Source organism: Schistocerca cancellata, chromosome 3 (genome assembly GCF_023864275.1).
Source record: "Schistocerca cancellata isolate TAMUIC-IGC-003103 chromosome 3, iqSchCanc2.1, whole genome shotgun sequence".
Taxonomy (NCBI): domain Eukaryota; kingdom Metazoa; phylum Arthropoda; class Insecta; order Orthoptera; family Acrididae; genus Schistocerca; species Schistocerca cancellata.
Genome location: NC_064628.1, coordinates 268,341,090 through 268,485,268, shown reverse-complemented (window position 1 = coordinate 268,485,268; position 144,179 = coordinate 268,341,090). Strand labels below are relative to the sequence as shown.

Below are 144,179 nucleotides of genomic sequence, written 5' to 3'. Positions count from 1 at the left end.
GTCATTAACACCATTTCCTGTTCCAGTCGCGTATGGTTCGCGGGAAGAACGACTGCCGGAAAGCCTCTGTGCAAGCTCGAATCTCTCTAATTTTACATTCGTGATCTCCTCGGGAGGTATAAGTAGGGGAAAGCAATATATTCGATACCTCATCCAGAAACGCACACTCTCGAAACCTGGACAGCAAACTACACCACGATGCAGAGCGCCTCTCTTGCAGAGTCTGCCACTTGAGTTTGCTAAACTTCTCCGTAACGCTATCACGCTTACCAAATAACCCTGTGACCAAACGCGCCGCTCTTCTTTGGATTTTCTCTATCTCCTCTGTCAACCCGACCTGGTACGGATCCCACACTGATGAGTAATACTCAAGTATAGGTCGAACGAGTGTTTTGTAAGCCACCTCCTTTGTTGATGGACTACATTTTCTAAGGACTCTCCCAATGAATCTCAACCTGGCACCCACCTTACCAACTTCAAATCGTTGCTTACGCATACTCCCAGATATTTTACAGAAGTAACTGCTACCAGTGTTTGTTCCGCTATCATATAATCATACAATAAAGGATCCTTCTTTCTATGTATTCGCAATACATTACATTTGTCTATCTTAAGGGTGAGTTGCCACTCCCTACACCAAGTGCCTATCTGCTGAAGATATTCCTGAATTTCGCTGCAATTTTCTAATGCTGCAACTTCTCTGTGTACTACAGCATCATCCGCGAAAAGCCGCATGGAAACACGAGGGAACAACCAGCAGGCAGACCTCATGTACTGACGACATGTACAACACCATCAATCTCTGACTCCTGATGCAGAAGGTAGGCTTATACTCGTATGCTACAGCTAAAGACATTAATGCTACAAAAATCATCAGAAATCTGCTCCTCAATGGGAGGAAGTCCTCAAAAACTCAGCACTCGCTCTCTTTTAGTCTGCCGACGAGTATTCGTGCTCAGTTTGGTACAGAGAAGCACACCAAAGCAAGCTGACGCAGCCCTCAACGAGACAAGCAGAATCATCTCCGGAAATCTGGAGCCCACACCTCTCGACAAGATCCACCACCTAACTGGCATCGCTCCTCCAGCCATCTGTAGAAAGGCAGCGGCGTTTGAAGAACGATTTAAAACAGCAGAATCGGAATTCCACCTCCTCTCCGGTCTCCAACCGGCTCATCAGCGATTGAAATCAAGGCGAAGTTTCCTGAGATTGACGGGAGATTATGAAGAACCTAAAGCCAGAATGGGCCTTTGGAGGAAGACCTCAAATCAACTCTGGAAAGAGGAACTAGCACCAGGATGCGATGAAAACTGAGGAACTTGAAAGGCTCTAAACAGACCACGTACGGGCACCGCAAGATCGAGAGATTTAATAAATGGGGCCGCCCGCAGACTCTAACCTATGTGAATGTGGAGTGCTACAAACCTCACTTCATATATACGAGGGTCACTCAAAAAGAAATGCACACTATTTTTTTAAATCCATCTTTTATTCTACACTTTTGAAAGTCTTACAGTGTATAGATACATCCTTTAGGAACAATATTTTCATTTCTCTACGTAATTTCCATCCCTCTCAACTGCCTTACGCCATCTTGGAACCAGCGCCTGTATACCCGCACGGTAAAATTCTGGACCAACCTGTTGGAGACACTGTTTGGCAGTGTGCACAAGGGAGTCATCATCTTCAAACCTTGTTCCACAAAGAGAGTCTTTCAGTTTCCCAAAGAGATGACAGTCACACGGAGCCAGGTCAGGACTGTAAGGCGGGTGTTTCAGTGTTGTCCATCCCAGTTTTGAGATTGCTTCCATGATTTTTTGAATGACATGTGGCCGTGCACTGTCGTGCAACAGCAAAACATCCTGCTTTTACCGATGTGGTCGACACGCCTCAGTCGAGCTTGAAGTTTCTTCAGTGTCGTCACATATGCATCAGAATTTATGGTGGTTCCACTTGGCATGATGTCCACAAGCAAGAGTCCTTCGGAATCGGAGAACACCGTAGCCATAATACACTCCTGGAAATGGAAAAAAGAACACATTGACACCGGTGTGTCAGACCCACCATACTTGCTCCGGACACTGCGAGAGGGCTGTACAAGCAATGATCACACGCACGGCACAGCGGACACACCAGGAACCGCGGTGTTGGCCGTCGAATGGCGCTAGCTGCGCAGCATTTGTGCACCGCCGCCGTCAGTGTCAGCCAGTTTGCCGTGGCATACGGAGCTCCATCGCAGTCTTTAACACTGGTAGCATGCCGCGACAGCGTGGACGTGAACCGTATGTGCAGTTGACGGACTTTGAGCGAGGGCGTATAGTGGGCATGCGGGAGGCCGGGTGGACGTACCGCCGAATTGCTCAACACGTGGGGCGTGAGGTCTCCACAGTACATCGATGTTGTCGCCAGTGGTCGGCGGAAGGTGCACGTGCCCGTCGACCTGGGACCGGACCGCAGCGACGCACGGATGCACGCCAAGACCGTAGGATCCTACGCAGTGCCGTAGGGGACCGCACCGCCACTTCCCAGCAAATTAGGGACACTGTTGCTCCTGGGGTATCGGCGAGGACCATTCGCAACCGTCTCCATGAAGCTGGGCTACGGTCCCGCACACCGTTAGGCCGTCTTCCGTTCACGCCCCAACATCGTGCAGCCCGCCTCCAGTGGTGTCGCGACAGGCGTGAATGGAGGGACGAATGGAGACGTGTCGTCTTCAGCGATGAGAGTCGCTTCTGCCTTGGTGCCAATGATGGTCGCATGCGTGTTTGGCGCCGTGCAGGTGAGCGCCACAATCAGGACTGCATACGACCGAGGCACACAGGGCCAACATCCGGCATCATGGTGTGGGGAGCGATCTCCTACACTGGCCGTACACCACTGGTGATCGTCGAGGGGACACTGAATAGTGCACGGTACATCCAAACCGTCATCGAACCCATCGTTCTACCATTCCTAGACCGGCAAGGGAAGTTGCTGTTCCAATAGGACAATGCACGTCCGCATGTATCCCGTGCCACCCAACGTGCTCTAGAAGGTGTAAGTCAACTACCCTGGCCAGCAAGATCTCCGGATCTGTCCCCCATTGAGCATGTTTGGGACTGGATGAAGCGTCGTCTCACGCGGCCTGCACGTCCAGCACGAACGCTGGTCCAACTGAGGCGCCAGGTGGAAATGGCATGGCAAGCCGTTCCACAGGACTACATCCAGCATCTCTACGATCGTCTCCATGGGAGAATGGCAACCTGTATTGCTGCGAAAGGTGGATATACACTGTACTAGTGCCGACATTGTGCATGCTCTGTTGCCTGTGTCTATGTGCCTGTGGTTCTGTCAGTGTGATCATGTGATGTATCTGACCCCAGGAATGTGTCAATAAAGTTTCCCCTTCCTGGGACAATGAATTCACGGTGTTCTTATTTCAATTTCAAGGAGTGTATTTCCAGCAGAAGGTGTGGTGTTGAATTTTTTTTTCTTGGGCGAATTTGCATGATACCACTCCATTGATTGCCTCTTCGCCTCTGGTGAAAAATGATGGAGCCATGTTTCATCACCTGTTACAATTCTTCCAAGAAATTCATCTCCATCATTCTCGTACTGTTCCAAAAGTTCGCTGAATACCGTTTTTCTTGTTTCTTTGTGAGCCACTGTCAACATCTTGGGAACCCACCTGGCACAAGCCTTTTTTAACGGCAACACTTTCAGTATTCTGCAAACACTTCCTTCCCCTATCCCACCGTAGCGTGATAATTCGTTCACTGTGATGCGTCTGTCAGCAGTCACCAATTCGTTAACTCTCTGCACATTGTCTGGAGTGTGTGCAGTACGAGGCCTGCCGCTGCGAGGACAAACCTCAATATTGCCGTGCCCGCTTTCATCACGTAGCCTGCTTGCCCACCAACTAACTGTACTGCGATCGACACCAGCATCTCCATACACCTTTTTCAACCTCTTTTGGATGTTTCCCACTGTCTAGTTTTCACAGCACAAGAATTCTATGACAGCTCGTTGCTTCTGACGAACGTAAAGTGTAGCAGCCATCCTGAAGACATGCTGTGACGCTGCCACTCACGGGAACAGGCTGAACTAAGTTTGAAAACAAGCGGGAAGCATGTATCTACACACTGTAGAACGTTCGCACATGCAGAATGAAAATTGTATTTTTACAAAAACAGAGTGCATTTCTTTTGGAGTGACCCTCTTACATCTGTCCAGTGCGCCCCGCCAAATGCGCTATAGAGGACCTTATGGCAACGAAGCCAAATGCAACTGACGTCGTCCGTTTCTCGACAGGAAATGTTTAGCTTTAGCACGGTAAGTATCTCCTAGTTTTATACTGGATGAGCTGTAATACTTTATATTTTATATCTACAATTCTATGTCTTTTTTGTGAATGTTCTGCACACTATAATATGTAAGTTGGTGGTGTTTCTGACACGAATAAATAAAATTTACTGACTGGCAGGGTACGTCGAGCATTGCAGAGGATGGTTGTAAAAAACCGCGTGAACTCCGGGGAAGGAATCACTTGTGAGTTCCAAAGCGTTACTAGGAGGAGATAGAAAGAACGCGGTACAGTGGTCGGGCAGCTCCCCATAAGCCACACATTTTTGTAGTCAATCCTACGTGATGCTTCAGGTCGTGTAAAGAGACTGGATGACTGGAAATACCTCGGTTTGGCGAATGCCTGGAGACCGTTACCTGCCAACATGTGTTATGCCAACAGTGAAGTACAGTAGAGTCGGTATGAGGTACGGGGATGTATTTAGCGTTTAGAGTGCCGTCCACTTAAGAAAACGCTACATGCGGAAGGATAGGAACACATTTTATAGCATTGTGTACTGTCTACAGCAGGGGAATATTTTGGAGACGATGATTGTATCACCACGACAACGCACCCGTGTGATAAAGTAGCATGTGTGAGCGAGAGGTTTGTGGACAATAACATTTCTGAAATGGACTAGCCTGCCCATAGCATCAGCCTTAACGCAGTGAAACACACTTGGGATGAGTTAGAACATGGCTTCGCTGCAGACGCCCGCGACTAACACCGCTACGTTCTCTGATTTCGGCTGACATTCCTCCGCAATCATTTAGACCCCTCAGTGGGACTTCAAGCAATGAAGGAGTTGAAGGGTGGACACACTACATGTTAATGTCCACTAGTAGGTGCCCAGATACTTTCGATCAGATAGTGTATTTGTAGATTTACATATAGGTGGTGATTTAGATGTAGAACTCTTACGCCAAATTCCTGTTTCCTTGATGGAAAAACATCTTTGTGTGGAGCTGCGTGATGCTATTGAAACACTTTCAGCCGAAGTCTCTCCTCCCTATTTTTTATATCAGAAGAGTTCTATAGATTATACATCAGGTTTTTATTTTTTTTATTTTTTGCGAGGTAATCGTTAGAAGATACTAACAACACTAAACCCCAGCTGTAACATCTTTTGCAAATATAATCAGTTTCTCCATTTTTTGTGCATGGCTACCAGTTTCGACAAAACGACTTGATTTATCTTACGTTTCTGGTGTACGTATATCTCATACATAATAATCGGTTCAGAGAATCAGTCGAATTATGTTTTAAACAGTCCGATCGTAGCTGACAAATCCCATTACATTTTGTTTTTGATCAACATTCAACCAAGGCCCGAACCTTTCCCACAGCTAATTTGTCCCCACAAAATACTGTAAGCATGCTGTATGATGCTTCTAAGTGATGGTTTCACACTCTTCGTGAAATAGTAATAGCAAAAGACCAAAATCTGACATATGATACAAGAAATTGTTTAGCAAGCTACCAACGTGAAATGTAACACAAGACTTTTAGACGTCCAAAATAGAAACTAGACAAAAAATATTCCATAACTATTCACCTTATTCTTTTTCTGATAATACAGGATACGGAACTACCTATTCAGGACACTTTACACCAGTCAACGACCATCGACCATACGAGTAATAACTAGGCTATCAAAAATAATGTTCATTTATCATCGAAGAAGTTATGTATTGGAGAAAGCAGCTACTGATTAGTAAAGAATGCTTCCAAAGCTCATGCCAGTCGTAATGATGTAAATTTTATGAGTTTGTTTTAAAGCAGTCTCAATAATTTTCCAGTCTCCCTGCTTATACATTTCCTCTTTCTTTATTAGAAGCTAATCTCTCATTCAAGTTGAAGGAACATGAGACTATTATAAAAAAGAAAGGGTGGGTGGGCATGCACTCTGATATAGAGCGGACGTTCCGATGTATCGTACAGAGGAATCAGCGATGACGTAGCGGAGGTCACGTCCTGCCAAGACATTAGTGAGCACAAAATGCAGACGATTAATCAAATGGCAGACATTTTAAGAGCATTCTTATCCTCTGAGTGCTCAGCATGGTCCATTTACGTATGATAAGGAGCTTACGCAGGAATGTGAGGCAGTTTGGGACAATATATTCTTTTCTGCCTGACTTCTGCTTCGACAAGTGTAGGATATAAGTTTACTGTTTCACTAAACAGAGCCACAGAGCAACCAACATGATCCTATCTGCTTTTTAATCCCTTCTGTGGTATTATATAGCAGCCTAATGAAAATCGGGTGTTTGATATAAGCAAAAGTAGGCTTCCTCGAGGAACTGCAATGAAAGTCAGCCGAGTAATATATTCGTTCTGAGCGACGTTTCATAAGTTTCCTACTTGTCATCATGCGGTGAGTGACTGGGCTTCTTAAAAAGTCATCACAGGTCATATCATCTGTGGGAGCATTTCTAACTACTCAGATCATTGTTTTCTCTACTGAACACGGGTAACACTTGATTACTTCCAAGCCAAGACCGCAGTGAACGCGTTTCACCAAAAATTTTCTCCGACTTCTTGGCTGATACTTCATAATGCAACACTATAAACTAGATGACCGCGATAAGAACCAGTACAGCGTATTAACTGTGTGTTGTGTTGTATTGGATTATGTTCTGACCAGGATTGTGGAGCACTGTTTCTTTTGTTATTCATGTCATACCAATGAGAATTTCTTGCACCATCAGCATTCGAGCTGATTACCTCAATGTGGAGCGCAACTGCACTAGCATGCAGTAGTGACCTCACGTGGGAAGGTGGATATTTTCACATGTGATGTGGCAGTATTCTGTGAATATGAAAACTGGAAGCCTCACCGTGACCTCAATCTATATGAAACTGTAGGAATGATCGTACCTACCTGTTCTGTGTTGTTTATTTTACAGCATATTTAATCAGTCATAAATGTTTCGAGACTGGGTTAATAGAAAAACAGAGAAAAGTTAAGATGGTTCCAATGCGTCAGGTATTCTACAGAATCTGTCACCACTTGAGTACAATGCACACAACGTCGAAACGGTCATAACGGTCTTTCTTTGGGGTGATGTTGAGCTTTCGATTCACATTGGCCTGAATGTCGGTTATGTCGTCAAAGCGCTAATCCTTCATGTGACTTTCTGCACTTTTTCGTTTTGTGGTTGGTTCCTGTTGATAACACGAAGTGTCGTCACCTGTGCTGATTTTTTAAGAAAAGAATTGTCCGCGTTTCGCATTTCAATCAAGGAGGGGCAGGTATCGATGCGTCGTTGTTTTCCTTCGGGCGTCAAGTTCTGTGGGATTAAGTTTTCTCTTCTTCAAAATAGTCTGCAAAATGTCTTAAACATTTTGTGCAGTGATGTTGCTCCATTGTGATTTGTGACTCAACAACTTTGACAAACTGCGGCTGCACGTCCACTAGTTAAATATGCCTGCTCACAGCTGAGTGGTCAAATGCATGTATGTATGCTGTTTACGGCTGTTATTTCAAGCTGGCACTTTAGTTACTGCACTGACGTAACTTTAGCGCCACGAATAAAATCAGTTTGGAAAATTTTTGGACAGATGGTGTGTATCACATGCAATGGGACCATGTCAAGTAATTAAGCATCTTTCAGACTGTTCATTAATTATTTCAAAATTAAAAATTCTGGTGCTGTTTCAAGAATTCAGACAGGGAAGGCGTAACATAGGATATCGCTTACACGGCTGTCACCCTACTGACGTGTTATTCTTCTGCGTGAAGCTCTTATCAAGTTTAACGGGAAGAACCAGATGATACCGGTGTTCTTCGTCACTGCTTTATGTAATCAGCACAAGATCGTCACAGATATGTTTCACAGTGTCCGTCACTATACGCAAAGGGCTACTTTTAAAATTTTCCTTTGTTTCTGTTATCTTTTCAGCTGGGCTGTTACTTCTGTTCTATTGCCCACACTGGAGGGTGTTCTTTCTTCCTTCAGCTTGAAATCTTCCCAATTTTATATTCTCCCAAATGTATCTCTTTGTAACATTAGGCATTCTGAGATTTTTACTAATCCATACCTTTTTTTTTTCTTCCAGAGGTTGCTGAACATGTGTTTGGTTAGTCTGCTTCCTTGCCTTCAGTACAGGTGTTGGAGAAACGTCACTTGCTCTTCAGAATTCTCTGAACGTTCTTTCGTGTTGTTTCGAAGTTTTCATTGATCTTCATTCCGGATTGCACACATTATTCTGCTTGGAATTTTTCTCTTTCCAATACCTCTACCTGTTTTTCTTTATTTTCTTTTTAAATTTTTCATTTCAAGGTTAATTATAGTGTAACTTTACGTAAAAGTAATTTGGTGTTTGTAATAGCATTTGGCGCAGAATAGCAACTGAAGAGAGTCGTAACTAGAAGAAAGGACACAGATTCACATTTAGGCGCAACGGGAAATTGGTGTACTTCTTATGTCCTGAATTTCAAACTCTTTTAATACATATAATCGCTTAATTGCCTTGCATAACAGCACTGGAGTACAGAAACTTCTTATAAATTGCTACACTACCACATTTAATTGATACCAGAATCATTCTACATGGTCTTTGTGGAGATAATTCGCTAATCACACACTGTGTCGAAATACATGAATGACATACATACCCGAAGACGGTGAAATACAGATAACGAAAACTCTTTAAGACGTGAAAACAAATATGGTGATTATCTTATTCACTCTGTCAAACTCCGTGACTGTGCTTGTTCGAGTATTAATCGTGTTTGTGTGAACTAGGTGCCAATTGTCAGAATTACCACTACGTTGGCAACTAGATCTTTGTTCATACGATACGGTGTTTCTTCAGGAACGAGCATCACGCGACTACTATCGCACAGAGTGCTCGACGTGAATGTCGGGAATCCAGAGGAGACTTATTTTTTGCGAGGACCGTAGTTCGGTATTCCCTGTGCTCCGTCCAGTTGGGAACTTCCAGACGCTTTTTGCGACAGGCGCAACCAAAAAATAGGCGTCACGAGTGGAATGGAACTTATTCTCTATTTATTACTATCCCCTTGCAAAGGAGAAGCAACAAGATAAAATATGCCTCAGATAAGGCCTTGTCTTGTGTTTACGTGTCGTAGAATCATTTTTAAGTAAGCCTTTTTCTCTCCTTGGGAGTTACCGTGAAGACAGGTTTCCTTGATCGCATTAAAAACTATATTTAATAATTTTCGTCATTCATTGGACAGTTCCATAACTGCCTTCAGAGACTTCAGCATTTTCAAAAGATTTTTAGATTGCAGCTGTTAAAGTACCGTAAGAATAAAATTCTTCGGGGATCCACTGTGTCTTCATTTTGAGAAACTAATTTGTATTAATTATAAAAACCAGAACTTGACTGCGGCATTTTCAGGCAGTATCAGCTAAGTAGATTATTAAATGCGCCAGCTGCAGGGAAGCAACAGTACATCACGAATCTTATTCTGGACTAGAACACAACTGACTCTAGACATTCTTTGTAGAAATTATTTTCAGTGGGACCCGGAGTTGTCCAGGTATTTATTTGTAGCTCTGCGTCCGCGCTCTTACAGCGCAACATTTGGCTTTGTGTATATTTATAACGTCCTGAACTACATGTCACACAATGTTATAATTCTGCAGTTACAATTAGTGCTACCCGGGCATACTGTCTGCAACATTTGTCGCGGATACAGTTAGTAGTAAGAAAGTTATAAATAATGTCATGCCTCGTGCGGTACCTCTACCGCATCAACTGCGAAAATGTAGTAAGCGATACACTTTTTATCTTTTATCATTTGTGGGGGTTATCAGCCCGAAAAAGTTCCTTAAAGGCTTGAAATTATATGTACAGAGTGTTGCAAGCCGCTAAGAGCTCTCATTCTCAAGTAGCGGGCGAATAAAGTCTGGGAATTCAGACGTCCCAGGCTACGCTTTTTATTCACATAGGTGTGTGTTACGGCCCACAGCGATTGTTGCCTGAGAATAAGGTATATGTGTACCAAGTTTGGTTGAAATTGGTCCAATGGCTTAGGAGGAGATTTCGAACACACATAGACGCACACATACCCATATATATGCATTCATTTTGCAATATGTATGGATTGTTGTTGCTGTGGTGTTCAGTCCAAAGACTGATTTTGATGCAGCTCTCCATACTACTCCATCCTGTGCGAGCCTCTTCATCTCCGAAAAACTACTGAAACCTGCTTACTGTATTCATATCTTCGTCTCCCTCTTAGATTTTTACCCCCCACACTTCCCTCCAATACGAAACTGATTATGTCTCGATGTCTCAGAACCTATCAATCGATCCCCTTCTTTTGATCAAGCCGAGATACAAATTTATTGTTTCCCCAATTCTGCTCAGTATTTCCATATTAGTTACGTGATCGACCTATCTAATCTTCAGCATTCTCCAGTATCACCACATTTCAAAAGCTTCTATTCTCTTTTTGTTTATCGTCATGTTTCACTTCCATATGGCTATACTCCAGACAAGTATCTTCAGAAAAGACTTCCTACCACTTAAATCTATATTTGATGTTAAAAAGTTCTTCTTCTTCAGAAATGCTTTCCTTACCATTGCCAATCTACATTTTATATCCTCTCTGCTTCTGTCATCACCAGATACTTTGCTGCCCGAATAACAAAACTCATCTACTGTTTTACGTGTTTCGTTTCCTATTCTGATTCCCTTAGCATCACCTGATTTAATTTGACTAAATTGCATTATCCTTCTTTTGGCCATCATCTTATACCCTCAGCTTATATACTCCAGACACTGTCCATTCATTCAACTACTTTTCCATGTCCTTTGCTGTCTCTGACATATTTACTATGTCATCTGCAAAACTCAAAAGCTTTTGCTTATTCTCTCTAAACTTGAATTCCTACTCAGATTTTTCTTTGGTTTCCTTTACTGTTTGTCAGATGGTGCTGGTCAGGGTAATATCAACAGCAGCAGAAAATGATGATACAAGAGTAGGATTGGTTATGAATAGGAAGGTAGGGCAGAGAGTGTGATTCTGTGAACATTTTAGTGGTAGGGTCGTTCTTATCAGTATCGAGATCAATCCAACACTGCCAACGATAGTTCAGGTATGCATGCCGCCGTCGCAAGCTGAAGATGAAGAGATCGAGAAAGTGTATGAGGATATTGAAATGATAATACAGTGTGTAAAGGGGGATGAAAATCTAATAGTAATGGGGGACTGGAATGCAATTGTAGGGGAAGGAGTAGAAGAAAGGTTACAGGAGAATATGGGCTTGGGACAAGGAATGAGAGAGGAGAAGGACTAAGTGAGTTCTGTAACAAGTTTCAGTTTGTAATAGCGAATACCCTGTTCAAGAACCACAAGAAGAAGAGGTGTACTCGGAAAAGGCCGGGTGATACGGGAAGATTTCAGTTACATTACATAATGGTCAGACAGATGTTCCGAAATCAGATACTGAATTGTAAGGCCTACCCAGGAGAAGATACAGACTCAGATCACAATATAGAAGTGATGAAGAGTACGCAGAAGTTTAAGACATTAGTTGGGAAGAATCAATGCTCAAAGAAGTGGGATACGGAAGTACTGAGGAATGACGAGATACGCATGAAGTTCTCCAAGGCTATACACACAGCGATAAGGAATAGCTTAGTAGGCAGTACAGTTGAAGAGGAATGGACATGTCTAAAAAGGGCCATCACAGAAGTTGGCAATGAAAACATAGGTACAAAGAAGGTAACTGCGAAGAAACCATGGGTAACACAAGAAATATTTCAGTTGATTGACGAACGGAAGAAGTACAAAAATTTTCCGGGAAACTCAGGAATACAGAAATACAAGTCCCTGAGAACTGAAATAAATAGGAAGTGCAGGGAAGCTAAGACAGATTGGCTGTAGGAAAAATGTGAAGACATCGGAAAAGAAATGATTGTCGGAAGCACAGACTCAGCATACAGGAAAGTCAAAACAACCTTCGGTGACATTAAAAGCAAGGGTGATAACATTAAGAGTGCAACGGGAATTCCACTGTTAAATGCATAGGAGACAGCGGATAAGTGGAAAGAATACATTGAAAGCATCTATGAGGGGGAAGATTTATCTGATGTGATAGAAGAAGAAACAGGAGTCGATTTAGAAGGGATAGGGTTCAAATGGCTCTGAGCACTATGGGAATCAACATCTGTGGTCATCAATCCCCTAGAACGTAGAACTAATTAAACCTAACTAACCTAAGGACATCACACACATCCATGCCCGAGGCAGGATTCGAACCTGCGACCGTAGCGGTCACGCGGTTCCAGACTGACGTGCCTAGAACCGCACGGCCACACCGGCCGGCTGAGAAGAGATAGGGGATCCAGCATTAGAATCAGAATTTAAAAGAGCTTTGGAAGACTTAAGGTCAAATAAGGTAGAAGGGATAGATAATATTCCACCAGAATTTCTAAAATCATTGGGGGAAGTGGCAACAAAACGACTATTCACGTGGGTGTGTAGAATGTATGAGTCTGGCGACATACTATCTGACTTTCGGAAAAGTCGGCAAGAGCTGACAAGTGCGAGAATTACCGCACAATCAGCTTAACAGTTCATGCATCCAAGTGCTTGCAAGAATGATATACAGAAGAATGGAAAAGAAAATTGAGGATGCGCTAGGAGACGATCAGTTTGACTTTAGGAAAAGTAAACGCACGAGAGAGGCAATTCTGACGATACGGTTAATAATGGAAGCAAGGCTAAAGAAAAATCAAGACACGTTCATACGATCTGTCGACCTGGAAAAAGCGTTCGACAATGTAAAATAGTGCAAGATGTTCGAAATTCTGAAACAGGTAGGGGTAAACTATGGGGAGAGACGCGTCGTATACAATATGTACAACAGCCAAGAGGGAATAATAAGAGCGAACGACCAAGAACGAAGTGCTCGTATGAAGAAGGGTGTAAGACCAGGATGTAGCCTTTCGTCTCTACTGTTCAATCTGCGTATCGAGGAAGCAATGATGTAAACAGTAGAAAAGTTCAGGAGTGGAATTAAAATTCAAGTTGTAAGGATATCAATAATACTCGTGATGACATTGCTATCCTGAGTGAAAGTTAAGAAGAATTACGTGATCTGCTGAACGGAATGAACAGTCTAATTAGTACGCAGTATGGACTGAGAATAAATCGAAGAAAGAGGAATGTGATGAGAAGTAGTAGAAATGAGGGCAGCAAGAAACTTAACATCAGGATTGATGGTCACGAAGTAGATGAAGTTAAGGAATTCTGCTACGTACGCAGTAAATTAACCAATGACGCACGGAGCAAGGAGGACATCAAAAGCAGACTAGCAATGGCAAAAAATGCATTCCTGGCCAAGAGAAGACTACTACTATCAAATATCGGCCTTGGTTTGAGGAAGAAATTCCTGAGAATGTACGTCTGAAGTGCAGCATTGTACGGTAGTGAAACAAGGACTGTGGGAAAACCGGAACAGATTGAATAACATTGGGGACAGGCTACAGCCCTGTCTCACTCCCTTCCCAACCGCTGCTTCCTTTTCATGGCCCTCGACTCTTATAACTGAGGTCTGGTTTTTGCACAAGTTGTATATAGCCATTCGCTCCCTGTATTTTACCCCTGCTACCGTAAGAATTTCAAAGAGAGTATTCCAGGCAACATTGTTAAAAGTTTCCTACAAGACTAGAAATACTATAAATATAGGTTTGCCTTTCTTTAAGCTATCCTCCAAGATAAGTCATAGGGTCAGTATTGCTTCGCGCTTTCCTACATTGCTCCAGAACCCAAACTAATCATCCCCGAGTTCGATTTTTACCAGTTTTTCCATTCTTCTGTAAGGAATACGAACAATACGAGACTGGACTAGAAGGGAGAACCAATAGAGGTACTCAAGGTAACCTCCGCCACACAGCGTCGGGTGGCTTGCGGATTATGGATGCAGATGTAGATGTAGATGTAGAATTCGTGTTAGTATTTTGCAGCCAAGACTTATTAAACAGCAACTGCTTTCTTTGAAATTGGAATTCCTTCGTTCTTCTTGAAGATAATTGGATTATAAGGCTGTAAACGTCTTTCTATCACCAACTGAGACAAAAAGAAAACAATAATATGACCTTTGCATTTACAGTTATTTCAGAGTAAATTCTCTGAGAGCCCTAATTCAGTTAAAGACAACGAGAAAATTTGCACTTGAATTTTTACTAGAGTGACGCAGTGCATTTCATAGGAGCTGGCATTTCATAGGTGGCTTGAAGCAGCTGAAAGCACCAGCCGCTGCATCACTGTCTGCAGTGTCACCAACATCAGGGGCAGTCACTCTCACCGACATCGATCTCCCACGCGATCTCATAGTGTATTTTGAGTGCCTCATATATCTAGCAGCCAGATGTCCCATGCTAAAAGTGTTGCTGCTTTAGAATTCTGCAATATTTTTTTCTGGCGTTTCCATTCACTTAACCAGTTAGGATTTTTCGTCTCGTCAGTCAAATTATTGTTATCAGCTTTCATTGCTGTTGTTTAGCTCCACGTTTTCCATGCAAAAAGTAACAAACACTCATCAAGAACGTTTAAAATAATTCCTGTGTAATCTTGAGTGACGCTTAGTTTGCCCATCTACAAAATTGATTCGTGAATTTGTCAGGTCCTTCTGACCGTCTCTTCTACCATCTTCTACCATACCTGCAGGCGAAAACGAGAAATTGGATCCCAGCTGGGCTCTCCATCCACTTCAGAAAATACGGAATATTCCTGCCTTGTCGACATTCTCAAGTGAGCCTGTTTGTTTTGTTTCCCCAGGCTTGGTTAGGGGGTCACCCTCCAGGTAGATTAACTTTTCATATGAACTGAAACTCAGAATGGCTAGCTGGATGGTACAAGTACGAAGACAGGCAACTGCCCAACAAACAGAAGACAGAACAATGACACCAGAGAACCAGTTCACCAATGCTTGGGAGTTGTGTAGAATGCTTAGTGGTTCACTTTCGCTGCCCTTCACGTCTTCTAACAAGTGGAGCGCAAAGAAGGCGATGCCGCCGTGAAGTGTTGTCTCAGGAGCACCTGACTCAATCCTACTTACAGGCTTGAATCGAACGGCCAATCTGAACATCAATTAACCACAGCTTATCATGGAATGTAGATTAACAGCAAGGCCGGTGCCACAGTAATAATGATGGGAGGAGTCAAATTCGATTCATTAATTGAAATTCATTCTGCACGTAAGATTTACAAACACGAAAATGAATATTAAGAACTCATATCGGCGAAAAGAGGAGGGAGGGGGGGGGGCAGAATAACTAGTATTCAGTATCAAGTTACAATTGAATATATAAGTTAGAAAATCACTACAGAACTGAGACAAGCAGGAGAGGTCCTAGCAGTGGGGAGCAACAGCAGAGCATGGTGGAGTGTTACCTAGCCTGTAGGGCGTACTACTTCGTCATGTTATGCAGACAATTGTCGGCTGTTGTCCTCCAATTACGGGAATCAAGTAGATTGTTTACGTCTCGCGAGTAGTAAACTTCATACTCGATTTTCAGAGGTTCTCAATATCCTTGTAAGTGGGTAATGCCTTAGATCCAGATTTTCGCCTGCCATGAGGTCCTCGTGATGGACACTATGATGACGATGGTGTTGATATTTGGTTTGCGGTGCACTCAACTGCGTGGTTATCAGCGCCCATAAGTATTTCCAATTTCGTCACTGTCCAGTCACGCCACTTTCCCGAATGATGATAAAATGATGAGGACAACACAAACACCCAGTCCCAGGGTGGAAAAGAATACCCAATCCGGCCGGGAATCGAATACAGGACCCTGTGATCCAGAGACAGCAACGCTAGCCACTAGACCAGAAGCTGCGGACACTTCTTATGCAGACGCTAAGGGTGAGTGCTCCAGAAAACTGAGTAAGGTGAGCCTGAGTGATCCTGCTGGGTACTTATCAAAAGCTTGGTCCCAGTAGGAAAACAGAAAACTGTCAAAGTAGTCACCACTTACTGTTGTCGTCCTAAACAGCCGTTCCAACAAAAAGTACTATGTCTGTGTTACAAACGGGTTCTGTAGGAACTCTCCAGACCTATTACATCCGAATCGCCATCTACTTCACGAGGAGGTATCACTGCTCTCCTTACATCCTTCTCCAAATCAATGATGACAGCCCTCTTGGTGACTCCAATGTTACAGTTTGAAAGGCGTTGCATTAAAATTAATGTGGACCAGAATTACTCCCGTACGGAGGAGATGATGATGTATAAATTGTACCTCACTTTCCTCTTGGGGACACATAGCAAATCGTAAGGCACTTTCATTATTTATAAATTAATTCCCTAACAAACTAATGTAGCATAACCAATGTAACGGTAGGACATTTAATGTTGTTAATATATGTTCCGCTTGTCACATGAATTAAGTGATTTACTATGTATGGATGCATATTGCAATCCAGACTTTGCGATAGAAACAACAGCCCTCTACGAAACTACCACGAATCTGTAGTGGTTAATAAAAAAATGAAAAGAGAATAAAAGAAAAAGAAAAAAAAGGTTGTAAATGTGGGAAGAAATCGTAAGTGAATTTTTTTTTAAATCGTTAATGACCGTGAAAAAAGGGAAAGAAAGAAAGAAATGCAGATCGGACTTCGTATTACAGAAAAGCTATAGTTGGGGTGGTCCTTGTGGCGTTTTTGAGCAAAAGTTAAACCAATTTCCACTACAAAACTTACTGAAAAGAAACAGAGAATAACAGAATGTAACTGACAGGGGGAAGTGTCGTAGATGAGAGATCATCCTTTACCAGGTTAACTTGTCTTCTTTCGGGCGGCGTCCAGGTCTTCAAAAATCTCCTACATTTCTGCGTGAAAAGTCTGCTCCGAAATCTTGCGATAGTCCAGGAATCACTAATTTATGCCAATTAAAATCATCTTGATACTGTATGCAATTTAATTTACTTTGCTACTTCCATCCTCCGAATTTCTTAACAACTTCCACAACATGTCTACACATTAAAATCAGATCAAGACTAGCTAATAAGTTTTTTTAACGTCTTCATCAGATCACGTCTGCCTTAAGCTCCGGCTATGAAGAGACAAAAAAAAAAAAAAAAGAAAACATAAAAAAAGTTACAATTTTAGTAGTTTCTCTGCCGTCGAGCGCTCATACCGCTGCGACGGGATATTTTTTATCTGTGGGAACGAGTGTAGCGCGGCGAAATTCAAAGTCCCGCTACAAATCATATAAGGATGCATACAGTCAACAATGACGCTGGCATAGTCTACAGCTTTTGTGGTGCTTCATGTGAGAATCAAACCATGCAGAACACAACTGCGAAGAACATGCATATGTCCTGAAGTGTATGTTTACCCCAGTAGTCGTCCAGTACGATACCATATCCTGACAATGGAGGTTTTATGTACTGAAACATCGTGTTTGAAGCCATTGAACGTTCGTTATTTTATTAAATACGTAACTGAATATTTAATGAAGGGTGAAGAGTCTTAATAGAATGACTCAAAAGAGATAAACAGATTAAATGTTGAATTAATAGTCTATTATCCTAACGGCTATTTCCTCCTCTATATCCAGACAAATCAGAGAAGGCCTGAAGATCTGTCTCCATGACCTTTGCAACACTTAGATCTAATCTACAGCAAATGTAAGAGTCAGTAAATATTGAAGTACAAGAGGCAGGGGGAAGGATACAAACACATTACACAAAAGCAGAAAATTGCCCATCCACATGTGCAAACTCTACAAGGCATGCGATAGTAACTGCACAACACACCTCTTCTACTCTCTCCCTGTCCATGTCTTCCGTCCAACTCTCTCCATCCATTCCATTCTCCCTCTTTCTCTCTATCGCCTCCTCCCTCCTTTCTCTGCCCACCTCATCCACTCATTCTCTCACTGTCGACCTCATCACCCTTCTCTCTCTACTCAGTTATGGACATCTGTACGTGTGGTACCTGCAAAATATGCTGTTACTACCTGCACAAAATGAATGTCATACAGGGCAGTCTAAATGCCAAGGATATAGAACACTGCTTTGGCTATCTGACCTGATGTACAGAGTCTGACTCCCACAGTGCTGATTCTCACACAGGAAACAGTATGTGCACCAAATATGGTTTAAATCGATCCAGTGGTTAGGAGCAGATGCCTGACATAAAAAAAAATGTTCAAATGTGTGTGAAATCTTATGGGACTTAACTGCTAAGGTCATCAGTCCCTAAGCTTACACACTACTTAACCTAAATTATCCTAAGGACGAACGCACACACCCATGCCCGAGGGAGGACTCTAACCTCCGCAGGCACCAGCCGCACAGTCTATGACTGCAGCGCCTAAGACCGCACGGCTAATCCCGCGCGGCTGCCTGACATATATACATACATCCAGTTTTGTATACATAAAGACATATATAACATTTAAACACAATGGAATGTGAATCAGCCTGTACAGGCTTCCAGATATTGCACCATATCAGTGGTCGTCTATGAATCAAATGTTTGTCCAGCCCCAAGGGTGTCGCAAAACGTGGGAAACCACCTCGAGAGGAAGATGGGAAATATTAGCTGTTGGTGAATTTTCTGGGTTGTATGGTTGTGGTCCATGAAACTTTTCCATTCCTAACGTTTCTTCCAGAGCTGTGGTGCCATCTTCAGAGGTAGTTCTTGCTCCACTGAGCCTTGTCGAGCCCTCCATGGTCCGCGACTGTATAACCCAGAAAACTCATCTGCAGCCAACTCGAGAAAGCATTCATTTAATTATGGGAGATACGGTACGTGATCAAAAGTATCCGATCACCCCCCAAAACATACGTTTTTCATATTAGGTGCATTTTGCTGCCACCTACTGCCAGGTATTCCATATCTGCCACCTCAGCAGTCTTTAGACATCGTGAGAGAGCAGAATGGGGTGCTCCGTTGAGCTCAGATCGCGCACCTGTTCATAATGCACGGCCTCTGGCGGAGTGGTTACACGACAATACCATCGCTGTAATGGACTGTCCTGCGCAGAATCCTGACCTAAGTCCGATAGAACACCTTTGGGATGTTTTGGAACGCAGACTTCGTGCCAGGCCTCACCGACCGACATCGATACCTCTCCTCAGTGCAGCACCCCTTGAAGAATGGGCTGGCGTTCCCCAGCAAACCTTCCAGCATCTGATTGAACGTATGCCTGCTAGAGTGGAAGCTGTCATCAAGCTAAGGATGGGCCAACATCATTCCAGCATTACCGATAGAGGATGCCACGAACTTGTAAGTCATTTTCAGCCAGGTGTCCAGATAATTTTGATCATATAGTGTATCTACGTGTACAGGGTGTATGCGTAAAATTATACATTTAAAAGTAAACGATACTAGAAACAAAAATGTCTCAGTAAACATGGTCTCTTTTGTATTGCAAGCTTTCAATGTCTTTGTTTTTGTCCAAACTACTATCTCATAAAATGTGGCAGGCAGAGAACTTGCAGTAGAAGAGATTTACTTTACAGTATCGAAGATGAAGGAGATCTCATAGTTCTTACAGTACGCGTTTTGGAAGCCGTGTTTACTTAAACTTTTTTACTTCTAGTTCTTTGTACTTTTACCTGTATGCGTTTACAACGTTGATTGTGATAGACACAGTATATGTTTACCACATCAGTAGTCTGTTCACTGATTCTTTCTTTATCATCATTAAATGTGTAGATGGAGCACGGAGCCGGCGGGAGTGACCGAGCGGTTCTAGGCGCTTCAGTCTGGAACCACGCGACCACTACGGTCGCAGGTTCAAATCCTGCCTGCATGGATGTGTTTGATGTCCTTAGGTTAGTTAGGTCCCATTGTGCTCAGAGCCATTTTTGGAGCATGGAGGCGTCCTCTTCCTCCCCCCTCGGCGACCTGTTGACTGGCGGCAACCAGTTTTCGTGTATTTGCGAGCCGTGTTGTAAAGTTTGCAGATGGTGAGGAGTCTGCCGCTGCTGTCGTGTGGGGGCAGAGCAGTGCGCGGCCGTGGGAGCCTCGCAGAACGGCTTCCGGCGCGGCATTGTCCGCCGTGCGCCGGTCTCGGGCGGCAACCCTTGCTGCTCTGCTCCCAGTCTCCGCGTCTTTCACAATAGCGAGCCAGCACCAACCCTTCCGGTCGCATCCCTCGTTTCGCCTCGCCACTCTAAGGAAAACACACGATGGCACAAAAAAGACGGGTCCGACGAGGGTGCGCTCTGGGGCTGGCCGGGGTGCGGTGCGGGGGTGGTCTGCTATTCACGGAGCATCTGCTGCACCTCGCTGCCTCCACCCCAGTCCACACCGACACAAACGCTGGGACCTTCCGCGTCCTGGTGGAATCCCCACGAAAGGAAAAAGAGGGTCTACGAATTGGACAGACCTCCCCCTTACTTTCAGCCCCTTCTCGCGGAACGTTTATTCTTGGCGTGAAATGTTGGAACCGGGAGTTCGTTCACTCTAAACGTCCATGCTTTTTCTCCTCCCTACGTTGTTGCCAATACGTAATTTACTCTCTCTCTTAATTCGAAATTAGGAATTTTTTGTTCTGATGATTTATTTTGCGGTTATCATAGCCATATTAATATCTCCACTGTTCTAGACATCGTACTTTTCACGTCGGCGATGATTTGTCTTACGTATCACTTTCTCATGATATATGATGCGAGGATATATCCTACTATGACAAATAATGACACTGTTGGGAAACTTTGGCTAGTTGTTACTGTACTCTGTCAAAATTCTGTAATTGTTGCACAGGATGTTCATTTTAACTGAAGATATAGAAATATCTCGAAAACTACACATCGGATCAAAAAAAATTATTATAATTCCAATTTGTTGGTCATGGAGGGAAACACCGAATGGTACCACACTTCTACACTCGATCCTCCACCCTACTCCGTGTGTGGGTGGCAGGGAGGGGGAAGAACTTTGAAATCTTCAATCTGAACCTCTGTTTTTATTGCAGATTACGGTTTTATAGCAAAATTTGCATACGTTTTGTCTGAAGCATTTTCTTAGTTTCGTCACAGTTGGTGCTGTAATCGGAGGAATAGAAATGGGTAATTTACGACATGCTACTCAACTTGAACATTCAGTGGCACGTGGGGTCCCACTTCCAAGCTGTGAGAATGGGATAGGCCAGTATTTCATAACTTCTAATTGGAAATCCCATTCGCTGAGTTATAGTCCTCCGACATATCGAACAGGGGACTACTCGACTCACACCGTGGCCGTGTAGCGAAGTATGACTATCATAACAGGCAACTACACTGCGACCGGAGGTCAAATATCGTGCAGACGTAGAACATCGCGGCTCTAAACATTACAATAGTTGGGCAGTATTTATTGCCCGAACACCTTCCTATCATTTGGAGAACAGACGTGCAAGTGGACGGTGAGTGCTGCAATCACAGAAGAAAAATTTTAAATGTTCCTGATTTACGGAGAATGTACAAGAAATGTTGAGGCTTCTATTACCCTGTATGCTGAGCGTTTTCCAGAGAAAGCTCGCTCTCGTTCGTTCTTTTACGGCTGTGAACACCTTTATGTCTAATGGCGGCGTACAGACCGGCAAAAGGAAATGAAGAAAACATGTTATAGGAGAAGTTAATGAAACAGCTGTACTAGCTCGAGAGAACCACAACCCACGGTTTACGTCCATAGGTAGTATTGTCACCATACCGCATCGTCGTATCAGCCAGACCACAGATCACTGCCTCAAGAACTTCGAGGTTCCGATTTCCGTTACCGGGTAGTCTTTTAGAATGGGCACGTTAACAAATCCAAACGACCCCCACGTTCTTTGCCGAGATACTATTTTCCGATGAGTCTACATTCAGAAACTATGTTAGTGTTAACCGGCATAACATGCATTGCTGGACAATTCCCACTGGTTACGGCAAGTTGACCATCAGCGGTCAGGTCGGTTAAGGTATGGTGTAGAATTATGAAAAACAAACTTATTGCTCAGTATTTTATCGACACTTTGAATGGATGCAAATATCGATCGTTTTTCAAACAGAAAGTACCAATACTACTGCAGAATGTTGCCCTGGACGTTCGACTACGTACGTGATTTCAGCATGACGGTTTCCTCTAGTAATTGCTCCGCTAAGTCGCCGAATTTGATGTCACCGGATTTCTTTCTGTGGGGATATTATAAGATAAGGTGTACCAGCAGCTCCGAAAAGGCCGTGAACACACGATCGATCCCATCAGAAACGCCTAGGCTCACATTCACGCAGAAATGCTTCTGTCCTGTATACGGTCACTAAGTGTATTGAAGTTGGCGGTACTACGCTTGAGTACTTACTCTAATTTTAAAACTAGAGCAGCATTCTCCTCTGAGCCGTGTGCGGCTCACGTTCTTGCCGATCACAACTTGGCGTCTTGTAATAGCGGTAGTGATGTCTCGTTTCCTTCTTGTGTTAATGGCGCCACTGAGTTTGCTAGTATTGTTTGTCCATGAGTGGCAGCAGCAGTGGTTGTCGATAGCCTGTACTGTGGTACTATCTTTGGTGCGACCGCTGGTATTTCCGGGTCGTCGTGTGTGTGAGGCAGTTGGGCTTCGGACAGAGCAGTGAGGCGGTCCGCAGCGTGAGGGCAGGCCGGGACTGCTGGTGGTGTGCAGCCACTGTTGGATCGAGGGGCTGTAGCCAGCGACAGAACCCAGCATGTTTGAAGTTGAGTGAACCTTATCCAGTAGTGAAACCTCCACTGTTTGAGATCTCGCTGTTGTTTGCACGTTGCTGCTCCGACAGTTGATGAGACCAACCACAAGTGGAGTCTGTCAGGTTGGCGGAAGCCATTAGCCACCTTCTACTGCTTGATATTAGTTTGAATTTGGTGTTGTTATTGGTGAAGTGCAACCAGTGGTATCTTGCTGCCTAGTGGCCGCTAACACTCCAGTTAGCTGCCCTGGAGGTTAGCGTATTTTGTGGCAATGTACTTTTCCTCGTCTTGCCGATGCTGTCTGGCATGGCGTGTAATTTGACAGCTTCCTTGATTGGGGTATGGATAATTGTTTTCCTTGTCTACCTTGGTTATAGTGGTCCTTCTGCCTTTTGGTGTTTTAAAAACCGGATTCTGGTGATGGCCTGGTTCTAGGTGCTTCAGTCTGGAACCGCGCTGCTGCTACGGTCGTAGGTTCAAATCCTGCCTCTAGCATGGATGTGTATGATCTTGTTAGGTCAGTAAGGTTTAAGTAGTTCTAAGTCTAGGAGACTGATGACCTCAGAAGTTAAGTCCCATAGTACTCAGAGTCATTTGAACCATCTGGAGACGCAGTGCTATCTGTCACTTCGCCCTCACCTGAATTATTCCATCGTTGTACTCGTTATCTGGCATTAGGTGGATTTGGTAAGAGGGTTGATCGTCGTTTAAACCGTCTCTAGTTTGAGTTGCCCTCCTTAGGCGAAAAATTACTCTTGGCTGCCAGTCTCACCGTTTGCACAGCTGTAGTGACCTTCCTGAGGTGGATCCAAAAAAATGTTCAAATGTGTGTGAAATCTTATGGGACTTAACTGCTAAGGTCATCAGTCCCTAAGCTTACACACTACTTAACCTGAATTATCCTAAGGACAAACACACACACCCATGCCCGAGGGATGATTCGAACCTCCGCCGGGAACAGCCGCACAGTCCGTGACTGCAGCGCCCTAGACTGCTCGGCTAATCCGCGAGGCCTCAGGTCGATCCGTGGAGCACTTTCTGTGGATCACTCCGTCTTACTTGCTCAAGCTGTCATAATTGTTTAAAATTTACCTTATTGTTTTATCGTGTAATTGCCTACCTTATTTGTAATTCAGGGCTTCAGTCGTTGAGTATTTCCGAAATTGCTTGTGGCCTTCAACCGACAAATAATTTTGAATTCTTCCTTAATCAGGCCTTCAGTCGGTGATTGTGGGTAACATTGCTTGTGGCCTTCAGCCGACAAATAATTTGCAATTATTTCTTAATAAAGCCTTCAGCCGTTACAATAGCTTGTTACAGTTTTTGATTGTTTAAGAAGAAAATATCTTAGTATTTGTTAACGTGTAACTGTTGTAATTGTGACCTTTAGCTGTTGAGGATTCTGAAGTTGCGAACGGCTTTCAGATGACAAACAATTTTGAATTCTTTCTTAGTAAGGCCTTCAGCCGTCAGTGTAGTAAATTCCTTTAAATTTATCGTTGAAAATTATTTCCTCAAGTAAAGTGTATGTGTTTACTGTAGCCAACGGTAGCTGATTACGGCCCCATCCACAATCGTTGCCTTATCCTGCCTCTCCCTGACTACTAGGTCACGTCCTCGAGTAGCCCCTGTTCAATATGACGGAGGAACACAACGTTGAGAATGGAGTTTCCAATTAGAAGTTTTGAAATAGTGGCCTCTCCTATCCTCGCAGCGTGGAGGTGAGGTCCCACGTGGCCATTGATTTATATGTCGTAAATCACGATTGTGTACCCATTTCTATTGTTCCTATCACAGCTTCATCTGTGGCGAAACGAAGAAAATGCTTCAGACAAAACGGATGTAAATTTTGCAGTAGAATCGTAATCTGCAATAAAAAACTGGGTGGGGTGGGGGTTCGAATGTGGTATCATCGGATGTCCGAGACAAACAAATTGGAATTACAAGTTTTCTGATCCAATGTGTAGTTCTTGAGATATTTCAATATCTCCAGTTAAAATGAACACCCTCTATGTCCACAAAAGGTAACTTATGACAAAAGGAAAGACAAAATTTAAGAAAATTAGAATAGTGTAATGTACTAATATTTATTCATCATTTGATCATTTTGTACAGTGACACTGACAAGTTATTTAAAACGTATAGATCGTAGATAATGTAACATGGAAAAAATTACTTTTTAATTATGTACGAAGACAAAGAATATGTGTTAGAATTCCTATCTTGTAGAGTTCTCTCTCTCTCTCTCTCTCTCTCTCTCTCTCTCACACACACACACACACACACACACACACACACACACATACAACACTGTCACCACTACATACACACTATTTCACACACATAATTGCACTAAGCCAATTACAATTGTCTTACCTTACATACAAGTTATGTGACAACCTTTTTAGTTCGAGGTAATTATAACTTTCGTCTCGGACACTAATGTTGGATGATATGTTCTGCTTCCTCTGTTTTCCCTTATCCTCTATCCCTTCAATTTCTTCCCAAAGTAAGCACTGTTTTCTTAAAATGTAGCCTACCAATGTTTCTCAATTTTCTCTAAATAGTGTTCAAATGTGTGTGAAATCTTATGGGACTTAACTGCTGAGGTCATCAGTCCCTAAGCTTACACACTACTTAACCTAAATTATTGTAAGGACAAACACACACACCCATGCCCGAGGGAGGACTCGAACCTCCTCTGGGACTAGCCGCACAGTCCATGACTGCAGTGCCCTAGACCGCTCGGCTAATCCCGCGCGGCCTCTATTTAGTGTCGGACGTATCTAACCTCCGAAACTCTTCTCAATACCACTTAGTTTCTCACTCTGTCTTTCCACTTCACACATTCTGCTTTCCTCCATACCTACAGTTACAATACCTCCACCTTCCACTGCTAGTCTTTTTGTGACGTGATGGTCCCTGTTGCATATAGAGCTATGCTCTGTACAAACTTGCTGCCTTTGGGAAATCTTTTCTTCAGACTCATTTTCAGTGCCCCGCATAGCAATCTCCTATTTTTGGTGAACGCTTTTTTGGCTGTCGCTTTTCTCGATCTGGTATCGGTGTCATATTTTAGCTCCTTTATTATAATGATTCACAAATATTTGAAATTTTGCATCCTTGCTGTCGGTATGTCGTGATTTCTATTCCCTCTGTTAGTACTACACCAGCTACGGCTCCTTAATCAATTTTATTTTCCTCCAGTCGACACCGTCATTCCTTGTGATAAGTCCGAGTTTCTCGAATCTCACCCTATCAAAAGATTTTTCAAAATCAATAAAATCAACATTCACTCATGCCTATGATCCTTCCTAAAACCATACTGCTCTTCGCCATTTATAATTTCTTGTTATACATCCTTTTATGCGACACTAAAACTGTGTGCGCTCTGGAGCTAAGCAATGCACTACGTAATTTGTTGGATTCGCTCGTTATTATCAGAAGGATCAGTCGCTTTAGAGCCACTACTACTATTATAGAATCAATCTTTAACCGTTTTTAAGTAAACAGATAAATCAGCACATTCATGCACATCAAAAAATGTGTGTGTGTACATATGTTTCATATCTCCTCTTACACCACTGACAGATTAGAACCAAACTTGGAACGCATATCACATACTGCCTGGAGAGAATCGCTGTGAGGGCTAGAAACACCTAACATTCAATGTGAATAGTGGATTGAAATAATCTGAGAATTAAAAGAAAAACATATGTGAATCCACCAAGATGAGCCGTGCGTGAGGTCATTTTTCTTGCATCAAGGCTGTTCATGCTTGTACGGGAGTTTTCTTTGGGTCACTAGCTTATTCCGCAACCGTCGGTCATATTCACAAACACAGTTTTATATCGTTTCTATCATGTATCCACCGACCCATGCTAAGGCTATCGTACATGTTTTCAATCCCTTGTTCCCTTGATAATTGAATGTGTTCGTGATTCAGTAGATAAAACATTTTTTTTATATCTTTTAGCAATAAGTCAGGTTTTTATAGTGGTCCTTAGTTTATTTTCACAGTTTTATGGATCCCATTATCAGTATGTCTGTGTGAGGTGCGATATCCAAATTTCATGGTTAATTTAATTAGCCATGCCATTTCCTACTGCGCGACTTTGTCTTCTTTCAATTCGCATGACTTTACGGGGAGTTATCTATCACTGTAGGTCATCGGGGGTAGTATCTCAGGGGGTATGCTAAATGCTCAAACGATAACTCGCACACAGAATGGTGACCCAGCCAGATTCGAGCCAGAAATTTTCTGATTTACGTAGTCACTTCTATAGGTCGACACTTGAGACTTTGCCCCCTACAATTTGAATAATCTGTCCATTTATTACATTTTAAGACCAAGAAAGGACACGAGAAGACCATAATAATCAACATCAAGAAAATAAATTAGGCTTAAGTTGTATGCATTGTACTAATTTATGCTTCTCTTACAGTAAGAAGAGGGCAGGCAAGTAGAGTCATTCGTCCCCTGAGTCTTGACTTTGTACTTTTCGGTTTTTTTTTTGTCCGTTTGTACCTTTAGGAGATTTTTGTGTATTTCTTGTCTACCTGGCATCCTAGTAGGGTTAGTTGTCGAGTAGTCTGCTGTGTTTGAAGATACATCGTGGTGTAAAAAAAAAAAAAAAAAAAGAACCTAATATTCACTTCTTACTCTGATATTTGTACATGTGGTTCCTAGATTACATTTCTCTCACACAACTTGATTTCCTTTTGTGTATTTACGCGACTTCTTGTGGTCAGCAATGACATAGTTACAACGTGGTTTATTAGCAGAGAAGGAGAATTTGTCTGTTATCCTTATCACAGCCTGGATCTATGGTCTTGGTTACACTTAAATCTCTTACTTTAAAGTTAAGTTTTTAATGTTCTTATGTTCCAAAATTTTATCGGAACCAATTCCTTTGTTTTGTGGAGCTGATGAACTACGTATTCAGTGGAAGAGATTAATCTTCACCCTGTTCTTGTATCGTATCCATGTCATACACTTGAGCTTCTGGAAGCTTTTTCTTTCAGATTGCTTTTAAAATGTGTAATTTTCTTCTCTATTCGAATTATATTGCACGTACATGGCTTGATCGTATATATTGAGCATCACAAAGATGTAATAAGTTTTCAATTTGTATTGTACATTACATCTATGATTATATTTTACACATGACTTCATGCGGTCACAATTGCCGTTCCACCCAAGCAAACGAGTTGTCAGAGTTCCCAACTGATGAATTTTTATGTTAGAGCAGCAAAAGGAATGCACAGAAAAGTGAAAATGATATGTAGTGTTTTGGATAAACAGTAGGAATTTCAAAAGTAAGCTTCAAATACGTCTGAGACAAACGTTTACAACGGGTGTGTAACACTAGTTTTGGCATACAGCAGTAAACAGAACTTTTAATGTAAAAACCATGTTTGTTGGAACTTACTAGCAGAAATAGCAAAACAGACAAATGAATCAGGGCACAGATTAGATTAGCTGCAGTCAGAATGAAATGGAGATGAGCAGGACATTTTACCGGGCTACTAGATGATAGCTGCATCATGAAAGTTCTTTGATGAATTCCCAAAAATAAAGCAAAAAGATAAAGGCGACGGCCTAGTGGACGGTTACTGTACAAAATTTCGAAACGAGCAGCTGCAACTTCGAACCATACAACTGAAGACTGTCATTATTGGAGAAGTCTGGAGAAGGCCTTTTTGACTGATGACCTCGGCTATTAAGTCCCATAGTGCTCAGAGCCATTTGAAGGTCTTTTTGTACTGAACAACGTGTATTTCTCTGGTAGAGCAATAACACATTTTAAAACAGAGTGTTACAGCACCAGGGCGCAGCTTTCAGAGACGATTCAATGTTACAAGAGGATCCGATGAGAAAACCATTCGCAAGCCTTTCACCAAATTCGAACGAACAAGCAGTGTGGCTGTAGCCACCAGATAAGCAATAGTTACTTCCGAAATGTCGTCGCCCTTTCCAGACTTTTTCAGCAACACTCGAGGAAATTTTGTCGAAGAAATGCATCAGAGGCTTGTTTCAAAATTTCCAACATGCATACAATAGTAAGACACAGTCTGCACATATTTCCATTCAAAATCCAAAGTCAAAATGTACAGCGTCATCTGTAGGCAACTTTTGTACTATTGCTTCTAAACTTCTATATAATATTCCAACTGCTTTTACATATCGTTTGTTGCAGTCTTCTGCCGATTTTCAGTTTTGCGTTATTTAATTTTAAATTTTTAGTATCCACTGACACAAGGAGTCCTTTGTTGGACTCCTTGTATCAGTGGGTACTAAACGTCCGATAATAATGATGATCACGGTCTGCAAATATTTTTTGGACACGCATCAGTATGTGCTCTGTAAACACCGTTGAAAATAACTTATGAGAACAGGGGAAACAAGTTTGTGTAAATAAGTTCCGCGAATCCTCAGTTCCAGGAAGATGACTGTGTGTTAAAAACCATTCAATGTATAGAGAAACAAGACGTTCGGAGACCGGTATGAAGTATGAGAATTTGCTCTATGCAACACATGGACAGCCCTTAGGTTTGGTGTACGTCACTCCTTCGCTCGGTAGTGACCTTGTCATCGGACCGGGGTAAAAGCATCTGATACGGGGATGAGGTAACATTACCGCTGTGCAGTGGGCGCTCCTGCCCAGTGGGTTGCCCACAGCGCAGGCGCAATGAGCGGTGCTCGCTGCTGTGCGCCGGCAGTGCCGGGAGGAGGACGCACGCTCGCGGTTATAGCCGTGACGCAACCGCAACAGGTGCGGCGCGTCCCAGCAAGTGGGAGGCGACCCGATTCCTGGCCGCCTGCTGCCAAACAGCTACCGCCGAGCGTCTCCGCACACAGCGCTCTGGGCTTCAAGCAGTGGACTTCCCGTTCTCATTGATTGACGTCAGAGAGACTTTAACCTAAGCATGAGGCGAAGATCGAGTATCATTCCTTGCCGTATCTCATCGGTAAAAGTTACGAAAGAACAAAGAGACCGATCAGTATTCTCGCCTATGAGATCCTTTTTTTTTTTTTTTAAAAAAAAAGAGAAAAGTTCTTTCAAGTAGACGAGAAAGATTGAACTTTTTTTTCAGCCAACTAACAACAGCGTCGATATATTTTGGAAAAATGTATGATGAGCACAGTGCTGTCTTGTAAATTATTTACTCAAAATCGGTTCAAAATGGTTCAAATGGCTCTGAGCACTATGGGATTTAACATCTGAGGTCATCAGTTCCCTAGAACTTAAAACTACTTAAACCTAACTAAGGACATTACACACATCCATGCCTGAGGCAGGATTCGAACCTGTGACCGTAGCGGTGGCGCGGTTCCAAACTGAAGCGCCTAGAACCGCTCGGCCACCCCGGCCGGCTTGAAAATTTGTGGTAAGATTCTATTGGACCAAATGCTGAGGTCATCGGCCCCTAGGCCCCTAGGCAACACAGTCACCAATGCCCGAGGGAGGACTCGCATCTCCGACGGCAGGAGCCGCGCGGAAAGTGACGAGGCGCCTCTGACCGCGCGGCTAGCCCAGGAGGCTACAAAAGGTGGAGGGCGGTGACGGAAGCGGAGGGGATACACTATAACTGTGAAAAATAAAATTTGTAAGGTAAACTAGGGCAAAAATACATACTATGTGTAATAAAGTCTCAGGAATCACGAAAAAAACAGAAAATGTAAACATCAAAATAATTCATTAATGCATCCCCAACGAAAGATGCTGACGTCCAATAGTAAACGTATAGCCTTCATTACGACTTGTGAACTGAATGTCCGATAAGTACCAAATTCCTTATTCCCGATGGACACAAACAGTTGATTGGACATTCACTTCACAAAGTCGTAATGAAAGCTGTAATTTTACTTTTGGATGGTCAGCGTCTTTTTTTGGAAATACATAAATGAATTATTTCCAAGTTTATGTCTTGTTGTTTTTCATGATTCCTGAGATTTTATTACACAAAGTGTACATTTTTCCATGTGGTATATCATAAATTTTATTTTTCACAATTGCCGGCCGGGGTGGCCGGTCGGTTCTAGGCGCTACAGTCTGGAACCGTGCGATCGCTACGGTCGCAGGTTCGAATCCTGCCTCGGGCATGGATGTGTGTGATGTCCTTAGGTTAGTTAGGTTTATGTAGTTCTAAGTTCTAGGGGACTCATGACCTCAGAGGTTAAGTCCCACAGTGCTCAGAGCCATTTGAACAATTTTTTTCACAATTGCAGTATACCCTCTCCTCTTTCCGTTCCTTATATTCACCTTAATACCGCATGTTATTCTCACTTTAGCAAGCTATTTCTTGGTACTTGCACTCTATATATATATAGTTTGTCACTCGGTTCACATGTACTACTGATATATTCCCCTACACTGGTGACCTCCTCCTCACATTATTGGACAGGTGTTCTTATGTGCAGATACTTAGCACGTACTTTTTCCTGGTCTCGTTTCATAGTCTTCTTATAATGCCTCAAAACGTATTGTGCAATGCGTAATTTGTCTTTTTTGTACTTGCGCATAACAGTTTTTTACCTATCCGTTCTCCACGCCTGACCACTGAAAAGTCTGTGAGTCAGGCATGCTGTCAAAAACCTCAATATGCACACAAATAAATAAATAAATAAAATCCTTGCAACAGAAGCTACTCAACAATGAGGAAAGGAAATGGTAATATCCGACAGTGTTGTGACTACTCTCAGGATGAAGCGTCAATCCATAACAGCAGCACGGACGATTCTGCCGTTGTGTGTTGACGCCACATTTCTTCATTCTGCGACAGGTTTACGATTCTGCCTATTCGCTTTTTTAATTAATTTTTTTCAGATTACGCTAGAGTTGTAATCTGTCCAAGCATACATGCAAAAACAGATTAAATGGTGAACAAGTTTCTTAAAAGTTTCAATGACTGGTTTTCTATGAATATTCTCATTCCTTTATTTTAAAAAGAGACGACATATTTAGTTCTGCAGATCTGTGGGAACCACACCAATGATAAGTGTAACACATGATGAGAAAATAATAAATAGGGTGGAAACTTTAAAATTCTTTGGTCCCCATATTGAGGAGAATTTAAAGTGGAAGAAGAACGTTTTGGAATTCCTAAAACAACTTAGTTCAGCCACATTTGCTCTTAGAATCATAACAAATCTTGGTGAGATACAAGTCAGTTAGCTGATATATTTTGCATATTTTCATTCATAATGTCACGTGGAATAACTCATCTTTGAAAATGAAAATATTCATTGCTGAAAGACTTGCTGTAAGAATAATATGAGGTGCTCACGCACCATCATCTTGTAGACATCTGTTTAAGGAGTTGGGCACTCTTGACTGCGGCATCACAGTGTATTTATTCCCTCATGAAGCTGTTGCAAACAATCCATTGCAGTTCAAAACGAACAATGATGTACACAATTACAGTATCAAAGTGCACAATGCTACAACTAAACTGTCTGACAGACAGCAAAGTAAAATTTTAAAACAAACTGAATAAGTTTTACCTTGAAACTGCATTCTATGCCGTAGACTGGGTTGGGTTGGGTTGATTTGTGGGAAGAGACCAAACAGCGTGGTCATCGGTCTCATTGGATTGGGGAAGGATGGGGAAGGAAGTCGGCCGTGCCCTGTCAAAGGAACCATCCCGGCATTCGCCTGAAGCGATTTAGGGAAATCACGAAAAATCTAAATCAGGATGGCTGGACGCGGGATTGAACCATCATTCTCTCGAATGCGGATCCGTAAAATAATTTGTATTGTTATAATGTGTAAATGGTGACAGGTTGGAATTTCTAACTCACATATGTCTATTTGATAATAATGATAATGCGAACGATTCATGGCACAGGAAACTCATATGATTTTATGTATACAGATTAAAGCGGCAAGTGAAAATGTATCCTAAGGCCGGGAATCGAAACCGGGTTTCCTGCTTAGGAGGAGCACTAGCCACTGAGCCGTCTTGGCACAGCAGGTCGGGAAACTACGCGGATTGTCCTGGCACGCCTTCCTCCACGATCCAAATTCCCACTGCCGCCCCAGTCTACTTTAAATTCCCCTTTACAGACGAATTGCCGAGGCTCTCCACGTTCTGCTACAATGTATATACATAAAATCATACCTGTATGAAACCAACAAAATCTCTGAAATTCCTGCTATTGGTCAGCGAATCCTGCATCATATTAAGTCCTCATTAAACTTGATATGTACGGTAAGAGAGGCAAAATTGTGTTACCACAAGTTGATCGAATGACCAGTTAAGCCGTACATTAAAAGTACTTCGGCCTGAAGATAGTTTTGTACGACATAGAGAGTTCCAAAACTTGTGTAGAATATGACAGCTGCCATTTTCACTATATATATAAATTCCGTGGGAAGTGACACTGAAAACCGATAGTCTGGAATCTCCTATACTATAATCTTCTGGGACAATCCAGTAATTCACAAAGAATATTCATAGTTAAAAAGAGAGGCCAGAATAATCTGTAGTGTTCAAGATATCGCAGCACATACACCCGTCATCGGGGTTCGTGACTGACAACGTAAACTCACAGGAAACATTTACTCAGTGAACACTCGACAGGATGACGATTTACTTTTGGAAGACTCTTCCTTAACTGTTATGAAGAATGTCTTGCACTGTTCTTTAGCTTCCATTTCCAATGGCTTCCTACAGAACTGAAAAATTGTAGAGATAAGCCCTAGAATTACAAACTTAAGCTGAGTTACTTCTTCGTGGCTCATCGTTTATATTCTGCACAGGAGTTCCTCGCACTAGTTTACAGCCTTTCCTGTAATGTACCATTCGCTTACATACACAGTTTGTTTGGAAAATTCATTCGGTTTTACAATATTATCTCCTATATGAATGAAGATAGAAAATGAGACCATTTTAACTTATGCATCGAAACTGAAAGTTTACCTTGGCGCTAGTTGTAAGTTTCCGACTGTTATGGTGGTTACCGATGGGGCTCTCCGTAGTCAGCTATGTCGCTTGCCGACTCGTTCATTCTAATTTTCGACAATAGCAACAACATGCCGAAAATTTCATTTTTTAACATGACTTAGGACGGCCAAGACCATTTAGCAATGACGTTCCTCAACGATGGACAGAGCCGTAAAGGACGTAGGGATCTCGTATGGCACCATTGCCTGCAAGATCGGCTGATTCAATGATATGAGTTTTTTTTGGGGGGGGGGGGCGGTGGAGAGTAAAAGGCCCTTCTACTGATAATAATGCTTGCACTGCAATGCTGTATAGCAATAACAGTGAATGCAGTAACTGCAGATACACTACGGTCACAAAATTCGTGGGGTAGTGATATGTATATTTACAGATGGCAATAGTATCGCGTACACAAGGTAGAAAAGGGAATCTGACTGGCGTAGCTGTCATTTGTACTCACATGATCCATGTGTATAGGTGTCCGACGTGATATCAATGTGTGGCATACGATGAAAGTATTCGGTAAGCAGTAGGGCGAAATCTGGCGTTAATGAGCTGTGGCAACAGACGACCGACGGAAGTGCCTTTCCTAACAGCGCGACGTCGCCTTCAGAGTCTCTCCCGGGCTTGTGACCATATCGGTTGGACACTAGACTATTGGAGAACCGTGGCCTCGTCAAATGAGTCTCGACTTCAGTTGGTAAGAGCTGATGGTAGTGTTCGACTGTGTCGCAGAACCCACAAAGCGTGGGTCCAAGTTGTCCACAAGGCACTGTACAAGCTGGTGGTGTCTCCGTAGTGGAGTGGGTTATATTTACATGGGGCTGAACCGATCATTGACTGGATGTTCCCAAACAAAGACGGAATTTTTATGGACAACAATGCGCCATGTCACGGGGCCATAACTGTTCGCGATTGGTTTGAAGAATATCCTGGACAATTTGACCGAATGATTTGGCCACCTAGATCGTCTGATATGAATCCCACTGAACATTTATGGGTAGTAGTCGAGAGGTTAGTTCGCGCTCAAAATCCTGCACCAGCAACACTTTCGGGAATATGGACGTCTATAGAGGGAGCATGGATCAGTATTTCAGCAGGTGACTTCCAAGGACTTCTTGTGCCCATTCCACGTCGAATTGCTGCACTACGCCCGGCAGAAGGAGATCCGAAACAACATTCTAAGGTATCCTGTGACTTTAGTCACTCAGTATATGTTCCCAAATATACGGGAAGAGTCTGATTATCGTCTACATGTTTGGAAGGAAAATCAGCATCAGTTTATGTGATCACTCTAAGCTTGCGGTTATAGCTAGATACCAGTGCCTACCAATTTTAATTGTATATTACAGCACTGAGGATGGTCATTAAGTGACCGAAAATCGATTTTGCTGACAATGAAACAACAAAATACGGCCGATGCTGATTTTCCTTCCAATTCTATCCACTATTTGGTCGTGGTGCACACAACACGCCATGGAGTCTACACGTTTGTGGTTCTTCCAGTGGAGGGCATTTCGAATATTTGTGGGATGTAAGTGAATGTTTTCATCCTAAACGTAATTGTAAAAAGTACCGCTAGGTAGCACGTGCATTCATGTACCTTTACGAATGGTTGTTTTGAAATGTAGAAATTTGGAGTCCTGTGCGTAAGACAAAACTCAGCCGACGTTTCTCTCTTCACCTATGCAGAAGGTACAGTCCTTTGAAATCCAATGAATCTTTGAAATACCTTCTACTATAGGAAATTTGTTTGTTTCGTGTTTTTTTTTCTGTATAACTATGGCCGGCCGCTGTGGCCGAACGGTTCTAGACACTTCAGTCTGGAACAGCGCTGCTGATAACGGTCGCAGGTTCGAATCCTACCTCGGGCATGGATGTGTGTGATGTCCTTAGGTTAGTCAGATTTAAGTAGTTCTAATTCTAGGGGACTGAAGACCTCAGATGTTATGTCCCATAGTGCTCAGAGCCATTTCAACGATTTGTATACTAATATTTCGAGTTTTAAACGCCCCATTAACTTGCTCTCAAATAACATCTTTGCCACTAAATCTCGTCACAAACACACATAACGCAGCTACTGAGACAACCCAGAGACATACTGTGACTGTTGCGGGACAACCCAGAGGGCTAAAAAACCAAAAAGAACCGATTCTCGATTTCTGGCAAGTTCAATGTGTAATATCATTGTTTATTGTTGTCTTCATTGATAATAATCATATATGCTTGTACTTCATCTCTAAGTGTGCCGCTCTCTTCATTAATAATGATAATGCATTTTCACCGCCAGTCAACACTGTTGTGTAGTGACTCCTTACCAGAGTGATTAGCGGTGGCTCGTATGTTTCGGCGGAACTAGACAGTTCAACTGCACGTACAGGGTGTAGATTATTGAAGTATATGAAATAAAATCGTCGTAACTTCTGGACGGTTTGCGTTAGGACGTTCAAACTGGCCGCGGGGCATGATGGGAACTAGTGTGTGCTATGTGGTTTCGTTTAGCGACGAAGCGCAGTTTCATTTGGATGGGTTCGTCAATAATCAAAATTGGCGCATTTGGGAGACTGAGAATCCGCATTTCGCGATCGAGAAATCTCTTAGCCCTCGACGGGTGATTGTGTGGTGTGCAATGTCCAGTCACGGAATGATCGGTCCGATATTCGTTGATGGCACGGTGACTACCGAACGGTGTGTGAAGGTTATGGAAGATGATTCCGTCCCCATGATCCAAAATGACCCTGATTTCCACAATATTGGGTTCATGCAAGAAGGAGCACGACCTCTTGAAGCAGTAGAGCGTTCGGTGTCCTGCAGGAGCACATTGGGGACAACTTTCTGGCTCTGGGGTACCTAGAGGCCACTGGCATGGGCCTCGATTGGCCGCGGCCGGCCGCAGTGCCCGAGCGGTTCTAGGCGCCTCAGTTGGAACCGCGCGACCGCTACGGTAGCAGGTTCGAATCCTGCCTCGGGCATGGATGTGTGTGATGTCCTTAGTTAGGTTTGAGTAGTTCTAAGTTCTACGAGACTGATCACCTCAGATTTTAAGTCCCATAGTGCTCAGAGCCATTTGATCCACTCGATTGGCCGCCATTTTCTCCGAATCTAAACACATGCGACTCCTTTTGCTGGGGATATAGTAAAGACAAGGTGTAGACCCACCAGGTTAGCCGAGCGGGCTAACGCGCTGCTCCCTGGACTCCGGTAGGCGCGCCGGCCCCGGGTTATGACGAGGGCCGGTGTGCTGGCCAGCCTGGATGTGGTTTTTAGGCGGTTTTACATATCCCCCTAGGTGAATACCGGGCTGGTCCCCACGTCCCGCCTCAGTTACACGGCTCGCAGACATCTGAACACTTTCGCAATATTCCATGGATTACGCTCGTCGCAGTGAGTTGGGGTACATTAATTCCTTCCCTGGGGGTACGGGGTGGCGGCAGGAAGGGATCCGGCCACCCCTTCAACTAACATTGCCACATCCGATTAACCATGCCGACCCTGTGTATCCGCGGGACAAACGGCTCAAGCAAAAGCATAGTAAAGACAAGGTGTACAGCAATAACCCCAAAAGCGTTACTGCGCTGAAAACAGCCATTCAGGAGATCATCGACAGCGTCGATGTGCCGACACTTCAGCGGGTCTTGTAGAATTTCGCTATTCGTCTGCACCACATCTTCGCTAATGATGGCAGGCATATCGAACATGTCATAAGCTAAATCCGAATATCTGTAGCGACGTCTGCATGTTGAATAACGTGTGTACACGCTGTAGTTGGTAACTAATTTACATTTTTGTTCATCTAGTTCAGTAATTGTCACTCTGTATCTTCCAAAGAAATCTTCCGACTGATAAAGTGGTTCTGATATAGGACTGTTGGGGCATCTACATCTACATCTACATGATTACTCTGCAATTCACATTTAAGTGCTTGGCAGAGGGTTCATCGAACCACAATCATACTATCTCTCTACCATTCCACCCCTGAACAGTGCGCGGGAAAAACGAACACCTAAACCTTTCGGTTGGAGCTCTGATTTCTCTTAATTTTGATGATCATTCCTACCTATGTAGCTTGGGCTCAACAAAATATTTTCAAATTCGGAAGAGAAAGTTGATGACTGAAATTTCGTAAATACACTCCTGGAAATTGAAATAAGAACACCGTGAATTCATTACCCCAGGAAGGGGAAACTTTATTGACACATTCCTGGGGTCAGATACATCACATGATCACACTGACAGAACCACAGGCACATAAACACAGGCAACAGAGCATGCACAATGTCGGCACCAGTACAGTGTATATCCACCTTTCGCAGCAATGCAGGCTGCTATTCTCCCATGGAGACGATCGTAGAGATGCTGGATGTAGTCCTGTGGAACGGCTTGCCATGCCATTTCCACCTGGCGCCTCAGTTGGACCAGCGTTCGTGCTGGACGTGCAGACCGCGTGAGACGACGCTTCATCCAGTCCCAAACATGCTCAATGGGGGACAGATCCGGAGATCTTGCTGGCCAGGGTAGTTCACTTACACCTTCTAGAGCACGTTGGGTGGCACGGGACTCATGCGGACGTGCATTGTCCTGTTGGAACAGCAAGTTCCCTTGCCGGTCTAGGAATGGTAGAACGATGGGTTCGATGACGGTTTGGATGTACCGTGCACTATTCAGTGTCCCCTCGACGATCACCAGTGGTGTACGGCCAGTGTAGGAGATCGCTCCCCACACCATGATGCCGGGTGTTGGCCCTGTGTGCCTCGGTCGTATGCAGTCCTGACTGTGGCGCTCACCTGCACGGCGCCAAACACGCATACGACCATCATTGGCACCAAGGCAGAAGCGACTCTCATCGCTGAAGACGACACGTCTCCATTCGTCCCTCCATTCACGCCTGTCGCGACACCACTGGAGGCGGGCTGCACGATGTTGGGGCGTGAGCGGAAGACGGCCTAACGGTGTGCGGGACCGTAGCCCAGCTTCATGGAGACGGTTGCGAATGGTTCTCGCCGATACCCCAGGAGCAACAGTGTTCCTAATTTGCTGGGAAGTGGCGGTGCGGTCCCCTACGGCACTGCGTAGGATCCTACGGTCTTGGCGTGCATCCGTGCGTCGCTGCGGTCCGGTCCCAGGTCGACGGGCACGTGCACCTTCCGCCGACAACTGGCGACAACATCGATGTATTGTGGAGACCTCACGCCCCACGTGTTGAGCAATTCGGCGGTACGTCCACCCGGCCTCCCGCATGCCCACTATACGCCCTCGCTCAAAGTCCGTCAACTGCACATACGGTTCACGTCCACGCTGTCGCGGCATGCTACCAGTGTTAAAGACTGCGATGGAGCTCCGTATGCCACGGCAAACTGGCTGACACTGACGGCGGCGGTGCACAAATGCTGCGCAGCTAGCGCCATTCGACGGCCAACACCGCGGTTCCCGGTGTGTCCGCTGTGCCGTGCGTGTGATCATTGCTTGTACAGCCCTCTCGCAGTGTCCGGATCAAGTATGGTGGGTCTGACACACCGGTGTCAATGTGTTCTTTTTTCAATTTCCAGGAGTGTAGATCTCGCGGCGACGAAAAACGTCTTTGCTTTAATGACTTCCATCTTAACTCGCGTATCATATCTGACACGCTCTCTCCCCTATTACGTGATAATACAAAAAAGCTGCCCTTTTTTGCACCCTTTCGATGTCCTCCGTCAATCCCACCTGGTAAGGATCCCACACCGCGCAGCAATATTCTAACAGAGGACGAACGACTGTAGTGTAAGCTGTCTCTTTAGTGGACTTGTTGCATCTTCTAAGTGTCCTGCCAATGAAACGCAACCTTTGGCTCGCCTTCCCCACAATATTATCTATGTGGTCTTTCCAACTGAAGTTGTTCGTAATTTTAACACCAGGTACTTAGTTGAATTGACAGCCTTGAGAATTGTACTATTTACCGAGTAATCGAATTCTAACGGATTTCTTTTGGAACTCATGTGGATCACCTCACACTTTTCGTTATTTAGCGTCAACTGCCACCTGCCACACCACACAGCAATCTTTTCTAAATCGCTTTGCAACTGATACTGGTCTTCGGATGACCTTACTAGACGATAAATTACAGCATCATCTGCGAACAACCTAAGAGAACTGCTCAGATTGTCATCCACGTCATTTATATAGATCAGGAACAGCAGAGGTCCCAGGACGCTTCCCTGGGGAACACCTGATATCACTTCAGTTTTACCAGATGATTTTCCGTCTATTACTACGAACTGCGACCTTCCTGACAGGAAATCACGAATCCAGTCGTACAACTGAGACGATACCCCATAGGCTCGCAGCTTGATTAGAAGTCGCTTGTGAGGAACGGTGTCAAAAGCTTTCCGGAAATCTAGAAATACGGAATCAACTTGAGATCCCTGTCGATAGCGGCCATTACTTCGTGCGAATAAAGAGCTAGCTGCGTTGCACAAGAACGATGTTTTCTGAAAGCATGCTGATTACGTATCAATAGATCGTTCCCTTCGAAATGATTCATAATGTTTGAATACAATATATGCTTTAAATAGCGAGATGTGGAATAGCGAGATGTAAGGTACGTTTGCTGCAAATGTGCGCATTTTAAACAGTTTATGAGAAACAGTTTGTACAGTTGAGTTGTTGATGTGGATACGGTTCGGTGCGGAAGGGAAGCCCTCAGTAGTGTTCAGATTTTGGCAGACAGGGAGCCAGGTATGTAGCGGGGAATCAGAAAGCAAAACCGGGCCCGCTGCCGCTGGCCTCGTCCGCTTTCCCCTGACAGTGAACTCGGCGGTGTTACGCCAGCGGCCACGGCGCAGTGGCTGTTGCGAGGCGAGCAGGGCCGAGTCTTCCGGGCGTCGGGGTGTGGTGGCGGAGGCGGAGGCGGTGGCGCGCCGCTGGTGGGAGATTCTCTTTCTGGCGCTGGCCGCGTGTTGACTCAGCGCCGTATGGAGGCCAGTAACGGGCCGCGCAGCGCCACGCCACGGCAAAGTCGACGTGCTAACGGCCGGCTGGCGCGCGGCACACATACTGTGTAAACACGCCGCGGCCGCGAGGGCGAAAGTTCGCCACCCCGCACTCGGCCACTCGCCGCAGGGAGGGAAGCACTCTCAGCACTGTCGTAAGCTGCACAAGAAGTTGCAGCTCAGCAGCTCTCACCTATAGGTGCAACTGTTGAAAACACAGTTACATATGCTACAAAGCCAGTTCACTGTCCTTTAAATGTTCCGTGACTATCCCGTAAATTATCATATTTTCTGATGCTATGACAAATAGTTCTTTCTACCTCCGTAATGACTGTCTGATAGTGAAACTATTCACTTGCTGAGTCGCAGGTACAGGCTGGAAACTCTTCGGCGACCCTCCTGTGATGCTCAGTGGGAAACTTTCCTTGATGGAGCTCGTTCTTACGATGGACTGCCTCTCCAGTGTGACACCACAACCAATGTGCAAGTTGCAGAAACTTTGGTACATCTACATCTACATACATACTCCGCAATCCACCATACGGTGCGTGGCGAAGGGTACCTCGTACCACAACTAGCATCTTCTCTCCCTGTTCCACTCCCACACAGAACGAGGGAAGAATGACTGCCCATATGCCTCTGTACGAGCCCTAATCTCTCTTATCTTATCTTTGTGGTCTTTCCACGAAATGTAAGTTGGCGGCAGTAAAATTGTACTGCAGTCAGCCTCAAATGCCGGTTCTCTAAATTTCCTCAGTAGCGATTCACGAAAAGAACGCCTCATATCCTCTACAGACTCCCACCCGAGTTCCTGAAGCATTTCCGTAACACTCGTGTGATGATCAAACCTACCAGTAACAAATCTAGCAGCCCGCCTCTGAATTGCTTCTATGTCCTCCCTCAATCCGACCTCATAGGGATCCCAAACGCTCCAGCAGTACTCAAGAATAGGTCGTATATATATATATATATATATATATATATATATATATATATATATATATATAACTGGTTAATATTGTCTTACTATTAACCTGATGGGTCAAACAATTGTATAAGCACGTCATACTGGTCTCACAAAGTACACCCCATGTGGGTTGAACATAAAGAAAAGTTGCTATATTGAAAAATATTGTTAAGACGAGACGTTATAATCTCACTCACATTCGCATTTAAGATTGATGATCTTAGTTAGAGTTACTGATCAACATGTGGTTCCACATTACTCACAAAGTAGTGACAAAGCAACTACCGGAATATATTCTGAACTTCACACTCGAATTACACTGCGTGGCAATTTCTTATGTAAATTGCGTTTCGATGTAATTTATTTTAATTATCAAAACTATTGTGGAGTTACACTCTTTGTGTAAACCAAGTTGACCACGTGAAGCATGTGGTGCAAGCATCAAAGTAGCCCTCAGCTATGTAATATTTTGTCTAATGTAATATCCTGTATAGACACCTTTTATTAACCAGACACGTTCCACATCATTACGAAGTGTCGTATTCATGGTCTGTGGAACAAGTACTAATCTAATCTAATCTGAGTGTCATGTAACATTTTGTCTAATGTAATATCCTGTATAGACACCTTTTATTAACCTGACACGTTCCACATCATTACGAAGTGTCGTATTCATGGTCTGTGGAACAAGTACTAATCTAATCTAATCTAATCTTGTCTCCTTTACAGATGAACCACATCTTCCCAAAATTCTACCAATGAACCGAAGACGACTATCCGCCTTCCGCACAACTGCCATTACATGCTTATCCCATTTCATATCGCTCTGCAATGTTACGCCCAAATATTTAATCGACGTGTCAGTGTCAAGCGCTACACTACTAATGGAGTATTCAAACATTACAGGATTCTTTTTCCTATTATCTGCATTAATTTACATTTATCTATATTTAGAGTTAGCTGCCATTCTTTACACCAATCACAAATCCTGTCCAAGTCATCTTGTACCCTCCTACAGTCACCACGACACCTTCGCGTACACCACACCATCATCAGCAAACAGCCGCACATTGCTATCCACCCTATCCAAAAGATCATTTATGTAGATAGAAAACAACAGCGGACCTACCACACTTCCCTGGGGCACTGTAGATGATACCCTCACCTCCGATGAACACTCACCATCGAGGACAACGTATTGGGTTCTATTACTTAAGTACTGGAGGAATAGCAGAACCTGTTTAGTGAAATGCACAGGCTAGTGAGCAAAGCGAAGAAAAGTACTGAGTAGTATCGGAAAAACGATTAGCGATAAATTTAACATCGATTAAGGACCACGAACTAGATGAACTCAAGCAATTCTGCTACGTTTTAAGCAAAACAACGGATGACGGGGAAACAAAGAGAATATTAAAAGTAGAGTAACACAAGCAAAGCGGGCAATTCTGCCCAAATGACACCTTGTAGTGTCAAAAACCCGCCTTAACTTTGTAATGTTGTTGTATTAATTGTTCTGATTACGGTGCTGATATTCAAGACCATGAAAGTGGGTTAAAAGCTGTGAGCTATCTGAGGGAGTTAACCTTGCATTACTGCCCAACTGTTTCACCAGGTATCCAGTCTAGCTTACCAAGTTCCAAACCAGACTAACATTAATTATAATCTTTTAATAGTCATCTTACGACAACCGGTGATATATATATATATATATATATATATATATGTAAAGAAAATTTAAATAAAAAGAAATAAATCAGTTTATATTTGGACATATATTTTAACATTGATCATTGTTCCGTTAAAATTTCAGCATATTAAACTTGATTCATAACTAAACTGTGAGTCTGTAATCTTATGGAACACATCAAATATGGAGCCAATATTGGGAGACTGCATGCAACACAGCATTCATAAAATAACACACGAAGAATATTGAAACATATGCAAGAGGAAATAAATCACAACCAACCGATTCAATTTTCACCCAAAGAAATTAAGTTCGTAGCGCAATCCTGTCCGTCATGAAATTACCACACACTGGTATTCTAAATTCATACTAACTCTCTGTGAAATCTTCCCGAAAAGAATAGCTGAGGGCTACTTTGATGCTTACACCACATGCTTCACGTGGTCAACTTGGTTTACACAAAGAGTGTAACTCCACAATAGTTTTGATAATTAAAATAAATTACATCGAAACGCAATTTACATAAGAAAAACCTCGAACTGGTTAATATTGTCTTACTATTAACCTGATGGGTCAAACAATTGTATAAGCACGTCATACTGGTCTCACAAAGTACACCCCATGTGGGTTGAATATAAAGAAAAGTTGCTATATTGAAAAATATTGTCAAGACGAGACATTATTATCTCACTCACATTCGCATTTAAGATTGATGATCTTAGAGTTACTGATCAACATATGGTTCCACATTACTCACAAAGTAATGACAAAGCAACTACCGGAATATATTCTGAACTTCACACTCGAATTACACAGCGTTGCAATTTAAGATAACATTAGATATTTTAGATCTAAACCTGAAGTAAAGCTGATTAAATTTTCAGTTAGGCTGAACTTAAGAAATCCATTGTCCTACGGACTTAGCAGAGACACGCTTAGCCGGAGATCTTACCACTTCAGACGCTCGCCATGGACCGACTGCTATGGGCCCCTACCAAGGGTGCTTCACAGATACAAACGGAAGTGACCAGAGAGACAGCTTCCTATACCAACATGACAAGGGATGGACAGGACCATACTAAGAATAGAAACCTCTTTGCTTTTAGAAAGCGTAGCTACCTGTTCCGACGTTGGTCCTACTGTTCTCTAGCAGACAGGATTGTCTGCTACCATCAAGCATGCAACTAGAAATACATTTGCTCATTCATCCTTTCACACAGAAGGGAAGGGGGATGACAGTATCTTATCATATACAGTATATAAAAGAAAGCAGATGTAGGTTCCGTATGAGACCGTGTGACATGAATTACATGTAAACTGTGTTTTAAAGTGTAGTAGTGTGGCAGATCGTTATTGTTTATGTGTAAAAGTAACGCGTTCCACTGATCAGTCTCCTCCCAGATAGAGTCAGAAACACCACAGTAAATTTAGAACAGGAATTTATGCCGTAAATGATAACAGATTTAAGAAATTAACATGAAAGGAAAACAGAGACTTTTCACGGTGCGTGGTGGAGGGTACCTCGTAACACAACTAGCATCTTCTCTCCCTGTTCCACTCCCAAATGGAAAGAAGGGAAAAATGACTGCCTATATGCCTCTGTACCAGCCCTAATCTCTCCTATCTTATCTTTGTGGTCTTTACGCGAAATGTAAGTTGGCGGCAGGAAAATTGTCCTGCAGTCAGCCTCAAATGCTGGTTCTCTAAATTTCCTCAGTAGCGATTCACGAAAAGAACGCCTCCTTTCCTCTAGAGGCTCCCACCCGTGTTCCTGAAGCATTTCCGTAACACTCGCGTGATGATCAAACCTACCAGTAACAAATCTAGCAGCCCGCCTCTGAATTGCTTCTATGTCCTCCCTCAATCCGACCTGATAGGGATCCCAAACGCTCTAGCAGTACTCAAGAATAGGCCCTATTAGTGTTTTTATAAGCGGTCTCCTTTACAGATGAACCACATCTTCCCAAAATTCTACCAATGAACCGAAGACGACTATCCGCCTTCCCCACAACTGCCATTGTATGCTTGTCCCACTTCATACCGCTCTGAAATGTTATGCCCAAATATTTAATGGAAGTGACTGTGTCAAGCGCTACACTACTAATGGAGTATTCAAACATTACAGGATTCTTTTTCCTATTATCTGCATTAATTTACATTTATCTATATTTAGGGTTAGCTGCCATTCTTTACATGAATCAAAAATCCTGTCCAAGTCATCTTGTATTCTCCCACATTCACTTAACCACGACACTTTCCCGTACACCACACCATCATCATCAAAGAGCCGCACATTGCTATCCACCCTATCCAAAAGATCATTTATGTAGATAGAAAACAACAGCGGACCTACCACACATCCCTGGGGCACTCCAGATGATATCCTCGCCTCCGATGAACACTCACCATAGAGGACAACCTACTGGGTTCTATTACTTAAGTACTGGAGGAATAGCAGAACCTGTTCAGTGGAATGCACAGGCTAGTGAGCAAAGCGAAGAAAAGTACTGAGTAGTATCGGAAAAACGATAAGCATAAATTTAACATCGATTAAGGACCACGAACTAGATGAACTCAAGCAATTCTGCTACGTTTGAAGCAAAATAACGCATGACGGGTGAAACAAAGAGAATATTAAAAGTAGAGTAACACAAGCAAAGCTGGCAATTCTGCCCAAATGAAACCTTCTAGTGTCAAAAACCGGCCTTAACTTGAAGAAATGTACGTTTGGAGAACAGCATTCTATGGAAGTCAGTAATGGAATAGATGTCTTGCTATAAAAGTATGTTTACGAGTAGGTGGACCGACGCCATAACAAAATAAGAATGTTCGCCGAAGAACTGGCGAGAACAGAAACATGTGATAAACATTCAAAAGAAGAAGGAACAGGAAGATAGGACATGGTACTTGAGGGAACTTTAGATTGTAAAGACACACGGAAAGAAGACATTAGATTCTACCCAACAAATAATTGAGGACGCTGGGTGCAACAGCTACCCTGAGTTTGGCACAAGAGAAGAATTCTTGGCAAGCCGCAATAAGTCAGTCAAAAGAATGTCACTAAAAAGGATGAAAACATAAAAAAGAATGAAAGAAAGAGGGATTCAAACCTGATGTAGGTACCCAGACTACTTCTGTCGAATAGTAAAGTTGAATCTGCCGAGTTTATCGTCCCATCAGAGGCACATATCACCAAAAACACTATCACACGCTCTACCTCCATGAGTAACTGCGGAGAATTCTACACTTTAACCCAGAACTTTGGTCCACAATCTGGATGCCATGAATCAGACGCCAACATAGCGTCTTTCGATACTAGCCAACTACTGGTTGCGAAAATTTGTTCCAGTCCAGATTCTGAATTTGCTATCTCTGGATACAACGTCGGTTGGCGACTAGAGGCGTGTTCTACCCAAGGTACAAAGCATAAGATCAGTAGCGACCTAATGCTGTAGGCTGCCAAGAGGGTAACACTGTTGTCAGGTTCTCTTTCTTCAAGATACAAGAAAATATGCCTCTTTTCACATTAACTTGATATACGCTCTTTGATAATAACCAAATTCATGGGTGGCAAAAGTATCATCAGCAATCAACTAACAAAAACGGGAGCTACGTCATTGTTGAAATCTTACAGCAAAGAAAATTATCTGACAATAGCAGTTACCTGCCCTTCACAAACGTGAATACGAAGTACACCGCTGATATCCTGTTCGCTTGTACATACGTTTATGAACAATGTTTCTGCAAACCGGGCAGATATATATATATATATATATATATATATATATATATATATATATATATATAACGTGCTTGTACGCAGAGGACAACGTTCTTGTCCAGATTAAATATATGTCTTGCGGCTCGCACGCAGCCTGTTACGAATCTTTCTTCTTGAACTTTGACGGCTTGCGCGTCGATACGTGCCAAAGCCTCTTTCAAAAATGGTTCAAATGGCTCTGAGCACTATGCGACTTAACTTCCGACGTCATCAGTCGCCTAGAACTTAGAACTAATTAAACCTAACTAACCTAAGGACATAACACACATCCATGTCCGAGGCAGGATTCGAACCTGCGACCGTAGCGGTCGCTCGGCTTCAGACTGCAGCGCCTAGAACCGCACGGCCACCCCGGCCGGCAAAACCTCATTCCACTTTATCTCACGAAGCTTACTGGGCCCTACACTACACATTTCCCATAACAGAAAAATTATTTGGTAGTCACAGTTAATCGAATGTGGGATGTGCGCGATAACAACAACGCTCACTCAACCTCGAAGACGCCCAAATGACTGGAAATCTCAAAACACGTACAAATATCCATTGTACAGGTTGGTTTGGTTTGTGGGGCGCTCAACTGCGTGGTTATCAGCGCATTGTACTGGTGATTTAGACGCTCTGTAGGAACAGTGACATCAAAACTTTATTCATGTGGTTTTGTTAGAAATGAACCCCAACAACTACTAGGCATTTGTCCTCTTATCTCAACATCACAGACTTTTAAAATTCCTTTAATTATACTGTGTATTCCACACCATCCATACGAACTCCACTTGGTAAATTTTGAGGGATATAGCACATTTTCAATGATGATGATGATGATGATTTTGGTTTGTGGGGCGCCCAACTGTACGGTTATCAGCGCCCGTACAAATTCCCAATCTTTACACAGTCCAGTCTCGCCACTTTCATGAATGATGATGATGAAATCATGAGGACAACACAAACACCCAGTCCCCACCTTTTCAATGAGAGCACCTAAACAGTCATCTTGGTGATTACGAGATGTATAACAACAAAGACGTGAAACAGGAAAATTATTCATTACTAAGTAGATTTAATTTTTTTAATGTTATAATGAGGAAAAACTATTTTATTATACTTCCCTCTTCAAATACACATATCATTTTCAGTCTAATAGTAATAATTTGTGAGTTTTAAACTGAAACTACTTTTTTAGGTAGTGCAAAAGAAGGTATTTATGTGTTTTGTTTACGAAAGGCTGGATTACTTTTCTTAGTGTGTAGAAGTACCTAGAAGGACAAACATTCCGGTCAATGAGAGGATGTAGACTTAACTCTCTTTGATTAAGTACATGTTAGACAAATCGAAGACATAGTGTATCATTAAGGTCTTATGACATATGAAACGAAAGCGTTGTTCAGTCCGTCACCACAAGCAACATGTTACCTTCATCGAAGAAACAGAGTAAAATAATCATTTTTTAAGACCTTTCGCCCTTTCTGGACAATTTCCCCATCCTTTTTGTTTCTCCATTTGTCAGAGGTTTCCAGGGAAAGCTAGGACACACATTCAATCTTTACCTAATGGATTTTTAAAAAATCATTTTGCTCGAAAAGGAAATGATACTGTAGGCCAATAACATCGCTTAAGCCAAGGTTCCCTTACATTTTTTTATTATCTGGATAGCTTTTAATGAACTTGCTGTTAATATTCGTTTGCAGATTGTGCTAGTGTATACGCACTTAATAGTAAAGTTTCAGGACATTTCTTCACAGAATTTTTACTATCTATGTGGCTTTGTTTTTAAAAATATTTTACATCATAAGATTACTTTTATCTTACTAACTTCGATCAAGTGCTCCGGAATTCGTTAATTTCTCTCTTGATCTTAGAAAATCTTTATTTCAGTTATGTTCTTGGTACCATAATACTATTCATAATTTTGCCGTTTTAGCTTTGTCTCCCCTCTCTAAGAACACTACAAAATAGACAAAGAATTTACTCTTATATTCTGTTAAGTATGCAATTTATTCTCAACGCATTTCAGATTACAAAGAGAAGTTACATAGTTAATGGAGCTACTCTTGAAAATCCAGTGGAAAGAAGTATTTGTACTTTCCTGACCGCTCGTTGAAATCTCCAGCGCTTTTCTTAGAAGTGTTCGTCATCTGTGCGTGCATTGAAGTCTCCATGTTATACGCACGACGATATTCAGTATACAATGTGGTATCACTTTATCGTTATGGTAAAGTGACATCTAACTAATTGTAAGAGTGTGCAGCTATTTAAGAAGTGTTTAACAATAAAATTAGTCTTTCTTCTGAGATGTTGCAATGTACGCGGACACAATATCCCTACCGGGTCAACAATACTTATACGCTTTCTGATATTCCCTTCCAACTATGAGTGGCATGCACATTCTGGGGGTTCGAGGTATGTTCTCAGAAAATCACGATAACTACTTTTTTGTATAAATTCTGTTCTGCTTGAGTCATTGTGTGATAAAACCATATTTTGTTACGGTACCTGCTTTTGTTACTTTTTAAATACCACTTTCGATTTGGATTTTTCTTTATGTTTACTTGTCTCTGTTTCCCACGTATTTAATCTGCTAAGGCAACTACGTTATTTTCAGCTCTTCTGCTGACAACATCTTGTGGATCTGTTTTCAGAAATTTACATTTTGCCTTTTTTCAGTACGTTGCGAAATTTCCCCTTTTTTTATTCTGCTTCTCCGGGGTCTTTTTCTTCTAACAAAAATTGTAATGGACACTGTATGTTCTTCATCAAGATCTTCATTTGGAATGACATTCACAGTTTTTATAGTTTTCCAAAGGTCAAATCTTCATTATATACCCTACTACTGTGCTAAATTCATCATCCCAACTGTTTATGGCATTCTTACAGGTGACCATCTTCTTTACCAAATGTTACTCATTATCTGGTTGCTTTTTATGCACAGTTACTATATGGAAATACCCGTCCAGAGCAGAATAGCTCCAGTACAATACAGAATAATTTCACACGTATTCTGCTTAAAATTCCTTGGAGGTATCATACCGATCCTCAAACCCGAAATGGGAACAAAATAGCCATTAAATTTCAAAGGCATGCAGTCTAAGTCTTAGAGAAATACAAGGTGTTTAGAAACAGGGATCTGGGACAATTTTAATTTAGGCATAAGACTACACAGCTTTCAATTTCAAAATAACCATGAGATTTCATATGGGTATATATTTTACATACATACACATACTACCTTGGAGTACTTTTTACATTTAATTTTACGAGTACATTTTTCATTCACCTTTCGCAAATGTTTAATATGTCCTCCACAAGACCCACGACAAACACATAGGCGATAGTCAGCCGCGTCTCATACTTTTGCGAGCAGACCTAGAGCTAATGCATTAACTGTTGTTGCCACCCAACATCGCAGATTAATCAGAGTTGTTGGAGGGGCGGCACAGACACGATGCCATTCACAGCCCCACAACAAAGCTCATAGCTAAGAAATGGTATAGGCTCAATACTGTGATGCTCCATTCTTTTAAAAATTGAGATTTTCGGCATATTCTCTCAATTGTGGAGACAGACAGCTCTCCAGCATAGGGGAAGGTGGGGTGAGATAACGAAATTAAGCTTTAGAATTTTCCCCATAGTTTATTAAATAGCTTAAAACCCGGAAATTTAAAGGGCCAGTTATTTTAAGTTTTTATGTCCGATAAAAAATATATACACGCTGTTACCCCTTCCGGAATTATGAAAAATATTTTTCCAAAAACAAAGTGTAATTTTCGTAATCCTAACCCACCTAAGGTGTATGATGACGATGGGGTAGGTAAGATGAAGATTATATAAACCTTTACATTAAGAGAGAAAAATTTTATTTTTAAAAATTCGTAGAAACAATTTCACTTATTAACCTGTCGAATGAGGTATAAAAATCAAAATGAAACACTAAAAATACAATAACTAATTGCTCATAATGGAACGCAGTTGTATAATACTAGCCACAGCAAAAATTTAGAATAACATTATTAGGTGGGCAATATACCTTATTCACAAAAAGCACATTTCCAAGGTGTGTCTTTCGTTTCACCATCAATCCAACCAAAACATGCACCATGTGCCCGAGATTTGCACATCAGACAATGATACTACAATTCTTCCTTTAAATGTTCTCCGCAAATAATGCTGTCTTGTTCTTCTTCATCTTCTAATAGTGTTTCAGTATCAGAGCTATCTTCCTCCATGCAAGGAATTTCTTGCGACTACTCATCAGATGATGAGTCGTCCAGTTCATACGTTTTAGTTTCTTTCCTTTTTCGCTGTTTCCGATACTTTGGAACACTTGGATTTCTTTGAAGATATTTGTTTTAGATTTTCTTTTTAATCTTTCCTGTCTTTTCAATTCTAGCAATTTTTTCTTCCTTCTTGTCTTCAAGAATTCGTTTCACAGGACTTCCAGAAATGTGGTAAGAAGGCAGTTTCTTCTTTGGTTTCCTGGCCGTTTTCTTGCAGACCACCGGAGATGGAGGAAGAGCTGAGCAACTGAGGAGCTACGGAGGAAGTGTCGAGGAATTTAATGGCTATGGGGGAATAATTGAGAAAATGGTAGGCTGTGGAGGTGGTGTTGTTGACATCTTGGGGTTTGGAGGAAGGGCTGACGAAGTGAGTTCACTCGCGGCAGGAGTAACCTGATGATTGTTTTCAACAAGATCAGTGGTGTACGGGGTTTGAAAGTCTTCACCTGTAGAAATGCATATGCCTAGGGGCTCAATGCCAACAGCAGTCTGTATAGTATTCATTCTGAGGTAAGCTTTGCCAAATATTTCGGCTACCTCTCGAATTGTAATCAAGGCTCCTGTGTTAGACACTAAATAATCTTCGCAGCCTTGACAATATGGAGTCTTCAGCATTCCATAGAAAGACACATCGAATGGGTGCAACCTGTGACTTGTATGAGCTGCAACACCTAATAGATATATACCATTATTCCTACAAATGTCAATGGACTCCAGAGCGTCATGTGATGATTGATTGCTCACTGTAATTATGGCTGAATTTTGTTTTCTCGGTTGAGCGTTACTCGTGTTCTAAGAACTTCAGAAAATTTTGAGCAGTGGAATGTAAGACCTAGTAGCACTGATACTGCATAAAGCAATCACTGTTACTCCTCATTTAGCAGAAGAAATTTCAATCACAAGGCGGGAACCAATGAGTGAGATAACTTCAGGAGTTTTCGTTGCCACTGTGCTCAACCCCGTTTCATCTACGTTGTAGATATTCAGGGATTTGAAAAGATTCTCTAGTCTAAGTTGTTTAAGTGTTTCATAAAATTTCCCAACATTAACTTGATTGAAGGCAGTGCGTCGAGCTTTTGATGTTGCCTCTGGCGTGCGGCTTTCTTACCTTTATTGAAGCGATGGTTCAATCCTAGTTTTTCTGCAAACGAAAAACCCTGTTCCCCAAACTGTTTATCTGTTATCCCGAATGCTCTTTTGTCCAGATCAGTTACATATCGTCTCAGCTGTTCTACTTGACGATCGGTAAATGTGTTGTTAAATCTGCCTAAGTTTCGAGGATACACCTAAAACAAATAAAAGTTTTATCCATAAATTTAAAGGTGTATTATTTTTTGAGACATTTATTCAAAAAATTTTTATTGCATGAGCCCACTTATATCTTCCCCATCGAGGCTATACCTCTGTTTAAAATATCTCCATAGTGTTGGCTCTGGCACTTTACATTTCTTTGCTGTTGCATTTACACTGAAGATTTTATCTTTTACTTCAGCGATAGCTCCATTAATTCTCTCCTTATTCCAGCATTCTCTGTCATTTTTCCTAGTATAATTCCTTAGTATTATGTCTAAAAAACCTAAAATATTAACAGATGAACAGCCATACATTAGGATTTAAAATTTAAAAAAGTAACTGCCTCTAAAATTCAGTTTCAAAATGAACTGTTAAATAACGACAAAAGCTGTTAATAAAAAACAGCTCCACCAAAATATGTCGAATAAGCGAGCTAGCGAACTTCTCGTCATCTTACCCATCCTGGCATCCGCCATATTACCCCACGCCGCCATTTAGGTTCTGAACATGATTTTTATTGGACTAGTTTATCGTCGACTAACTATACCACACATTGTTCTTTAAATGACGAATTGTATTTTGGGAATAGTTTATGGGAGAGCAAAAACAGTTTACCACAGTCGAATAACTTCTCACGCTGTGAAGTCCAACAATTACAAATGCACAGTAAGAAAACACACATATTTGTTGCTACTGCTCGCAAAACAATCAGTTCCGAAATTGCATTCGGCGAACTTCATATCTCATCGCTGAGTCTCAGAATCTGCTTCGAGAAGTGCTGCTATCTACGATTGCATTGGAGAAATAAGCTTTTTGTCATCTTATCCACTTCGTCACCTTACCCCACCTTCCCCTAAGCGATTCCTGTAATCTAGAAGCAAGCGAGCCTCGTTTCGCCACCATAGAGCTGGAGCCAATGTAAAGTTTTAGTTTCGAAGCTCAAGTTAAAATCCATCTCTAGTTTATGTCTTCATTCACGTAGGAGATATAGTCTTGTAATATTAGATTAGTCCGCCGAGAAAATTAAACGTACAAAAACAGAACACCAGACATCACAATTGGAAATGTTCGTTGAGGAACTGCAAAAGCGTTGGTTTACCTGTGGATACTAGTTAAGGAATAGAATCAGGCACGAAATCTGGATTCAGTTTCGGAGGTCGGGAAGAAGGACAGAAAGGTGTCACAATTTGTTACCCTTATTCCTCCGCTCTGCCTTGCCGCAGTGGATACACCGGTTCCCGTCGGATCAACGAAGTTAAGCACTGTCGGGCGTGGCCGGCACTTGGATGGGTAATCTTTCAGCCGCCATGCACTGTTGTCATTTTTCGGGGAGCAGTCGGCCTCGTGATACCAATTGAGAAGCTATTTGGCCGAATAGTAGGTCAAAGAAAAACAACATAACGACCGGGAGAGCGGTGTGCTGCCCACACGCCCCTCCTATCCACATCCTCAACGGAGGATGACACGGCGGTCGGATGGTCCCAATGGGCCACTTGTGGCCTGAAGATGGAGTACCTCCTCCGCTCTCCCTCTCATCAAGGGCAGTTTTTCGTCACCTAACATTTTTACGGGCCACTGGTGCTTAGGAGCGTAGTAATAGTAACAATAAAATAAATTAGATGTTTAGTACATTAGAATGATTTGTCGAATAATGATAAAATATTTAACATGTTTCAATGTAATAACAATAACCTTTTTTTGAAAATATGTTGACGTCAGTCTTTGACACACCACTTTAGCACAATTTTAGAGAAAGTGCGTTTGAGAGAAATACATCACATGAAAATCACTCATCCAAAACGTGATCTTTAAGTTTTCCTCGACATTACTGATTAGTTGTAAGAAAATGAAACGCCTGCAGTCATCCTTATGATCTTATTTATTGTGTAGCTATCAGTTTCGGTGCTTCAATGCACCATCTTCAGGCCTTAGTTGATGCTCAAGGGGTTATCACGATCCATATATACGCTGCATCAGACTGTCTGTAATCGTGATGTCAGCACTGGTTGGAGTGTTGACATCACACTTACGGATAGTCTGCATAAACCAGTTATGTTGGCCACTGATGCTCCCTGGACTCCAGATTGTCTGGTTGAAGAAGACGTCTGGGTCTGTCGTCGATATATTGCAAATGAAATGCAAACAGCAACCCAATAGAACACCCAGAAGTACATCATTAATTCGTCCAGAAATTTAATACTTTAGTATTGGTGAAATGCAGTTAAATTAAGAACTCTGATAACAACAAAGTCTCATAAGTTTGACAGCTTTATACATAACACAACATAAAATCGAAGTGTGCAACCACCATTATAAGTGTTCGACGTAGCACTACTACTGTGAACAAAAGTCTGTAGACAACGAGTATGCGATCATGTAAGTGGCACGAATGCTGTTTCTTACCCTGGTTCCCATCAATAGTAAGAAATTTAGCCTTTCTGTCATTTTTTTCTTAGTGTAGAGTCTCTCACTTTCTTATCTTACTCCAACTTGTGGTTTACCTGTTAGACTTGGACACTAATGAAGAGTCGCAGATGTGTTGTTGGCAACAGGTATGTCAGAACGTAAGCCTGTCAGCTGGCATTCATACAAGCTACTGAAAAGCATTTTGTTAAACTCGTATCATACGCCTCTGCAGCAGAGGTAGCTAACACAAACCTTTACAGCAGCGATGGACTTCCAGGTAAACTGGTTCGAATCCTGGTTGTGGAAGAAATTCTCACCGCCAGTATTTGACCGGTAAGCAGAGGAGAAGTGACGTCTTGAAGTCTCTTATCAGCATCCATTGCATCAGTGCTGGAGGTTAAATTGGAAATCTCTCTCCAGTGTTACATGAAGTGAGTGGAAGTGTCATAGTGCTTGATAGTGTGTTCATCGACTAGGGACGCTATGCCCGGCGATCACCTTGGTGCTATTCGAGAGGAGAGGGCTATACGCCAGCCTCTCCCTTTTTTCAGCACATACAACACAAGATACCCACACAATATACGGCTACTGTTGCCACCTATTCTCACATTTCGAGAAGAAAGGTGCCATTTTGCGCGAAGGAAAAAAAAAATTTAAAATTAAGCGGTTGATCCTATCACTTAGGGTCTCACAGCCCATCTAACCAGACCATTATCAATCAAACAGCTTTTACTTTTTAGAATTCCTTACCATTAGCGAGAATATTAGTTTTCGTTTTACGTTATTCATTGAATGTTATGTGAGAAATTTGATACATGTCAGAATTTAAATATTTGAAACTATATGTTTCCAGAGACTTTTTGTCTCAAACACCTACGAAGTGTATATGGAAACTGGAGCGACAAATGAAAATTTGTATTAAGCCCGGGATTCGGAAACTTTTTTTGGAAATTTGTGGCAAGGTCTTATGGAACCAAACTGCTAAGGCGAACGGTCCCTAAGATTACACATTACTTGTTGTTGTTATGGTCTTCAGCCCTGAGACTGGTTTGATGCGGCTCTCCATGCTACTCTATCCTGTGCAAGCTTCTTCATCTCCCAGTACCTACTGCAGCCTACATCCTTCTGAATCTGCTTTGTGTTGGTTGGTTGTTTTGGGGAAGACCAGACAGCGAGCTCATCGGTCTCATCGGATTAGGGAAGGACAGGGAAGGAAGTCGGCCGTGCCCTTTGAAAGGAACCATCCCGGAATTTGCCTGGAGCGATTTAGGGAAATCACGGAAAACCTAAATCAGGATGGTCGGACGCGGGATTGAACCGTCGTCCTCCCGAATGCGAGTCCAGTGTCGAACCACTGCGCCACCTCGCTCGGTCTGCTTAGTGTATTCATCTCTTGGACACCCTCTACGATTTTTACCCTCCACGCTGCCCTCCAATGCTAAATTGGTGATCCCTTGATGCCTCAGAACATGCCCTACCAACCGGTCCCTTCTTGTTAAGTTGTGCCACAAACTCCTCTTCTCCCCAATTCTATTCAATACCTTCTCATTAGTTATGTGATCTACCCATCTAATCTTCAGCATTCTTCTGTAGCACCACATTTCGAAAGCTTCTATTCTCATTTAACCGTGCTGTAAAGCTGCATGCCCTCGGGAAAAATTACGGCTGTAGTTTCCCCTTGCTTTACACATTACTTAATGTAACTTACACTAGCTTACGCTAAAAGCGACACAGACATCCATGCCCGAGGGAGGACTTGATCTACCGGCGGGAGGGGCCGTGCAATCCGTGACATGGCGCCAGGGGATTCTGACCCAGGTCTCTTGCTCACCAGGCAAATATGCTAACCGCTAAGGGGTAATACCAAGTGGGCTGAGGCATGAATGAGGGTTTGGATTGAGGAGGGAGGCGTAGTCTATGCAGTTACGCAAAGCCACTGTGCCGGGGTGGCGTAGTGGTTAACGCATCCGCCTAGTGAGTGTGGGAACTCAGTTCAAATCCCAGACTAGGCACAAATTTTCATTCCTCACTTTAGTCTCAATATGCTCATGAATATTTATACTTATATCGTTATTTGGCGAGGAAGAGAGGGAGGGTCAAGATCCACATCTCGTCAGAAAGAGGGAAGAAGAAACACTCAAGTTAATGCAAAGAGTTTTAACCTTTAACAGAAGTCATCAAAAGCTCGTGCCTAATTGGAGCAGATGGGTGCCAGAGACCACCCTATCAGTTTTTTCCCTAGGCCATTTGCATGTAATGTATTGAAAGTTTTGTACTTAAAATTTCATTACTTTTGTTAGAATAGATGTGAACTGTTAAAGACAAAAAAAAAATTCATTTTAGAAACATTTAAAATAGATAACATTTATATTGAACATTTTTCGCATGTTTCCATTCATAATGGAAAGTAGTTTGGATAATAACTTTCTTCAAAATATTATAATTTACGTATGAAATGTAACAGTAAGAGAAATGCTTTTTTTCTGTTCTACACAATTCTTGCAATTGGTTTCGAGATACTTATTACAAACAGATGTTTTACATTTCTAACAATATTTTGAAGTTTTCCTGTTTGCTTTCAATGGAAAAATGTAACATCTCTTCCTTTAAATAGTTATCTACAAGATCGGAGAAACAAGGGTCATTAACAGACATTTTCTCATCATTCCTCAAACTGGTCTCTGTAACCCAAAATAAATTAAAATAATGGATTAGCATATATAATAATATTAATTAAAAATCAAGAATAGATAATTATGTTTGTTGTACAACAAAATACTACACAAACGAGCACAAACAATGACAGAACAATAACGACACAAAGAATACAAGAAAACAAGAAAGAAGATTCAAGATGGTACACACTGACATACAAGCACAAACTCACACAAAATAATAAACATTTTCCAAAGACAAGGGATAAACATAGCATTCAAAACAGACAAGTCAATCCAAAGGCACATCCAGAAGCAACAAAAAACACAGATATCTACCAAAAAGCAGGAATATACCAACTACAGTGCAACAATTATGTTGGAATGTATATAGGACAAACCCGGTACAAAGAACATATTAGAGCATGTAAATATGGAATGAACTACTCAACTGTTGCAGAATATTTGAGAGAAAATAGCAACAAACGTACTACAAGAGGAATGATAATAAAATAATTAGAATAAATAATGAAAGACATCTCCTAACATTACGGGAAAATCATCATATATAGAAAATAAAGGCTGAAAAGAAACAACTACTGAATGACAAATTATATATAACCAACAGCTCACTGTTTACACTGATTGATCATATAATAGACAGAGATCCCAACAAATGATTACACATCTAATTCCTCTCATAAGTATATTCAAGAATATATAATAATAATTATTATTACTATTTTCAAGGAAAAATCTCTCTCCCTCTCTAATACACACACACACACACACACACACACACACACACACACACACACACACACACACATTCACAAAACAGTTGAATGCAGACAACTGAGAATGTTGGTAACATTTGAAAAATAAATGAAACTCTGTATTAAAAAGTTGGCAGTTACAGTGTTGTGCAATGTAAACAGTGAACTGAAAGTGAATTGTAAGACGTCCACCTGGTTGCCAAATGAGAAGAAGCAGTTTTCTTAGATGCAATGAATTAGAAGTTACCTGTAAGTACCTTTCCATTTCATAAAAAAACGTTAAGGAACTGTTTTTAAATCTATTACCTAGATGTGAAACCATAACCTATGTGTACAAATGGCCAAATCATGTAACATTTCAGGACACCCAATGAAGATGCCTTGTAAAAAAGGCGAAACGCGTCAGGATGCATAAATTCGATGTGCAGCATGCAAAAAAGGCAATTTCTTTGAAACAATTGCAATTTATATACAGCTGCTGCGATAATGGCCACAACAAGAAAAGTGAGTTAATTATGTTACTAGCGATCTGTATTCATTAAAAAACTGACAACAGAAAACTTACTTAATTGGAGCAGCTGAGTCCTCAGATACCATTCGACAAACTGACAGTCATGTAACAATCTTTAGCAATAAACAATGTACTTGTCTTAACGGTAAACTGGAATGATCGAGCCACTGATAAACACAAGGCACTAGTTGTACGGGTAACGAATAGTTATGCACTGAGGTGACAAAAGTCATGGAATCTCTCCAACTGTCGTGTCGGACATCCTTTCGTCCGGAGTAGCAGAGCAGATGGACGTGGCATGGACTCAGTTCGAAGTCCTCTGCAGAAATATCGAGCAATGCTGTCCCTACAGCCGTTCATTATTTCGAAAGTTTTGCCTGTGCAGGATGTTGTGTACGATGTGACCTCTCGATTATGTAGAACGGAATGCACAATACGCATGCTCTCCGGCCATCGAAAGTTACAATGGTCAGTCAAATAAACAAAGTACAATAAATGAAAAAAACACAACCGAATCTACATCTACCACCAGGAGCTTAACCATCAAGTTCCTACAGCTACATATACCAGGGCCACTAAGGTTCGTCCGCAGCTCGTGGTCGTACGGTAGCGTTCGCGCTTCCCGCGCCCGGGTTCCCGGGTTCGATTCCCGGCGGGGTCAGGGATTTTCTCTGCCTCGTGATGACTGGGTGTTGTGTGATGTCCTTAGGTTAGTTAGGTTTAAGTAGTTCTAAGTTCTGGGGGACTGATGACCATAGATGTTAAATCCCATAGTGCTCAGAGCCATTTGAGCCACTTAAGGTTCCTTAATGTACTGACAACAGCAACATAAAATTCAGCAAGCTTATAAATACACTGAGGTGACAAAAGTCGGCACAGTATCTCGACCTAGCATAGACTCAACAAGTTGGCTGAACTCCATTACAGAAATATTAAGCCATTCTGATTTTATAACCGTCCATAACCGCGAAAGTGTTCCCGGTGCAGGATTTTGTGCACGAACTGACCTCCTGATTATATCCAGTGAATGCTCGATGCGATTCATATCGGGCGACCTGAGTGGCGAAATCTTTCTCTCAAACTGTCCAGAATGTTTTTCAAACCAATCGCGAATAATTGTGGCCCAGTGACAAGCCGCATTGTTATCCATAAAAATTCCATCGTTATTTGGGAACATGAAGTCCACGAATGGCTGCAAGTCGTCTCCAAGAAGCAGAACATAACCGATTCCAGTCAATGATCGGTCCAGTTGGACCAGAGGAACCAGTCCATTACATGTAAACACAGCCCACACTATTATGGAGCCCCACCAGCTTGCAAAGTGCATTGTTGACAACTTGGATCCATGGCGTCGTGAGGTCTGCTCCTCATTCTGTCAGCGCTTACCAACTGAAATCGGGATTCATCTGATCAGGCCACGGTTTTCCAGCCGTCTAGGGTCCAACCGATATGGTCACAAGCCCCGGAGAGGCGCTGCAGGTGACGTCATTCTGTTAGCAAAGGCACTCACTTCGTTCGTCTGCTGCCATATCCCATTAACGTGAATTTCGCCTAACTATCCTAACGGATACGTACTTTTTGAGGTTATTTCACGAAGTGTTTCTTGGTTGTTAGCATAGACAACTCTACGCTAACGTCGTTGCTGTCGGTCGTTAAATTAGGCCGTCGTCCATTGCGTTGTGTGTGGTGAGAGGTTCCAATGGTTCAAATGGCTCTAAGCACTACATCTGCATCTATATCTACATCTACATCCATACTCCGCAAGACACCTGACGGTGTGTGGCGGAGGGTACTTTGAGTACCTCTATCGGTTCTCCCATCTACTCCAGTCTCGTATTGTTCGTAGAAAGAAAGATTGTCGGTGTGCCTCTGTGTGGGCTCTAATCTCTCTGATTTTATCCTCATGGTCTCTTCGCGAGATATACGTAGGAGGGAGCAACATACTGCTTGACTCCTCGGTGAAGGTATGTTCTCGAAACTTCAACAAAAGCCCGTACCGAGCTACTGAGCGTCTCTCCTGCAGAGTCTTCCACTGGAGTTTATCTATCATCTCCGTAACGCTTTCGCCATTACTAAATGATGCTGTAACGAAGCGCGCTGCTCTTCGTTGGATCTTCTCTATCTCTTCTATCAACCCAATCTGGTACGGATCCCACACTGCTGAGCAGTATTCAAGCAGTGGGCGAACAAGTGTACTGTAACCTTACATCCTTTGTTTTCGGATTGCATTTCCTTAGGTTTCTTCCAATGAATCTCAGTCTGGCAGCTGCTTTACCGACGATCAGCTTTATATGATCATTCCATTTCAAATCACTCCTAATTCCTACTCCCAGATAATTTATGGAATTAACTGCTTCCATTTGCTGACCTGCCATATTGCAGCTAAATGATAAAGGATCTTTCTTTCAATGTATTCGCAGCACATTACACTTGCCTACATTAAGATTCTATTGCCATTCCCTGCACCATGCGTCAATTCGTTGCAGATCCTCCTGAATTTCAGTACAATTTTCCATGTGAGGTCATCAGTCCCCTAGACTTAGAACTACTTAAAGCTAATTAACCTAAGGACATCACACACATCCATGCCCGAGGCAGGATTCGAACCTGCGACCGCAGCAGCAGCGCGGTTCCAGACTGACGCGCCTAGAAAAAAAATTGTTCAAATGGCTCTGAACACTATGGGACTTAACATCTATGGTCATCAGTCCCCTAGAACTTAGAACTACTTAAACCTAACTAACCTAAGGACATCACACAACACCCAGGACGCGCCTAGAACCGCTCAGTCACAGCGACTGGCTTGGTAAGAGATAGTACCTAAGTTTTGTATTCTCTGCGCACTCCCCACACTGTGTGTCTCGGGATATTGAATTCCCTAAAGAATTCTGAAATGGAATTCCCCATGTGTCTAGCTCCATCTATCATTACACGTTCAAAGTATGTTCATTCCCATCGTGCGGCCCGCGCGTGCTAGCCGCGCGGTCTCGGGGGTTTTGTCACGGTCCGCGCGGCTCAACCCGTCGGAGGTTCGAGTCCTCCCTCAGGCATGAGTGTGTGTGTCTTCCCTAGCGTAAGTTAGTTTGAGGTAGATTAAGCAGTGTATAAGCCTAGGGACCGATGACCTCAGCAGTATGGTCCCGTACGACCTTACTACAAATTTCCAATTCTCCATCGCGCGGTCCTAATGAAGTCGAAAACCTCACCTGAGTAGAAATGTCACCTGCCCCAATGCACTGTCCTGTCATACCTTGTGTGCGCGATACTACCGCCACGGATGTGTATATGTGCGTATCACTGTCCCAAGGCTTTTGTCAGCTCATTGTGTGATTCGTAATCTGAACATTGGATCCTCTCGACCCGGACTCCTCCAGTCAAAAGCTAAGGACTATGTCATGCCACGTTAGAAGTGCTGTTTTATACGTCCAAAATGGAAAAAGGCGAAGGCTGGAGTCATGAAAGTAATAGTGACGGTCGAGTAGCGTAATGCGCAGACATGGCGGCAGAGGGGCAGTCGGTGACTCTGCAGTGGCTGCCGCGAGGTCGCACAGCCGGGCGGGGTGGGGCGTGCCGCCGGTGACCCAGATGCAGATGCAAGCGGCCAGCCTGCCCCGCCCACGCCGTCGCAGGCCGCTTCTGCTGCTGCGTGACCTTGCGGCAGAGGAGTCTGCCGTCGGCCGGAGGCCCGAGGAAGACGCCGCGCGCCGCGGCTCGGCCGCTGGAAGCGTGTTTGTCGCGCCTAACGGGACCCGAGGCGCCGCATTCCGGCAGGTGCGTTGAACCTGGCGCGGCCGGGAAGCCGCCAGCAGCCACGGCCCCAGCTACGGCAGGCTGGGCCGGTACCACGCTTCTGGGAAGACGCTTCTCAGCGCTCACCTGCTACCACCAGATTCCGTATCAGATTCCACTCGATCACTTTCTGGCTACTCATTTACCCTCTAATTTCTATGATCACTATCTCTTTTTGCTACAGTGCTGGATAAAGGACTACTCCATACTATAGTTGTGGTCTTCGTCCCGAAGACTAGTTTCGTGCAGCTCTCCATCCTATTTCATACAAGCCCCTTCAGCTTTGCATAACTATTGCAAACTACGTCCATATGAACGAGCTTATTATTACTGAAGCCTTGGTCTCCCTCTACAGTTCTCCACCCCCGTCGCTGTAGTAGAGCGGTTCTAGGCGCTTCAGTCCGGAACCGCGCTGCTGCTACGGTCGCAGGTTCGAATCCTGCCTCGGGCATGGATGTGTGTGATGTCCTTTTAAGTAGCCCGCCCGTTGGCCGTGCGGTCTAACGCACGGCTTTCTGGGTGGGAAGGAGCTACTGGTCCCCGGCACGAATCCGCCGGGCGGATTCGGCCGAGGTCCGGTGAACCGGCCAGTCTGTGGATGGTTTTTAGGCGGTTTTCCATCTGCCTCGGCGAATGCGGGCTGGTTCCCCTTATTCCGCCTCAGTTACACTATATCGGCGATTGCTGCGCAAACAAATTCTCACGTACGCGTACACCACCATTACTCTACCACGCAAACATAGGGGTTACACTCGTCTGGTATGAGACGTTCCCTGGGGCTCCACCGGGGAACGAACCGGGGGCCGAACCGCACAATGACCCTGGGTTCGGTGTGGGGCGGCGTAGGGGTGAAGTGGACTGCGGTAGTCGTCGTGGGGTTGTGGACCATTGCGGCTGCGGAGGGGACGGAGCCTCTCCGTCGTTTCTAGGTCCCTGGTTAACATACGTATAATACAATAGGTTTAAGTAGTTCTAAGTCAAGGGGCTGATGACCTCAGATGTTAAGTCCCATAGTGCTTCGAGCCGTGTGAACCTTTCTTTTTTTCTCCTCCCTCCTTTCCTTACATTATAAAACTGACGTTTCCTTGGTGTCTGAGGATGTCTCGTGTCGACTAATCTCTTCTAATTAGTCAAGTTCAAGACCGTATTTATACGGGACAGTCAAATGAAAACAAGACAGATAAGAAAAATTGGCCAGTAACGAGTAAGAGCTGTGCACTCAGCGTTCCTTACGCACTTGAATCGAGAATCCTTATGATTTTTGGATGTTACCGACAGTGATACTGGCAAGATATTGATCCCAGGTATTAAAAGATTTTCGAGAACGTTTTAATAAATATCACATTAAGTCATGCAGGAGGCACCATTATTATAATAATCAGTAGTTCTGCGTTCAGGCTGACTGGGTCGCAATGGCAAAAGTCAGACATCAAGCAGGGAATGACTTTATTGCTCATATGACACGTTTAGGTATTTATCGATCATCAGATATCCAGGCGCGATTGCTGCGCGTGGATATGGCGTTTCGAGTTGTACGTGAAACAGACATTCACAGACTAGACTAACTGTTTTAATTTCAACTCTGACGTCACACAACAAATGACATATTTTTTTGTAATATAATTACAAATAGAAAATTGTCGGATATTCTTCCTTTCGTTGTACCGTGAATTCTTGATTATGGCCACATTTCATGACTCTACACCAACACTAAGTACCCTAGATGTTTTGATGAGGGAGTTTGCGAGTATCAAAATGTATGATATAAAGAGCCTGTCTTTCGGTTGCATTCACTTAGAAGTTTAAAACCGCACACCGCCAAGGGAATATAGACCTTAGTATGTGACATAAATTTCAGCATGATACGTCTGCCCGTTGGCAATACAAAGGGCTCTTAGCAGACTGACGAACAGACAGAGACTCACATAAGAAACGACAACAATTTTATTTCGAGTGGTATAGTTACGTATTTACGGTTTTCTAATTTCTTCCTTTTCTTGCACTGTGAAACCTTTTTGTTTTTGGAAAATTTCATGATTATAGGCGAATGGGAAGCTTCCCATAAATTATGACGAGTGAGTTTGCGAATATCACAATATGTAACATAAATAACCGTATCTTTTGATTCCATTGACTTAGAAGCTTCAGCTTTATACACCGCCAAGGGAATATAGACCACAGTAAGTGACAAAGTTTCAGTTGATATGTCCACCCATTCCAGAGAAAAAGAGCTTTTAACAGTCAAACAGACAGAGAGACAGATAGATGGAAAACAAAGGATCCTATAAGGGTTCTGTTTCTACCGTCTGAGGTACAGACCCTAAAAAGTAAGTAAACTGTTTATTATTTCAAAAGTAATAGTCATAACTGTTAATACATTTACCACACTGTGAGACAAGGCGGTCAATGCCTTCATGGAAAAACGTTTGCAGTTGCTTACGGGACCATGATTATATCCACGTGTGCACCTCTTCTTCCGAAGCAGATCTTCCATAAATATCTTTCCGAAAGGTTCCAAAAATACGTTAATCGCTTCGGGAGGCATCGGGATTGTATGGAAGATGTTTAACGAGTTTCCAGCGAAACCTGACTTGAGAGCGCCATCAGGTCCAAACGCCCAGAAATGTTGACTGACAGCGTCATTCTGTTGCAGGATGACCGCCCATATGTTGTCAAGGTTATTTAGAATATGCTGCAGAAATTTCGTTTACACACTTTCCATACAGTCCTGATCTCACCCTATGTGATTTTCATATTTTTGGAGTCCCGAAGAAACACGTTCGTGGCCGCCCGTTTGCTTCGGACGAAAAGGCGCACACCTGGCTACAATCATGCTTCGCAGGCAGCCGTATTTCTATATGGAGGCATTGACAGTCTTGTCTCACAGTGTGATAAATTTATTAACAGTTATGACGATTGCTTTTGAAATAATAAACAGTTTATTACTTTTCCTCCATCTGCCTCGTTTTCGTTTGACTGCTTCTTATAGGATGCATGGGTCCCTAGGTAGCAACAAAGAAGACAACACAAGCTAAGCAAGCAATTACTAGGTTGAATGTCATTATTTGGGCACATAAAATTTTTAAGAAGTAAGAAATAAATCAATAAAACAAAGCGTTTGTTAATATGCATGTGAAATCTGGAAAATGATAAAACAAGATAGAAGAAGACTTGACGTCGTGAAAATGGATTTTTTTTCATAAGAAGTAGAGTATTAAGACTATAAAATGTCCCAAACAGAGAAATCAATGATCGAGTGAAACGTCAACGGAGAAATGAAAAAAAAACAGTGCCTTTAAGTGGCATGAGCATGTGATGGGATTAGAAGATGAACGACGGCTGAATTAAGTATTATTCTACCATATCTCATACAAGAGAGAAAGCGGAAAACCCTGTCCATAATGTAAAAATCATGTGATTGGGGACGTGCATCGTAGAAATCTGAAAGAAGTTTGAGTCATTCACCTGTTGACTGTCAGTAGTGTGTATGCAACCTGCCTGTTTCACGACATTGTTAAACAATGATTATTTTGCATACCACACTATTTCATCGCTATGTCTGGTATGATAATGTGATCTTCTATGATAAATACCCGTTTTTTTATCCCACAGATGCGTAATTTTTCTTTCAGTTATTATGGTTGAAATCGTTAAAAATAAATTTAAATATACGCAGTTTATGGCCAAGAATGCTTTTATTTAAATATTTATAGTTGTACCCCCGTGTGGAGTTTGCTGGTCTCCCATCGGGCGCCTCCCCAGGTGGCGGATAGGGGAATGCTCACCAGATATGGTGGGTACCGGAGAAATAAAATACCCGGGGTGGACCGAAACTAGCAACTGCTGCCTTGTAGTATGATATTGGCTTATCAAAGGCTAAAGGAAGAAAACCTTGAGTAAAAATTACCTGGTCCTCCGGGTTGGGGGTTGTGCAGTGGGCCAGCTCCTCACTCACATAAAAACATAAAAATGCTAAAAAACCTAATAATATGCCTCGGAAAAATTGGAACTTTGGACGACGAACTAGCAATGAGAAACGGAAAATTTTGTTTGGATGCTGGAATGTGCAAGGTATTTCCACTAAAATAAATTTACTCCCTGCAGAACTTGACATGTTCAACATGGATGTTGTCGTACTCTCTGAAACAAAGAAGAAAGGCCAAGGAGAAGAAGAACTGGATAATTATGTACATATCTGGAGTGGGGTATCAAAAGCAGTAAGACCCAAAGCAGGAGTCTCCATTGTGATAAAGAAATCATGGAAAGAAAGAATCACAAATCGGACATTCATCAATCAACGTATTATAACTGTTGAAATGACATTATTTGCTAGGGAAGTTGTGATTATTGGCGTATATGCACCCACGAACGACACAAAAGATAAGGAGAAAGATACATTTTGGGACACCCTCAGGGAGACTATTGAAAAAATCCCAAAAAGAAAGGAACTAATTATCATGGGAGATCTGAATGGAAGCGTAGGAATTAGAGAATCTTGTAGAATAGTAGGAAAACATGGAGAGGACGAATATAATGACAATGGGGAACGATTGATTGCAATTTGTGAACAATTTGATCTAAAAATTACCAACACATTTTTCAAACATAAAGACATTCATAAATATACTTGGCAACAGAACACCAAAGAACTTCGTTCTATAATAGATTATATTATCATTAGGCAAACAAGTAGTTTCAAGGCAGTAGACGTCAGATCTTATAGAGGAGCCCAGTGTGGATCAGACCACTATCTATTTAAAATGAAGTCTTTCTGGTCATGGAAGAATGCAAGGAGTGATACAAGTAACATAGATAAAACGAACCAGACTGAGAAAGATGAAAATTTACCTTTTAATATTGACAGCCTACAAGAAGAAAGTATCAGAATACTCTTTGCGGCCAGGATGGAAAGGAAACTGGTTGAATCGTTTGAAGGAAGTACAGAGGAAATATATGACTATATAAAAGCTAATGTGAAAATCATAGCAACAGAGGTGTTGGGTAAAAAAGATAGCAACCACAACCGTGCAGCAGAGTGGTGGTCAGAGGAACTAGAGGTCCTCGTTAGAGAAAAACGAAATGCGTTCCTTCAGTGGTTGAATGATAAATCAGAAGAAACAAGGTCAATATACAAGGAAAAGAAGAATGAAGTGATTAAAAAAATAAGGATGGCAAAAAATGAAGCATGGGAAAGAACATGTACCAAGGTGAATAGCAAATTAGGATTTGGGAGAGCAAAAGAAGCATAGTTAGTATTGAAAGGGCTTCGACAGGATACAAAAAGCAAAACTAATCTCCAACTGATAACACAAAAGGAATGGGAAGAGAATTTCCAAAAATTATTAAATGAGGAGAGAGAAGAATATCTAGAAGAAGGAACAGGGGAAGATAAAGGACATGAAGATGATGAGATCCAGATTTTAGAAAGTGAAGTACTTCAGGCGGTGAGAACAGGAAAGAATGGTAAATCACCGGGACCAGGCAATATCAATCTGGAGTGTCTGAAATATGGTGGTGACAAAATTGTGAAACTGATAACACAGCTCTTCAACAAAATGATACATGGAGATTAAATACCCAACGAGATGAAGCTAGGTTACATTAATACAATATTTAAGAAAGGGGATCGCAAAATTTGTTCAAACTATCGAGGAATTTGTGTTACAAACACACTAATGAGAATTTTTGCGAAAGTAATTAAAAACAAACTGGAAAAAAATTTTAGAACCCAAGAAGAGCAATGTGGATTCACGGCTGGGAGATCATGTGTAGACCATATTTTCACATTACGACAGATTTTGGAGAAACATAGGGAAAAATCAAAAAGTATAGGATTAATTTTCATAGATCTAGAAAAAGCGTACGATACTGTTCCAAGAAAATTACTTTGGAGAGCACTACATATGGCAAACATAAACCCTTCCTTGATTAAAATAATACAACAGATGTATAAAGATAACATTTGCCAAGTGAAAGTTGGTAATAAACACTTTCTGTTATTTGGGATTCATTTTAGAAATCGAAGGAAAATCAGAGTCAGAAATCAATAAAAGAATTAGTAGCGGACGGAGGGTCATTGGGATGCTTAACTCAGTCTTATGGAGCAGGAACGTAATGAGCAGAACTAAAATATTAATATACAAATCCATATTAGAGAGTGTGGTTCTGTATGGAACGGAGACCTGGACAATTAACATGAAGCACATTAAAAAATTACAAGCTCTAGAGATGGACTTTTGGAGAAGATCGGCAAGAATCTCCAGGAAAGAAAAGATAAGGAACACCGAAGTAATAAGGAGAATGGAAATAAAAGAAAGAATATATGACGTAATGGATAGGAAGAAATTACAGTGGTACGGGCGTGTACGACGAATGGAGGAAGCCAGAATACCAAAATTGATACTGGTGTGGGAACGCGAGGGGAGAAGAAGAAGAGGACGACCTGTGACCACCTGGCTCCAAAATGTACAGCACACAATGAGGAGAATGGGCGCAGAGGAAGAGGACACGCAAGATCGAAACACCTGGAGAAATATTTTGAGAGTATAGTTTAAGAACGTTTATTGTTTGTATTGTAATTTCCAAGTAAATTATTATGTTGGAGATAAGCCTCTGGAATGAGGAAAAGCTCAAAATAATAATAATAATATAGTTGTACCGACAGGCTTTGACACAAGACTGCGAGAAACGAACTAAAGAGCTGTAAAGAATTCGTAAAATAATAGGTCTAATAATAATAATAATAGCAATAATAATAATAAAAATTCTCTGGGCTTAACTCCAACGGCGTGTCCTAGGAGGACAGGTTTTATTATAATCAACCCGCAAAAATAGAATTTTAAAACAATTTTCGAATGAAAATCCTATAATTCAGCGTTTAGCTTCTAGTACTTAATTGTTTGCCATTACAACGTAGAATCTTTTATTTAATCAGTCAATGAGATGAAGAAGTGAAAAGAATTTTGATTCGGGAGTTACGCTTGCTAATCTCTCTTTCTTTTCACGATGATTAGTTTGTATTTTATGGTGGTCCATAATAAGAGATTACACAAAAGCTTTATTACGGTGATAGCTTTTTGTGGTGTTGCGTTTTTGCTATTCGCCTACAATGACAGGTACAGGTGTCATGGTAGTTGTATATATTCTGCTGCAGTATCGAGTACAGCCGTCATAATGCTGACAAATTTTTAGACTTATTTCCAAGTAACAGTAGTATAATTATTAAGATAAAAAAATGTTTCTTAAATAGTACACGGCTGGGGAAAAATTCAACACTCCAAAGGACTGCGTTCAGTGACACCAGGGCCTGGCATGTGCCCACTGATTAACTGTTTAGTTATTAACTGATTTGTCACCGTTAAGAGCGTTCAGATGCCGCTCAGGAGGCTCGTCTGTGCACCCTCTGGTTTTGCTCTGCAAGCAGTAACCGTGCTGAGTTTAATGGTGCACAGTGTTTGCAACATTCATTGTAGGGTACAACTACACCCCACCGACTAGTATGTACTCCAGATGAACAACTTCATCGGTTTCAATTATGTCGCATTGTGGGCCTACGGGAAGCAGGATGAACGTATCGACGGATGCACGTGTTCGGCAAAATGTATCGTTGATCTGTCGCTGCTTTCAGCAGTGGTCTGTGGAACTTTCCCAGACCTGTAGATCAGCATCTGGACGTCCGTGTAGTACTGACGCACGTCAAGATCGATGCTTTGTGTGAGGAGTAGTGGCTTACCAAACACCATCCAGGGAAGCAATTCTGGCACGTGTTGCACCTGCTGCGTCACCGAGAACCGTTGGGAACCATCTGCTTGCATCAGAACTAACATCACGGATGCCTCTGGCCTGGTTACGACTGACACCACGACATCGACAAGCTGTGCTACTCTGGAGTTGTCAAAAAGTCAACTGGAGAGTTGCGCGATACTGACCCATCTCCAAACTACAGTTCGATAAAAATTGTCCGCTTTGCCTGGTCCTACACTTGACAGACAGCTATCATGAACCCAACTGCTTATTAAATTTTTTTCCCAGTGGAAACGCTAATTTATTTAATACAAATTAATTATTTAAATGAAATCAAAATGGCCCAAGAAACTGAGTTTTCGTGTCTGCAAACCTACACTTACAAAAACCTAACATGAAATGGGGCAGGTTTTCTAAATACTTAAATTCAAGATCCAGGTGAGCCAAAACTTTCATTCCCTGTATGTATTCACGTGAGATCAGCACGGTGCAGTAATTTGGTATCACAAACTCTGACAGAATAGTGAAATCGTACTATATACAAGTAACGACACAGTAGATTAGTGAAATATAAGGGCAACAGCCGGCCGTTGTGGCCGAGCGGTTCTAGGCGGTTTAGTCCAGAACCGCGCTGCTGCTGCGGTCGCAGGTTCGAATCCTGCCTCGGGCATGGATGTATGTGATGTCCTTAGGTTAGTTAGGTTTAAGTAGTTCTAAGTCTAGAGGACTGATGGCCTCAGATGTTAAGCCCCATAGTGCTTAGAGCCATTTGAACCATTTTTTAAGGGCGACAAGACCATACTAGTAATGACTGAGCAAAGAATATTAAAGTACTGGGTCTGGAAGACAATCACAGAAGTTACCATTAGTAGCTAACAATCTGAATGGTTACACAGATCTCACTGCGATATTAAGCATAGTGCCTGACACCATATTTTGCCCAATAAATCACTGTTGAGTCACATGCACATTTATACGTATGCCATTACAATTACTGATTGAACGCAACCCATAGTCCGATTGCACCCAAACTTCATAAAAGTTTCAAAACCTCGCACCGAAGATGCATCTTACCAATAGTCTGCATTTACCACAGCTACAAGATGTGCAGTGGTCTGTGTTCCCACATACAGAGAAACGAGCGCTCAAATCTTTTCGCAGACTCAGTGCCGGATCAGCACTTTCCACCCCCACAAACAGAAACAAGGCACAACTCAAAGGGGTACCTGCTTCTCACGCAACATACAAAGATGCTGTTTAGTGAAAGCAGTTTCGGGCCAGAATTCCAGGGAGACGGAAAACTACTTTCGTGTTTTTTACGACTGAAAAACATTACATGGCCCGATTCAAACGTAAACATTGCTCACCTCTACGTTTTTTGAGAGAGCCCCGTTGGCACTGCCCACCTGTACAGTCAGGACATCCCACTGACAGCGTCATCTCGGCACCTGCAAATGCAGTGCTCATGCCACAGGTATTGACCCTGGGCTGCTGTAGGACAATTCTAATAAACCTAAACTGTAAACATTTGAATCTAAAATAGAAGAAAGAGATGAAGTGTATCTGTGGATAGATCACATAACCACTCATGAATCCACGTGAATCAGTTTAACATTACAACGACGATCGAATTGTTTTCCAAACATATCAACATGACGAAATTAATTAAAAGTGGGAGGAGGCCGTCCAGCCTCCGGCTGACCCTCTTCAAGTGGAATGGCGCTCTCTTGTCTTCAGCGATGAGAGTAGATTCTCTCTGTATGTGAGTGATAGACGTACACGACGTATACGATGTAGACCTGTGGAGTGGCCTATTCTGTTGTGCATTCGCCAACAGCACACAGGCCTCACCCCAGGCTACATGGTATGTAGGCAAACAGTTGAAAGTCACCGTCACGTTTTGTGTTTCTGCATGACAAAGTAACGAGTCGCCCTATATTGCACATGTTATTATCCATACCATATTGTTATTTCTTCCACTGGAAGATGATATGATTTTTCAGCAGGGCAATGCACGTCCACCTAGACTGCTGAGATGGGACGTGCCCTTCGTGGTGTACAAAAACTGTCTCGACCTGCAAGGTCACCAAATCTTTCGCCAGTCGAACACATGTAGGACATGGTGATCTCCAGAGCCTGTTAGAACTATTGCTAAATTGCAACAAAAAGTGCAAGATGCTTGGAACATTCGATCGTATAATGCCATTCGGCACCTTTATGCTCGTCTGCATTCAACAGTACAGGCCTGTGTTGCTTCTAAAGGGGCGGTACACAGTGTACTGATGGGACTGTTTGCCCACCCAGTACTGTGGCGTATCGTATGTGTTTCATTTGGTCTGAATTTGTTATCCTCTACTCTTACAATGACGATCTACCTGCCACATTGCTCGCAGATAAATTGCCCTTTTCCTTGAGAGTGTTGCCTTAATGAGTTAGTGTATTTTCGACATTTTTAACACATAATATGCCTTTGACATTTGAATTCCCCTTTAAAACGTTCAAGCTGGTCGCGTGACCTTGTTGTGAACTTCACGAGTCAGTAAACTGTCTGTTCGACGTTATGGATCTTAAGACATCTTGTACGTTTCCCGCAATATCTCGCTAACGAATAAAGTTATCCTCTAAACGAGCTTTGATTTATGTGATCGCCCCTCTAACATCTTGTGTGTAAAATCGAGACTTCAGCGTCATAACTAAGTTAGCAGTATGATCTTGTGACGCACTACAATCCCCGTGTACACATTTGCCCGACAGATGTTGCGTTTACAGCGTTAGTGGCGGAATGACATAATTTTCACATGTCGGACGCTGCTGCTATGCGTTTAGCTGTTTCCTTGTTGGATGTATCTCCTGCTACTAACTATCATTGTATATAGGCCTGATGCAGGCGTTGTATAATTTCTGACCTGTGATCGAATGTGAACAGGCAAAGCTATATTGTGCAAAGCTATATTGTACTCATATGACGCAAAGTAAATGATTTACGGAAGTAGTTTTTTCGTTTTACGATTCGATAAGATAGAGAAACTGTGAAGAAGAATGTATGTTTGATAGGCCGGAAATGTATTCGATCTAACATTATAGCCAGTTTTTAAGTGCAGAACGTTGTAGTCTTAGGAGTGCGTGTGTTAATGTTCTTTCTCTTACCAATATCTTCCAGGTATAGATCCTAGACTCTAGAACAATAATTTAGAGTTGATGGCTTCGTTGATTTGTTGTGTCGAACCCAATTTGTCTCGAACTCCATTGTTTCCTTGTTCTTCATAATTGTATGATATTACATTACGGCACTTTGAAATCTGCTACTATACATCGATAAGGAGTGCTAAGCTCCTCGACATGGTCACATCTCGAAAAATCTTGTGCACTTGGACGGGTTAGGACTTGGAAAGCTCTATTCATTCACGAGACATGGAGTGTAGCGGTCTTCTTCTGATCGGTTGGAGGTTAATTCTCTAACGGTGCTGCAGGGTGGGTTGGTAAATGACTGTGCGGATGGTCTTTTACTCTAAGAGGGCGAGAATGCTCTGTGACTCTCATACGCAGAGAGATGGATCGTAAATTAAGTAATATGCTCGAGGTCGAGCACTGTCTGGTATGATTTATGTGAATGGGCATACTGAGTAGTCATCTATCCATGTTCGCAACGATACTCCCAAAGTAGAGAAGGGATGGTTTATCTATAATACTGAAATGGGGGAAACATGCTGTCACATGATTGGCCGGTGTTGGAGTTACTGTAAAATTCTTCGTGCTATCAAGTGTGTTGCTTAATATTACAGTCTATCGGCGGTGTCTTTTGTATCCCATCCATGCATTATTGGTGCGCTGTTGGTTACCACATAATGATTGACTGACAACGTTTGTTTGAATTGGGGAAAAAGTTTTGTGGATGGGTGAAAACTTCTGGGGGTTGCTAGAAGTGAAACAGGGATCACGTACATGAGTGCAAAATTAGGAATCCCTCAAAATGGAACACAGAGCCATCATCTATTCCCTCACTGTGACCAAGGTGCGATCTGTGCTTTTACCAGTGGGGGGGGGGGGGGTAGTCTTAGGGGGTTAGTAGAGTTATGTATGTTACTAGCTTGGACCATGGCGTTACGCATGGTTTATAAATAGATGTTAATGCCGAAACTCACTATTCACGCGTATACACTATCAGAAAGGCCATCCCTTGTTATATCTTTAAAAGTACGTTATGGGTAAAGCTTATTTACAAAATCATCTATACACAGGTATACGAGGGGAATTCAAAAAGTAGAGGCACATTTGTGAAAAGCTGTACTTATTCTGATGATAGAAAACTGAAACATATTAACAGTATTAATAGTAAGACTTATTAAAATCTTTCAGTGTTCGGCTCCACAAATTTAAATTATATGTAAAGTTTTACTCCAGTGCGTGGGAAATAAACATCCCAGGTTGCGTAACCGTGAGTTACAACTGTTTGCCTCCATACCATGTACCCTGGGGTGAGGCCTGTGTGCTGTTGGCGAGTGCACACCAGAATAGGCCACTCCACAGGTCTACACCGTATACGTCGTGTACGTCTATCACTCACATACAGAGAGAATCTACTCTCATCGCTGAAGACAAGAGAGCGCCATTCCACTTGAAGAGGGTCAGCTGGAGGCTGGACGGCCTCCTCCCACTTTTAATTAATTCCGTCATGTTGATATGCTAATTTGGAAACCAATTCGATCGTCGTTGCAATGTTAAACTGATTCACGTGGATTCATGAGTGGTTATGTGATCTATCCACAGATACGAGGGGTATTCAAAAAGTAGAGGCACATTTGTGAAAAGCTGTACTTATTCTGATGATAGAAAACTGAAACATATTAACAGTATTAATAGTAAGACTTATTAAATTCTTTCAGTGTTCGGCTCCACAAATTTAAATTATATGTAAAGTTTTACTCCAGTGCGTGGGAAATAAACATCCCAGGTTGCGATGCATAAACTAAAACCAGAGGAGGGGATGGTCTGATGCAGAGGGGGGGAAATCCCCCCATCCTCCCCTGCAAATCGCACACTGACTGTGACATATGGGTTTAAATGTAGAGGACGTGAATTCCTTTTGGAAGCTCTCCACAACGCAGCCAAACTCTTCAAATTTCCTTACGTTGTAACTGTCTCTTATTTAAAATAATACAGATGAATTCTTCTCGGGTTATCAGCCGAGTGATGGCGTCGTCTTGTCGCAACGTTTCAATGCGTTTTGTACCCATCATCTTCTGGCGAAATGTCTGGATGCTGTGTTCTGCATATATATATATAGCTGCTTGGACATCGTCGGCTACTGTAGACCGGCCAATCACGTTCCTCCGGAAGGGCGTACCGCGTTGATAGCGGTGAGGGGGGAGGGGAGGGACCGCGGTGCGGCCCAGTGTCAGGACCCGGTGTCTATCCAATCTGTCTGCGGACGCCGGTGCCTTCAGATCGGAGCATTCCTGACGTATTTTGTCAATTGTGGGATTCCACACTGCACTGCGCTGAAAAGCGCTATGCCTATTTACTAAATTGTTGGGCAGACGTATCTCCACTGCCTCTTTGAAGATCGAGTCGCAGAAACCGTTGGCGCTGCACAGCTTCTTCGTTTTCGAAGAATTCGAATTCTTCGAATTCTTCGAATGGAGTTCGAGACGAACTGAGTTCGACACATTTTTACCTAAATCAACGACGCTATCAACTCTAAATTATTATTTACAGAGTCTAGGATCTGTATCTGGAAGGTATTGGTAGGAGAGAGAACATAAACATACACATTCCTAAGACTACAACGTTCTGCACTTAAAAACGGGCTATAATGTTAGATTGAATACATTTCCGGCCTATCGAACATACGTCCATCTTCACAGTTTCTCTACGTTGAACTATCTTATGGAAATGTAAAACGAAAAAACTACTTCAGTAAATCATTTACTTTGTATCATACGAGCACAATATAGCTATATAGTGTCCACTGTCATATATAAAATGATAGTTAGTAGCAGGAGATACATCCTACAAGGAAACAGATAAACGCATAGCAGCAGCGTCCGACATGTGAAAATTACAAGTCATTTCGCCACTAACTCTGTAAACGCAACATCTGTTGGGAAAATGTGTACACGGGGATTGTAGCTCATCACAAGCATCACAAGCTCATGCTGCTAACTTAGTTATGACGCTGAAGTCTCTATTTTATACACAAGATGCGACAGGGGCGATAGCATAAATCAAAGCTTCTTTAGAGGAATGTGTCAAGTTAGCGGAGGGTGCTTGTGGGCGTTGATTAAAAAAAATGGCTCTGAGCACTATGGGACTTAACATCTATGGTCATCAGTCCCCTAGAACTTAGAACTACTTAAACCTAACTAACCTAAGGACATCACACAACACCCATTCATCACGAGGCAGAGAAAATCCCTGACCCCGCCGGGAATCGAACCCGGGAACCCGGGCGTGGGAAGCGAAAACGCTACCGCACGACCACGAGCTGAGGACTGGGCGGTGATTGAATTACTTTGCGAGCAGGTGAGTAGGCTGTGCTTTGAGTTATTTGGTCAGTTTACGAGTACTGAGAGTGTCTAGACATAACTGTGCTCAATTATTTAGGAAGAGTCTGAATGTCTGTAATTAAATAATTTGCGTAAATTAGGGGATGTTTGTGTGTCTGCAGACTGTATTGTGAGCGCAAGCGTAAGATGGAGAGTATTTTGAATCAGTGTCAAAAATGTATTCGATCTCTAAATAAAATGTTCGAAAGTAAATAGAGTGGACTCCTTCCTTACTCTCCCCAGAAGCCTAGCGCAGACCGAGTAATTTTAGCATAATTCCCACCCCTACAGACAACCATTTGGGATTAGGTCATAGGAGGGATGACAGTACGTTCTGATGGTAGTAATGTGTAATATGTCAGTCGGACAGTACATCTCGTGGTGAAGACACCGCCTGCAATATAAAGACTTGTGTTCAGATCTGTTTTCCCGCAATTTCGCCCCACCATCTTAGATGACTCATGTGCTGTGCACGTTAGTACATGCCGGTACAGGTTAGTGCACGTTAGTACACGTTAACCCACCAACATGGGGCGGTAATGGGGCGTGGTGCTGGGTTGAGGATCGTGGTGGAGACTATTTGATTCCAAGTCCAGGTGGGTGTGCTGTTGGTGAAAATCGATTCCAAGTCCTAGGTTATATGAAGTCGAATCACGTGACTAACGCAGTAGCCAACAGGAGTGCAGCATTCTAAGGGTAAGGGGTGCTAGGTCGTGAATGAACACCGCCCTGATAGTGGGAAAATGTGGAACTTTTCATTTGATCATTGAATATTGAAACTGTAAATTGACTTATTGAATACGATTAAAATTGAAATATAATTAAGTAATTCGGTAATTGTTAGGTTAGATGAGCGATGTTGGTGTCTCTTGTGTTCAGTTAAATTCGTTAGCAGCCAGCCGTTGTGGCCGAGCGCTTCTAGGCGCTTCAGTCCGGCACCGCGTTGCTGCTACGGTCGTAGGTTCGAATCCTGCCTCTGACAATGGTGTGTGTGATGTCCTTAGGTTAGTTAGGTTTAAGTAGTTCTAAGTCTAGGGGACTGATGACCTCAGATGTTAAGTCCCATAGTGCTCAGATCCATTTGAACCATTTTGAATTCGTTAGCATATTTACAGAAGACTATATCCGGCGTGAGTATAAAGGTGTGAGCTCGAGACTGTGATGTAAGCGGTCGCACGCACACGGGCCACTGACGCGGTGCGTGTCCGGTTATAACACACGCGAGAGAGAGAATGGCTCTGAGCACTATGGGACTTAAAATCTGAGGTCATCAGTCCCCTAGAACTTAGAAGAACCTAATTAACCTAAGGACGTCAAACACATCCATGCCCGAGGCAGGATTTGAACCTGCGACCATGCCGTTCCCGACTGAAGCGCCTAGAACCGCTCTGCCACATCGGCTGCGCGAGAGAGAGAGCAGACGATCTTGTGTTATCACCTGATGTCACGGTAGCGCCCTCTGGTGGCGGCGATGTGAATTAAGTCAGTTGGGCTCTGGAGCTCGTGGTGAACACACTGGGTGCTGCCATCTTGAATAATGGTGCTTGGGTCATGATCTGACATCAGGAGAGCGCTCACTGGTGGTGTCGATATGAACTAAGCTAGATGGGTTCTGGAGGTCATGGTGAACAAACTGGGTACGGCCATCTTGTATGACGCTACCTGCGTCATCACGTGACGTCACGGTGGTGTCCTCTGGTGGCGACTATATGAACTAAGCCAGTTAGAGTCCAGACCAAGTGGTGAAAACACCTGCTTGAAACAGGTTAAATAATAAAGACAAGTGCTTATTTACCCCCATTTTCTTTGCTTAGTAGAGATAGCCGGGTTGTGGTGCATTACTCTGTTGGAATTTGAACTTCGTCCGCAGCTCGTGGTCGTGCGATAGCGCTCTCGCTTCCTGCGCCCGGGTTCCCGGGTTTGATTCCCGGCGGGGTCAGGGATTTTCTCTGCCTCGTGATGACTGGGTGTTGTGGGATGTCCTTAGGTGAGTTAGGTTTAAGTAGTTCTAAGTTCTAGGGAACTGATGGCCGTAGATGTTAAGTCCCATAGTGCTCAGAGCCATTTGAACCATTTTGAATTTGAACTTTGCACAGATCTTACTGGGGCGGGGGGGGGGGGGGGGAGGGGGCGTTCCACTTTCCTGTCAGAATTCAAACTTCCCTCCAAAACCTGCCATCTTGATTGACGTCATCGTCGCCATCTTGATTGTAGTCATTATCACCATCTTGGATGATGTCATCGCCGCCATCTTGGATAACGGTACTTTGTCCTCATACCAGCTTTGTTTCAATACTCTTCTTGCCACCGGTGTGATTCATATGGACAAAAGGTGTAGGGCATGGCTCAGACTTCAACATATGTAAACAGGGAAACGCAACTCTCAATCGTTCTTGAAAAAGTTGAGTTTGAATGTTTTTCGCGTACTATACAGTTTGATTGGTTGCTACTATTCAAGGAGTGCGCAGCCGAGCAAGTAAGCTGTTAATTTCGTTAGTACAGGGTCTCTGGATCGAAGCTCACTGCCGGTACTTCCGTTTCTTTTTTATTCATTTTCACTAACAACACATTTATTATATTTATAATCTGTATGCGGAGAAAGGAGGTTTTATGGAGAGGAGACTGGTTTTTCGCTTACACCGATCTTTCACTGCTGTGTTATCATAAAGGAAGAGCGACATTTCTGTCGAGAAGAGACCACAGTGACTTTTTTTAATAATGGACTGTATAAATATCAACGATGAGAGTAGTTGTGTTGAGTGGCAACTTGCTGTAAATGTAGAAGAATACAAATCAGTGCAGATGAGTAGGAGAAACAATCCTGCATATTTCGAATACAGTATAAGAGACGTACGGCTTAACAGATTCATGTCCGGCACAGTCACAATTATTTCTAAGGAAATGAACGGTAACGGCCGACAACGGTCATCCTCAGATCATAAAATACAGACATGAGACTGAATTACCGGCTATGTTTTACGATCTGAGGATGGTCGATGTCGGTCGAAACCGATCATTTTGCAAGAATTAAATGTAATTATGCCGGATAATTACGTTATTCTAACATTGCCGTTGGTTTTTAGAGGACTACATATTGAATGCTGCAACAGTCCTGTCCGTAACAACTGTTGTAAAAGTTATTACAGCACTTTTCAGTTAGCATTTTCTCATACTATTAACACAGAATAGCAAATGACCTGTAAATACTGTTCGTGAGATTCTCTGTACCATAACAGAAGCACCAGAAGCGATTGAAATTTTATTCGCAAGAAACTATTACATATTCACGATAATATAAAAATATTACCTTTGTGAAAAATTAAAACTTTGCGTGTTATGGGTTCTTTTCTAAAATTGTTTGTCTGGAGTGTAGCGTTTTATGGAAGTAAAATGTGGACAGGAAACCGCTGGACAAAGCGGTGAGGCGTTCCAGATCGTGCGTCGTCGGCAAACGAAATCCGTCCTTCTTTCAATCGCTTGTGCCACGCCTCGTCCTTCTCCCATAGGACATGCAGTGATCTCTCCGTACACATCTGCAATTCTTCGATGAATTTCGTTCCCGGCTCATTTTTTCTCTGTCAGGAAACGCATACGTCCCTTCGCTCTTCTCTTGAGTCCCCTAGTTCTCTGTTTTCCGCACTGCTAAGCGCAGTGGACGATCGAAAAGTGTACATGTTCGCTGTGTCGTCTCATGGGTGTTCGTTCATGTCCCACCAGCGACTGCTATGGGCCCCCAGCACTTTCTTAGAGATCACTTTTTTCCGTAAGTAATGGCATTACGATCCATTCAGCGGTTTTCATTTTACAGTATTTGGCTCGCTTCTTTTTGAATGATCCTTACAAGTTTCTGGGTGAGTGTAGCAGGTGGGATTAAGGGGGGGGGGAGGTGAGGGACTTTGGGGGGAGACGAACACTTGAATTCAGTAAGCAGGCTCTAAGTTCATTTGGTTTTTGTGCTACTCTCACAACTTTATTTTGACGTTGGAACCGAGCAGACCTTGGGACCTTCAATATGTTCCCATCAGGGGAATGAATATCTGAAGATGCCCTCCTATGAAAAACGAATCTATCAATTAAGCATATAATGCGTAACTTAGGGCAATTTATCTGTAGAATAATTCCTACTGAAGTGGCTGTCGGAAAATAGGAACTTCAATACAGTATCACAGTGTTGCTATCGAGATTAAATTGCATTTTAGAAACATAAACACAAAGCAGTTATCAGACTTACCCAGTACTTTCTGAAGTAGCTTCTCGGAGCCTCTGGTGCCTACATATATTTCAGTCTTCTGACAAAGCTTCTACTGGGCCTAATAGACAACACTATTGTCAAACAGAGAAATGGTTTTTGATCTTTCCTTAAAATCTTTCACAACCAGTGACATATAATGATTATTTTGTTCTAATTAACAAAGAAATCTGCCACCGTGTCACTGTTCGCCCAGAAAATACATTTTTTCCTTGGTATATTTATGGATGTACATTCTCTTGCATGGTATATACAGTTATTTTATATTCAAATTGATCTGCTTCACTCTTTATTTTACCCTGGAAGCTCTACCTGTTGGTTGTATAATCGGTAACATCTCATAATGAAAAAGTGTCAAGCTTGAATCCTGTTCACTTTGGAAGAATAGAAATACTGGCACTCCGAAGAGAAGCCAGTACACAAATTAGTATGAAGCTCCATTCGCACGGGTGCAGTATTGTAAATAAAAGCGCTAATAGTTGGGAAAACAGAGGAAGAAAGGTGGACACAACGGCACTCACAGGAAGGAGTGTCCGCCGATGACGCCACTAGGGAGAGCGCGTGCAGCTCGTTGGACGAGGTGTCTAAACAGGTTCTAGAGGACGGAGTCTAAGAATAAAACATCATACCAGTGAAATAAGCAGTTTTTAATGAAAATTTCATTACGTGTCAGCGAATGGGATGCATATTGCAGCACTGCTACACCTTTGAGGGCGAAGAGCTGTGAGATTTCTAAGATGTAGGACATTCTTGGCAGCACTGGTAGTGAAACGAGACTAAAACACGCAGAGAACGTGTGGTGCATTACGCCCGTATCGCTCGGTGCGGCTGTGGCATTCCGTCGTCCGTTAGCAGAACCGACTTCAGTTAAGAGGTGCGAGAGGGCTTTTGAATGGAGGTCACCAAAAACCGACGCTCTTGTGGTAATTAAACAACAGGTTTTGGATAGCCATATGCTATTCAAAACTAAATTAACAGAATTATAATACACGTCTATACACTCATTTCACATATGTACAGAAGAGGAAGTCACTGTTGTTGTCAGTCTCTGAATTTGGGAGTGACTTCTATCCACTACAGTCAGTTGGAGTAACTTTGTACCACTTTTCACTTTTTAAAATTTTTTTAAAATGTGCATTACACATCGCAAGAGATATTTTAACATTTTACATCTGTAGTCACTGAGTGATAGAAAAGAGAATGTATACTAACCATGCCCTATTAGAGATAAATTTCAGTTTTAATGCTGGTATAAAGTTACGCTGTCGCTCAGGATAACTTCAGACCAGTCTTAAAAAACGAAGAATTTACCTATATCTAACGCTCTGGGTAGATTGAGATCGTGCTAGAACGAAATCAGGTGCTGATAAGAAGTAAAAACAAACAATGTTAATTCAGTTTATAGGTTCACTTTGAAATATGAAGATATTTGAATCGATCTGGTATTATTCAACTTAAATCACTGTCTCTCTCTTCACAGCCATCGCAATTAAAGGATAATCAAAATCTAAGAGCTTGCAATGAGTTGCAAAGACAACTGAAATACTGACTGGAAGTCACAAAGGTAATAAAACTGTTACTTTTAGTGCAAAATAATGCAAGTAGACGAAGCAGCAGCCGCTTGAAACAAAACTGATTAGTGGTAGATAGATACCCCGCTAGTAAAAAGTTACCCTGATTAACTGTACTATAGTGCATGACTACTGGCAGGGACTCTTCCTCATAAGATTATTGTTATTAACTCTGACGGTACGCGTTTCTCGCGAATTAAGGTACTTGCGGTGCAACCCAGACGTGATGGCACGTCAGAAGGCCATTGTCTGCAGAACCTGAGAGATGGAGCGTTCTACACTTTTGGTTGTGGCCAAACATCCAGATATGGAGCATCCAACCCACCCTGTGCACCACTGTACACCGACGGAACGCGTAATGCCTGACGACATTTCAGCCGTATGTCATGTCGAACTATTCCATTCTTCGTGCTAAGAAGGATTTACTCTCCTCCAAAGCATCTATCTCTTATTAAAATGTAGAATCTTCATAATAATGAATCTGAAAATTCGTCACGCGACTGATTAAATTTGGATATATTGAAACGTCCCCTTAGAACAATTATACGTATGACTGTGCTTAAACTGACACACAATATTTTTAGCGCAACGCAATCTGACTTTCAAAATTCCCTACAAAACAATGGCCCTGACTAACTTTAATCTATACCTTTCACAAATCACTTACCTCACAAAAATCTTCGTTACTCGAACTACTGCAACACAGCGAGTGCCAATACTGCCAGATAAATAAAGGATTCGAACTACAGAAGGCACTAACTACTGATAGGGATAGTTAGCAAATGAAAGATATTAATAGAAAACAAACAATGTATTTACCTTAATAGTCATAATATATATAGCAGTTCATGACAAATTACAAAACTCCGCCATCTCTCTCCCCACATCCACCACTGCTGGCGGCTCACCTCCAACTGTGCAACGCTACGCGCTGTTCACATTCAGCTGCCGCTGCCCAACACTACAATGGCAGACAACAATGCAAACTAGCCACAGATTGCACACAGCACAGCCAGTGATTTTCATACAGAGCGCTACGTAACGTTGCCAATAAGAAAACATAAACAGCCTACTTACAATATGACACAATTTATCGGCAAATTTCGAGAGTTGACCTTCCATTGTCAAAAATCAAAGATGACGTGTTGCGAAGAAGACGTTAAAAATTAGAAACTGTTGCTGTAGAGGATAGCCTAAGTAGTGCATATGAACCATCAACATGACGGTGCATGTAACCGTCAGGGGGCCAACACATGGGTCGCTATAATAAGGCAATTCAGTAACTAAGAAGTCGGAAAGCTCATTAAATTTTTCACGCGTATGTAAAAACGTTACGAACTATGTACAGCGCAATTTCACAGTTCTCTCCAGCTATAATTTTTTATGTATTTCTTGTGAATGTGAGTAGATATTCAAGTCTGCTTGCAGCTCCACTTGAAAACTTAAGAACTCGTAACCAACGCTTTTTTTTTCATATTTGCAGCGATTCTCTATGAGTGCGAGTTTATTTGGACATTGCATCATGTATCGTCACTATTTTATATTTTAACTCTGCTGGCCCTTCTAATCTTTCTGAACGTGTGTGAAACTGCTGCACGTTGCTGTCCGAAGCTTTTTTTATTGCTTACAACTTCCCCTAATAAAAATGTATCGCGATAACCGCCTGAAAAGGAGTGTTAAAGACGATACTGAATCAAAACTGTCTCGATGAGGTGTGTAACACATCCAGATACATCCCCTTTTCCTTTATGGCGGGAACTATCATATTTTAGACTACGTAATCGAAGACTATGTTTAAATATTCTTTGTTACTTCATAAATTACACAATCAACGAGCTTCTACCACGCTGTTAGCTATTTCTAGATGTAAAAATTCTACTCTTCCATGGTTCCAGCTGTGTAAAACTGTGCATAAGCGTTTCAGCAATTTTCTCTACGTCGTACGAACCCCGAAGTCCCAGCAGACTACCACAGTACAACAGTAGTGACGGAAATGAATCTCAAACGTCATTTGCCAACAGTTTATATATTTAAAATCGCGAAAATGGAAGTATCTGCTTTCATTTTGTCTCGTCATAGATGATGAAATAATTTTTGGGCATTGCGCTGGATTTCCGAAAAATTGCGCTCGTTCAATGTCGAGAGCCAACCGTACGCCCCGGATTCGTCCCTCAAAAGTGATTTTATTTCTATAATCAGATAAAAAGACTGCGTTCAAGCAAATTAATTCCGATTTAAATTTATCAATTTTTTTGTAGTGACATCTTCTTGGGTATGTATTTGTATTCTCTAGTTTCAGAAACAGCGGCACACTACTCATTAATCAAATGAGTGACAGATGAAAAAGTATTTGCGACTACAGACAAAAAGAAATACTTTTTTTCTGATTGCGTTAATTGCTGTGACAAACTGTAGTATGTCAGGAATACCCAAAATGACAGATGTTTCTTATGCAAAAGAGCAAGCACTTCTTAACTTCATACACATAAAATGATTTGCACTAATGACATTCTGTCGGAAACTAGGTGCGAAATACGGTGAAAGAAAGCGTAATATAACAAAGAATTAATTACTGCACGAATAAAAGATGAGCGTAACGAAGAAACATGATCTTCAAGTTGATAATGTTAGTCTCATCCAGTTTTTTAACCATCATTGGATTAATGCCCCGAAGTTATATCATTGATTCCGTCCTTAACTTTAGCAGTATATTTCAGTTCAGAAATAAAAAATCAAAAAGTTAATTTGAGAAATGTGTTATAAATTAACTTAGTTTCAATCTTCAAGCAACTATTTCTATTTGACCCGAGGTAATATTTTTTTCAGGATGCATACAAAAAGCAGTTGCTTTTCTGAAACAGGCTCTACAAGTTTCACCATTCCGTTAGTTGCAGAACGCCATTAGATGAGGTCCTAGAAAAGGGAAGCTCCAAAATTTAGTAAATATAGGATCAGACGCCTCTGCTGGAAAGGTGGATCCCTGTCCGCGGGAAATTTTCCGCTACCACGTGTAGCTTGGAAATGGCCCCTGAAAGCCTCCCGGATTCTGTCGACAAATTGCTGCTGTTGATGACAAATCAATGGCGTTATTCCGGCCGCATATAATGTTTCGGAAGTTCCAGGCAGCTGCTCACAGTAAGAGACCAGTCCAAAGCGGTTATTGTAAGCCCGATTACTCTGAAAATTTGCGATTGTGGACTGCACATATTCATCGTTTAAAGGCAGCCGGTTCGATTAAATTTTGTCACAAGAATTTACTGCCAAAAAGAAGATAGGTAGGTGTTTTGGATTCCTTAATGCGAGACAGTGGTCCCGTTTGATACTCTCAATAGTGCCTCACTGAATGAGAGAATGTGTCACTATTCGCAGCGACACGTCCGCTGACAGTCCCGTTTGTGGTGCTGGGCCCGGCTGGTCTGCACCTACCTCGGGGATCGCCCTTTTCCATTATGTCACACCGCTGTTACTCACCACAGTAACAATAACTCTAAAATGACCAAATACCCTTTACATGATTCAGATACACCAGAAAAATGTAGCAGAAAATCGCGATCCTTAGGATCTTGTCAAGTAACCGGTGCAAAAGATCTCCCTCTCTGTTTTTTTTTTACTTACATAGCTACTGAATAGCTATACGTTATTGGAGTCTACGTGTGTTTACTTAATAAGTATTCCTTCTCTCGTAGCTGCTGCTGAATGTTAAGTGTCATTTTCTTTTCCTGCAAGGAGCCTATTTGTTGGTGACGTTGACAATTGGTTGAAGTACACTACTGGCCATTAAACTTGCTACACCACGAAGATGAAGTGCTACAGACGCGAAATTTAACCGACAGGAAGAAGATGCTGTGATATGCAAACGATTAGCTTTTCAATCACACAAAGTTGGCGCCGGTGGCGACACCTACAACGTGCTGACATCAGGAAAGTTTCCAACCTATTTCTCATACACAAACAGCAGTTAACCGGCGTTGCCTGGTGAAACGTTGTTGTGGTGCCTCGTGTAAGGTGGAGAAATGCGTACCATCACGTTTCCGACTTTGATAAAGGTCGGATTATAGCCTATCGCGATTGCGGTTTATCGTATCGCGACATTGCAGCTCACGTTGGTCGAGATGCAATGACTGTTAGCAGAATATGGAATCGGTGGGTTCAGGAGGGTAATACGGAATGCCGTGCTGGATCCCAACGACCTCGTATCACTAGCAATCGAGATGACAGGCATCTTATCCGCATGGCTGTAACGGATCGTGCAGCCATGTCTAGATCCCTGAGTCAACAGATGGGGACGTTTGCAAGACAACAACCATCTGCACGAACAGTTCGACGACGTCTGCAGCAGAATGGACTATCAGCTCGGAGACCATGGCTGCGGTTACCCTTGACGCTGCATCACAGAGAGGAGCGCCTGCGATGGTGTACTCAACGAGGAACCTGTCCGCCGCTCGTGGTCTCGCGGTAGCGTTCTCGCTTCCCGAGCACGGGGTCCCGGGTTCGATTCCCGGCGGGGTCAGGGATTTTCACCTGCCTCGAGATGACTGGGTGTTTGTGTTGTCCTCATCATTTCATCATCATCCAGGAAAGTGCCGAAATTGGACTGAGCAAAGATTGGGTAATTGTACGGGCGCTGATAACCGCGCAGTTGAGCGCCCCACAAACCAAACATCATCATCATCATCAACGAGGAACCTGGTTGCACGAATGGCAAAACGTCATTTTTTCGGATGAATAGAAGTTCTGTTTACTGCATCATGATGGTTGCATCTGTGTTTGGCGACATCGCGGTGAACGCACATTGGAAGCGTGTATTCGTCATCGCCATACTGGTGTATCATCCGGCGTGATGCTATAGGGTGCCATTGGTTACACGTCTCGGTCACCTCTTGTTCGCAATGACGGCACTTTGAACAGTGGAAGTTACATTTCAGACGTGTTACGAGCCGTGGCTCTACCCTTCATTCGATCTCTACATTTCAGTAGGATAATGCACGACCGCATGTTGCAGGTCCTGTACGGGCCTTTCTGGATACAGAAAATGTTCGACTGCTGCCCTGGCCAGCACATTCTCCCGATTTCTCACCAATTGAAAGCGTCAGGTCAATGGTGGCCGAGCAACTGGCTCGTCATAATACGCCAGTCACTACTCTTGATGAACTGTGGTATCGTGTTGAAGCTGCATGGGCAGCTGTACCTGTACACGCCATCCAAGCTCTGTTTGACTCAATGCCCAGGCGTATGAAGGCCGTTATTACGGCCAGAGCTTGTTGTTCTGGGTACTGACTTCTCAGGATCTATGCACCCAAATTCCGTGAAAATGTAATCATATGTCAGTTCTAGTATAATATATTTGTCCAGTGAATGCCCGTTTATGATGTGCATTTCTTTTTGGTGTAGCAATTTTAATGGCCAATAGTTTATGTTTCTCTGTATCGTAGTTTCTCAAATTTTTCTAATATATATACTTGAGCTCTTCCGAAGGAATTGTTTCCATAGACAAGTACAGAACGCAACAACGACCTGTAGAAAATTAGAAGAGTCTGTGGTTAAACTCCTCACTAAAGCCTTCGGCACACGGACAGTGCATTCAATCATTGAGCGTTGAGGATGCCAAATTTGTGATGTCATAGCGTGGAAAAAGCACACTGGGGAGTCTTTCCGGACCTGCAGGGCAATATCTAGCACGTCAGGTAGTCTGAACGTGGGTATGGACGTAGACCAATGAGATGGAAGAACGCCAGCACATCATATGCATGCCATCTCTTTTCAGTATGGAAACGTAAGGCGCCGTATTGGCTTTCAGTTGAATCCCAGATGTATGTATGACGTTTCTGCACACCTTCAAATTGAGGATCTCTCGAAAACCCGTCCTTAATTGTATGATTCGCGCTAGTAAAATGACGGGAAACGTCATATTCATGTTTAAAGAATTATTGTTGCTTACCTATTATGAGAGTGGTAACGGAACATTCAGGATCCTCCAAAAACGCATTGTTCTTGTTACAGTGTGCTATAATCAAACGTCAGTTAGTAACATAACAACGGCTCAAGTATTCAGGAGATGGTAAGGTGCAAAGTATGGTCGTGGACCATTCACGGTCGATGTAGCGTAATGGAAAGAGTCGTCGAATTTTAAGAGATAAGATAATTTGTTGCTGGTTCGCGTCTCGCTTGACCCAAAACTTCTTTTTATTGATCTTCGCCTTTTCTAATAAGTTCTGATAGCTCCGTTTAGTTTAACAAAAGGGTATTCTATAATATTAGATGTCATGTAAGTATAAGTGCTCTCTTTCTGAGGAGTGAGTTTGTTGCACTGGCTTAATCTACAAGATAGCTTTCATTACTTACAATGAGATTTTCTGCACTTTCTTGTTTTAAGTTTTGTACTTAATATGTTGTAAATATTCTACTACTGAATAGGAACAGTGACCAAGTAAGACTGACGAGGTTTGTATTAAAAAGTGATAATGATGCAATAATTTTTTATCTAATGTGGAGAACTTTTGTAAATTTGTGTAGCACTATTTGTGAAGGGGCTTTCATAAGCCGCTGTCCTTATTGGCTGGACATGGTACTTTCCTTTTTGCCTTGTAAGATGTTCACGGATATTGAAGTTTTTATATGTGTATACCAAAGACAGAATGACTTGTCTAGGAAAGGAAATGTGCGTTTCAATAGAGCTGTCTTAGGGATTTTACGTTCATTTCGTAAACAGTGTGATTCGCGAGCAAGATACTGCCGACAACTCCTGCCGGAGAGCGCTGCTATCGCGTACATCACGTTAAGGTATACGTACCGTATGATCAAGTCCCGTCGTTTCTGAGCATTCAGCAGCACCTTGAACTCGACATGCTCATCCGTTATTTTCAGAATTACAGTCCATGTGCTGACGGCTTAAATGAGTATAATGGATCAAAATACACTGCCTGAACAAAGAAATGTAGCATCCAGAAAACATGGATGAGAAATTCTCGGTAAACTTGCCGCGTCAAATTTGGGTAAGTCCCGAGCTTTCGATGACTACCTCTCCGCGGAACAGAAGTTCTATATATCCCTCCGCATCCTCGATGCCATGCACTCCGTCTCGCTTTCTGCATTTGTTTACCTTCCTTCACCTGGATTCTCTACCATCTCATCAAATTCCCACCCTCTTCACCCGCATCGAACACCTGCGCTTCTCCTATACTGTCCGCAAACTAGTTTCCAGTAAACCCATTGTCTCCTCTCTGATCACCAACCCTGGTATGCTGTCGCGTCTTCACAGACACATTCCTCCGTCTCTGCTCCTCCACACTCTCAACGTCCTATCCCATCACAACTTCAACCAACTCTCTCTCCCAGACAATGAGATCCGCCCTTCCCCATGCATCCAATTCCACATTAGGGCTCCTCTCTCCTTTTTCCTCTACACCCACGCATATTCCTTTCTTCTTGTGCCACTACCCTCCCCACACAGCATTACTCCTCACCCTCTGTCCTTCCCAATGTCTGTATTCCCGCTATCTGCTTCACCTCCTACCCATCATTTCCATTGTTTCTACACCTAACAGGCATCTCTTGCTTCCTTACCCCTCCCCACTCCCCCTCCGAACCTCTCTAGGACATATTCCCTCCTCCCAGAATACTTTTTCACCCAGTGTAAGTTCTTCGGACGTTAAGAGAAAGTGCAACGCTCCAGTGTTTTTTCGTAGAAGGATTTCACCTCATCGCATCTGTGTTTTTACGTTGTATATATTCTTCGTCCTTTAACTGTCAGTCATTAATCTTTTTTAACTATAATGTAAATAGTCCTCACGTCTGTATTTTCATTTGACATGGAAAGTTTACCGAGAATTTCCTATCCAAGAACTTCATCGCGAAAGACTTGGTAGCCACTCAGAAGACGTGGTCGAATATGGATGGAACTTCATGTATGTGCACACCATCGGCGCGTATGTGATTAGAATTGTAATTCTCTGTGACGGGTTGAGCAACCACAAAAGTGCATCAGCCTCGTTCGTGTTCAGTGTTGTTATCAGGCCTGAAATAGTATAAAAGTGGCGTGAACAGCATCAGATGTTGAGTGATCGATGTGAACGACATGGAGATGCAACGATATTCGTGTGAGAGCGTTTTCAGAGTCAGAGAGTTTTCAGGTAGTTTCGTTGTGGGTCTCCATTTGCCTGGCTGGACGAACCGTGTAACATACAAATGTATGGGGCATTTTGGAGCTGACAGTGGCCCAATGTTCTACTGTATGGGTACGTGAGAGCTGACACAGTTGAAGTCCCCGGCCGACTACGTCTGACCACCACAAGGGAGAGTCGCCGTATTGTGCACCAAGCACACGGAAACCCTTTCACATTTGCGCCTCCCAACCGAGAAAAAAATTGATTCCTTGCAGTAGTTTACGTCATTCCGCAGTATTGGGCGGAGACTAGCAGCTGCTAGACTAGGTAATTACCGAGCCCTGCCTACGATGCGGTTAATGCTATTTCACTAACTTCTGCGTGTAGTTACATTATGCTCTGACAGGGAAGCGTGACTGTTGATAAGTGACGACGCATTGTGTTCTGCGGCGAACCGTGTTGTGCATTACCCCGCATGACCATCCTCAGTGAGTATGGTGGCGACCAGGGAGAGGTCCTATTCTTCCAAAGGTTTAGAGAGACACTGCGGTGTTACTGCTAGCGTCGTGGTGTGGAGAGCCATCGGGTATGACTTCACGTCACTGTTAGTAATGAGTGAGGGAGCTCTGACGTCAAAAAAGATACGTCACAAGTCCCTGTGACCTCGTGTGTCACCTCTCACGCGACACGCTTTTGATGCCATTTTTCACCAGGACAATACTGGACCACACATGACATGTGTCTGTCTGAACTAGTAGCATGTTTTTGAGCTGCTCTCGCGAAGCAAGGTATTCATTTTTGGCCCCAATAGAACATGTGCAAGACCAATTCCAACATCACCCCGTCACCAGAATCCAATCTATCAAGGACCAGTTACAACAGTTGTGGGCCAGTATGCCTCAGGAGAGGATAAACAGCTTTATGGTACCGTTCTCAATTGGATCAGTGCTAACATTCAAGTCAGAGTGGATGCAACGTCATTCTAACAAATGGGTTCTTACTGCCGCGTTCTTTCTAATTTTTTAATCCCTGAAATAACGTCACATAACCTCTCAAGTCGGGAAGTTCCATTTCGTTTCCTCCTCCCCTTCTCGATACTTCACTTTCTTTGTCAGGCATGTATGTGATCGATTAATTTTTAATGGGCCGTTTTCGATCTTTCGATGCATTGCTAATCCGCTCCCTGTATACAGAGTGTCCCGAGAGGAAAGGTCAGTATTCAAGGATACGACAGGCATGATCATTCGGAGCAAAACGGCCTGCTAAACAAAAAATGGCTCCGAGCACTATGGGACTCAACTTCTGAGGTCATTAGTCCCCTAGAAAAATGGTTCAAATGGCTCTGAGCACTATGGGACTCAACTGCTGAGGTCATTAGTCCCCTAGAACTTAGAACTAGTTAAACCTAACTAACCTAAGAACATCACAAACATCCATGCCCGAGGCAGGATTCGAACCTGCGACCGTAGCGGTCTTGCGGTTCCAGACTGCAGCGCATTTAACCGCACGGCCACTTTGGCCGGCAGTCCCCTAGAACTTACAACTAGTTAAACCTAACTAACCTAAGGACAGCACACACATCCATGCCAGAGGCAGGATTCGAACCTGCGACCGTAGTGGTCTCGCGGTTCCAGACTGCAGCGCCTAGAACCGCACGGCCACTTAGGCCGGCCCCTGGTAAACATGCGCTATAAGATGTGTATCTTACGACCTATGCGCACGTCTTCATCTTCGGCACTAAGAAACAAATCTCTTCCACTGAAAGCTCTTTGCTTTCCATATTTTGGGAGGAGGCAGTATGGACAAAGACGAGAAAAAATTGTCTGATAATCATAGTCTGCCGGCCGGAGTGCCCGTGCGGTTCTAGGCGCTACAGTCTGGAGCCGAGCGACCGCTACGGTCGCAGGCTCGAATCCTGCCTCGGGTATGGATGTGTGTGATGTCCTTACGTTAGTTAGGTTTAATTAATTCTAAGTTCTAGGCGACTGATGACCTCAGAAGTTAAGCCACATAATGCTCAGAGCCATTTGAGCCAATCATAGTCTCTAAAATTCGTACCTTAACAAATATCAGTACTTGTGTAGTATAAGAGACGTGTATCACAGAAACGTAAACGAACTAATGCTCATATTAGAGCCCATATTTACCGAACATATTTTTCTCTGATTGACCATTCCTTTCGCATCGACGAATATCGATTATTCCTCTTGGGACTACCTGTATAATTCCAGGGATTTGGCTGAGGGCTTCGTAGGAAATATAAACGGGCCTAAAACGTATGGAATCCGTTCTCATTGTCAGCTTTCTTTCATGGAGAGTGAAACGTCCCCTTGAACAATTATACATGACTGTGCTTAAACTGACACACAATATTTTTAGCGCAAAGCAATCTGACTTTCAAAAATCCCTACAAAAGAATGGCCCTCACTAACATTAACCTATACCTTTCACAAATCACTTACCTCACAAAAATCTTCATTACTCGAACTACTGCAATACAGCGAGCGCCACTACTGCCAGCTAAATAAAAGATTCAAACTACGGAAGGCACTAACTACTGATAGGCATAGTTAGCAATTGAAAGATTTTAATAGAGAACAAACAATGTATTTACCTTAATAATGTTCAAAAGTCATAATGTATATAGGAGTTCATGATATCCACTCACATCCTCCACTGCTGGCGGCTCACCTCCAACTGCGCAACGCTACGCGCTGTTAACATCCAGCTGCCCAACGCTACAATGGCGAGTATTACAACAATGCCAACCAGCCACCGACTGCACACAGCACAGCCAGTGATTTTCATACAGAGCACTACGTAACATTGCCAATAAGAAAACATAAACAGTGTACTAACAAGAGCTGCTATTGTGTCGTTAAACTAACAATGGTTAACCCATAATGGTGAAGACATTGGAAACGAGTGGGTCATCTGTGCGATGGAGGAATTTGATATTAGAAGAAAATATGTTTTCGAGGTCTGTTTTTATAACGTGTATAAGGTGGGGCTCAGAATGGTACCCTGAAGCTGCCCTTTAGTTATGATGTGTGAACCAGAAAGTATACAGGGTAAGTCACCTAACATTACCGCTGGATATATTTCGTAAACCACATCAAATACTGACGAATCGATTCCACAGACCGAACGTGAGGAGAGGGGCTAGTGTAATTGGTTAATACAAACCATAAAAAAAATGCACGGAAGTATGTTTTTTAACACAAACCTACTTTTTAAAAATGGAACCCCGTTAGTTTTGTTATCACATCTGAACATATAAACAAATACGTAATCAGTGCCGTTTGTTGCATTGTAAAATGTTAATTACATCCGCAAATATTGTAACCTAAAGTTGACGCTTGAGTACCACTCCTCCGCTGTTCGGTCGTGTGTATCGGAGAGCACCGAATTACGTAGGGATCCAAAGGTAACGGTGATCGACCTTAGGTACAGAAGAGACTGGAACAGCACATTACGTCCACATGCTAACACCTTTTTATTGGTCTTTTTCACTGACGCACATGTACATTACCATAAGGGGTGAGGTACACGTACACATGTGGTTTCCGTTTTCAATTACGGAGTGGAATAGAGTGTGTCTCGACATGTCAGGCCAATAGATGTTCAATGTGGTGGCCATCATTTGTTGCACACAATTGCAATCTCTGGCGTAATGAATGTCGTACACGCCGCAGTACATCTGGTGTAATGTCGCCGCAGGCTGCCACAATATGTTGTTTCATATCCTCTGGGATTGTAGGCACATCACGGTACACATTCTCCTTTAACGTACCCCACAGAAAGAAGTCCAGAGGTGTAAGATCAAGAGAACGGGCTGGCCAATTTATGCGTCCTCCACGTCCTATGAAACGCCCGTCGAACATCGTGTCAAGGGTCGCCTAGTGTTAATTGCGGAATGTACAGGTGCACCATCATGCTGATACCACATACGTCGACGCGTTTCCAGTGGGACACACTCTATTCCACTCCGTAATTCAAAACTGAAACCACGTGTGTACGTGTACGTCACCCCTCATGGTAATGTACATGTGCGTCAGTGAAAAAGACCAATAAAAAGGTGTTAGCATGTGGACGTAATGTGCTGTTCCAGTCTCTTCTGTACCTAAGGTCGATCACCGTTCCCTTTGGATCCCTACGAAATTCGGTGCTCTCCGATACACACGATCGAACAGCGGAGGAGTGGTACTCAAGCGTCAACTTTAGCTAACAATATCTCCGGATGTAATTAATATTTTACAATGCAACAAATGGCACTGATTACGTATTTGTTTATATGTTCAGATGTGAAAACAAAACTAACGGGGTTCCATTTTAAAAAACGTAGGTTTGTGTTAAAAAACATACTTCCGTGCATTTTTTTATGGTTTGTATTAACCAATTACAGTAGCCCCTCTCCTCACGTTCGGTCTGTGGAATCGATTCGTCAGTATTTGGTGTGGTTTACGAATCATATCCAGCGGTAACGTTAGGTGACTCACCCTGTATAAGTTATTCGTTTGGATAAATAAAAGTTCCTCATCCCTGAAGCTAGGTGTCGGGATGACTTATTTATTTTATTTGTGATTCTGTAGGTCCACTGTAACGTGGTCACACTTGCTTGTAATATACCAAAACATTAACGAAATACAGTATAACTTCCTTAGCGCGAACTCGCATAAGACGAACTCGCGGTTAACGCGTAAAAAATATTGGTCCCGCCAGGAATACATTAGTTCTAATGGTATGTTTTATCGGTTAACACAAATTTCGGTTAAGGGGAATTACGAACTCTGTTTCAGTTCCTAGCGTAATTAAAATTCACTGCAACACAAACTTCTGACCTTAGAGTATTCTAAAGCGTAACATTTTTTTCCGAAATGAATGTAGGAAATGTAGCTACAAAGCTAATTATAGTTATTGTTGACTCGTTTTTAACGTATTGTATGTCGGTAGCCGCGATTATCACCTCAACAATCAGCGTATGCTGTACATTGTAAGACATTCAATAATGTGTGCAGCAGCATTTAGAAACGTACTCAGTGCCAAATTTGACAGGTGTTGTGTTAGTCGTAGCCGTATCGAGTTGGAATACCGAATAAAAACTACAGTTACAACCGGTACCGTAGCACCCGAAAATAGCAAAGAGGAAACAGATAGCTCTAAATGTACAGTTAAAGCTTAAGATTCTAGATGAAGTGGACCATCGTACCAAGAAAACAGCAATTGCAGAGCAGTTTAGAATACCTAAATCTACTTTATCTACGATTATTAAGAATCGAGAAAAAATTATTAATGCTGCGGCATCAGGTTCTGGAAACAAATCTAAAAGACTTCGTACCGCGAAGTTTGAAGACATCAAGACGTTACTGGTTCAAAAATATGCGTGCATCTAACATACCTTTAACTGGCCCTGTGATTCAGTCAAAAACAAATGATATTGCTAAAGATATGGACATCGAAGACTTCCGTTGTTCTGCTGGTTGGTTGTATCGGTTCCAAAAGAGACATTCAATTTCATCTGTACAAATTTGTGGTGAAGCAAATAAAGTTGATGAAGAAAGTGCGAACAGCTGGTTGCATGAATCCAACCGAGTGGGGGAAAAGTACGCCTCGTGTGATGTGTTTAATCACGCCCTGGGTATAAAAAGTGATAAGTGTCACGGTGGAGCACGAAGCAAACAACGTGTGACTGTTCTACTGTGCTGTAATGCTGACGGCAGTGAGAAGTTTCGTCCCTAGGTTATCGGTAAATCCGGGAAACCACGTTGTTTTAAAAACATAAATATGGACACTTTACCTTTCATCTACCCTCACCACAAGAAAGCTTCGATCGATGGCACATCATTTCGCAAGTGGCTTCTTCGTTTCAACAGTCGAATGGTTGCTCAAAATAGACATGTTCTTCTTACATTGTACAGATGTACTCCCCATAACGTTCATGATCTGAACCTATCCAACATAAAGGTGAAGGTAGGAGAAGGTAGGAGACGAGATACTGGCAGAAGTAAAGCTGTGAGTACCAGGCGTGAGTCGTGCTTCGGTAGCTCAGATGGTACAGCACTTGCCCGCGAAAGGCAAAGGTCTCGAGTTCGAGTCTCGGTCGGGCACACAGTTTTAATCTGCCAGGAAGTTTCATAAAGGTTCAGTGTTTTCCACTCAACGCCTCAAACCTTTGGACCACGGCATAATCTCTCTCATGAGGAGAGCTTATCGTAAGTGACTTGTAAGAGCTGCAATTCGTGCTGCTGAAAACAATAGTGCAACCCCACATTGGAATCTGCTTGACGCAGTAAAATCCATCGCAGCAGTCTAGAACTCAGTATCGCCACATCATAAGGGAAGTGCTTTAACAGAGCTTGGAGACAAAGCAACTCTGAAGATGTCCACGAGTTAGAAGATGCCACTTCACCTGATGAATGGACAGTTCTGCAGGACGTTGCGAACCCTGGGATTAGTTTCGAAGAATTCATTAGTGTAGACGACGATGTTGCCGTATGTGCTTCTGTGGAATCGGATGTGCCAAAAGCTGTGAACGAGATGCAAGAAGGGCCTTCAGAAGAAAGCAAAGAGGAAGAGATTACAGATACCATTCCACCCACCAGTCAGGAGATGTTTACAGCCTTTGACTGTTTAGAACGGTTCGCTTCAACATCCGACGTCACTGCTGGGTTTACGGACGCTATCATTACAAAATATAATCGTTCCCATGAACGTCAGCGAACCATGACCGAATTTTTTCCAAGAAAGTAACATACATAGTTTGTACTTGTAATTTTACAATCAATTTATAGTGTTATAAGTCTACAATAACGTGATTGATAGTGTAGTGTATTAGACATTAGTGTACTGCTGTACATGTATACTTATTGAAATCTGTGGTTTTCACTTAACACGAATTTTTTTAACACGAACTCCTGATTTTTCGGTCCCTTCGGATTCGTGTTAATGAAGTTTTACTGTAATAAATAAGTACACAGAACAGTATTAATAAATGACTCTGCAGTAGCAGAAACAAGTACAACTATGGAAAGACTGCTAATGAAGAAACGAAAATAAAATTACGATGTTACATTGTTAAAGGAAGGAAGGCGATAAAAGCAAGTTGACATGAGTGGAGTACGTTCTTCTACTAAATGCAACTGGAGACATCTACGGTATTGAGAGGATTAAGGAGTATACCTGGGTAGAATTTGTATTTTGCGGCCGAAGAGAGACCAGACCATCGTCGTGAAAATAGAAACAACGTAAATACAGCTTTCTTTGAGGAATTACGATAAGTCTTTGAAAGACCATGAAATGTCTTGCATCCCTGGATCGTATCATTACGAAGTCTTGATGCTAATTATGTTGTTCTATCAGTCAGAAAGATAATTTTCGGAAAGCCACATTCTTTTCGTTAATGTTACTAAAAATTTCCGCAAACCTCTTGAATCTTTACAAGGTCACTAATTTACCATTTGTATAAGAGTTGTCGTTTGTGCAGCAGCTGCTGTGGCGTGTTTCTCACTGATGAAGTCGTTAACTTCAGCTATTCGTTGGCTCTCAGCAGTGGCGCCATGGTCTCCAAGAATAACAACATACTTCCGATGACGTTGCCATTAGAGACGAGCCACAAGCCGGGATCGGAAAATAATGGAAAAGAAAATCGTTGCCGTTATTTTCCAAAGATGCCAACCCAGCATTCTGCGTAAGTGAGTCAAGGTGACCGCGGAAAATTTAAATCTACGTGGTCGGATTGGATTTGTGCTCTGTTCATTCTAAATGCGAGTAGAAGGCCGTAATGACGGCACTACTTTGGTCAGTCCAACGCTTTGGAACGTCGTACATCCAGCTCAGTTAAAAATAGACGTGTGATATGATGCAATAAGATATAGGGAGAAATTTCTTGGCAGATTAAAACTCTGTGCTGGACCGAGACTCGAACTCGGGATTTTTGCCTTTCGTGGGCAAGTGCTCTACCATCTAAGCTACCCAAGCACGACTCACGCCCCGTCCTCACAGCTTCACGTCTGCCAGTACCTCGTCTCCTACCTTCCAAACTTTACAGAAGCTCTCCTGCGAACCTTGCAGAACTAGCACTCCTGAAAGATAGGATATTGCGGAGACATGGCTTAGCCACAGCCTAGGGGATGTATCCAGAATGAAACTTTCACTCTGCAGCGGAGTGTGCGCTGATATGAAACTTCAGATTAAAACTGTGTGCCAGACCGAGACTTGAACTCGGGACCTTTCCCTTTCGCGGGCAAGCATAGGACGAAAGATTCGATGACTCAGCTCTCTTCGGTCTGGAAAAGGCATCTGATACAGCAGTCCTTGTGTCCACTACTATTCGAGCGACCGTACATAAAAATGTCTGTCTGCTAACGAAAGGAATACCTTGCCATGTTTGAATAGAACATTTTCAGTTTAGTCCCTGTAGTACATGTGCAGGATGGACACTTTGAAGAGCGACTAGTGACAAATGTACAAGTCTCCATGGCAACACAGCACCAACTAGCAAACTATGAGTCAAACAGATACATAGATAAGTGAAGTTGTGCCGTACCTACAAAGTCGTTGAACGTGAACTTCCATTAATAACTCGAAGTATTTGCGGACACACTGAAAGGCGACAAGCCCTTAAGTTTATCGCTTTTCATTTATTTACCTGTAATTACACAAATGGAGGGGAGCTGAATTAGTTTAACGTTCGTGTTTAATGTTCGAGTCTTCAGCTGAGCAATCATAGCTCCGCACTTCTTGACAGCGAAGTGCACGTATTACATAGAAAAGTATGGGATGTGTAGCTTACAGCTCCAGAATGTTAGGACATACGTAAGTCAGTAGTTTAAATTCATGATAGATTGCACTGTCTCATATTCTTCAGTGCATCTTCAGATCTTTTGGATTCTTAGGTTCTTGTTGCAGACAAACATTCACTGTAATTGTCATTTAGTAAGGTTTCAGTACATTTCACAGAGTCAAATACGAGATTATTAAGTAACTCCCCCTGTCGCAGTAACTTTGCCAATTCATAGGTGCGCAGTTCTCATCAGAAAGTATGTACTTGTACCATTAACATTCACTTAATTGTTTTCAGTGCTTTATTTTTCCAAATGTCTTTCGTAATACCCATAGAGTGGATTTAAATCTCGTGTTTATCATCTCATTCAGTCCTTTTCAATGATAAATGTTATTTCAATTCCCTGCGTTCAGATTCAGTGCTTAGGCCTAAATAAATTATATCCTTAGTAAATCCGCTGCGTACATTAAATTCAGCACTAAGTCTCAAGGATGTGCCTGATTCATAAATCGCTCAGATGTAATTAAATTCATTGAAACACATGCGAGGTTTTGCAACATATTTATGTGACTTTTTCTTGTTTCGGTAAAAAGAACCTGTCCTCAAGGCCTGTAAAACTATTTTTGGAACATTCTGTACATACGTTATGCAGCATCTGAGAAACTATAAATTCGTGGAGAACGATTTTGGAAAGTTAATAACGTATCATTTCTTCTGAACGCCCTTTTGCTTATTAGTAGCTGGGGAAAGGTGGTGTCCTCCAGCGGGGAGGTGAGGGGCAGGTCGTTCCCTACAATGGTTGTAGTCTGAGGCTACATGGTTAGTTCACAGGTTTGAACTTCCTCGCAACGGCCTGTATTTTCTGACACCTGTTGCAGAGAAACTTGTAAAAGTTCTACAAGAAAGCAGCATCTTACAGAAGTTCTGTTGTATTGCTGGGAGATGGAAATAGCCAATGAAAATACCAACATTCATTCTCTTCCTGCTTCATATGAGGTTTAATAATGTCGTGGAGTGTTTTGGGAGCTCGTGAAATCAAGAATTGAACCGGCAGCCCTTGCAAGGCAGAGGGCGAGTCGTGAGCTCTGTAGAGGGTTCAAAATGGTTCAGATGGCTCTGAGCACTATGGGACTTAACATCTGAGGTCATCAGTCTCCTAGAACTTAGAACTACTTAAACCTAACTAACCTAAGGACATCACACACATCCATGCCCGAGACAGGATTCGAACCTGCGACCGTAACGGTAGTGCGATTCCAGACTGAAGCGCTTAGAACCGCTCGGCCACACCAGCCGGCTCTGTAGAGGGCAGCTGAGGTAAAGTAGGTGTGAATTTTTCTCTCTCATCAACTTCGATTTTTATGAGAAAGGGAGCGATTTAATGAGCGAGGTTTTTAACGTGGTTAGGGGACCCATACACTGTCCCGCCACATTAATGTCAAAAGTCTGAATAATCACCTTTTGCAGCGCCGTGTGCAGGTAGAGAGTTAATGAGAATCTGGAAAGTACCGAAACGGATGTCGAGCCACGTATATTCCAGTGCAGTGGCCAGGTTTCTTGGTTGCGGAACCATGGTGCGAACAGCCCTTTCAAGGTGGTCCAGCAGATTCTCGACTGGATTTAAATCCAGGTAGTTTGGTGACCAGGGGTGTACGGTAAACTCATGCTAGTGCTCTTCGAGCCTTGCACGTATACTGCGAACAAGTTGCATTGTCCTGTTAGCAGATGCCATCGTGCTGAGAAAAAACAAACTGTATCTAGCAGTGGTTCCCAAGGAAAAATACATACATGTGTTGATCCATTGTGCCTTCCAGAACGACTAGATCACGCAGGGAATGTCCCGGGAACAATACCCAGATCATAACGGTCACTCCTCTGGCCTGGAACGTTCCGACAGTTGTTGCAGGGCCGTACTTGCCAACGGACATCTCTCCGATGGGAGCATAAAACATACGAGAGGCGTTTGAAAAGTCCGTGCAAAGTCCGAGAGCTGGCACACCGGCGTGTATCGAGGTCATGTTTAGTTAGTAGTGTCTTTGGAAAGAACACACACCAGGTTTCAGCCATATTGGTCTATTTCTTTGTGTTTGGCATTCGTGTGAATCAAGGAAGTCGAGTGATTGTCAAAAAATGGACGAAAAATAATTTAGTGTGGTGATTAAACATTACTTTATAAAAGGCAAAAAGCCTCAGGAGACTAAAGAGAAGCTTGATAAACATTACGTGACTCTGCACTTTCGATTAGAACGGTTTATAAGTGGTTTCAAAATTTACGGAGTGGCCATGCTGAACGTTCTGGACTCCCTGTGGAGGTTACGACTGCAGAAATCATTGATAAAATCCATGATATGGTGGTGGATGACTGAAGAGTTAAGGTGCGTGAGATTGCTAGTGCTGTGGGCATCTCGAATGAACGGGTACATAATATTTTGAATAAACATTTGGACATGAGAAAGCTCTCCGCAAGATGGGTTCCGCAATTGCTCACGCTTGACCAAAAACGGATACGTGTGAAGTGTTGCAAGGATGCTGCAGGAAGAATCCGCAGGACTTTAAGCTTCGTTTCGTCACTGTGGATGAAACGTGGATACATTACTATACTCCTCAGACCAAAGAACAATCTAAACAATGGGTTACAAAGGGAGAATCTGCACCAAAAAGGCGAAGACCATTCCTTCGGCCGGAAAGTTTATGGCGACTGGCTTTTGGGATTCGCGGGGGATAATCCGCATCGACTATCTGGAAAAGGGTAAAACTATTACAGGTGCATCGTTATTGGACCGTTTGAAACCCAGCTGCAAGAAAAACGCAGGCGATTGGATGGCAAAAAAAGGTTCAAATGGCTCTGAGCACTATGGGACTTAACTGCTGAGGTCATTAGTCCCCTAGAACTTAGAACTTGTTAAACCTAACTAACCTAAGGACATCACACACATCCATGCCCGAGGCAGGATTCGAACCTGCGACCGTAGCAGTCTCGCGGTTCCAGACTGCAGCGCCTAGAACCGCACGGCCACTTCGGCCGGCATTGGATCGCATAAAAGTCCTTCTCCATCACGACAATGCACCAGCACACACCTCAGCAGTTGTGGTCGCAAAATTAATGGAAATAGGATTCCAACTCTTTTCACATCCCCCCTATTCTCCAGACTTGGCTCCCTTGGACTACTGTTTGTCCCCCAATTTGAAGAAATGGCTGTTGGGGCAAAGATTTTATTCAAACGACGAGGTGATTGCAGCAACTAATAGCTATTTTTCAGACTTGGAGAATTCCTATTATTCGGCAGGGATCAACAAATTATAACAGCGTTGGACGAAGTGTATAAGTCTAAAAGGAGACTATGTCGAAAAATAAAAAAGGTTTACCCCAAATACGTAGGTAGTTTTTATTTTTGCACGGACTTTTCAAACGTCCCTCGTAATTCAACTGAAAAGTTCACCTGTCGCCACTTAGCGGACGCACTGTTGCGGTATTGGCATGCAAATTCCAGCATTCGTCACCGACGAACAGCAGTCAGCTTGGGCGCAAGGACCACGTGCCTGCTGCGGAGGCCACACAAAGCAACGTTCGCTGAACAGTCGTTGAGGTGACACTATTGTGGCACCATTTGTTCAGCTGGACGATCAGTTTCTCGATAGTAGCACGGCTGTGCGTCCGTATACATCTCTGTGGCCGTCGTTACCACTGTCTTCTAAGCCCCTGATGCAGCCGGTTTTGGACAGCGCCTATTTGTCATTCACGGCGGCACGCAACAGTTTACAAACTTAGCTGTTTCGGAAATGCTTTCACCCTTGGCCCGGAAAGCAATGATCATGTCCTTTTGGACATCAGATAAAACGCCCTGTTTCCTCATTATGACTACGACTGCACTATTTACCACGTCCGCCGACACGCTTTACATACCCTCCACTGCTAGTGCTGCTATCTGCTGTTTGTGAGTGGTTACTGCATGTTGACGTCGAACACAGGCGGTCATCACCCTAATGTGACTAGACAGTGTAGTGTTGGCAACACTGTGTTGCTAGAGGAGGCCGAAATGCACGCTATAAGCTCACGCAGGCTGGCGTGAGGTCTGGAACAGTTAAAGGAGATGAGTCTACTAAATAAAGTACGAAGCTCTTGGAATACTTAACTTTAATCCATAATTGGAGAACATCTCTCGTTACTGTACAGGCTTCACAATATTAATTATCAAATGCTATGGCGCCTTGCTAGGTCGTAGCAAATGACGTAGCTGAAGGCTATGCTAACTATCGTCTCGGCAAATGAGAGCGTATTTGTCAATGTAGCTTCGCTAGCAAGTCGGCTGTACAACTGGGGCGAGTGCTAGTACGTCTCTCTAGGCTTGCCGTGTGGCGGCGCTCGGTCTGCACTGACAGTGGCGACACGCGGGTCCGTCGTATACTAGCGGACCGCGGCCGATTTATAGGTTACCATCTAGCAAGTATGGTGTCTGGCGGTGACACCACAGACTGTATATTAAAACGTGGGGACATGGGCTCGCTGGAGGTGGTGTTTGATGACAGTGAGGCGAACTTTGTGAGCTTCCAGAGGAGACTTGTGGTATTTTTGTGTTTGTGCTTGTCCCTTTAAGCTGTTATCCCGTTTTATTACCGAGCGGGGTGGCGCAGTGGTTAGACACTGGACTCGCATTCGGGAGGACGACGTTTCAATCCCGCGTCCGGCCATCCTGATTTAGGTTTTCCGTGATTTCCCTAAATCACTCCAGGCAAATGCCGGGATGGTTCCTCTGAAAGGCCGACTTCCTTCCCCGTCCTTCCCTAATCCGATGAGACTGATGACCACGCTGTCTGGTCTCCTTCCAAACCAACCAACCAAACAACCAACCTGTTTTATTTGAGGTGGAGAGACATACCGGTTGGATACGGTGTAGTGGCTGTTTGTGGTGCTCCTGTTCCTGTCCAGTGGTCAAGTCCTAAGATACGTTTGAAAGTAGTGGAATTTCTACTGAATACTGATTTGTGGTACAGAAGAAGTCACTATTTTTAGCCTGTATTGTGGGTCAAAGCGATGCTTGCAGCCCTTATTTAGCTTTGTAGTCTAATTGTAGCAGTGCACGGGAATAATTAGGGTCCGAAAATAACGTTTTGGAGGAGCCCACGGAGCGATACGTCTCGTGGTTTGTCTCTCGCAGCACGCGGACTCTGGCTGGGGCGCTGACTGAGGCTTCTCCCGGCACTGTGACGACTTTGTGACGACAGATGAGAACGAACGTCTCAAGACGTGTGACGTGTGTGCAACGGGCCATGGTTGGAACAACAACGCAAGCAGTTCAGTTAGCTGTATAACTATGTGTCGTAACTCAAAACTGGCAGTACGCACTGACGAAAATTTCCTTTTCAGACAAAAAAATGGCTCTGAGCACTATGGGACTTAACCGCTGAGGTCATCAGTCCCCTAGAACTTAGAACTACTTAAACCTAACTAACCTAAATACATCACACACACCCATGCCCGAGGCAGGATGCGAACCTGCGACCGTAGCAGCAGCGCGGCTCCGGACTGAAGCGCCTAGAACCACTCGGCCACACTGGCCGGCTTTTTCAGACGGATAAAGAGCTTGGATTAAAAAGCTACTGACTTTACCAGGAGCACTGAAGGCCGTTTTTACTCGTGTTTATTTATTTTTCTTAGATATTGAGTCGTTCTCTTCTGCTGCTTTAAAAAAAAACAGTCATTAATTGATCCTATGCCTTCGTTATCAATTTGTACTGTTGTCATTTACTGGTTATACATAATTTTAGTTTTTTTCGTAAATGTTTTATATGCTCACTTTCAAACTGGCCCTATTCAGTTCCTCGATTTGTTGTTGACGTTTGTCTGCGCTAGAGGCAAACGGTACATCTTCAGCAGAATGAAGGTTGTTCAGGTATTTTGCATTAATACATATTGCTCTATCATTCTTCCGCTTTAGTAGTCTCAAAACTTCGCATAGGCTGCGAACGGTAACTTTGATTATTTGGAATCTTCTTACCGGACTTCACTCTGTCTTGATGAAGTCTGATGAAATCTCCAGCTTTAGCATAGGCCTACTCTGAGGTGACAAACTCATGGGATAGCTATATGCCCATATACACATGGCTGCAGTATCGCATACACAAGGTATAAAAGGGCAGTGCATTTGCGGAGCTGTCAATTGTACTAAGGTGATTCATGTGAAAGGATCTGCGACGTGATTATGGCCGCGTGACGGGAATTAATGGACGTTGAACGCAGAATGGTAATTGGAGTTAGACGCATGGGACATTCCGTTTCGAATATTGTTAGGGAATTCAATATTCTGAGCTACACACTGTCAAGAGTGGACCGAGAATACCACATTTCAGGCATTGCTTCTCACTATGAACACCGAAGTGATCGGCTTTTGCGCAGATTTATCAGTGCTAACGGACAAGTAACACTTCGTAAAACAACCGCAGAAATCAATGTGAGATGTACGACGAACGTATCCGTTACAACAGGGCGGCGAAATCTGACGTTAATAGACTGTGGCAGCAGGCGACCGACATGAGTGCCTTTGTCAGCAGGACGACATCGCCTGCACCACCTCTCCTGAGCTCGTGACCGTATCGGTAAGAGACGATTGGAAAACCGTGGCCTGGTCAGATGAGCTGATGGTAGGGCCACGAAGCCATGGACCCAAATTGTCAAAAAGGTACTTGTAAGCTGGTGGTGACTTCTTAATGGTGTGGCCTGTGTCTACATGGAATGGACTGGGTCCTCTAGGTGTTCGGCTATTTGGAGAACATTTTTTAGTCATTCATGGACGTCATGTTCCCAAAAGTGATGTAATATTTGTGGATGACAATGGGCCATATCACCAGGCCACAACTGTTCGCTATTGGTTTGGAGGACATTCTGGACAATTCGAGCAAATGATTTCGCCACACAGATGCTGAGGGAATTAGATTAGGAAATGAGACACTTAAAGTAGTAAAGGAGTTTTGCTATTTGGGGAGCAAAATAATTAAAGATGGTCGAAGTAGAGAGGATATAAAATGTAGACTGGCAATGGCAAGGAAAGCATTTCTGAAGAAGAGAAATTTGTTAACATCGAGTATAGATTTGAATGTCAGGAAGACGTTTCTGAAAGTATTTGTATGGAGTGTTTGGTGATGGTGGTGGTTAGTGTTTAACGTCCCGTCGACAACGAGGTCATTAGAGACGGAGCGCAAGCTCGGGTTAGGGAAGGATTGGGAAGGAAATCGGCCGTGCCCTTTCAGAGGAACCATCCCGGCATTTGCCTGAAACGATTTAGGGAAATCATGGAAAACCTAAATCAGGATGGCCGGAGACGGGATTGAACCGTCGTCCTCCCGAATGCGAGTCCAGTGTGCTAATCACTGCGCCACCTCGCTCGGTTTGTATGGAGTGTAGCCATGTATGGAAGTGAAACATGGACGACAAATAGTCTGGACAAGAAGAGAATAGAATCTTTCAAAATGTGGTGCTACAGAAGAATGCTGAAGATTAGATGGGCAGATCACATAACTAATGAGGAAGTGTTGAATAGGATTGGGGAGAACAGAAGTTTATGGCACAACTTGACTAGAAGAAGGGATCGGTTGGTAGGACATATTCTGAGGCATCAAGGGATCACCAGTTTAGTATTGGAGGGCAGCGTGGAGGATAGAGTAGCGTGGAGAGCTGCATCAAAACAGTCTCAGGACTGAAGACCACAACAACAACAACAACAACAAAAATCGAGATGTCAGTTCTTGCGCAAAATCCTGCACCGGCAAAACTTTCGCAAATATGAACGGCTTATTCAGGCAGAATGGCTCAATATTTGTGCTGGGATTTCCAACGACTTGTCGACCCTGCCACATTGAGTTTCTGCACTATACCGGGCAAAAGGAGGTCCCATGACTTTTGGCACCTCAGTAAATGCTGTGTATAACATTTCGCAGTTCTTCCTTAGTTCTAATACGTTCACATTGAACACCCGTGTGTTATTTCCTCCAGACTTCGCAGGCATTATTTTCAGCTTTACTTTCAACTTAACATGGCAACACGTGTGGACATACAGTTCATCCGACAGAAAGATTGTTTAACTGTAGCTATAGTAACCAATAGTGGCATTAAGGGGTAGAGTGATAGCTTATTTTTAGTACAGTGTACAGATCAAGCTTTACTATGATTTGCTTGTTTTAGTGAAACATACATTGACCCACCCCACATCTCTGAAGGTTTGTATATGGGGTCAATGGAAGACAATCAATGACTGAGTGACCAGCAGAATGAATTACATTATAAATGGCAGTTGAACAATACTCCGTTACAATAATGTCTAGTTTAAAGTGTAGTAGTAGTTATATCTGTGAATACATGTAGTTAATGATGGTTGTTGTTATATTGTGCGGTGCAGGATAGCGGAAATAAAACGGGGTTCTCTATTAATACACTACTTGCCCTTAAAATTGGTACACCAAGAAGAAATGCAGATAATAAATGGGTATTCATTGGAAAAAAAATATATTGTACTAGAACTGACATGTGATTACATTTTCACGCAATTTGGGTGCATAGATCCTGAGAAATCAGTACCCAGAACAGTCACCTCTGGCAGTAATAACGGCCTTGATACGCCTGGGCATTGAGCCAAACAGAGCTTGGATGGCGTGTACAAGTACAGCTGCACATGCAGCTTCAACACGATACCACAGTTCATCAAGAGTAGTGACTGGCGTATTGTGACGAGCCAGTTGCTTGGCCACCATTGACCAGACGTTTTCAATTGGTGAGAGATCTGGAGAATGTGCTGGCCAGGACAGCAGTCGAACATTTTCTGTATCCAGAAAGGTCCGTACAGGACCTAGGATCTGCAACATGCGATCGTGCATTATCCTGCTGAAATGTAAGGTTTGGCTCTGAGCACTATGGGAGTTAACTTCTGAGGTCAACAGTCCCCTAGAACTTAGAACTACTTAAACCTAACTAACCTAAGGACATCACACACATCCATGCCCGAGGCAGGATTCGAAACTTTCACGGTAGCGGTCGCGCGGTTCGAGAACCGCTCGGCCACTCGAAATGTAAGGTTTCACAGAGATCGAATGAAGGGTAGAGCCACGGGTCGTAACACATCTGAAATGTAACGTCCACCGTTCAAAGTGCCGTCAATGCGAACAAGAGGTGACCGAGACGTGTAGCCAATGGCACACTTACCATCACGCTGGATGATACGGCAGTATGCCGATGACAAATACACGCTTCCAATGTGTGCTCACCGCGATGTCGACAAACACGGATGCGATCATCATGATGCTGCAAACAGAACCTTGATTCATCCGAAAAAATGACGTTTTGTCATTCGTGCACCCAGGTTCGTCGTTGAGTACACCATCGCAGGCGCTCCTGTCTGTGATGCAGCGTCAAGGGTAACCGCAGCCATGGTCTCCGAGCTGATAGTCCATGCTGCTGCAAACGTCGTCGAACTGTTCGTGCAGATGGTTGTTGTCTTGCAAACGTCCCCATCTTTTGACTCAGGGATCGAGACGGGGCTGCACGATCCGTTAGAGCAATGCGGATAAGATGCCTGTCATTTCGACTGCTAGTGGTACGAGGCCGTTGGGATCCAGCACGGCGTTCCGTATTACCCTCCTGAGCCGACCGATTCCATATTCTGCTAACAGTCATTGGATCTCGACCAACGCGAGCAGCAATGTCGCTATACGATAAACCGCAGTCGCGATGGGCTGCAATCCGACCTTTATCAAAGTCGGAAACGTAATGGTACGCATTTTTGCTCCTTACACGAGGCATCACAAAAAAAGTTTCACCAGGCAACGCCGGTCAACTGCTGTTTGTGTATGAGAAATCGGTTGGAAACTTTCCTGATGTGAGCACGTGGTAGGTGTCGCCTTCGGCGCCAACCTTGTGTGCATGCTCTGAAATGCTAATCATAAGCACATCACAGCTTCTTCTTCCTGTCGGTTAAACTTAGCATCTGTAGCACGTTATCCTCGTGGTGTAGCAATTTTAATGGGCAGTAGTGTATAAGACTTTCCTAAATGAGGGAAAATTATGCCCTTTGATATTAACTTCACAATAAATTGATTGAAAGGATTGAAGTTACTCGGGGATTTTAGATGGTACAGCTGTTAGTGCTGTTGTTATTTTTAACGTTATTGCTCCTTTTCATTTCATGAAATAAACAAGCTCTGTATCATAAAATTGCACAATAATTGATGCTCTCATTGTAGAGTTGTTGCAGTGTGAAACATACTAAACCTACAGGTAGTTTCATTTCAATCGCTAGTGGCCGATGTTCCCTCGGAAGTGACGTAACCGGCGTGGCGCAGTGGGAAGCGGCCAGGCGGGCAGACGGCGTCCCGCGACCGGCGTGGCCCGCTTTCGGAAGGTCACTGGCCTCAGTCCGCTCGCTGCGCTCCCAGCCGCGGGCCCACCTCTCCGGCCTCACTGCCTCCGCGGTTCTCACGTACTCACCTCTCCCTCACTTTCCAGCTTTTTATCCACACAGCATCCTCGGCTATTCGCGTTTGCGACGTGCGAGCGTTGAATGAAAAGCAATGCCTCCACTTTCGTTAATTGGGTTTGGATGGGAATATTTTAACAAATCAAACGCAGAAATAATCTTTAGAATGTGATCTTTAATTACCAATATTCACTTTTCCACATAATAACCAGCTAATTGCATATATTTCTTCCAACGATGAGCAAGTTTTCTAAAGCCGTCGCGGAAGAAGTCGACACTCTGTTTCCACAATCAGTCTCACAGTTCTCCCGAAATCTTCATCAGAAGCTTAATGATGTCTCCGCAGATCGTCTTTCATTATCAGGAACAGATGGAAGTCAGACGGTGCTAAATCTGGACTGTATGGAGGATGGCGTACGATGGTGAGATTCAGTCTCTGAAGTTCTGCTGTGGTGGCACGTGAAATGTGTGGTTTGGCATTGTCATGCAGCAGGAAAATATTTCCCTTTTCCTTTCGGACCCTTGTTAGCCGTCGTTTCAGAGTTCGCAGCGTTGTGATGTAACGCTCTGAATTTATTATTGTTCCACGATCAAGAAAATCAACATTGATAATACCACCTGCGTCCCAGAACACTGTGGCCATGATTTTTCCAAGCGAGGGCTGCTTCTTGAATTTCTTTTTCTCGGCAAGTCTTCGTGTCGATGTTCCATAGACTGACGTTTCATCTCCCGGTCGTAATGGTGTACCCACGTTTCGTCTCGTGTCACAACTGAAAGGAGAAAGGCGTGACCTTCATTCTCGTAACGCGAATGGAGTTCCTGGCAAATTTCAAGACTGTGCACTTTCATTTCAGGAGTCAGCATCCGCGGTACCCATCGTCCACAGATCTTCCGATAACCAAGTAAAGCGATAATGTGACCCACACGTTCCTGAGAAATGTCTATTGTGCTTGCACCTGCTCTGAGTGATACGACGATCGTCCTGAATCAATCTGTCAACATTTTGCTCGTGAAACTCGGTGGTTGCTGTCACCGAACATCCAACTCTTTGTTTGTTACGCAGATCAGATGTTTCCGCCTCAACATCTTCCAACTTACTCCACAAACTGCTTTCAGTCTCTGATGAATCTCCTTTGGGGCGACACCCTCTGCTGTCAAGAATTCAATGACTGAAGGTTGGCCGGCCGTGGTGGGCGAGCCGTTCTAGCCGCTTCAGTCCGGAACCGCGCGAATGCTACGCTCGCAGGTTCTCATCCTGCCTCGGGCATGGATGTGTGTGATGTCCTTGGGTTAGTTAGGTTTAAGTAGTTCTAAGTTGTAGGGGACTGATGACCTCAGATGTTAAGTCCCATAGTGCTCAGAGCCATTTGAACCATTTTGACTGCACGTTGCTTAAATCGCATTGACTGACCGTCTGCGCAGGGTTCCGTACTTTACACTGTAACAACACAACCGTTCAATGCTAAGGCTTCCCGCCAACTGGAGCTGTAGAGAAGAAGCTACGGAACATGCCAGTACCTGCAGCATACCAATGCTGCCAACTGTTGAAGAGTTACCAAGGTGGAGGCATTACTTTTCAGTCAACCCTCGTATTAACTCTCAAATCGTAGAAAATCTGTTGTTTCATTTTTCTTACCAGTTCAGTGAAATAAGCTATTCACTTCCACTTTCTTATTTCCCCACGAATTTAGTTACATCCTAACACTGAGGCGACAAAAGTCGTGGGATACCTCCTAATACCGTGTCGGACCTCCATTTGTCCGGCGTAGTGCAGTTACTCGATGTGGAATGGACACAACAACTCGTTAGAACCCCCTGCAGAAATATTGAGACATGCTGCCTCTACAGCCGTCCATAATTACAAAAGTGTCCCCGGAGCAGGAATTTGCGCACGACCTGACCTCTCGAATATGTCCCATAAATTTTCGATGGAATTCAAGTCTGGCGATCTATGTGGCCAAATCATTCGTTCGAATCGTCCAGAACGTTCTTCAAACAAGTCGCGAACAGTTGTGGCCACGTGACACCGCTCTTTAGGACTATGAAATCCATGAATACAGATGATCTCCAAGTAGCCGAACATAACCATTTCCAGTCAATGATCTGTTGAGATGGACCGGAGGGCCCAATACATTCCACGTAAACGCAGTGTGCATCATTATGGAGCCACCATCAGCGTGTTCTTGACTTCTTAGGTCCATGGATTCGTGCTGTATGCGCCACCCTCGAACCCTACCATCGGCTCTTACCAACTGAGATCGGGATTCACCTGACCAGGCCGCGATTTTCCTCGTCCAGCGTTCAAGCGATATGGTCACGAGCCCAGGGGGGCCGCTGCAGGCGATGTCGTGCTGTTAGCAGAGGCACTCGTGTCGGTCGTCTGCTTCTACAGCCCAAAAACCGAAAATTTCGCCACTCTCTCCCAGCGGATACGTTTGTCGTAGGTCCCAGATCGAGTTCCGCGTTTACTTCACGCAGTGTTGCTTGTCTGTTTTTTTTTTGTGCCGGTTCTTGTTACATCCACTTTTTTATTTTTTGTTTATTTTTGGCACATTGGATTAGCAGTCCAACGCCTTAACCACTTTCTCTTTATGCCTTATCCATTTTTTTCAAGCAACTTTTTTTTCTCAACTGTTCTGCCTATTTTTTTCTTTTTTTTTCTTGTCCTGCATCCTGTTAGGACTGACAACTCTACGCAAACGTCGCTGCTCTCGGTCGTTAAGTGAAGACCGTCGACACTGCATTGCCCGTCGTGAGACGTAATGCCTGTAATTTGCTATTCTCGGGACACTCTTGACATACGGATCTTGGAATACTGAATTCCCTGACGATTTCCGAAATTGAATCTCCCATGCTTCTACAAAATTGTTAAGGCTTTCGTGGCCACTTGTTGACAAACTGCCTATTGGCTTCTGTCTTGGGTTCTTCGACCGACGTTCATCTAATGATTTTTCTGACGTTTCGCTAGCACGAGTGGCTGGCATTGTCAAAGCTTCAGCCTCCATTGCCGCAATGTCCAGTTCACCACCGGCAATGGAGGCTGAAGCTTTGACAATGCCAGCCACTCGTGCTGGCGAAACGTCAGAAAAATCGTTAGATGAACATCGGCCGAAGAACCCGAGACAGAAGCCAATAGGCAGTTTGTCCCATGCTTCTATCTCCAACTATCATTCCGCGTTCAAAGTCTGTTAATTCTCATCGTGCGGCAATTCATGTTGACAGTTCCGCCAATGCATTGCCCTTTTATACCTTGTGTACACGGTACTACCGACATCTGTAACTGTGCATCGCTGTCCCATAACTTTGTCACCTAGGTGTATTAAACCGCTTTTTGCGCAACCTCAGCTAATATGCAAGATATATGATGCCAGCGAAATATCCTCAGACTTCAAGAAGAATATACGAGGGGACTTGAAAAAGTAAGTTACCCATGTTTCCCTACGCTAAGAATGGTTCAAATGGCTCTGAGCACTATGGGACTTAACAGCTATGATCATCAGTCCCCTAGAACTTAGAACTACTTAAACCTAACTAACCTAAGGACATCACACAACACCCAGTCATCACGAGGCAGAGAAAGTCCCTGACCCCGCCGGGAACCGAACCCGGGAACCCGGGCGCGGGAAGCGTGAACGCTACCGTACGACCACGAGCTGCGGACTACGCTAAGAGTTGGGTTGTTTGGGGGAGGAGACCGAACAGCGATGTCATCGGTCTCATCGGATTACGGAAGGATGGGAAGGGAAGTCGGCCGTGCCCTTTCAAAGCAACCATCCCGGCATTTACCTGGAGCGATTTAGGGAAATCACAGAAAACCTAAATCAGGGTGGTCGGAGGTGGGATTGAACCGTCGTCCTCCCGAATGCGAGTCCAGTGTGCTAACCACTGCGCCACCTCGCTCGCTCCTACGCTAACACCATTGTGCAAGATGAGTAGTGCATTTTCAGAAGAGACGACATGTTCTGGGTTAACTGCAGACGTAGTTCTGCTGCGGGACGGTTAACTGGTGCGTCACAGTGCGTGAATGAAGTGGCGCGGAACCGGGAACACATTTCAAAAGTTGAAGTTCGTAAGGCACTACAATGTCTACATTCTACTCAGAGTCACCGTGAAATTCTGTCGGTATGGGCCAAACGCAATGTCGCGTTCACCTGTAGTGAATTGTGTTGCCCACAATTTGATCGAAGTCTCAAGGACGTGGATGATGCTGATCGCGAAGGAAGGTCATAGACATCGGCTACGGGCGACAATATCCAGTCAATAGAGTAACTGATACGCAGGAGTACCAGATTTTCTAACGACGCCATTCACACTGCAGTTCTCGAATGGCTCCGTGATCAAAGAGACGATTTCTGTCGTCGAAGAACTGAACGTTTGGTACAGCGTTCCAACTGTTCTTTACAGAGATTTGGCGACTGCGTTGATAAATAGTGTCATGTGGCTATGTCACTCTGAACTGTCGTGCACCATTTAAAAAAGTTATGCCCTGTTATACTAATATTGAAGATACTTTTTGATATCCTGCCTTTATAATCCCAATTCCAAAGATGACAGGTGTGAATATTACATACTGAGTACTCCGAAGACAGCTGATCTTCGCAGTTCCTCGTGTGAGGGATCTGCCGCCAGGTGGGGTGGTCCATCTGTCACCATGACTCTTACGCATGAGTGAAAATAATCTCAGCGCGCCATATAGGGCGGAGAACAGAACGTCTTCGTCAGTCTTCGATGGTTCGCCCGAAGACAATTGGCATGTGTCCAGCAGAAATATCTTAGAGTGAAGTTTACGATGACCGGCTGCAATCCCGAAATCTCTTCAGACAATATTACGGCAGCTTAAAAAGTAAAGTTTGCAAAATACTAACGCGCTTCATTTACAAAAGAATGGAAAACCTATTAAAAGTCAACCCGGAAAGGAGGGGAGGGTAAGGCACAACATTTTGTATTCCGGAGGAAGATAGGAACACACGAAGTAAAACTGACTCTACGACTTAGACGCAGTAAAATAGGCAAACTTATTTATATTCTTTGTTGACTAAGAGAAACATTTTGACAATGCTGACTAGAATATACTCATAGACACTCCAAAAATAACAATACAGGGCGAGAACTGAGTGACACAGGTTTTTAGTCAATCACTCATATCGTAAAAACTGTAAACTGACCAAGCAGTAAAGGAAACTGAAGTGAAATTTAGAAAGACAATGAAACTTGAGGGAGAGTTAATCAGTGCTTTAGAATGAACTGTGTATTGAAAAGAGGTTATAAAATGAATATCAGCAAAAGTAAAACGAGGGTTATAGAACGTAGCCGAATTAAGTCGGGAACTGTAGAGGAAATTGGATTAGGAAACGATACACTAATAGTAGTAGATGGTACTTGCTATTTGGGCGGCAAAATAACTTATTATAATCGACGCAGAGTTGATGTAAAATTTAGACTCTTAATAGCAAAAACTGCGTTTATAAAGAGGAGGACTCTGTAAATATCTTACGCTTTAGGTAATCTTTCCTGAAAATATTTGGATGGAGCGCAGATTTGCGGGAAGTGAAACGTGGGTCATAAACAATTTAGACAAGAAGAGAATGTTTTGAAATGTGGCACTGCCGAAGGATACACTATATGTTTTGCGTTTTCATCACTTAAAATAAACTAAAGCACAGTATAATCCTAAAAGTACAATCTAATTTCAGTGATTGAGGGGAATTCCATGGTTTGTAAGTCCGATGTTTATCAGTCAGAACGGCACGGTTATTCGCTGCAAACAAGTCATCCACATTACAGGTTTCGCGCAAATGACTGTTTTCATTGGAATATGTATTATATAATATCGGAGCCAGTACACCTCGTTGGGGAAGGCCATACTTTTGCACTCTCCGCCGGATATTTTTGTCGTTTAGAGTGATAGATAATCACCTGTTCTGCAGCAAACTCTGAATAAACTGAGTCATAGTCGATAGTTCTTAGTTGTTGTGCACAGCTTCTTTGTTACTTTCTTATGATTCATGGTATCATAAGCAGCTGTGATCGATTAAAGTAACTCTTGTAATATGTTTTCTTTCATAAGATGTGCTGGGTTAGATTACGTGCTGGACTAGTACATGACTTTGCTAGCTGGAAACCCGACTATTCTTTAACGATCTTCCTGTAGACAGAATCAGAAACACTATTCAAAATCCTACTCTCCAGAACCGTAAAAAGGTTGCGCAGAAGAAAAATTTATCTGAAGTTCTTGGGGTTCTTCGGATCTTTACCAGGTTCAAGCAAAGCCTATGCCTTGGCTAGATATCTGCAGATGTATTCATCGTTTTCACGACCCAACTGACAGTTACAGGACCAAAGTGCATTATCTACTGCGACCTTATGTCATGCAAGCTTTCAGATTTGTTATTTCTTATCCCATTTAATAGCAGTTGTCAATTATTCACCTTTGAATGTAGTGTCAAGACGATAATCCTCTCCTTCACACCATTGAACTTTCGTTACTTTTGATCTTTTAGTGGTTTTGCCATTCAGCGGCAGTTGGGATGACCTTGTTCAATCCCGAGAATCAAACTGTAGGACCGTGAATGTTACTGAATAATTTCCAGGCTTGTCGCCTATTACGTTTCATCTTCAAGCTTTCTAGCAGATTACGTCATTTTTGTGTTCGTGATGTTGACATGGCTTGGATAAGTTGTTCTCCTGTTTTTGCGGTCTTCGAGCAGCCGTCTTCCTTGTACCCAATGTACAAGATTAGGTGGGTAGATAGGATAATCAATGGCTAGTCAATAAAACTAATTGGGAGGAAAAGAAATATTATGGAACAAATGGATGAAAAGAGGGGATCGATTGACAGGGCACATACTGAGGTATCAAAGAATAGCTAGTCTGGCAGTATAGACTAGTGTCTGTCAGTATAGGCTAGTGTTAAGAGCTGCATCAAACTGGATTTCAGACTGATGACCCCAACAAGAACGTAACTCCTTGTTATATTGCCATGCCCTCATTAAATCCGCTGCTTATGTATCTTCGTTTGAAAAGCAATTCCTCTATACTTGATGGAACACACCTTCTATTGATAAGTTGCGATATGTTAAAACTGTGTCTGGGACCGGGACTCGTACCACGTGGCTTCCCATTTGGAGGCAGCGCTCTTACTATAGAGTCACCTGAAACATGTCTTCTGGACCGATTGAAATATTTAGTTTACTGGTGGACATCGGTTCATTACTTTCCTTGTTTACAAACCCAAAGGTTCGATTAAGTCAAGCTCTCCAGGATTCCTTACAGCATCACTGGAGAAATTTTGCCAAGTCTGGACCAAAGACAGAAGAGCCAGTGACATGTTGAAGATTAGAATTGGTCAATGAGACATGACTGGTTGACTCAGTTGACAAGTCACTTCCCACGGAAGGCACATTTAAGTGTTCCAGTTCTGGTCTTACGCAAGTAATACATTCGTTTCATTCATTGCTTTCTTGTCAGTTTGACTACAAAGTCATTTTATGATGAAAGATTGATGTAAATCCAACTCAAGCCTCCGAACGAAAATCGCTACATTGAAAATCAAACGTCTCAATTTGAAGTTGTGGGACAAGAGTTTCCATATTGCTGTTAAAAGGATTCTGAAAAAAATCTTGATGTTGTTTGCAGTTGTATCAAAATCTGAATACCGAGACTAAAAATTTGTTTTTAATGTATTCAACCGGGAATGAGACTCTGAATGCCGAATGAATGTTTGACATCTATTAAAATACTTTTTTTCAGTTGAGAGCTAAACAAAACAGGTTTTTGTATAGGCCTAAAGTCTTTAACATAAGTGTACAAATCAGGCAGCAGCTGGTTTTCTGATTGTAATTTTAAATTAAGGTCGTTCACAGGTTTACTTTAATTTGTAAAAAGTGATAACTTCCATAACCACTCATTTATTTTATAACTCACTCAGAGAACAATTCCTTTCATTCACGAAAATTCTGCCTGTTGTTCCAAGCTCAAGAAATCGCGTCAGTGATTTTTCATAGCTAAGCCAATGTACTGCTGTCTAATATGGTAAATCATTTCTTTGAATCTCTTCGATAAACTCGCGAAACAGATGATGACTGAGACCATGTCATCTTGTGCAACTAACAGCAGACATACTGTCTTTAAAACTTGTGACATATCCAAGCATTTTACCGACAAAGAGTGTTGATGAATGATGCAGTGTATGGTTAATGGCTTTGATGGACTTTCATATTAGACCGCCTTTGGAACAAGGGCAATGACATCTTTTATTATTCGTAGCAAATTCCAAGCAAGAAAAACACTGGAGGTTACTTCTGAAAAGTCTTGTGCGTTCTTCCTGTATATTTCTTACTTCCGAGGTTTATCCGGTTTCCTGCGACTTATAACGGAGTTGAGTTACGAAGCTCTGCATGTCTATTCAACGTGAACATCCCCACACCAAGGCCTCACCAAACCACACTCTTTTTACGATTTTTCTGTGACTGTATTCATTACTACTTCTCCTTCTGAACAATATGTGACAAGAGTTATTCTGCAAACTGCAGTGGGATTCCTTCATTCATCCATTGTTTAATCTCGATGTTGCTGAGCTGAGTCATAAATAATTTATCACGTTTCTCTTTTAAGGAAAATTTGATGGATTATTTTTTATCAGATTTAATTTTACACTGCTTGATAATTTCTAGTGAACAGAGACGTTGCTGGACGGGAATATTCACAGGCACTGATGAACGATTAAAACACAATGCATGCGTAATAGAGGAAGAGTGGTATAATCACAACTACAAATGCTACTAGTTTCACCACATGGGTAAGCAGGATAACAGACAAAAGTAACGTTCATGTTTCAGGCAGGTCAGACTCCCAACATTAAGGTCGATATCAGATTCGTGCTAAGGAAAATTCCCTCCACTTGCACTAATGCACATTTTGCACCCGTTGTTCATGCTGTCTACCAAACTGGTGATGACTTCTTGTCCCACTCCTCTCCCAAAGCGGTTTTCAGTTCTTACACGGTGCGGGGAGGAGGTTTTCATTGAGAAACTCGGCTGCCAAAAGCATCCAGACATACTCTGTAGGCTTCAGGTACGGGGATACGCAGGCCATTCCATATCTTCAGTATCCTCACTTTTCAGTGTGTTCGACATCTCAGCGGTCCTGTATGGGAAGGCATAGTCATCCATAAACTCGGGACCTGCCGCTCCCCTAAACAGACGGACATGATGCAGAACAGTCTCCCTGCAGTACCACTACGCTGCACCGGTACCTCATGCAAATACGTGCAGCGGTGTTCGGCAATTGTGCATAATGCCTACCGATAACGTTCATAAACATCCATTGCGTGTAATGTCTCCCCCCCCCCCTCTCTCTCTCTCTCTCTCTCTCTCTCTCTCTCTCTCTCTCTCTCTCTCTCTCTGCGCACTAACTGCTGAATAGAATCACTTGCACTTGTCACACTGAAGCGAGATTCGTCAGAGACCATCACTCTCGACAGCTGTTGCAGACCCCAGTCTACACTCATGCTCATAAATTAAGGATAATTGCAGAATGTGGTGCCACACAACATGGTACTACACAAAACTGACGCTAATAGCATAGGCACGAAGGAAACACACACGACACAGATCTGTAAGTCCACGGTATTGGTGATAAGTTGAGAAAACCGTCCCGAAACACATGTGCTACAAAACGCCATTGTTTCCTGCGCATGTACCCCGACATCAATATTGGATATGATCACCATGCATACGTACACAGTCCGCACAACGGTTTGGCATACTCTGGATCAGGTGGTCGAGCAGCTGCTGAGGTTTAGCCTCCCAATCTTGCACCAGTGCCTGTCGGAGCTCCTGAAGTGTCCTAGGGGTTTGAAGAAGTGCGGTGATACGTCGACCGAGAGCATCCCAGACATGCTCGATGGGGTTTAGGTCTGGAGGACAAGCAGACCATTCCATTCGCCTTATATATTCTGTTTCAAGGTACTCCTCCACGATGGCAGCTCGGTGGGTCTGTGCGTCATCATCCATCAGGAGGAAGGTGGGACCCACTGCACCCCTGAGAAGGCGGACATACTGGTGCAAAATGACGTCCCGATACACTTGACCTGTTGCAGTTCCTCTGTCAAAATCATGCAGGAGTGTACATGCACCAATCATAATTCCGCGCTGCACCATCAAACCACCACCTCCATACAGGTCCCTTTCAAGAACATTAAGGTGTTGGTATCTGGTTCCTGGTTCACGTCAGACGAAAACCCAGCGAGAATCACTCTTCAGACTAGACCTGGACTCCTCAGTGAACATAAGCTGGGACCACTGTTCCAATGATCAAGTACTGTGTTCTTGACGCCAAGCTTTACGGGCTCTCCTGTGACCAGAGGACAGTGGAATGCACCTTGCAGGTCTCCAGTCGAATAAACCATGTCTGTAGCGTCGTCTGTAGACTGTGTGTTTGGAGACAGCTGTTCCAGTGGCTGTGGTAAGGTCCCGAGCGAGGCTACTTGCAGTACTCCGTGGCCGTCTGCGGGCACTCTTTCTTCATTTGGTGATGTACACTGTGAACGTCCCGTCCTGTAGCGCCTGGACACATTTCCTGTCTGCTGGAATCGTTGCCACAATCTTGAGATCACACTTTGTGGCACACTGAGGGCCCGTGCTACGACCTGCTGTGTTTGACCAGCCTCCAGTTGCCCTAGTATTCTACAACGTCATCAATATGTGTTCTTTGAGCCATTTTCAACACACAGTCACCATTAGCACTTCTGAAAACGTCTGCACACTTACTCGCTGCACCGTACTCTGACATGCACCAACACACCTCTATGTATGTGGACTGCTGCCAGCGCCACCGTGCGACGACCGCAGGTCAGATGCACCACATGGTCATACCCCGAGGTGATTTAAACCCGCAAACCGCCCACCAGAGCGTTGTTTCACCATGTATCAGCATTATCCTTAATTTATGAGCATGACTGTACATGCTACGTACACCAGTGAAACTCTTTCTTGATGATGGCGTGTTTAAATGAGATGAAATTAACAAGCTTCCGAACATACAGACCACTCTTATTTAATCACCGTGAAACGTTTCTGGCAAAGACATGTGAACTGGAAGCGGTCGCAAGGTCTACGACAACCTGCCTAGAGTGAGATGTCTGTTCATTTTCGCCATTAGGGCTGCGTAATGATCCCCTGGCGGTGTTGTTGTTCATCTTCGATTACCGGCAAGCTTGAGCATAGCATTTCCACCTTCATCGGTTTTTTTTTAATCGCGAGATGACACTTCTGACCATACCTTTTACTGTGACACTTTGATCGGCTTCGAGCCGTCCACCTGCTCGTCCACAATCCTAAAAACTCAAATGATGTCTTGCAGACATGTTGCCGTGCCACACAGAATGTAGCATCGACCGGTTCCAAATCGACTTTCACCCAACACCGTGCTGCATGGACTGTCGAATGCATACAGGGTGCGGGGCTTAAATCAGGACAAATGAAACTTTTCTTTAAAAGCAGATCTATTAAAACAAATTAAAAGGAACATGCCTTTACATGCCAGAGTAACATTACTCGATGTGACACCATTCAGCCGCAATGACCGCCTCCAATCTTTTGCTGAAGCGATTGCATGCACTCTTTAAAACAGCGCTGTCCATATTCGCTATTGCTGCTACGATAGCGGTGCGCAGATATGCGACATTATTGTACCTTGTTTAACTGGTGACTCTTACGACTACATGGTAGTCGAGGGGTTCAAATTTGGGCTGGCCAGAACTCCTTTGACCAGAACATGTCAACGAGATCCGAGGTCCAGTTTTGGACTAAATGACTCGTATGAGGTCCTCCTCTGCCATCCGACGCATTGTTCGCTCACCGACATTCAATACTGACTCCAGTTTCCTCAGCAATTGCCCCGGGTCTCCCGAAATCATCCGCTGAGCCTTTTCGATGACTGCCGCAGATCGTGGCACGCGTTTCCTCGAATGAAATTTCCTCGCCGGATTAGCGAAATCTTCTCCGGACTTCTCCAAAGCATTATACTTGGCCGCAATATAATAAACAGATGATGACGGATATCCGAAGAATAGAGCTATTTCAGGGGGCGAATGCTCAGCGTGAGACTTTCGATAATCGCGGCTCTTCGGTTGTACTCCGCACTTGTTCGTGATATCTCGACCATTTCTGACTGGTTACTAGATGCCTATGGCTTTCAAGAACACCAATCGCGACCTCCAGTGGAACTACGAAATAGCGGGAAATTGAAATTTGTCCGGATTTAAGCGCCGCAGTCTGTACAGAGCGTTCATGCACAGGCTTCGCTGCAGTTAAAATGTCCTTCCCGCTACATTTTCTTTTACTATCATTGGACGGGCGTTCCGTAGCAATTGTCGGCTGTTCTGTAGCAACTGGCAGTTGTTCTTTAGCAGGTTCAGTCGTTCCTTAACAATTGTCAGACATTGTACATTTGTATGAAAATCCAATGACAAACTGTCAAGGTATATTCAATAGTCCCTACATATACCAGTCGCGCTTCGAACTCACGACCTCTGACTGATGACTGAGTGAACTTCACCGCTATTTACCACACCTTCCCAGTCCGAGCTTGTGCATCATTCCTAATAAACTAGTCTTCCTTCTTCTGCAACAGTGCTGCCCTGAGACTCCGTTCGAAGAATTTCAGTCCTACTGAAAAGTCGAATCTGATTGCTTGACCCCCTCCCTCCACCATTCCACCGACCTCCATAGCCTGTTGTGCTATGTAACATGTGCCTCTCTCCTAGCCGTTATCAACTGTTGTCATGAGTTAAAGATTTTTTTAACTTTGTGACCGCAACTTCTTCCTGTCCCAAGAGTCGCCACTTAATCTCAGAGACGAAAGGCGTGAGCATCTTCTGTCAGTAGATCGTGGAAAGTTTCCTCTTTTTTTTTTCCTTCTTCTTCAGTATTCTAGCTGATTTTATGCGGCCCGTCATGATTTCCTGTCCTGACCCATCCTCTTCATCTCAGACTAGTACCTGTCCTCAATTAACTGTTGGATATATTATAACCTTTGTTTCCCCCTATAATTTTTACCCTTTACGGCTGCCTCTAATATCATGGAAACTATTGACCGATATCGTACCATAAAACCTATTGTTCTGTACCTTTTTCTTGTCAGTGTTTTCTTCATACTCCTTTCCCCACCGATTCTGCTAAGAAGCTCCTCATTTCTTATCATGTATATCTACCTTATTATTTTCAGCAGCCCTCTATAGCACCACGTCTCCAACCCTTCGATTCTCTTGTTTCCCGGCTTTCCCACAATACATGACTGACTTCAGTACGATGCTGTTCTCAAAGCTTAGATTCCAGAAATTTCTTCCTCTAAGGCATATATTTGAAATTAGTAGTTATCTTTCAGCGAGGAATGATCCTTTTGCCTGTGGTGGTCTTCCTCTTATATCCTCCTTACTTCGTCCGTCATGTGTAATTTTGCTTCCCGGGTAGCAAACTTCCTGCACTTCTTTTACTTCATGGTTCCCAATTTTGATGTTAAGCTTACCGACAAACTCATTTCTGCAACCCTTCATTATTTTTGTCTTAATTTTGTTTGCTGTCAATACGTATTCTACGTTCACTAGGCCGTTCACTGTATTGAATAGATCCTGTAATTTCTGCTCACTTCCAAGGACAATAACAATATTGTCAGCGAATCTTATCATTGATATCCTTCCACTTTGCATCCGAACCGTTGCTGTTGGCCTAACTGTTTGGATTAAGAAATGTCTTCTGGAACAGAAAAGGAGACTGTACGAAACAGCTGCAGAAATTTGGAGCATTGCGGCACGAAGGCAAAAGGAATTTCCTGACAGCAAAGCAGATCATTGTGGCAAAATGGCCAAGAAACATGACGAGTGCGCATTATTGGTCAGTGACACGGATGAGTGTAGTGTATGTGAAACGTTCAGAAGCATTACGTAAGTGCCGTAACGAGAAGTAGGGTCTGTGTGTCGATCAGAAATGGGAGGTCAGGTTAGTTATCTGACAGCAAACGAAGTAGTTGTTGCTGTATCCGAATTTGAAGCTGAGATAAGATCTTCTGGAGGCTACAATACTTCAGGCAAGCCCATAGTTCGTAAGCATGACCTGTGTCAATCAGAAGTGTGTGAAGTCTTGAGGCTGCACATTTTGGGACAAACGTCACGGAACTGATGAACCAATCTTTTATCATCTTTAAACAAGTGGGTCAAGTAAAGCTAAAATGACAAACGCGAGAAGAAGAAGTTGTCCACTAATTATTTAAAAGTGGCTGTGGGAACTCCACAATGGCGCTGCGTCCAAGTTATGGTGTGTTCAGCGATAGGAAGTGCAAATTTGATGTGAAGTATAAAGTGATGGCAGACTGTATCACTAAATTGATGGCTTGGTTCTGAAACCGATTACTTGGAAACGGATCCTTAGCTGTATAACGGTATCGGAAATAGCTTTAAAAATGAGTTATAGACCCTATGCAGTTATCCAGTTAGCACTTGAGAGACACAAAAGGGTGCAGAAAAGAGGAAATGTGGACAGAAGGGAGCAATTTCCAAGACAAAAGTACATAAAAGACAAAAAGTCCTGTTAAAAGATCATTGGCTGTCAAAGGAGCAAAATTCATATGAAGTCAGTTCTTTGACGTGTATTGCAGACCGTTTGACATACTATCGAAACATAGCAGAATTACTCTCATCCAATCGGTCCAGGGAAGTGCACCGAATTTCAAATTTGACGGTATATATATATATATATATATATATATATATATATATATATATAGGATACTTGTGTAATGGTCATGGACGGCTGAGTTCTTTTCTTTTCTTTTCTACCTAAAATGTTCATTTTCTAACAGTCACCTTAACACTTTATTCATCCAAGTTGCTGACAGTAAAAATACATATAAAAATGGAAAAAAATGAGAATCTTTTAGATGGCACTCAGTTTGACACCAGAGACCAGAGAAGCAATTCTGGAAACAAGATTTAAAATTAAAACACCTTCATAGGATTTTTAGAACAAGAAAAAGCTTTTTGATTTGCGCAAATTGCTTTAAATAACTAGAAAAACAAACGTGAGTTACAGAGTGAGAAGAGTAACATACAATATGTATAAGAATCAAGCACGAACGATATAAATGCAAAGATCAAGAACGAAGCGTTGGTATTAACAGAGATTTTAGAGAAGGGCAGTCTGTCTCCCCTACTATTCAGTCTGTAGACCGGAAAAGTCATATAAACAAACTCGGAGAGGCATCTTGTTGTCACCTTGTGTCATCGAGACGGAAGGCCGCCTGTCTTGGATCGTGTTACCAGGGCAGATCGCTGGCAGCTATTCCCACAGAGCGAGTTCTCTTCAGTGCCATTGCTCGCTGTCTGAAATGAAGTCTGGCGTCCAGAGAAGTGCGCTGGTCATTATTAGGATGAGCGCTCTGTCGGCCTTCACTGACACAAAAATCTGAGCGTTTCAGGACCATAGTAGAAAAATAGTTATCTTGCTCATTACGTTGATATGCAGGTTCTTATCTACACAACTGCAGGTGGTATTATCTCCATTCAGATATTAATAAGTTTGTATTTAGCATAGATCTAAATTTATTAGACTGTTCTATACTCTTAATTATTCATCTCATGGCTACTTGCTTCTACAAATTCTTGCAGCAATTAGATTACCACAACAACAGCTAAAGTCAACAACTGCGTATCGTGCGTTCTCAGCGAATACAGTTTTCTAGTATAATCTCAAAAATATCCTTAACTGCTCTAAATTATATCTTGTGAGTGTTATCTAGCAGGTCGACATCAAACTAAAATCCATCCACTCCAGATTTCTCAAAAATCTACTATCGTTTACAGTACAATGTAACTTAGCTAGTAAAACTTCTTCATTTGTTTCTAAAGTTGTGTGTACGAGGAGTAGTTTGGTAGCTATAAAAGTAAAAAGCCGTCACTACACAGCAAAATATTAGCCTCTCTTCCACAATAATAAATGCTGAGACCCAGCATGAGATATAGATCTTGGCGAGATAAACAACTTTCCTGCATCAAAAACAAATGGCAACAACATCGGAGGGGTATCTACGGAGAGTTCAGATTAACATATGGTCCCTGGAGAGAAGCAGCAAGATTATCAGTATTGATGAGTGGTCACGCGATCATTTTGCAGGGATCCAGTTTTTAAAAATTTGTAGAAACTAAAGCAGTGTTTGCGATCAAAGACTGTTTCAGTTACTCTGGATATTTCAGTAGTTGCAGGGCAACAGTCCGAATATTTCACTTGGTCTTGTAATATTAGCCAACGTATCTTGTTTTATATTAACAGAATCTTCCGTCGGTTCTTGGTAGAACAACATTATAATAAATGAAAAGCACCAGTTTGCTTTTGTTCTACAATATTACTTTTATTGTTAACCGGTTTTCGGCTTACAAGGCCATCTTCAGACATTTACTGAGTGTTATCACCAAAGAAGTTAAATTTAGCAAACAACATTTGAAGAGAAGTAACACATCAAGATTGAAGTAGAAACATACAGTAAGTAACATCATTGCAATGAAAAAGTAAAAACTAAACATACATAAATAACAATGGAGTAGACAGGAAAACCTTTAGCACAAAATAGGAATAGCTTGCCTACATAATAGTGTCTATTAATAAACAAAACTAATAAAATAATATAAAATTAGTACTAGACAAAGCTGCATCAGGAGGTGTGACACGTGGTGAGTGATACACAACCAACTAAAAGAAGAGACAGTTATCAATGTAAATACGGAATACATAAGGAACTTAAGCAATATCAGTAAGATAAACAGAAATAAATAAATGCAGGAAAACGGAGGTGTTTGAGGGAACCTACAGTTTGAGAGTGTGGTGGAACTGCATTTTAACATTAACATTATAATCAAAGCAGTGGCTGTGCGACAGTTTTCATTAAATAAATGACCAAAGTAAAACATGAACAGCATTTGATGAGAGAACTACAAGGGGTGTTAAACATGGACAGTAATACAAGTACAAGTTAAAAGAAAACCTTAACTATTGAGACTAAAGTCTATGTGGAATACAAAGACAACTTCAACAAAACAAAACACCTTAATGAATACAGGAAAATGGGAATATGCAGGAAGAGAGAGTGTGGGAAGTAATGAACAACAAAGATGATTATATGAAGTTTAGGAGAGGGGAAGTGTTGAGCTGTGTCTGGTTGTTTAGGATGAGATCTGGACTGTGAGCAAGATGTTTGTTAATGCCCAGGGATTCCAGCACGTTGAATTTATGGCCTTTGTTCGCTACGTGAAGTGCATGGGACACTGGCTGGTAGTTGTGACCCTCACTCAGTACATGCTCAGCAAATGCAGAGTCTGAATTCTGCAACCACCAGCTGTGTTCTTCATGTTCAGCCAGCCTAGTTGATATGTCTCTGTCTGACTGACCAATGTAAAATTTATCACAATCAGAACAGGTGATTTTGTATACCCCACTGTTGGCTAATAACTGGATCTTGTCTTTGCTATTAAAAACACACTGAGCCGTCATGTTCTTGACATAGTAGGAAAGCCTATACTTGCAGGATTTCAGTGCTTTGGCTACAATCTATGATACCTGACCTAGAAATGGTAGTGTACACCATTTCTCGCATACAGTGGATGGGTAAGCAGGTGGGGCATAGAGAAGGGGTATAATTTTCCGTTTTTGTTTCCTGTACAAGATGTGGTCAATTAGAACTGCATTGTAGCCATTGGCTGTGGCAATAAATTTCATTGTATTTAACTCTGCTTTAAAATCATCTCTAGACGTGGAGATATATATGAGACGGTGTACCATTGAGTGGAAAGCTGCATTTTTGTGAGCTATGGGGTGTTGTGAGCAAGAAGGTATTACTGTATCTGTAGTTGTTGCTTTTCTGTAAATTTTGAAACAATGTGTGTGTGTACTGATGTCAATGGTGAGATCTAAGAAGTTTATGTATTTGTTGCCAATCTCCATAGTGAACTGGATATTTTTATGTTGACTGTTTAGGTTTTTCAAGAATGTGTTGAGTTGTCTTGTAGTACCAGTCCACATACACACGACATCATCCACATATCTAAACCAGTATTTGATGTTTGCACTCAAAGGTTCTGCTTTTAGAAAATTTGGTTCAAAATGTTCCATACATATTTCAGCTAACAGTGGACTAAGAGGGGAACACATACCTAAGCCATCTAATTGTTTATAAAGAGTCCCTTGGAACTGGAAATAGTTCTGTGCAAGGCATCTTGCTCACAGTCCAGATCTCATCCTAAACGACCAGACACAGCTCAACACTTCCCCTCTCCTAAACTTCATATAATCATCTTTGTTGTTCATTACTTCCCACACTCTCTAATCCTGCATATTCTCTTTTTCCTGTATTCATTGAGTTGTTTTGTTTTGTTGAAGTTGTCTTTGTATTCCACATAGACTGTAGTCTCTATAGTTAAGGTTTTCTTTTAACTGGTACTTGTATTACTGTCCATGTTTAACACCCCCTGTAGTTGTCTCATCAAATACTGTTCATGTTTTACTTTGGTCATTTATTTAATGAAAACTGTCACACAGCCACTGCTTTGATTATAATGTTAATGTTAAAATGCAGTACCACCACACTCTCAAACTGTAGGTTCCCTCAAACATCTCCGTTTTCCTGCATTTATTTATTTCTGTTTATCTTACTGATATTGCTTAAGTTCCTTATGTATTCCGTATTTACATTGATAACTGCCTCTTCTTTTAGTTGGTTGTGTATCACTCACCACGTGTCACACCTCCTGATGCAGCTTTGTCTAGTACTAATTTTATATTATTTTATTAGTTTTGTTTATTAATAGACACTATTATGTAGGCATGCTATTCCTATTTTGTGCTAAAGGTTTTCCTGTCTACTCCATTGTTATTTATGTACTGTTTAGTTTTTACTTTTTCATTGCAAAGATGTTACTTGCCTGCTTCATTTACTGCATTTTTATATTTTCTCCTTTCATCAATTAAATTCAATATTTCTTCTGTTACCCAAGGATTTCTACTAGCCCTCGTCTTTTTACCTACTTGATCCTCTGCTGCCTTCACTACTTCATCCCTCAGAGCTACCCATTCTTCTTCTACTGAATAACTGAGGGCTACTTTGATGATTACACCACATGCTCCACGTGGTCAACTTGGTTTACACAAAGCGTACAACTCCACAATAATTTTGATAATTACAATACATTAGATCGAAAAGCAATTGACAAAAGAAAAACCTTGAACTGGTTACTAACGTCTTACTATTAACCTGATGGGTCAAACAGTTATATAAGCACGTGGTACTGGTCTCGCAAAGTACACCCCACGTGGGTTGAACATAAAGAAAAGCATAAAGAAAAGTTGCTATATTAAAAAAATATTCTCAAGACGAGACGTTATAATCTCACGCACATTCGGATTTAAGATTGATGAACTTAGTTAGAGTTACTGATCAACACGTGGTTCCACTTTACTCACAAAGTAGTAACAAAGCAACTACCGAAAAATAATCTGAACTTCACCCGATAATTACACTGCGCTGCAATTTAAGATAACATCGGATATTTTAGACCTAAACCCGAAATAAAAGTGATTAAATTTTCAGTTAGGCTGAACTCAAGAAATCCATTGTCCTACGGACTTAACAGACACGCGCTTAGCCGGAGATCTTACCACTTCAGACGCTCGCCACGGCCACACTGCAACTGCCCTACTGCCGAGCGTGCTTCCTGAGGGTGGCTCCCAAAGACCAACGGAAGTGGCCAGAGGGGCAGCTTCCTATACCAACATGACAACGGACGGACAGGACCATACTAAGGATAGAAACCTCTTTGCTTTTAGGAAGCGTAGCTACCTGTTCCGACGTTGGTCCTACTGTTCTCTAGCAGACAGCCTTGTCTGCTACCCTCAAGCATGCAACTAGAAATACATATGCTCATTCATCCTCTCACACAAGAGGGAAGGGGGATGACAGTATCTTATCATATACAGTATATAAAAGAAAGCGGATGTAGGTTCCGTATGAGACTGTGTGACATGAATTACATATAAGAATTACATATAAACTGTGCTTTAAAGTGTAGTAGTGTGACAGATCGTTCTTGTTTATGTGTAAAAGTAACACGTTCCACTGCTCAGTCTCCTCCCAGATAGTCAGAAACGCCACAGTACATTTAGAAGAGGAATTTATTCCATAAATGGCAACAGATTTAAGAAATTAAACATGAAAGGAATCCAACAGAGACCTTTCATAACCCCAACGCTCCGGGAAAAGACTGTGCAGGGAATTTTCTGGCCATGCTAGGACATTCCCAAGCAGGCTTCTCCCACCCTACTTAAACCAAAAGTGTAAAAGAAAAGGCAAAAGGACACCAGCTACTTGCTAAAACACAATAATTTCAACACATCTTTAGAATCTACCAATTTCAAACAGAAAAAAAGAACACAATCTGTGACACCTATTTAAAAGGTAGTGTAGACCTAATTCGGTCAGCAAGTAAAAACAATGGTTCCTGTGTCATTAATATGAAAACAATTTCTGGTTGTTACCCTTATGGAGTTCACCAGTATTTGCTCACTGCAAGAGCCAACTGATCACAGGGAAATTTATAACTGTTTATTAACAAGCAAAATTTATGAAAATAGCAAAGGTGCCACAGCAATTAAAAAAAAGAACATCAATTAACATCGGTATTAAAAAAGCAGAACATAACAATGCACAATCTGCAAAAGCAACAAAATGATAAGAGAAAAAACATGTTTTACAAAGTGGTTATCACAAAAAAATTCTATATCGTATAAAACTAATAATTTGTAGAATTAAAATAACTATGTGGCACTCATTTAATCACTCTACTATATTTCAATTAGCTAGCAAACAATGAGCACTGTTTCATTATACTGAAACTACAATAATTATGTGATTGTTACCCTTAAGGGGTTCCTCACAGTAAATATGCCCCACGCAAAGGCTAATCGATCACAGTTCAATGAGAATAAATAGCTATCTGACTGATAAACGAAGCAATGCCACAGCAATGAATTTACGAAACAAAATATCACAAATCTAATACATCAGACAAAAACAAACATTGATAAATAAAACAGCACAATAGTCAACATCTAAAACAAAAAAAACCTATAAATAAAACACCTGCAAAATACAAGAGTCAAAGTCTAAAAAAAGATAAATAGAACACCTGCAAAATACAAGAGTCAGTCTAATAAACACCAATAAATCGAACTCCTGCAAAACACACGAGTCAGAGTTTCTCTGACAGAAACACACGTATATGCACTGGACTAAGAACCGTATAATCACTGTTCACTGACACACTCAGTACTTCCACTGTTCCGAGGCACAATATAGGGGAAAGAGGGGGGGTTCGTCGCCGCAGCTGTCAGTAGGGATTTTTTTTTGTCCATCTGTTGCGTGCGATCCCGCCGTCTCTGCCCTCTCATGAAGTTTCTCCCGTGTCACGTCATCTCGATTTCGTTCCATGTTTGTGTTGTCAAATTCGTGCGGTATCCTCGTTTGACACGCCAGGTTGATATTCCTGGGCAAGGATGACACTTAATGGCTCTTCTTTTGTGCCACCCTTAGCGACCAGAGAACATCGAACCATGATTTACTGTCGCTTGACAGTGGGCATCCGTCAGGAAATGTTGATAGGCGTCATTGAAGTCTGCCAGTTACTCTGGACAGTATGTGTCAAAAGGCTCCACGCCCTTTGTGTTGTTACATTCTTGGGTTATCCTCAATTGGCTCGCCGGTTTGATATTCCTGGGCATGGATGACACTTAATGGCTCTTCTTTTGTGCCACCCTTAGCGACCAGAGAACATCGAACCATGATTTACTGTCGCTTGACAGTAGGCATCCATCAGGAAATGTCGATAGGCGTCGTTGACGTCTGCAAGTTTCTCTGGGCAGTACCTGTCAAAAGGCTCCACGCCCCTTGTGTTGTTTCACCGCGGCCGTCTCGTCACGGTCGCGTGCGTGTGGTGCGTTGCCAGCAGATGGATTTCCGCGCGGTGGACCGCTCGCCCATCTCAGGTCATCGCCTCGAGGAAGGGTCGCCCGGGGCGGCCGCCCATTAGCTCCAGGTACAAGGGAAAGTGTTTGCCGCGTACCCACTTTTGTTGTCGGCCGCGCTCCCAAAGTGGCCTGGCTGACAGCGTGTCCTGCTGGGAAACCCGCCAGTTTACAACTAGTCTGGCTGCTCCCGCTGTCTCTTAAGAGTTTTGCCGGTTCGCTTTCGCGTTCTCAACTGCATTCACAGAAATTTTTCATCATCCTTATGTGATTACACAATGTCATACATAATACCACTTAGTATTGTCTTTCACAATTTTTAAGAACAAAGTGAGACTTAATTTTTTTTAATAAAAAAAAGTAGATGAATCGACAATATAAAATAAAATTTAAATGACTTGACAATGTAAAAAGAATAAAAGTGAAATGACTTGACAGTATAAAAATAAAAATTTAAATGAACTGACAATATAATATTTAAATCCACATCACTAATGTGGTTCACTTACGTTTTAATAAATCAAATGCTATTTATTAATTCACTAAAATGAATAGGATTATGCCTTGTGCAAGTATAGGTCAGGACAGCATAGGGTTCACATGTTATTTACACACACATACATGCACACCTGTTGTCTATTCTACAAACTAACTACCCATAAACATGCATTACTCGATATTCTACTTCTATCCACTACTAGTTAAGCCAATAAGCTACTTCAATGCTATTTCAACACCGTGTATATACCACTACAACATTGTTCTAATTCGTCCTCTTCTTGACGCTCGCGGCATACGTCTTGTCACATGATAAATATGGAGAACTTTCCTTAAACATACACATTAAAAAGAACAATGGTTATTTACATGCCAAAACATTTATACCAGTTCGCACACCTGAAAAGAGACTCGCAATTATACGTTTATCATACTCATATATTCACACATAAAATAGTAAGAAAATTTCACCTAAAATTACGTTATCACAACAATTAATCACGCAGATGACTCTGAGAAGGTTAAAAATATTTGCATTATACAGGTTATATTACATTTTCTTACCCATTTTGCTGCGATTTCGTTCCTTCTTTACGTTACCTTTCGCTTCCAAATCAGTTACTTCGCCTGTGGTGGTTATTCTGGATTCATTTCTCATGAATGGCAAAATTGTGGTCACCTCTATTCTGTAAAACAGTATCATCTTAACATATTGAACTTACAACAGACACAAAAGATCCGAATCCTCCTGTAGTTTAAATGACAAATGTTTTGCTTTATCCTTATTACCTTAAACCAAGCTTTCCTTCGTTCCCATAATCAAAATTATTTAATCATCCTCTACCTTCACGAGGGAAATTTCCTCAGTACAAATCATATAGGCTGCAGTGCATCCCACACCAGCGAAAACAGTAAGCTGTAATGCTCACAGCATCAGCAAAACACATAAACGTCGCTTTTCTAGGACAAGTATTAACGCAGAATAATTTTTTTAGGCTTTGGCTCAACATCAATCAAGACTACAAAAAGGATCCGTTTCCGTTCCATTCTCCATTTGCTGAAAAGCTGCTCGTATTTGACTACCACAATAATATTTCAGAGCCACGTAAATTACACAAACCACAATTCTTCTTTCACCTTGAAGGGAATCAATATACTTACGAAATCCACAGACAGCACTTTACGTACTCAGCTATAAAGAACAAAAAAGACATATATCATCAATATTAATATATTAGCGTATATTGGGAAGCCATTTGTTAAACAATCGTATTATCGCATCCTGTTTTCAAGATTCTGAACTTACTCATTCCTTTCTCAGAGTTCTCCTATCTTAAAATATTCATACAGCACGCATACTATAGTAAGAGATCCTCATTTATACTGACAGATATAGAAAAGTAATAGATAGATAGTAGCACTGAAAGCAGAAAATCGGAAACAAGGCTACTAACAGCTGGGGACCTGGGTTTGCCAGACCCAAATACCCACAGATTGGATATTCCCCTGAGTTTATGCACTAATTCAGCAACGATCTTGCTTTCCTCAGGAGCGACTCTTTTCAATTTACACACAAAAAAAACATAAACAGCATTTTCCTCGTTCACAAAGAAACCTTTTATCTTCACGTTTGAATCAAACTAAATCCTAATTGCACAAGGAGAGAAAAAAATTAAAACATCACTTCAATACATCACACAGAAACATCTTTATCATTAATTTTTACCAACATATTATTCAAAATGCATTCGTCACAAATTTAAACTAATCAATTCTTTCTCCTCACCGTCCTCTCTACTTCTCACTGTCCTTTCTAGTCATTTGCCATGTCGCTCATTTGTTCTGATTGGGAGCCTTCTGCGCTGATCGTTTGTCATTGCCGGTTTCGTTCATTTCCATTTGCTGGATTATGTCTAGGGTTAGCCGGCCGAATTTCCACATCATGAGGTGCTCCGCCTACAGTCCTATTCCCACCGTATTCATCATAGTGTCGATTCTGGTTGCCGTACCTGTAGCGTTCACGATTCTGTCTACGTCCTCGATCATTTCTGTTGTTCCACCTGTGTTCGCGACTGTCACCCCAGTTTCTATACGGCCGATCCCGATTATTGTTCCGTTCGCGTCGCGACGACCAGTCACGCCGTTGATTAGTAATACGGCCACGACTGCGGTCGCGCTGCTGTGCCCCGTAATAACTTTGTGCCTGATTAGGCGGGCATTCTCCTGTATTGTATTCCAACTCTTGGAGAAGTGTTTTAAACGTTTCCACGTCCTCTTTGCATCGTCCCGCAAGAATGACGTGCCGCAAGTGCATCGGCAATTTGGTGATGCATATCCTAATTAGTTCCGCAGGCCCGTATGGGTCGTATAGGAATTGATTTGCCTGCAGCATGTGGTCGAATAGGCGTGGAGGGCTGCCGAAACCAGACTGGTTCAAATTTGGCAGCATAATTATGCCATGTTTGACCCTATCTTGTGCCGCTTCCGACCAATAGGCGGACAGAAAGGCTTGTCGAAACTCCCGAGTGGAGTTGCAGTGACGCGCTGCCGACCTCATGCGAATCGCCGGTTCGCCTTCCAAATAGCCACACATATATTCTATCTTATGTGAACTTGCCCAGTCGGGGGGAAGACAAAACTCAAATTGCTCGAGCCATGCACGTGGATGTATTCTTTTTTGCGAATTTCGGAATATCTCAAACTTTCTTACCGTAAGGAAATGTTTGAAATCAAATCCCCGCATTTCCTCCTGGCGAGGCCCTTGAATGTTTCTGTTTCTCTCATGTCTGTCCCTTAAATTACATTCTTCCCTGTCGTCAAAATCTCCCTCGTGGCCGGAGTCCCTCTCTGCACTGTTCGTACGGCTATTTTTAGTGCTATTGGCGAGTTCGGAATCACACGCCATGCGGTTTTCCAGATGCGCCACGCGTTCTTGTAATTCGCCTGTTACAGCTTTGTGTTGTCTGTTCACTTCAAACTGTCCCTTCTGAAATCTAAGAAGCGAATGCACTTCTTCGGTCTCTGCGGCCGCTACCGGTGTAGTATTGTTCTCGCTTTCCGTCAGCTTCATCGTGCCTACAGTGTCCGCTAATGCCGCAATCTTATCATCAATTTGTCTCTTGTCCTCCGCCCCAGTCTGCTTCAATTATTCTATTTGCTGTTCCAACGCGTGGATCGCTAAACTGTTGTCCGCTATTGTGTTGCTAACGGACGTGGGACAATGCGTTTCCGCCTCTTGGACACTCGACAGTACCTGCTGGTGTTCCCTTTGGCATTCTTCCCTCAGCTCTTGGAAATTCCTAAGTAGCCGTTCTTCGCTTTCTTTAGATTCGGTATCGCCCCTACGCTTGCTCTGTTCTAAAGCTTGCAGACGATCATCGATTTGTTCAAATGTACGGCCTAATTCTTTCATAATATCACTTTTTATCTCACTTGCCAGATTGTTTATTCTTTGTGAGATATCATCGGACACTCTCTGCATCGACTTGTCGACTTTATTTGTCTGCTGGATTAGTTTTTCGTCTATTTGTTCGCCTAGCTCCCGGATCGATTTTTCAGATTTCTGCGTCATTTGTTCCCCTAGCTCTCGGATCGATTTTTCAGATTTATGCGTCATTTGTTCGCCTAGCTCGCGGATCGATTTTTCGGATGATTCTTTTTGTTCTCGGAACGATTTTTCAAATGATTCTTTATTTTGTTGCAATAAGGCTTTCATGAGTTCTGCCAAATCAATTTGGTTAGTTGGAGGCAAATTAATTTGTGGCTCTGATGTGAGCCCGTTCGTCCTGTCTTGCATTTCGTCTGAAGTATTCCCCATTGCATTTTCGGAACCGCCCGACGCGTTAACATTCGAAATTAAATTATCCCCTTGATCCATGTTGCTTAGGTTGTCGGACCGCTTACTTTTAGTTTGGTTACGTGACTGCATTAGTGCAATTTATAACCGGTATGCGACACACTAATCAAAATAAATGTGTCCCACAAAAATTACGACAGTCACACGAAAGATACCCAACCTAGTACGCACTTTTTCACACGCAAAACAAATTTTTATCTTAGATCGAAACAGTGGAATTTACAAGCGAGAATAAAAAACACAGACATATAAAACACACAAGTATAAAAAACAAAACAAGACAAAAAACGCAACGCCAATCAACAACGCCGTGAATCTTTTGAAAGTCTGCTCGGAAACAACGCAGAAGTTGTTTGAGCGCTGTAGGGAAAAAAAATCAAGATTATAACACGCTCGCAATCTAACATTTCAGAAATTCCAGAGTCTAGCGGAATCACAGAACAGGGTCGCCATGTGTATTGTTGCTACTTTTAATTTGGTATGCTGATGTGTAATATTGTAACTCTAATTTGGTATGCTGGTATCGGTGCTAATTGACAATGAAAGTGGGTTAAAAGCCGTGATCTGTCTGGGGACGTTAACCGTGGATTACTGGGCAACTGTTTCATCAGATATTTAGTCTAGGTTTACCAAGCAGACTAACATTAATGATAATCTTTTAATAGTCATACAAAACCGGTAAAATATATATATAAAAAGGAGAATTTAAATAAAAAGAAAGAAATCAGTTTATATTTGGAAATTTATTTTAAGATTGTTCATTGAAATTTCAGCATATTATACGTGAGTTATAACTGAGCTGGTGCCTTATTTACGATTGAAAAGAATGTGAGATTGTAATCTTACGGAACACATAAAATATGGAGCCAAGATTTGGAAAACTGCATACAACACTCCATTCATAAAATAACACACGAAGAACATTGAAACATAAGCAAGAAGAAATTAACCACAACCAACAGATTCAGTTTTTACCCAAAGAAATTACGTTCATACCACAATCCTGTCCGTCATGTAATTACCACACACTGGTATACTAAATTCATATTAACTCTTTGTGAAGTCTTCGCAAAAAGAATAGTTGAGGGCTACTTTGATGATTACACCACATGCTCCACGTGGTCAACTTGGTTTACACAAAGCGTACAACTCCACAATAATTTTGATAATTACAATACATTAGATCGAAAAGCAATTGACAAAAGAAAAACCTTGAACTGGTTACTAACGTCTTACTATTAACCTGATGGGTCAAACAGTTATATAAGCACGTGGTACTGGTCTCGCAAAGTACACCCCACGTGGGTTGAACATAAAGAAAAGCATAAAGAAAAGTTGCTATATTAAAAAAATATTCTCAAGACGAGACGTTATAATCTCACGCACATTCGGATTTAAGATTGATGAACTTAGTTAGAGTTACTGATCAACACGTGGTTCCACTTTACTCACAAAGTAGTAACAAAGCAACTACCGAAAAATAATCTGAACTTCACCCGATAATTACACTGCGCTGCAATTTAAGATAACATCGGATATTTTAGACCTAAACCCGAAATAAAAGTGATTAAATTTTCAGTTAGGCTGAACTCAAGAAATCCATTGTCCTACGGACTTAACAGACACGCGCTTAGCCGGAGATCTTACCACTTCAGACGCTCGCCACGGCCACACTGCAACTGCCCTACTGCCGAGCGTGCTTCCTGAGGGTGGCTCCCAAAGACCAACGGAAGTGGCCAGAGGGGCAGCTTCCTATACCAACATGACAACGGACGGACAGGACCATACTAAGGATAGAAACCTCTTTGCTTTTAGGAAGCGTAGCTACCTGTTCCGACGTTGGTCCTACTGTTCTCTAGCAGACAGCCTTGTCTGCTACCCTCAAGCATGCAACTAGAAATACATATGCTCATTCATCCTCTCACACAAGAGGGAAGGGGGATGACAGTATCTTATCATATACAGTATATAAAAGAAAGCGGATGTAGGTTCCGTATGAGACTGTGTGACATGAATTACATATAAGAATTACATATAAACTGTGCTTTAAAGTGTAGTAGTGTGACAGATCGTTCTTGTTTATGTGTAAAAGTAACACGTTCCACTGCTCAGTCTCCTCCCAGATAGTCAGAAACGCCACAGTACATTTAGAAGAGGAATTTATTCCATAAATGGCAACAGATTTAAGAAATTAAACATGAAAGGAATCCAACAGAGACCTTTCAACATATTTTTCTAATACCGTAATAATTGCAATAATCATTCATGCTATCATTCACACACTTTAAAATACTATTGATGTGCTAATCAAAATAACTACTCATACAGTTATAGTACAGTTGCTAACCTGAATATTGTAGTGCAATGGCTGCTGACATAGCACGTTTCTAATAAAATTTTATATACCATAGTGTCAAAATAATTTGTAATTAAGGGTTATGAAAATAGTTAATAAAAGAAATAAGTTATTTACAACACATTTAATTCCTATAGTTTCAGAAAACTGCCCTTCACGAAAAAAATTACTGCTCTTGTGATGTCGCTGTTCAGTGGCTGACAAAAAATTTCCATATCCTTCCTCGTTCCTTTTCCTGCCATTTTACATTAATTATTATACAGTGGCACATGTCTTCTTGTAGTATCTCCAGATATAGCCACGTTATAAATATTTCTTAGTACGTATTTCGTCGATCATCACAGAATCCTCACAGTTCCATACAGGTCACATGCCATCCATGACGAACAGACTTCCGCAGAGCACTATTCTCAAATTTGTTACGATAAAGAAAGAGTCTGCCTAACTAATGCAACAAATGTTGTACGTACTTTGTTTCTTCTTAACACACATAATTGTTAACACACATTCAGTATTGTTTAACTTTTAAAGCAACTGATCACACAAATAGTTGTTGTTGTTGTTATGTCTTCAGTCCTGAGAATGGTTTGATGCAGCTCTCCATGCTACTCTATCCTGTGCGAGCTCCTTCATCTCCCAGTACTTACTGCAACCTACATCATTCTGAATCTGCTTAGTGTATTCATCTCTTAGTCTCCCTCTACGATTTTTACCCTCCACGCTGCCCTCCAACGCTAAATTTGTGATCCCTTGATGCCTCAGAACATGTCCTACCAACCGGTACCTTCTTGTCAAGTTGTGCCACAAACTCCTCTTCTCCCCAAGCCTATTCAATACCTCCTCATTAGTTATGTGATCTACCCATCTAATCTTCAGCATTCTTCAGTAGCACCACATTTCGAAAGCTTCTATTCTCTTCTTGTCCAAACTATTTATCGTCCATGTTTCACTTCCATACGTGCCTACACTCCATGCAAATACTTTCACTTAAATCTATACTCGATGTTAACAAATTTCTCTTCTTCAGAAACGCTTGCCTTGCCATTGCCAGTCTACATTTTATACCCTCTCTACTTCGACCATCATCAGTTATTTTGCTCCCCAAATAGCAAAACTCCTTTACTAGTTTGTCTCATTTCCTAATCTAATTCCCTCAGCATAACCCGACTTAATTCGACTAAATTCCATTATCCTCGTTTTGCTTTTGTTGATGTTCATCTTATATCCTTCTTTCAGGACACTGTCCATTCCGTTCAACTGCTCTTCCATGTCCTTTGCTGTCTCTAACAGAATTACAATGTCATCGGCGAACCTCAACGTTTTTATTTCTTCTCCTTGGATTTTAATACCTACTACAAATTTTTCTTTTGTTTCCTTTACTGCTTGCTCAATATACAGATTGAATAACATTGGGGACAGGCTACAGCCCTGTCTCACTCCCTTCCCAACCGCTGCTTCCTTTTCATGGCCCTCGACTCTTACAACTGCCATCTGGTTTCTGTACAAATTGTAAATAACCTTTCGCTCCCTGTATTTTACCCCTACCATCTTTAGAATTTGAAAGAGAGTATTCCAGTCAACATTGTCAAAAGCTTTCTCTAAGTCTACAAATACTAGTAATGTAGGTTTGCCTTTCCACAATCTATTTTCTAAGATAAGTCGTAGGGTCAGTATTGCCTCACGTATTCCAAGATTCCTGCGGAATACAAACTGATCTTCGCCGAGGTCGGCTTCTACCAGTTTTTCCATTCGTCTGTAAAGAATTCGCGTTAGTATTTTGCTGCCGTGGCTTTTTAAACTGATAGTTCGGTAATTTTCACATCTGTCAACACCTGCTTTCTTTGGGATTGGAATTATTATATTCTTCTTGAAGTCTGAGGGTATTTCACCTGTCTCATATATCTTGGTCACCAGATGGTAGAGTTTTGTCAGGACTGGCTCTCCCAAGGCTGCCAGTAGTTCTAATGGAATGTTGTCTACTCACGGAGCCTTGTTTTGACTTAGGTCTTTCAGTGCTCTGTCAAACTCTTAACGCAGTATCGTATCTCCCATTTCATCTTCATCTATATCCTCTTCCATTTCCTTAATATTGTCCTCAAGTACATCGCCCTTGTATATACCCTCTATATACTGCTTCCACCTTTCTGCTTTCCCTTCTTTGCTTAGAACTGTGTTTCCATCTGAACTCTTGATATTCATACATGTGGCTCTCTTTTCCCCAAGGGTCTCTTTAATTTTCCTGTAGGCAGTATCTATCTTACCCCTAGTGAGATAAGCCTCTACATCCTTACATTTGGCCTCTAGCCATCCCTGCTTAGCCATTTTGCACTTCCTGTCGATCTCATTTTTGAGACGTTTGTATTCCTTTTTGCCTGCTTCATTTACTGCATTTTTATATTTTCTCCTTTCATCAATTAAATTCAATATTTCTTCTGTTACCCAAGGATTTCTACTAGCCCTCGTCTTTTTACCTACTTGAACCTCTGCTGCCTTCACTACTTCATCCCTCAGAGCTACCCATTCTTCTTCTACTGTATTTCCTTCCCCCATTCCTGTCAATTGTTCCCTTATGCTCTCCCTGAAACTCTGTACAACCTCTGGTTTAGTCAGTTTATCCAGATCCCATCTCCTTAAATTTCCACCTTTTTGCAGCTTCTTCAGTTTTAATCTACAGTTCATAACCAATAGATTGTTGTCAGAGTCCAAATTTGCCCCTGGAAACGTCTTACAATTTAATACTTGGTTCGTAAATCTCTGTCTTACCATTATATAATCTATCTGATACCTTTCAGTATCTCCAGGATTGTTCCATGTATACAACCTTCTTTTATGATTCTTGAACCAAGTGTTAGCTATGATTAAGTTATGCTCTGTGCAAAATTCTACCAGACGGCTTCCTCTTTCATTCCTCTCCCCCAATCCATATTCACCCACTATGTTTCCTTTTCTCCCTTTTCCTACACTTGAATTCCAGTCACCCAAGACTATTAAATTTTCGTCTCCCTCCACTACCTGAATAATATCTTTTATCTCATCATACATTTCAACAATTTCTTCATCATCTGCAGAGCTAGTTGGCATATAAACTTGTACTACTGTAGTAGGCATGGGCTTCGTGTCTATCTTGGCCACAATAATGCGTTCACTGTGCTGTTGATGTACAAATAGTATTAACCGAAAATACTAAAGTGCTCAAACAGAAACGACAATATTTATGCAAATGGTATCTTCCATTGCTAACAGATGGCGTTACTGATTACCATTACAAACAGTGGTGCAAACTTTGAAATATTGCAGGTCGTATTATGGATTGCAGTTAATGAACTCACAAATAAAAAATTATCCTGTGCTTCTACAGTTCGCAAACGAGTGACTTTGAGTGTATGTTACTGTCTCGACATAACTGTGTCGTTACAGGCCACAACCTGAGGCATCAAGGAAGAGTCAGATTGGTAATGGGGGTAATAAGTGTAGAGGGAGATAAAAGCGAGTGGCTTTGAGTGTGTGTTACTGTCTTGACATAATTGTGTCGTTAGACAGGACACATCTTGAGGCATCAAGAAAGAGACAGTTTGGTAACGGTGATAAGAACTGTAGAGGAGATAAAATTTTGACTACAATAAACAAATTCAGATGAATATATGTTGCAGTAGTTATGCAGAGTAACATAAACTTGCATGTGACAAACTAGTGTGGAGAGTTGCATCAAACTAGTCTTGTGACTGAAGGCTACCATAATCACAACGACATGTTATAAATCCTGTTTCGATATTTTAGAAGTGTCCATGTTAATTAGAAAAAACTTATGCATTAATTTCTCAAGTGATTTGCGAAAGATTAGATGTGCGTTGGCTCTGGCAGCATCTAGTCAGATTTAAAGACGTTGCCACTTGTAAGGGAAATCATACAGCCATGTGACTCATCAAACGGTAACAGCTGGCTTCAGTAAGAAGATTAGTCCCTATTGGAGGCTCCGCCATGATGTATTTGTAAATGATTGCTAATTCATTTGACGATGGTGCACTGCTAACATTTCTACACACATGAGGACTCCGTGTTTGCTTCCTGTCTCCCTCCAGAACGAAAGCAAACTCGTAATGGCAACAAAAGTAAAACGAGAGTAATGAAATGTAATCGCATTTCATCAAGAGATACTGAAAGAATTGGATTAATAAATAAGATACTGAAAATAACAGATGAGTTTTGTTATTTGGGAAGCAAAGTAACTGACAATAGCCAAAGCAGCGAGAATGTAAAAAACAGACTGTAAATTGAAAAATAAAAGAAAAAGTATTTATGAAAAAGAAATATTTATTAATATCGAATATAAACTTAAGTGTTGGGTCTGTTCCTAAGGTATTTATCTGTCTGGAGTATACCCCTTAACGGAAATGCAACATGAATGTTAAAAAGTTTAAACAAGAAGAGAACATGAGCTTTAGAAAATTGGTACTACAGAAAACCACTGAAGATTACATAGATAGATCGAATAATCAGTGCGGAAGTATTGAATCGAATCGGAGAGAAAAGTGCTTTTGGTAGAACTTCGTTAAAGTGACGGATCGGTTAATTGTACACTTCCTGAGATACTGGGGAATAGTCAGTTTGTTAATAGAGTGTAATTGTATAAAAAACCGAACCATGACTTCAGAAAATGGCCCAAATCGATATGTGTTGCAGAGATGAAAGGACTTGCTCGTGGTAGACTAGCTGCATCAGACCAGACTGAAGACCACAACAACGTTTCTGAAAGTCTTTGAATAACTGAAGTGTGGCAACATCAAACGTTCGAAGTACTTTCTTTTTTTTAACGCAGTTTTAGTGCTGTTGAGTCCTGAGTACTCTGTTGCATGTCCCCATATATTTCATGAAGAAAATGTTTAAAAAATTAATTACTAGATAGTCTTTACAACAAACTGTGCTTTCCTCCCGAGTTAAATGTGTCATATGTGAAGGTCTCTTC

General features: G+C 42.5%; 1 protein-coding gene across 1 annotated transcript; it reads left to right on the top strand.

Annotated features, from left to right (window-relative positions):
- Positions 1-67,117: 67,117 nt before the first annotated feature.
- On the top strand, positions 67,118-68,245 carry LOC126176252 (craniofacial development protein 2-like). Its single transcript, XM_049923398.1, has one exon. The coding sequence runs from the start codon at positions 67,118-67,120 to the stop codon at positions 68,243-68,245; it is 1,128 nt and encodes a 375-aa protein (XP_049779355.1).
- The last annotated feature ends 75,934 nt before the right edge of the window (positions 68,246-144,179 follow it).

Coding starts and splice junctions, on each gene's coding strand:
- LOC126176252 (XM_049923398.1), top strand. CDS start 67,118: ATGGATGTTGTCGTACTCTCTGAAACAAAGAAGAAAGGCCAAGGAGAA.